The sequence below is a fragment of the Hemibagrus wyckioides genome, linkage group LG20 (assembly GCF_019097595.1).
Source record: "Hemibagrus wyckioides isolate EC202008001 linkage group LG20, SWU_Hwy_1.0, whole genome shotgun sequence".
NCBI lineage: Eukaryota > Metazoa > Chordata > Actinopteri > Siluriformes > Bagridae > Hemibagrus > Hemibagrus wyckioides.
Window position 1 is genome coordinate 2,350,170 of NC_080729.1, and position 116,937 is coordinate 2,467,106.

The 116,937-nt window shown below is 40.7% G+C and overlaps 5 protein-coding genes across 11 annotated transcripts; 4 read left to right on the plus strand and 1 right to left on the minus strand.

Moving 5' to 3' along the window:
• The first annotated feature begins 1,534 nt into the window (after positions 1–1,534).
• Positions 1,535–57,136, plus strand: xkr4 (XK related 4). The gene is made up of 3 exons (XM_058417838.1): positions 1,535–2,335; positions 37,385–37,584; positions 48,431–57,136. Exons 1-3 carry the CDS (start codon positions 1,791–1,793, stop codon positions 49,387–49,389), a joined length of 1,704 nt encoding a protein of 567 aa, XP_058273821.1. The 5' UTR covers positions 1,535–1,790; the 3' UTR covers positions 49,390–57,136.
• A 2,854-nt stretch (positions 57,137–59,990) lies between these two features.
• Positions 59,991–67,326, minus strand: tmem68 (transmembrane protein 68). The gene is made up of 7 exons (XM_058419116.1): positions 67,160–67,326; positions 65,984–66,391; positions 65,735–65,902; positions 64,528–64,721; positions 64,375–64,435; positions 64,154–64,293; positions 59,991–62,378 (listed from the first exon to the last, which is right to left on the minus strand). Exons 2-7 carry the CDS (start codon positions 66,309–66,311, stop codon positions 62,274–62,276), a joined length of 996 nt encoding a protein of 331 aa, XP_058275099.1. The 5' UTR covers positions 66,312–66,391; positions 67,160–67,326; the 3' UTR covers positions 59,991–62,273.
• An 862-nt stretch (positions 67,327–68,188) lies between these two features.
• On the plus strand, positions 68,189–78,927 carry tgs1 (trimethylguanosine synthase 1). 2 transcript variants are annotated; one of them, XM_058372752.1, is made up of 14 exons: positions 68,193–68,645; positions 68,770–68,834; positions 68,910–69,067; positions 69,171–69,461; positions 69,967–70,492; positions 71,261–71,387; positions 71,473–71,559; positions 71,656–71,809; positions 71,922–72,255; positions 72,479–72,661; positions 76,945–77,088; positions 77,190–77,406; positions 78,252–78,330; positions 78,646–78,927. In XM_058372752.1, exons 1-14 carry the CDS (start codon positions 68,536–68,538, stop codon positions 78,754–78,756), a joined length of 2,586 nt encoding a protein of 861 aa, XP_058228735.1. In that variant the 5' UTR covers positions 68,193–68,535; the 3' UTR covers positions 78,757–78,927. The 2 variants fall into 2 exon arrangements, with proteins under 2 accessions (XP_058228736.1, XP_058228735.1); XM_058372753.1 differs by lacking the exons at positions 76,945–77,088; positions 77,190–77,406; positions 78,252–78,330 and having other exon boundaries at positions 68,189–68,645.
• A 1,799-nt stretch (positions 78,928–80,726) lies between these two features.
• Positions 80,727–100,391, plus strand: lyn (LYN proto-oncogene, Src family tyrosine kinase). Of its 6 annotated transcripts, none has more exons than XM_058418743.1 (14): positions 80,751–80,880; positions 82,695–82,864; positions 89,806–89,900; positions 90,603–90,657; positions 90,764–90,869; positions 91,560–91,658; positions 91,989–92,092; positions 92,636–92,785; positions 92,920–93,072; positions 94,212–94,394; positions 95,415–95,491; positions 97,192–97,345; positions 97,535–97,666; positions 98,729–100,391. In XM_058418743.1, exons 3-14 carry the CDS (start codon positions 89,811–89,813, stop codon positions 98,929–98,931), a joined length of 1,506 nt encoding a protein of 501 aa, XP_058274726.1. In that variant the 5' UTR covers positions 80,751–80,880; positions 82,695–82,864; positions 89,806–89,810; the 3' UTR covers positions 98,932–100,391. The 6 variants fall into 6 exon arrangements, with proteins under 6 accessions (XP_058274722.1, XP_058274725.1, XP_058274726.1 ...); XM_058418740.1 differs by having other exon boundaries at positions 80,752–80,880; positions 89,806–89,942; XM_058418739.1 differs by lacking the exon at positions 82,695–82,864 and having other exon boundaries at positions 80,727–80,880; positions 89,806–89,942.
• A 1,148-nt stretch (positions 100,392–101,539) lies between these two features.
• On the plus strand, positions 101,540–107,868 carry urod (uroporphyrinogen decarboxylase). Its single transcript, XM_058417855.1, has 10 exons — positions 101,540–101,785; positions 102,542–102,654; positions 103,229–103,308; positions 103,404–103,466; positions 104,103–104,300; positions 104,464–104,625; positions 105,422–105,559; positions 106,572–106,672; positions 106,782–106,848; positions 107,449–107,868. The coding sequence occupies exons 1-10, from the start codon at positions 101,763–101,765 to the stop codon at positions 107,611–107,613; spliced, it is 1,110 nt and encodes a 369-aa protein (XP_058273838.1). The 5' UTR covers positions 101,540–101,762; the 3' UTR covers positions 107,614–107,868.
• The last annotated feature ends 9,069 nt before the right edge of the window (positions 107,869–116,937 follow it).

The window sequence follows — 116,937 nt, forward strand, 5'->3', positions numbered from 1 at the left end:
CCTTTCATGCTAATTCCGCCCCTTTGCTAAAACACTACCTTTCATGCTAATTCCGCCCCTTAGCTAAAACACTACCTTTCATGCTAATTCCGCCCCTTCACTAATACGCTACCTTTCATACTAAAACTGCCCCTTTGCTAATACGCTAACTTTCATGCTAATACCACCCCTTTGCTAATATGCTACCCTTCACGCTAATACTGCCCCTTTTCTAATATGCTACCCTTCACGCTAATACTGCCCCTTTTCTAATATGCTACCCTTCACGCTAATACTGCCCCTTTTCTAATATGCTACCTTTCATGCTAATACTGCCCCTTTTCTAATATGCTACCCTTCACGCTAATACTGCCCCTTTTCTAATATGCTACCCTTCACGCTAATACTGCCCCTTTTCTAATATGCTACCTTTCATGCTAATACTCCCCCTTTGCTAATACGCTACCTTTCATTCTAATACTGCCCCTTTTCTAATATGCTACCTTTCATGCTAATACTCCCCCTTTGCTAATACGCTACCTTTCATTCTAATACCGCCCATTTGCTAATATACCCCATCGACGCTCGTCACCCTCCAGAACGCTAACTAGCCGAGCCGAGTCTCATCTGGTTCAGGTTGCGTTTTGTTCTGGATCTTTGTGTCCAGTGTTTGCTCTAACGTCTCCACCATGGTCTATGTTCAGTTCCTGTGTTCCTCGCTATTTTTTCCCCCTCTCACTGATGTTTATTGTAACTAATGATACTTAGTTACACTAGACACTAATGATGACACTTTTCCTGCGTAACATCAGAGCAGAGCTAGCTTCTCACAGAACTAACAAAAAATATGTGAAACAGAACCATTAAAGACATGAGAAATATTTCAGGGTGACGTTCACAGTCACGTGGAAATGAAAATTAAATCACATAGAAAATTTGTGGAGCATAACTGTGTGTGTGTGTGTGTGTGTGTGATACTGGCCAAAGGAGGGCGTGCAGACAACACAGCGTCGCAGCTGCTCGTGGGGAGGGGTGTGTTGTGGTGTGTTGTGTAGTGTGGTGATGGGGCAGTAAATGTAATAATGACAAATTAGCCACAACAATAGCAGAAACGCAGCTCTCTTTTTTTCCTGAAGCCTCGTGGAGCTTTCCATGGCTCACCTTCACACCTCCACGAGTACACACACACACACACACACACACGTAAATCGGTGAAAATGTTCAGTGGTGAATTGTTTAGGGATATATATATATATATATATATATATATATATATATCATTCATGCAAGGAATGCAGAGAATATGCATGCATGCACGCTGCTCTCTCTAAATGAAAAAAGGGAGAATTGCAGCATGCAGGCTGCAGAAAGATGTAGAGAATGTGGGGAAGCCGCGAAGCTGCGCGTGCACAGCAATGATGTGCAAAGAGATGATGTCATGGTTTTAAGCGGATGGGAGGAGGAGGAAGAGGAGAAGGAGGAGGAGGAGGAGGAGGATGGATGGATGGATGGAGGGAGGGTAGGGAAGGGGAGAGGGAGGGAGGGAGGGAGGAAGAGGAGAGCGTAAGGTTTCGCAGGCGCTCCGGAAAAAAAGGAAGCGGCGCTTTGTGATGCGCAGGCGGCGCCGTGTAGCTGGCGGAAGAGGAGCTCTCGCAGCCGAGCCCCAGCGTCTCTCCGCCCAGGGGACAGACAGGAGGCAGACAGGAGGGACGTGGGGGGAAGAAAAAAAAACACAGAGGGAGAGAGAGAGAGGGAAGAAGAAAGGATAGAGGAAGGGAAAAAACGGGAACGGCGTTGACGAAGCCGCTGCGATGGCGGCCAAATCGGACGGCGTGCTGAAGATGAAGAAGAGCGATGTGGCGTTCACGCCCCTGCAGAACTCGGACCACTCGGGCTCGGTGCCGGGGCTCGCGGCGGGATCGCGACCGGGCTCGGGCAGCGGCGAGGCGGATTTTACGCGCGGCGAAGCGCGCTGCTGCGGTCCCGAGGACTCGACTTGCCTGCGGCTCGGCGGAGAGAGGCGGAAGTACGGCGCCTGGGACGGTCTGTGGTTGGTGGCCGCGGCCGCCGTGTACTTCGCCGACGTCGCCACGGACGTGTGGCTCTCCGTCGACTACTACCTGCGCCACGACTACTGGTGGTTCGGCCTGACTCTGTTCTTCGTGGCGCTCGGCTCCATCTCCGTGCAGGTTTTCAGCTTCCGGTGGTACGTGCACGACTTCAGCACCTCGGAGAGCGACGCCGCGGCCACCGACAGCGGCAGCAGGACTAACGAGAAGCGCTCGGCGCCGTGCGCCTTCTGCCTCTGGTTCTTACAGTCCGTCATTCACATCCTGCAGCTCGGCCAGATATGGAGGTGAGCCTTCGCCTTCATTTAGTCAGAGGAGCGCGTGGCTGTGGGACTCCCTGTGCACCGGGGAACCCTTGTGCATCCATCATAACCACATCGATTAGCCTATGTGGGATCCTGAGCTTTTTTTTTTTTGATCCTCCATCAGTGCTGTTTATAAGCTCTTCTCTCAAAGCATTACATTATACTGCACTCCAGCACCTAGGGTCACATTTCCATCATGCCTCGAGGCCTCTGTGAGAAGTCTTTTGGGTGTGTTAGCGCTGTGCCAATCAGAAATAGCCTCACAAACAATATACACCATGCACTCCTTATATCCTTGCATTAGCACGCTCTCTGTGAGTGTGTGTGTGTTCACTAGCATCTCTCCACCTCTTTATTTCATCCTAGACTCTCACACCATGCACTGGAGCTTCTACAGGCTCTCTGAGAAGTCTTTAGGGTGTGTTACATTTCTGTTTAGCAGCCTGTTTCTATCCTCGCATCAACAAGGTGTTATGAACATGCTAACACTCTAGACAGGACATTTTATTGACTAGCCAATGGATTTCTGAATCATTTGTGTTGCTGTGGTATGAAGGTATAAAGGAGCTGCTTTAGCAGGTTGTGTATTTAGCATTTCTGTATCAGTAAATATCATGCTAACATCCTGAGAGAAACACTACACACTGGGCATTTCTTGTATCTTTAACACACAAACACTCTAAGCAGGTGATTTTTATTCACCTTTAGCGACTAGCACTTCTCCACCTTTTTTGTCTGTTCTGTGTTTAAACATCCCGGTATTTCGTGTGTGTTGTGATGTCCATCCTGCCTGGTGTTTGGGGTGTGTTTTGCTTTGGCATGCTGTCCTCATTCTTGTGATCTAATCAGCTATCGTGAATATTCCAAGCTGGTGGTGTGTAGCTAGTTATTAGCTCTAGTATTTCTTCACCTTGTTGGAGTCTGGAGACTCGAGAAGCTTGCCCTGAGCTTTGTTTGGGAATGTGGAAGGTTTGGGGTTATGCTAGACATGCAAATAGAAAGATATAACTGGATAATACTTGTGTTAACTTTATAAACTGTTGTCTTGTGCATGGTATATAAGCTAATACTCAAAGCGTGCAGCATGTAGCATTAGGATTAACACTGAGCTGCTTCATTTATCCGTAAGCTTTAAGGTGTGGTTTAGCTCTTACCTTTTGCATTGCTGCTATTTTTGAGCTTGATACTAGCCATGTTATATAATCCAAATATACCCCTCCAAAAAACCTTTGACTTTTTTTTCTCTTAGACTGAACAATTGCTCCACACTGCATGCTTTGACAGGCTAATACCCAAAGCTGGTGATTAGCACCTGGACTTTTTTTCACCTTTTGTGTTGTTTTGGAGTTTTGATAAATGAGAATCTGGAGTCATATACACACCATGCAGGGAGAGAGCTGAAGTGAGTTGAGGTTTTAGTGGTTTATCTTTTGGTTTTGATCTTATGATAAGCAGAGTAATATCATGCATATTTAATTACACCTGATCATTCACTGTAACATAAATAACCACTCTTTACAACCGTGATGAGCTGAAAAGTACTTGATTTTTGGAGAGGATGGACTACATCAGCAGTCATGTTGGAACAGGAAGGGGTCATCCCCAAACTGTTCCCACAAAGTTGGGAGCATGAAATTGTCCAAAATGTCTTGGTATGAAGCTGAAGCATTAAGAGTTCCTTTCACTGGAACTAAGGGGCCGAGTCCAACCCCTGAAAAACAACACCCAAATTCAATGATTTGGTGAGGTGTCCCAAAACTTTTGGCAATATAGTGTATTCAATCCAGCACGTGGTCCAAGCTGTCGTCAGAATCGCTCATGTGACTCGGAACACATTTCCTGCTGTTCTGATATCTGATTTAATGTCTTCAGCTCTTGGTCACATGATTGGATTGCAGGAATGTTCCTAATAAAGTGGCCTACAATTTGCATGTATATATGCATGGCTTTTCTCTCTCTTTCTCTCTCTGGAAGCGGATGGTACATGCATGCTAATACTTATGCTAAGCAGGTAATATCGTGGTGTGGGGGAGGACGTAGCTCTGAAGCTGGCCTCACCTCTGTAGTGCAGATTTCTAGAAAATAAAAGGGTCAGGATTAGGGTGTGTAAACTTTTTCACAGCCAATCTGTGATGCTAATACTGGTTAATAATTACACTTAGCATGTTTTGTTATGTACATTTCCTCCAAGTCTGGAACAGCGGGTTGTAAAAGGACGTAAGCCGGGCTTGGGTTGGGAACGTAGAACCCGGGCTCGCTTCTATTAATCACTCGTATTAATAATGCATCCGAAAATCACTCTCCTAGCGTCAGAGCTATTAAAAGCAGTTAGCGGCTGATTTGCTAGCACGTGTCGATGAGGAACGAGGTTGTGCCGGTTTCCCAGGTGGCACCTCACGCCGTGTGAAGGTCTCGGGTTGCTACACAGTGTTTTGTGTGTTAGCGGGTCAGTACGGTGCTTTTTACTCGGAGCTTTGAAAAGAATCCATGCACTCGGTTCTGTGGTGTTTAATTAATTCACATCCAGATTGTTCCAGGTGAAAGACATCCCCAGGGTCAAGCTAATGGCTAACCTGAGCATATGGATTCATCATACCCTGACCATACGGATTCAAAATACCCTGCCGAAAGCTAACTGCTAACCTGATCATATGGATTCATCGTACCCTGGGTCAAGCTAACTGCTAGCCTGACCATACAGATTCATCATACCCTGGGTCAAGCTAACTGCTAACTTGACCATATGGATTCATCATACCCTCGGTCAAGCTAACCGCTAACCTGACAATTTGGATTCATAATACCCTGGGTCAAGCTAACCACTAACCGCTAACCTAACCATACAGATTTATCATACCCTAGGTCAAGCTAACTGTTAACCTGACCATACAGATTTATCATACCCTGGGTCAAGATAACCACTAACCTGACCATATGAATTCATCATACCCTGGGTCAAGCTAACCACTAACTGTTAACCTGACCATACAGATTTATCATACCCTGGGTCAAGCTAAGCGCTAACCACTAACCTGACCATACAGATTCATCATACTCTGGATCAAGCAAACCTGCTAACCTGACCATATGGATTTATCAGACTCTGGATCAAGCTAACCGCTGACCTGACCATACAGATTCATCATACCCTAGGTCAAGCTAACCGCTAACCTGGCCATATGAATTCATCATTCCCTGGGTCAAGTTTACCGCTAATCTGACCAAACAGATTCATCATACCCTCAGTCAAGCCAAGCGCTAATCTGACAATACGGATTCAGCATACCCTGGGTCAATCAAACTGCTAACCGCTAACCTGACCATACAGATTCATCATACCCTGGGCCAAGCTAACAGCTAATATAACCATACAGATTCATCATACCCTGGGCCAAGCTAACAGCTAATATAACCATACAGATTCATCATACCCACTAACCTGACCATGCGGATTCATCATGGGTCATGCTAACTAATTAGTGCAATGTGACTTGCTACCAGACTTGTGTAATGTAAGATCACAATAGCTGGTTTACTAACAATCGAGATAAAATAAAATAAAATGGTATAATAATAAAAAAATAAAATATCTTTTTAATTAAAATTTTAATCAATTATTAAATAATAAAATTAGGTTCTGTATTACCATAATATCATTAAAAAACAGTTTGTTAACGATCTAGTTTATGCTAACTAGCTGGAAACTAGTTTACGCAGAATAGCTTACTGAATGACAGCTAACTTGCTAAAGATAAAAAAAAAAGATATTAATGTTAATGTTAACTTTGCTGTCCAGACATCTTCATCACAATAATGACAATAATTAGCTGTCCTGCTAGCAACCTTGCCTGAAATTCATACAGTGTAGCGTTAGCCTAATGTTATTTAGCTTAATACTGAGCATGGCTATTGTCTAGCCACAGAATACCAGCAGAAAAGCTAATCCTTCACACAGTGCAGAATTAGCCTTATGTTATGTATCTTGCTAATTAACTTTTTTAGGCTGTTTAGCTAATGTTAGCTTGCTTGCTAGCAAACTGATCACAATAATCCTGAATGTTTCACTTGGGGATAAAAAAAAAGTCTTATATTAATGCTCTAATGTTATTTAGCTAAATGTGGCATACTAGCAGATTTGTCTGAGGTAATTTAGGTCCTAAACCTGATTAGCTTGTTTAATGTTAGCTAGGAAACCTGATCATGTGACATTATCACAAATACTGAGGTAATTTTTGTTTTATTTACACAGTGTAACTTTAGCTTAATGTTATTTTGATGCTACTGAATAATGCTGGTTTGCTAAAAAAGTAATGCTAATAGTTGCCTGATGATAGCAAGATGCTGTCTTGCTAACCTAGCATTATTTAGCCTGCTACAGAATTTTTGATGTTGCTTTTTAATGACTTCATCTAGCGGTTTAGCGTAAGTTAGCCATCTTTCTGGGAAACCAGCCTTCATGCTGAGCAGCAGTCTTGAATCTAAGACGGAAAAGATCAAGTTTATTGATCTATTTGTTGCTAAATCCGAGGCGGTCCACAGAACATCGGGACAACGTGGACGAGATGGTGAAAAACGATGCTTCAGAAAAATGAAAGATTGAATGAAGATATTAGCACCGTGTTGTTGCTAGCACATGTTCTGTGATATATAATACGAGTCGAACGGCGTTTTAAACCCGATTAGTAGTGCATGTAGACGTGCAGGCTGCTGCTCACTGGGACATGCTAACAGGATTACGAGCAGTGATGGAGAAGGTGAGATGGAGAGATGAGACGCTAACCGCTGGCTAACACACACTGAGACCCAAATCAGGTTTGGACCTGAGGGACCTGAGGGACCGGTCCAGCCTAGGTTTAGATTAAACGACCATTTCAGCAGTGATTACCCCTGTGTGTGTGTGCGTGTGTGTGTCTCAACATTCCGTTTTTAAAAATAGCCCGCTAATGCTAACGCTAATGACAGCAATCAGATCCGACAGCATCGAGTGCTGATTTTCGGCGCTGGCTGCAGGTAGGACGTGTTATTAGATTTTGATTACCATCCAAAAATAGATTTAATAATTTTTGCAAATTAGCATAATGCTAATCTATTCGGAGCATGTGCGTTTAGAGAAAATAGATCATTTTTGCAAATTAGCGTAATACTAATCTATTTGGAGCATGTGTGTTTAGAGAAAATCTGAACGCGGCAGTGAAGTTTTCTAGGGTTTCTTTGGTACAATGAATGAATTGGGAACTCTGATTGGTCAGAAAGTGTTCTGTTACTGCAGATACAACAAAAGTGTAGCTACAAATTAAACACCATATCGTTTCTATAGTAACGGCTCATTCACGTAGGATCTGTTTCATACATTCTGTTTCAAATTTGTATGGATGAATCTTTCTGACCAATCAGAGAACAGTGCCAATGGGCGTGGCCTGATATTTTAATAAACCACTTTGATTGACAAGCGCTCGATTTCTCAGAGTCTCTCAAGAGTGTTGTGAATGGGGTTAATTCAGAGTGGTATTATTATATTATGTTTTATTATTTAAAGGTGGATTTCTTCCTGTTTGCTTCTCGAGAAAGCTCTGGCTTCACACTGTCTTATTTCTCAGTTTGATGAGATGCTAACGCCTCTGACAGACGCTTCATGCGACCTTCATTTTAAAGGCACCTTTATAGTCGAAGACGTGATAAAATTTCATTGCCGTTCGTTCGTCATGACGGACAGCGTGGCTGCGTGATGGACTGCAGAATCACCTGCTTCTTCATGGCTAATGAAAGATCAGGTATTCGACTAGAACCCATAACGCTCTGGTGGAAGACGCAGCTAACATGACGAATGGTCACGACGTTTACTTTTTAACTTTTAACCGTTAATGATGAGGTTGTGGCTGTGAAAAAAAAAATTGGATTTGAAGACTGGATTTGTTTCATAGCAACGTGCTACCGATTTCGATTAAAAGCACAGAGTCTGAATAGATAAAACATCCGCTTTGATTCAACTTATCGTTTCTTTCCACGTCCTGTTTTGCGTCATCATCGACTTCTCAGGAAATAATCAGACGGTCTTCAGCAGATCAATAAACCTATAAAACTGTCTATAGTTCACTGACTTGACTTAAATGTGATCCATCAAGGTTTGATATAATAAAATCCTGGATCAATTATTTTGCTAATATTTTTTTGGTTTCTTTGGTCTGGTGAGCTACTTTTTGCTAAATCGTTTATAGAAATCTGTCTGATTGGGTAAACAACAACAAAAACTTCTTGGTTAAAGAGCTAGAGTCGATGAAATATGGACAATTTTTTCATACGTTTATTGGAAAAACGTCCACATCTGGACTTTCACATCTGGACTTCCATATCTGGACTTCCACATCTGGACTTCCACATCTGGTCCTCTATATCTAGACGTCCACACCTGGACATACATACACTTATATATATTACAAGACCTCATTGAGATCTTTACCATCACCACTCATCATCGAGTCACATGGTGAACTATGATGTCATATTGTCTATAAATATCCTCTAGCCCTTGAACCTACCAGTTGGTTCTGAGTGACAGGGAACTCTTGCAGAGTTACAGAAGTGTTTACAGACCCACGTGACCTTCCTTGTGGCCTCTTCTTACGTTAATGTGTTCTTGCTGCTGGATTAAATGCGCTATATGGAAAACTGAGGCCACACTTTACTTATTTATTTTTTTAAAAGCCTGCTGGCGGAGCAGCCGAGCTCCTCCGCATGTGGTCTTGGCTGATCGGTTCCCTTAATGAGCTGGACCTACATGATTGCACTGCAAATGAGCGTGCACCAAACTCCAGGGTGCTTGGGCCTCCATGGTGACCAGGTGCTTGGTCTAAATGGAGTGTGGAGTATTTATAGCAGCTGGTTGGGGGCCATATTGGCAGCGCGACTGACCATCATGTGTGACGGTCCGAAGTCTTCCGAGGCTTCGCCGTGGCACAGGGGCGCTCTCGCTTAACTGTGTGACAGCCTGAAAGTGGTTAAATATAGGAAAGCTAAGAGCACTGGAATATATTGTCATTTAATCGACGATGATCTGGCTAAATGGAGGATTTAAGTGACTGAAGGACCGATAATGGCTCCTGGTGCTCTTTTGCAGTGAAAGGTCCATATCTCTTGAATAAAGAGGTAATAACCCGCTCGCTCTTTCGCCGCGATCCGGACGAATTACCATATTAGGTTACACATGCAGATGTATGCTAATGTGGCTGGTTTTATGTAAGGGAATGTAAATAGAGCTGTAACGTGCCGTCTTTACTCTGCATCGGTGGAGCTAACGCAGTTATTCTCATGCTTAATCATTATTTTAACATTAAAATGAATACAGAATCCAAGCTTTGGCATGTGTGAAGGCCATGATGTGCCTGGAAATTTGATTTAAATTCTAAAACGTGTGTCAGAATCCAATCCAATAATAAAAACTCAGCTTTTGACGGTGATATATCCTGTTAATAGCCCAAATACTGGCTTCTCTAAAGCCAAACTCCACTTTGAACCATATAAATATGTGTATATTCTGACCTGTTTAGCAATCTGAAGCTGTTATTTATGTGAGATGTTAGCAACTGTGTTAGACTAGAAAGTTCCACTAGGCAAAGCAGAAGAATGGCGCCATCATAGCATGGCAAGTTCAGGCTAGTTAGTAGTCTAACCAAGATCGTGAGCATGATGTCATTGAAGGCAGTATTAGCTTTAGAAGGATTTTGGAATTTTGGGCTTTATAAGATGAGAGCTGGAAAGACTACAGGACTAAAGTGCTGCTGCATCACTCTCTTTAGGTAGAGATGAGGCAAACCCACTTGGGTGGGGCAGTGGTGGGTCAAGTGGTTAATGGCCTGGGCTGTTGATTAAAAGGTCAGGGTTCAAGCCTCAGCAGTGCCAAGCTGCCACTGTTAGGCAACTGATCAAGGCCCTTACCCCTTTCTCAGCATCATAGCTGCCCCTGTGCTCTGACCTCAACTTCCTCAGCTGGTATATGCGAAGAAAAGAATTCCACTGTGCTGTAAATGTATGTGTGGTGATAATAAAGTCTTCTTCTTGTTAAATCACCCGGTTGTTGGTAACGTAGGACCCAGTTACCTTTAGATGAAAGGTGCTCAATCTCGAAATCTAGCATCGTAACTATTAATAAAGATTACTACGCGATTTGTATTTTTCCTTTAATAGACACCCGTGTGGGTAGAAATGTTGACGCGTGTATAGCACGGGTTTCAGAAAGATCAGGAGTGGAACAGAAGGCAGTGAGCACTGTTCACGCTGTGCAGTGCATGCTGGCTCATCGCTCTGTCCTCTGTCTCTGCACTCCAATACCACTCCACTCGCACTGGCCGCATTGGCTTTGATGGATTTTGTGTTGCAATGCTGCAGACCTTTTGGTTTTATCTGAATGCATGCTCGAGGTTCTGCTCGAGTCATGCTCCTGTGTAGGACAAAACAGAAACAAAGCACACTGTCCTTGCTTTTAATAACCCCAGGAATGATGACCGTGTTCCAGAGTGCAAATATTCAGGCTGATGCAACCCAGGCAAATATAAGCAACCTGGAAAATGTCCCAAGCTAGCGTGAAAAAAGAGGTAAAATCTATAATCCCACTTTCTCACTGGGCTCAAGGGACACACCGGAGCCAGAGGCCAGAGGCAGGACTCTTTATCAAGACTCTGCACATATGTCCAATGGTCCAAACGGATGCTCAGGGCGGGGCTGAGTGCAACAGCAGAACAGTAAATCCAGCAAGTCTGTAATAGTACTCAAAACAGAAGGTCCAATAAATGGGACTAGGCTTAGTAGCTGGAAGCTAATGAACAATTACTAAGCTTCTTTCCTAGACCAAGTGCAGGATCTTCACAGAACTAGTTTGAAATACAGAATAGCACAAACCATATAACTTAAGTGACGCGTCAGAGCATGTATCTAACCGTCTAACATTAGCACTGTCACTTCTCAGGGAAGTTTCTCCTCCTAAAAGTAAAGTATTCACCAAACTCGTGGCTGGATGAGCTTCTTCAGTGACCAGGTTCTGCGTACGAAGTTAAATGGAGTGTGAAGTATTTTACAGCAGCTGGTTGAGGGCCATTTTGGCAGCAAGAGTGTCCAGCATGATCCACGGACACTCTTTTTAGAAACAGCCTTTATTTGGCACATATACATTACTGCACAGTGAAATTCTTTCTTCGCATATCCCATCCTTGGATGGTTGGGGTCAGAGCACAGGGTCAGCCATGATACAGCACCCCTGGAGCAGAGAGGGTCTTGCTCAAGGGCCCAACAGTGGCAACTTGGTGGTGCTGGGGCTTGAACCCCCAATCTTTCAGTCACCAACCCAGAGCCTTAACCACTTGAGCCACCACCGTCCCTAATTATTATCTTTTTATTAGCCTAATTAGCTAAATTGCATTAGTATTTGGATAATATGGAGTAATAAAATACGGACTCGTGTTTATGGGAATTTATTTCCAGTTATCTAAAGTTAGAAGCATTTGATCAGTGCATGTTTGGCTCTAAAAGCCAGAAAGTTAGGAAGCCAGAGAGAGTCCAGATGTGACTACCATATCCTTTCCTAGAATTGTATTCTGCTTATGTAGCCACACACACAAACACACACTGTTTGCATATTTCTCTGCTTCCACTTGCCTTTTAATTAATGCTGGAAAATACAATTATGGATGGCAAGCACGGCTCATTTAACAAACAAACAGGTTGAAAAGTGAGTGCGGCCCGGGTAGAAGGGTGCGGCGTGCCGTGTGTAATGTATATGTGTGCGCTGAAAAACTCCTCCCCAAAGGAGGCATTATCTAGACTGATGCCTTTAAATGCTCAGCTCTTTCTACTTGGGCTGCATTTAGCTCCGACTCTTCACGCTTATGCGATTCTGTGATTGAAGGCAATGCATACTTGAGTGCAAAGGATTTCCGTGGTCGGTAATTTTGATTCCAGCTGCCATTCATGGTGTTAAGCTGAGTAAACGATGTGCTTTCCATTGCAAATCTGTCTTGTCATGCTTTAAAAAAATCAAGGTGGCTGTAGATTAGCAATATTTCTCTGCTTAAAGTTTTCTCTTACTGGGTTCCTCAGATGGAAATCATATTCCTAGTCTGAGCAAAACCCATATTGTGGATAATACAACAAGATTGTAGTTCTGATGAAAGCAAAATAGAAATAATCATTAAGTGAATTAGCTAATCTGGAATTCTAGGCTCTCTGGAGTCAATCCGGACTTGACTCAGACTCTTGGACTCTTGGCTTGAACTAAAGACTCAACTCTGATTTCATTACTTAGGACTTGACATGAACTTCATAGGCTAGGACTTGGACTTGGAGTCGACATAGAAACAACAACCTGGTGGCTGTGTGACTTGTGTCTGGGATTTGACTCAGTGTTTTGGGACTCAAGTTAGACCCTAAGCTTTACATTTACATTTCTTGATTTGTATCTGTCAATGAAACTGATCAGTTGAGGGTTAAAGGCCTTGCTCTAGGACCCAATAGTGGCAGCTTTTCTGTACTGGGAAATAAACTCACAACCTTCCAATCTGTACTTAAAAACACTAGATTTGTGGCTGTAAATTGTCTTAAAACTCTAGACATGACTCATAATGTATGACTTTTTACTTGACAAGGATTCAAGATCTTGGTACTCTGGATGTGACTGTGAGTCTATGACTAGGGACTCAGCAGAAGGGACTTGAAACTTCAACCAACTCTCTAACCTTAAAATCTTGGTCTCTACACACTTAGAGGATGAGAGCTTGGGACTTGGACTGAAACTCCACAGCTTAATACACTTGAATAGTCTCTGACTGAAAATCTGGGACTTGAAACTCAGACCTGACTCAGACTCAGTGCCTTGGTACTCAGGAATCTGGACAAGCATTTTACATTCTGATTTGACTTAAATCCTATGGCTTAAGACATTTAACTTGGTACAGGACACTGCGGCTATATTTATACAGCCTGGGATTCTGGACAGCCCAGAGGCTGGAGACACATGGGATTTAGGGGCATGATTTAAACCTGGTGTCTTGGGACTTGTCTTAGAATCTAAGCATTGTCCCTTTAGATTTGACCTACAGTCTATGGCCTGACAGTCTAGTGTAGGACTCTGTGGACTTGAGTAGGGGTTGAGACTTGGTGTCTATGATGTGGACACTATAGCTTAGACTCGATTTAGCTGGCTCTACAGCCTGAGACTTTAGGTTCTAATCAGGATGTATAGCTGTCAATTCATGGCTCAGGTTTAAACATCACACTCATGAACAAGTCTAGTGTAGCGCAGTGTCTCCATACAGAGCTCGGAGGATTGAAGAACAGCCTCACAAATGACTTCTCGCATACCATCTTTATATTGATCTTGATTACATCTTTGCTTTTAAAAGAGCTCCATTCCTACTTGTTAACATCTTAGATCAGGCCATTATGTTTTAATGGTTATTGGCAGAGGCATAGCATTTCATTTAGTCTGGTGCATTCAACTATCATGATTATATATGAGCACGACTAAAACTTGACCATGTGGTTTAGGGGGATTTTTAGATATCATTAGAAAAAAAAAACACTGTTCGCAGCCAGGAGTTAAAAAAGAAACATCACGTAATGTTTACTATTCTGGAATAAAAACTTTTAGTTTGATTTTTCACTGAAATTATGCTCTTGTCTTTGACGTGAGCAATGAACCGAACCATTATGTGCATTTTGAGCTTAATTGGCTAACAGGATGTTCCACCATGTCTATTCTGAGAATAACTAGGTCTAAGCTTTGGTTCTTAGAAAGGTCCACAAATGGACCAGTATGGAACAGCTGACCTCTGCTTAAATTTTCTCTAATGGAAAATACCATTCTACAAAAATCTCCATTTAACATCACCTGTGCTTCATCGCTTCACCTGGTCACTCACTAATTGGTCATGTACAGCAAGAAAACACGTTAAAAATCTAAACGTTTGCGATTTCAGACATAGCGGCCGTGTTTTGCTGTTGATTCCGTGTGCTCAGCCGCTCCTACAGGAGCAATGCCTGTGGGAGATGAATATTTAAAGTGTGACGTGTGTGTATTCAGGCTGTAGCTCCTGCATTATTAAAGAACCCTTCATGCTCTTGTTCGTCTCTTGCTACACCAGGTCACAGCACCACTGCACACTGTTCCAACAATTTTAACTACAAAATAAACTCTCTAGAAGCAGGAGCCTAAGGCCAAAAGGTCCAGCTCAGGCTCAGTTAGCACCTAGCAAACAGGAGGCATGTGTGTGTTTACTCTAAAACAGGTAATGTTTGACCCAACGTCCTACCTGCACTGAATATCAATCTACTTGATCATCTGGCAAAATGACCGTTCATTGTGGTCATTATTATTCCAGAAAAGATCTAAAATGGAGCTAAAACTACTTTTAAGCTGGAACAGATATCCTGAAATCCTGAAATGTAATAGTAGATATAAAATATATACAAATGTTTGGTTAAAGCCACGTCACGTTTTTAGTGTAATATACACTATATTGCCAAAAGTTTTGGGATGTCTGCCTTTAGGTTTAGGAGTGTGTTTATGGGAATTTTTGACCATTCCTCTAGAAGCACATTTGTGAGGTCAGGCACTGATGTTGTATGAGAAGGCCTGACTCTCAGTCTCCGCTCTAATTCATCCCAAAGGTGTTCTATGGGGTTGAGGTCAGGACTCATGTTGGAGTCCAAACTCACTCATCCATGTCTTTATGGAGCTTGCTTTGTGCACTGCTGTGTCATGTTGGAACAGGAAGGGGTCATCCCCAAACTGTTCCGACAAAGTTGGGAGCATGAAATTGTCCAAAATGTCTTGATATGAAGCTGAAGCATTAAGAGTTCCTTTCACTGGAACTAAGGGGCCGAGCCCAACCCCTGAATTCAATGATTTGGAGGGGTGTCCCAATACTTTTGGCAATATAATGGTGTTGAAGTGTGACTGGCCAGAATGTAACAGCAGATATGACAGTAACAGAGCTAGAAATCACAGGTTTATCCTAATGTGCTAGTTCTAATATGTTAGCATTTCTATAAAAGCAGCTCATACACAAGCACTTGTACAACGAAATTGAATTAGAAAATTGTTGACATGTGTTTAGACAGTAATAAGATGCATTTTTTCTGTTTAATTTCAAGAGAGAGAGGGAAAAAAGAGGCTGGTGAGGGAACAACTGTTTTATAGCTGCTATAACATAAGTGAGAACAGGAACTAATTTCTTTTGTGAACTCTAATTAAAAATTTTAATTGTTGGCAAATTGCTGTGGTATAAGTGAAATTAAAGAGTCCAGGACATGCTGCTTTATCCGAGCCCAGCCCACTGTGTTTCCTTACTTAAAAAAAACAACCCAAAAAATGAATATTAATTCAGTTACTCATTCTAACACTGTTTTGGACTTTGTGTTTAGAACCATAATCTAATCTTTTCTGAGAAACATAATTTGTCAAATTGGGTTAGGGTGGAATAACAAGAAATGTCGATATTGTGAGCTAACAAAGTTACACTAAATGTCAGTTCACTGTTAAAAAAATAAAATAAAATAAAAAAGCCACTCAGATACAACATCAGTGCCTGACCTCACAAATGTGCTTCTAGAGGAATGGTCAAAAATGACCATAAACACACTCCTAAACCTTGTGGAAAGCCTGAATCTGTTATAGCTGTTAATGGGGCGGGACAAGTCCATATTACATTCATGTGCATGTAAAGGCAGACGTCCCAAAACTTTTGGCAAGTTATACAAGATTACTGCACTGAAAAATTACTGCACATAAACTGACCAAAAATTAACATGATATAAATGTGCCATAAAAAAAACTATATCTATATCATGACCCAAGTGTCTAACACTCAGAGGGAGGAGTCATATAGTTTGATGGCCACAGGCAGAAGTGATCTTCTGTGGTGCTCTCTGGTCATTGAGTCACTGAACAGTCCTCCTCAGAATGACCAGCATGTTATGGGGTGAGTGAGTGGGAGGAGTTGTCTAAGATGGAACATACTTTGGAGAGCATCCTCCTTTCAGACCTTACATATTCAATGATATGGCCCATGTAGATGAAGCCTTTCAGATCGGAGTTTCTTTGTACACAATATCTTCTTGGCTGCAAGAAAAAAAAAACAGGTAGCAACATTTGCAATGCAAAAAAAGCAGTCAATACCTGCTACCATTATCGCTGGTGCTTATTGCAAACTGCTATGAACTTATCTGAATAGCAAAGTGCCTTCATGATATGTTCTCACTAGCATTAGAACCTTACCTTCTTCTGAGGTGGTGCAGAACATAGTGAGGCATTTCTACAAACTAATGCCTAAAATGTTCGAGCTGGGAGGTTTTGCTCTTAGTCCTACATTTTTGGACCTTGGACTCAAGCGGAAAGTAGAAATTTGGCTTTGATTTAGAATGTAAGGGAGAGCAGGAGGAAGATGAAAGACTAATAAAGGAGAAAGAAGAAGCGTGACAGAGAAAGTGAAAGAATGATGAAAAAGAAAGGGAATGGATGGCAGATGTAGAGCTTGACTACGAGACAGGAGAGAGGAAATTAAGAATGGAGGAAGTAAGGGCATGGGGAAAAGGGATGTCAAAAGAAAGATGGATAAATGAGAGCAGAGTAAGAGTACAACAGAAAGGAAGATAAGGATAAAAAATGAGACGGCTAAGCTTAAATCGTGAGTAAGAGAAATACAAAAACAAGGATGGCCAAGGGGAAGGCGGTGAGAAAGAGTGGGAAACTGGGAGTTCTCCAGGTACTACTACAGTTCTACTGTCTCTGTTTTGCAGCAGAAGGTTCCTAAGCACTGTGAGCATAGAAAGAATGGCAAGGTCAGAGAAGAACAAGAAGTTCAGGACCAAGCAACGAGCCCAAGAGAGAGAGAGCAATGAGGTCATGAGCGAGTGGCAAGGCCACGAGATAGCAATGAGGTCAGGACAGAAATCTAAGGTGAGCCAGTGAATGTGATTGTGACAGAAGGGAAACAAGGTCAGAAGAGAACAAGAGATCCAGGAGAGAAAAAGGAGTGGCAAGATCTAAAGAGAGGTAGAACCAAAGTCAAAGGAGGCTAGAAAAAAGGAAGCATAAAAGGAGTATGAGAAGGTAATGGAAGGATGACAGGTGAAGGATGACAAGTTAGAGAATGAAGAGGTCAGGAAAGAATAAAGATGATAACAGATGAGAGAAGGTCAAGGTCAGCAGTGAAAAGAGAGAACAAGAAGATCAGGAGAGGATGATGAGGGTAGTGGAGAATCACAATACGTGAGGCCAAGGGACAGCGAGTCAGGGCCAGGAAAGAGTGGTAAGTGAGAGACAAGCTTAGGACAGAGCAATAAACGATTAGGGCCAGAAAGGATTACAAGGTTTGATGATGAATTCAAGGTCACCAGTACCAGACATTCAGGAGAGAACTACAAGCTAAGGTGAGGTCAACAAGGCAAGGAGGGACTGACAAGTGCAGTAGGGATTTATCAGAAAACAAGTAAATCACAAAGCTAAAAGAAAGAGTGAAGATATCAGGTAGCAAGGTCAGCAAAGTGCAAGAAGGCTAAAAGAGATCAGAGAGAGCCAGAAGACAGCAATAAGGCCAGAAGCCAAAAATGGGGACTGGATTAATCAACAAGGTCAAGAGAGAATGATATGGTCAAAAGAGAAATACAAGGACAGGGGGAAGACAAAAGGTCAGGAGAAAAAGGAGTTCAGGGAAGATCAACAAGGTCAGGTGAGACTGATAGAAGGAAAGATCATTGACCACTGACAGAGCCTCCTCAGGCTGTCTGCCAACATCTGGAGCTGCTGCAGTGTGGCGCCAAGACTCGTGTCATTTCTCACAATCTGCAAGCCACAAAGTGACATTTGATTCCTCTCTCTTGTCTGGTCCAATATATCGTCTGCTTCATTGCAATCTTTCATTAAAAAGGTAAAGAAATACTAGAACAAAAGAAAGCTTGGACAAATTGTGTAGACTAGACATTTGACTATTACTGGAACTACAAAAAGCTGAACAGTGTATTTCTACAAGCAGCATATCACAAGCAATTGATGAGTGACCCCTGACCTCATATACATTGGAATTCCATCCTGTAATTAGCATAGAGCAGTCATTTGCTCAAATCCTTGATATATTTAAGTTGTCTTTATTTATCACATATACATTACTGCACAGTGAAATTCTTTCTTCACATATCCCATCCTTGGGGGTTGGGGTCAGAGCGCAGGGTCAGCCATGTTACATAGGGCAGCCATGATACAGTACCCCTAGAGCAGGGTGGGTTGGGGGCCTTGCTCAAGGGCCCAACGGTGGCAGCTTGGCAGTACTGGGGCTTGAACCCCAATCTTCCGGTCAATTACCCCGAGATTTAACCACTTGAGCTACCACCACCCTCTGGACAACACCCATAAGAACTTTGCAGAACTTTTTTTTTACTTCCTAAAAGCTCTTTCAGGCTGCGTTCCACAATTTTCCTTTTTAATTCATAATTTTCAACCCAAGTTGCAGGTAGCCACAGTCTTGAGAAGTTCTTAAGCATTTGAGGTGGACTCATGAAGGGCTTGGTAATGAACTAATGCTAATTACTTAGCCAGGACCATGGTTGAGAATCCCTGCCTTTTCTCTTCAGGGAGTTTTGTATCTGTTGAACTGTTGAACCCACGCACATTAACTCGACGAACTGGAAAGAAAATAGGTCCGTCCTGTTGTTAATGAGATCATGGTGTACCGCACTTCTAATGGTAATAGTGCCTTTTGTAACTCACTTGAATAATTAAAGTACTTCTTTTGCTTGTCTCAAAACTCTACAGCCACACAAGGTGATCCCAGCAGGGTGTTAATTGGAATTGAACTCTGCACGCATTTGTTAGCTGATACCAAAATGATCTCGAGCACTTTAGCCATGCATGAAGCATGCATGAACCTTTGTGAAGCTTAGGTGCTTCTTAGCAACAGAAGATGACTTTTGGTGGCTTGTCCACACATACTCCACTTCTACTGTTATTTTGGATTGTTGTTTGGGAGGGAATAGAATAAGCACATCTGCCACTCCTATAAATATCTTGTCAGAACCTCTTGAGGAGACTGCAAAATGCTTCTTCTGAGTGCAATTCGTTACCATTTGCCAGAGAAGGGAAGACATGAGTGGGAATTTTCAGCTGTTATGGGTTACAGTCTGGGCTAAATATAAAATTCTGCTGACGTGTTCCTTTCCATGTGGTGTGTGTTGGAATTTGAGCTGGGTTACTCATAGGGGATGTTCATGGGATGATGTGGATAGGTGCTTACCATGAAGGATCACCAGATACCAAGCTGTCAGGAAGAAGAATTGCTGGAGGTTTGACATCATCAGGACAGCAGTGTGCTGTGACCTCGTAGATGAAGAAAAAATACCCGAATAGCGTCAACCCATCATTGTCAGGGAGGGTTGGGGAGAGAAAAAGGTGGCTTAAAGTGCTAAAATATAATTCAGTGGCAGCAAGGATGGGTCAAGGAAATTATAAGATGCTTTCTGTTCCAAAGAGGTTCTTCTGTGGTTCTTCATCTAGCTTATTGACCCAAGGTTTCAAATTACATTCTGTTTTGGAATTTACCACCAGACTAATAATGTGAAAAAAAAAAAAAAAATACAATCAAGGTTGAAATATCTGACTGACCGCTGGAAGGCCTCAACTGCAAGGCTGCCCAAGACTGTTGTTCCTTCTAATTCTGCCAGGTTTATCTTCAATCTTTCATCCATTCTCAGTAATCATTTTATCCTTGGCAGGGATGTGATGGATATCCTGCACTGGACACTAGTAGCCAGTCCAGCTCCCTGCAAGTGGAGAATCTCCATTCAGACAGTAACCGGAGCTTTACCATGCCTTTATTGTACATATAAAACCCAGATCCACTTTCTAACTAAATACTCTCCAAGGCTCTTCCTTTTAAACCCCATTTAGATGGCGAAGGAAAGCGTTGTGTCTGAAAATCTCCTTCACAACAAGGTACTCCTTCAAAGAGTGACTCATTTCGAGAGAGTGGCTTTTCTGTCAAGCCAGTTTAAATAAGACATCAAATCAAGCCGCCTTCACATCTGCTTTGGTTCATTGAAGACGCCTTCCCACGCATCTTTTCATTTGCTTTCGCTCTCATAAAAGCGGACAGAGGAAGAAAATATCAGTACTACAAGATAATCACAGGACACATTGGTTGCTTATTTTGCAGTTTTTACTCATAGTTGCAGAAGCTCTGCGTTAGCAAAACACGACCTCAAACACATGTCCCCCTGTGTATGAGTTATACAGACATCTATTAACGACAGAAGTAGTGACAAAATTTGCAAGATATGTTAGGACTAACAGGCAGCAGGGAGGAACAAGAAATCCCAGATTCCCTTTTAAATGCCAAAGGAAGCTTTTAACGTAGCATAAAAGACAGGGATTGCTCAAGAACTTGAATTAAAGGGATTCAGTTTTATCTTATTTATTCATCTTCTTTATATATTTATTTTTACTTCAGAAGATCCGGCTGTGGTTTGATTCACTATTCATATAAGTGAATAAGTTACAGTAGAGGTTTCATCGCTTGTGTTAATGCAGAATGTGCAAAGAAGTCTCGATAGGCCAGGACTGGCGTGTGTTTGAGTACGTACGGATTTTCAGATCCATGCAAACAAAGGCAGACTTCAGAGTGACGCCAATCTCAAAGACTTCCTAGCTTAGCTTTGGGCCAGAGAGAGCTGAAATAGCGTGGAGTCATTTTATCCCGAAAAAATACGGCCGTGTTTGACATTCGCTGCAAACGTCGAGCTTGTGCGGTGGATGTGAACCAGTGGAGCTGCCCCGATCGATGCCGAGTGCCTTCGCAGACCGCCACGTGTTTCATCGGCGTGTTTCCGAAGCCTGTTAAGCGTTACTCTCTGTAGAGTAAACCTGTGCAATGAGAAACCTTTTCAGCATGAGAGCATCAGCGCTTGTGTTCTTCCAAACACTCCATAGATGATGGAACTTCATTTCAGGCTCCATTAGGTTTCTGTGTGTAGAAAGGGATGTATTGATGATGGTTAGGAATGTTATCTAAGGTGATCTGGGGGAAAAAAAAGGAGCTCAGCACCAGGCTCATGATGAGAGAAGACTGACCCCATAGCCAGAGACCCACTTTTCCTTTTGCACTTGCCGACTCTTACTGCACTTGACCAAAACTTATCATTTCGAGAAGGTTTCCCGAGATAACCCGAGCATGTGATGTCACTGTGAGCGGATACGTTGATATATGCTTGTAAATATGATTGTAAATATGCCTGTACTGCCCACATAGTCCTACAGCTTGCATTCATCTTCTTTTTAATTGCTTGTTTGTGGCTAATTGAAAAAGATGAATATATTTTAACCAGCAAGTCTAGTTTAGTGTGTTAGACTTTAGAGTATAAAAACAGCTTGAATACTGTATGTTAAGACATTGATATTAAACATTTTTTAAATGATATTGATTCAAAAGTTTGTCCCCCTTCCTGTACCCTTTTTAAATGTAATAATAATAATAATAATAACAACAATAATAATAATAAATATTCTGTAATATCCAGCTTCCACATGCATTTTATTTATTTTTATTTTTATTTATTTATTTATATATAATTTTTTCAATTAAATTGGAACATAAAGGTACATTTTTCTTTTTTTCACCCAAAAACCATGTGGAATGCAAACCTTCATGGAAAGCTCTAAACCGGGAGCTCAGTGATGATGTAAGATCTTTGAGCATTGCCTCATTCTTGGAAAAATGAAACGTATTCACTTCAGCCTTACGGATTTTGCATTTAAATTCCGTATGTGGGAGTGTTATTTATATTCCTATGCTACCAGCAGGCTGAATGGGCACAGAGAGCGAAGGCTTGATGCGGTGCCACATCGTGAGCCTTTGCCATCATCATCATCATCATCATCATCACTTGATCAATACCCCCACCCTCAATCCTCCCACTCGCCCCCACCCCCACCCAGCCAGACGTCTGGTCAACTTCAAATATCAGTATTTCAGGTGTATCCTGGATGAGCATTGACAAAATGCATTGGCAGTCATTACACTATCATCACCTTCGTCATTATGCTCCAAATCTAATCAATAAAATCCCAGACATTCTGTCTCACATCTGCTCCTGGACCCAAATGATAGTGGCGACAAAGGTTTCTTCTGAAAATCCTTTCACGAACAGCGAAGTGGGTCTGAAATGTAATTACACAAATATCATTTGTAAAAGGCTAAAAAGCCCAAAACAGCAGGATGTGTTTTTAGGACCTCTTTGGAGAAAGTGGAACAGTGGACTGCTTTGTACACACAAGGTTTCATTTTTTATAGAAAGCCAAAGCTTTGGTTCAGATATTCCTTATTTGGCTGAATCTAAGAATAGGCAACAGTCTAGACGAGGTAAGTGAGGAAGACCAAAATAATCAAAATTATAAGCTGGAAAACCGGACTAATAATAAATAGTTGGATAACTAACTACGTTTCCTGGTTTTATAACCGAAGATAAAAATAGACAGTGATAAATAACCATCAGTGGGCGTGGTCAAAGCAGAGCTGAAGTTATATTGGAGAAAATGAATCAAGGAATTCTGGGTAATTACTCAGTAAATATTATTAATATTATTATTGCCAAAAGTTTTGGGACACCCCTCCAGATCATTGAGTTCAGGTGTTGTTTTTCAGGGGTTGGTTCTCGGCCCCTTAGTTCCAGTGAAAGGAACTCTTAATGCTTCAGCTTCATATCAAGACATTTTGGACAATTTCATGCTCTTTGTGGGAACAGTTTGGGGATGACCCCTTCCTGTTCCAACATGACTGCACACCAGTGACCAAAGCAAGGTCCATTAAGACATGGATGAGTGAGTTTGGTGTGGAGGAACTTGACTGTCCTGCACAGAGTCCTGACCTCAATCCTATAGAACACCTTTGGGATGAATTAGAGCGGAGACTGTGAGCCAGACCTTCTCGTCCAACATCAGTGCCTGATCTCACAAATGTGCTTCTAGAGGAATGGTCAAAAAGTCCCATAAAACACACTCCTAAACCTTGTGGAAAGCCTTCCCAGAAGAGTTGAAGCTGTTATAGCTGTAAAGGGCAGGACAACTCCATATTACATTCATGTGCAGGTAAAGGCAGACTTTGGCAATATAGTGTAATAATGGTTTTGTAATTCATATTATCGTAACCTATGATCTTAACCAGTTAACAAGTGCTCTTTGCTTTTAAACCTACTTATTTCAGCCCTGACCTTCTTCCAGTCTATAATGCTGCTATTACAAGTCTGTGAAACTTCTTCTTAAAGCTTTGATTGATCTATAAAACACCAGGAGAGTGAAACCCTGCTGAATTATTGCATATACTGTGACATGCTGCAGATTATACAGTGAAGTAACGATTAATTTTGTGCCCTATAGTGTAAAGAATACACTGCTATAGGAAAATTTAATCATTAATAGGCTGAAAGTGGTGTAAATAATGAGTTACTGTTCTACCAGAAGTTTGATTGTTTTTCTATTACAGGATTTGTGGTTAGCACTGTTGCCTCACAGCAAGAAGGTGCTGGGTTCGGACAGGGGCCTTTCTGTGTGGAGTTTGCATGTTCTCCCCGTGCCTCTGTGGGTTTACTCCGGTTTCCAAAAGCAGTCCAAAGCATGTACATTAAGTTAGGTGTGAGTGTGTGTGGTTGCCTGTTTATGTGTGGCCCTGTGATGGACTGGTGACCTGTCCAGGGTGTACACCTGCCTTTCCCGCAATGTGTGCTGGGATAGGCTCCAGCAGATCCCCGTGACCATAATTAGGAATAAAGCGGGTATAGAAAATGGATGGATGGATGGATTTGACTGCATTAAGAGTAGTGATGAAAGGGTCAGGGTCCGAGTGGAGCCTGATTTCCAGGAAAATGATTTGGGAAAATTCTTGTCTTTAGACCTGGACATTTTTCCCTTCTTTCACGTGCTACAGCTAAGATTGCTTCCCTTATTTTACATGAGATCATCCAGTTTGATTCGAGTTTAAAAAAAATCTGCCTCTGAACCTATGAGTCAGTGTAAATCATCATGCTGTAAAAGTGAGACTTTGTGCATTTGTCAAAGAACGAAATGAAATAGATCACCACTTCAGCAGCTTGTGTATTTACAGATCGGAGCAACTGTGACTATTTTTTAGTGACTTCCGCTTTTCTGCTTGTCTGTGTGTGTGTGTGTGTGTGTGGTGCATCCCAAGCAGCTCTCATCCATTCAGCCTGTTCAGCATTCAGCCGGAAGAGCGAGTGCAGGATAGATTTATAGTGATATGATGAATGAATAGGGATATTATGATGCTGTAGCTTCACTTCAGCTTCACTTGCGTATTATCAAATAATCAATATGGATACAAATGTTAGGATTAAGAGGGCAGGAAGGCACGGTTTGTTACTCTGGGACTAGATAACAGCTGGCAAGGTGGTTGCAGTCAGTTATCCTAGAGAAGAGAAGACAAGATTACTCAGGATTTTTTTCAACACAAACAGATTTATCCTACTTACTGACAATGTAGACTTTACTGAGGAAAGCACAAAGACATACAGTGGAACCTCGGCATACAGATGTCCTTCCTTACAAAAAGAATTGAAATTTTTCAAGCAATTTGCATCGGCATACAAAGCATTTTTGGCATATGAACGAACCAAATGCTGGCTAAGTTGAGCGTACGTCCAGGAGCCGTTCAAAACTTCAGCGGAAAGCCGAGCGAAGACAACCGAAGTGTTTACGAATTTTCTTTTCAGTCAGTGAAAGCTGTTAGGAAAGAGTCAACCCAAGATACCAACGTTGCCCTCAGCATGCGCTCAAAAGCTAGGTGATTTTTTGGCCGTTTTTTTTTTTTGTTGTTGACAGATCGGTGGCATTGGTGGTCTGTTCTATTTTTAGCCCAAGGTTGGTGGCACGACTTCCTGTGAGGAGCCTTGACATGGAATGCTCAGCTTGGGTCAGTTCTTTGTAAGCAGCCATACACTTTACATACACTTCATATTGGTCATATTGGTCATATTTTTGAGCGGCTGGAACGGATTATCTGCATCTACATTATTTCTGATGAGAACATTCACATCGCAATACAAACTTTCGCCTTAAGAACTCGCCTCCAGAATAAATTATATTCATATGCTGAGGTTCCACTGTATAGGTGACTGCATCAAATATTTAATTATTCAAATGAATACCTTTAGAGTATATGCATTGTACTGTATATACATATAGGGTTTTTTGTTTGTTGGATGTTCTATGGGTTTTTTTTCTATATTTTGAGGGTGTTAATTCTTTCATTTGGACAATATTTGGACAAATTGACGAAAAACACCATCTGGATGATCGTCTTTATTTGTCACATATACATTACTGCACAGTTAAATTCTTTCTTCTCAAGTTCCATCCTTGGGGGTTGGGGTCAGAGAGCAGGGTCAGCCATGATACAGCACCCCTGGAGCAAGGTGGGTTGGGGCCTTGCTCAAGGGCCCAACGGTGGCAGCTTGAAACCTAATCTTTTGGTTAACGAGCCTTAAGGTAGTTGTGGGGTAACTTGGTTTTCTAGTGGCTTCTAATGTGCTACTTTCTGGGGTAGTTGAACTGGGTGTTGAGTTCTTGCTGTAGCTGAGCAGTGTTAGGTGTAGTTTGGGTTGTGTGATATGAGGTGCTTTATGAGCAGGTGGAGTGTTGTTGGCTGTATTAGGATGTTGCTTGTCATTGCATTCGTGCTGCATTAGCGTTGGCTATGGTTCAGTGGTGCTAGATAGTGGCAGCTGTTTGATTGGTATATATTGCTAGGGGTATCTGGGTGCTAATTAAGGCAGTGTGGTGGTATTGCTCAGGGCATGAGGCAGTAGTAGCTGTTCAGTGTTTGGGTGTTAGGTCTAACAGTCTCACTGTTTGGTTGTGTGGGTGTTTTATTTGGTGTTGCTTTGGTATTTTTAGCCAAAGTTGGTGGTAAAGATGTGTTAGCCATGAACATTCTTGGGTGCTTTATAGTTGAGTATTATTGAATCTTCATAGCTGTAGTTTTTATGTTGTTGGGTTTTATAGGTCTGGCTGTAGTTGGATTAAAATTTGGGTTTGTTGGATGGTGTGTTACTAGAACTTTCCAGGTGTAGTAGCTGTGCATTGTTTGGTGTTGGGTCTGGTAGCAGTGGTCGAATATTTCGCTGCATGTTGAGTTTTATCAGGTGTTGGTTGTGTATTTTTTGTATATTTGTCATTACTGTTCACTGTGTTTGCAGTTTAACCAACATGGTGCTAGTTGTTGCTTGTATATTTTGTGAGCTCAGAACCAGGCTCTGGATGCATTGTTTCACCAGGCTGGGTGTAATTTCCATGTCCAGTCAAGTGTACACTCTCAGTGGGACACACACACACACAGGACTTCTTCTTCTTTTAAATGGCCATTCCTTTTTAATTGGAACTGCAACGTGGAACCGATCATTTCAGAAATTCCTCTGATAAAGTGTGTTGATCAAAAGAGGCTTTAATCAGCCACAGGAATGGGACTGGCTGGCGCATTTATGAGTTCAAGGCTTCAAATTTCACCACACGCTGCAACAAATCTGTCATGCTAGCTGTGACTCAGCACATACAACACCACCATGGTAACCGATTCAAAATCCCCCCCAAAAAAAGTAGCCAAAGAGGTAAGTTAAGCTAGACAGTCCCTGTTCAGCGGGAGGTTTTCAGGAGGTTAGCTTGACATTTTGTGATGATGTAACCTTGGCATATAATGGAGAAGTCGTCTGTAAATAGGAGCTAAAAGCATGCACTTGTTACTCTGCGGTGTCAGAGCACACTGGCCTGGAGGGACTCGCTCTCTACAAACCTAATGAGGGCTACATTAGCCGCAGAGGGCGCCTACCCACAAACCTCTGCGGCAATCTACGTGTGTGTGTGTGGGCTCTTTCTTGCAGCCTCTCACTCTTTGTCTCATCGTCCTGCTCCCTCTTTCTTTGTCCACCCTTCCCTCCCTCGCTTGTTGTCTGAAGTGAATGTCAGGGTCCACTCAGAGGAGAGCTCGCCATGGTAACAGTGCTCTGTCACGGCATGATGCTGTGATGTGACAGCATCGACGCTGCCCTTTGGCATGACGGACTGGCACGTCCCTGCGGTGCCATGCTGACTCGAACGCTCGATCCATCCCCCGAACATTCTCCTCTCGATTTTTTTTCTCTCCCCTTTTTGATTTAAGCATCTGTTAAGCGCCATGCCTAACTGCTATCAGTCTTAATCTCTTAATTGCAGGATGTTCTACAGTGAGCGCTATGCGGCGGAATATTAAAAGGAATCAAAAATGTTTATTATTAATCCATTATGACTCGAATAATCTTTTAATTACACCGTATATCCGACAGCGCTGAAATTGCACTCTATAGCGATTCTTATCAGATGCCTCCAAGCTGCCAATCATGTGAGATTATTTTTCATCGCTCTCACGATCTCTGGCATTGCAGCTGCTGAGCGTATGTTCTCTCAGTGAGCGGTAAACACCGGAAAAATGGAGGTGTCAGGAATTTAGTATGCGATAATACGCAGCGCGGGGCGTTATTTACAACGCCATATCCCCCTGACCTTCTTCTTCTCTGCGGTGCAGCAAAAGGGGCCTGGGTAATTGTTGAATAACAAGGTGCAATTGATTTGGAATGAGTCGGTTCCTCTTGGCAGCGGGACAGGAAGCATTTATCACGGCGCTGGACGGCCTCCCATCAGCCACCGACTCTCCGGGGCTGTGTGGAGGTCTGGGTTATCAATCCATGCTTAATTCTGTCGCTACTGCAGAGACACAGCTGCAAACTAAAGTAACGTCACCCAGAAACACATGCAAGGCTAATAATTCATAAAACAAACCAAATTGTTACCTGACTAAGGTTGACAGAAATAAAGATGTGGATTTATATCCATAAAGAACAATCCGGAAGAGACAGGGATGAGGAAAACTTCCTAAGACGGCATGAGGAAGGAACCTTGAGAGGAACCGGACTCAAAATGGAATCCATGTGATTATAAGTAGTCTGGTTAAAACTATAACAAGAAGAAGAAGAAGACACGCCTGCAATAGACACAGCTAATCTGAAAATCTTCTATATATGAGGAAAAAACAATTACACTAACTAAAAACATGAACTACACTATATTGCCAAAGTTTTGGGACGTCTGCCTTTACATGCACATGAATGTAATATGGAGTTGTCCCGCCCTTTACAGCTATAACAGCTTCAACTCTTCTGGGAAGGCTTTCCACAAGGTTTAGGAGTGTGTTTATGGGAATTTTTGACCGTTCCTCTAGAAGCGCATTTGTGAGGTCAGGCACTGATGTTGGACGAGAAGGTCTGTCTCACAGTCTCCACTCTAATTCATCCCAAAGGTGTTCTATGGGGTTGAGGTCATGACTCATGTTGGAACAGGAAGGGGTCATCCCCAAACTGTTCCCACAAAGTTGGGAGCATGAAATTGTCCAAAATGTCTTGGTATGAAGCTGAAGCATTAAGAGTTCCTTTCACTGGAACTAAGGGGCCGAGCCCAACCCCTGAAAAACAACACCTGAATTTAATGATCTGGAGGGGTGTCCCAAAACTTTTGGCAATATTTCATACATGTGGAGAAATAAATAGGGAACTTCCTCCATTTTTAACAGTGTATGAAGAAAGATAAATATTAGCTGGTTAGATCAGTTCAAACTTTTGGATTTTCAGGAGTTTGCTAGATTGCTTAATTTCGAGCTAGCTATGATATGCGGTGTTGGGAAGGTTACAGATTACAAATTCTCCTGTTTAAAATAAGTAGTGTAACTTTTCAATTACTTTATAAAAGTAAAGTAACTGATTATATTTGATTACTTTTTGATTACTTTTAAGTTTCTAATGGATATTTTCATCTAAATCATTTCCAAATATTTATCCCAGGCAGGGTTAACCTTACATTAGAACTCAACTCTGTTTACTGTTAGAATTTTAAAACTTTCATCACTTGAATTAAGATTATATTCATTTAATTTTAAGCCCAGCCACAAAACCAGACTTCAGAACAAAAACTGTTTAATACTGTTTTAGGAATCAAATCTTTGCATAGCTATGACAGGACACACTGGCAAGTAACAATGCCTTGGAAAAAAAACATAATCTGAAAAGAGTCATCATAATGTACGCTACAGCGCTAAAATAACTGAGTTATATTAGATCTGACACCAACACATTTACAAGGAGGAAAAGTGTAAGCTATATATTTTCTGTCAAAGGGTTCAGAAATAGAAGTGTGCCTGTTAAAGGGAGCTAGCAGACTAGCTAATTTGTTGTGAATGTTATGAATACAGGTCTTGAGTACACTATGGGCTCGATGAATGCGCAGGCGCGTTTTAGTGGATTTTTTTCCACAGAGCAGCTACAGTAAATAAACTGACCACTCCGTCACTTTTTATTATACAGAAACGAGTAATAAATCATTCCAAACTAAAAGGTCTGTTTTTATTTCTGTACACTCACAATAATGACAAAAACCATATGCTTTTATAAAATGAAGAAAGGCCAGGTTCCATACCTGCAGATGCTTCCTCAGGTTCAACATTGAAGCCTTTGATGTCGAAAGCATTTTAACAGCCGGCAAACAAATTTCCCACTGAACTGTTATATTTGCCCCTTATCGGATTTCAGGGTGAAATTATTGTTAAATTTCCAGGACTGAAATGCATTTTTATTACTCATCATGGTGGTCACTCTCAGACAGTGTATTAGCCTAAAGCTTTCAGAGGCAATGTGGATTAACGTAATTGGCAGACGCTCCGCAAATTCAAACCAGAGAACCAATCAAAATCATCAGAATAGCACCGCTTTAACAAACTCTAGCAACAAATTAATATCATTTAGCATATCCTAGTTTTTTAAAGAGAATATTCAGATGTAACTCTATTTGTAATCTTTAACATTTTCATAAGTAACTGTAATTTAATTACACATTTTTCTCAGTAACTGTAACGAGTTACTGTTACATTTATTTTGTAATTAAAGTATGTAACACCGTTACATGTAACTAGTTACTTCCCAACACTGTGGATATGTTTAACACAACATCACAGTGACATCATCAGTTTAATACAGAGCTTACTGTAAAACACCAAAACATCTAGCTAGCTAGGCAGCTTAGCTCACTCTGCTAGCTAACTACTTAACTGTATGCGTTTTGTATATGGACTTTCAGTAGCTGATGCACTGTCGATGGTTATTTGGTGCAAAAGGTTTTTAGCTCCATCTCTTCTGTTTCCTGAGCCGGCGCTAACAGGTCAAGCGCTCTTAACTGAAAGAAAAACCTCTCGATGGGCTGCTCTTCTTAAAGAGCCGCCGTTAGACGCCACGGAACGGAATGGGTGTTAGAGTCAGTGATGTGGTTAGTTGTAATTTTGTGCAATTCTGAAATGCTTGATCCGTCGTATTGCGTATTGATCCAAAATGTGAGGGATTTTTTTTTTCGTCTGTAACTTTGACAGTAAGATTGATTGAACTGTAATCAATACTAAACATGTCCATGGCATACAGAGCTGTATTTAACACGGAAAAACACATCCTACACTCTCTACCTGACTCGGCTCCGGGGTTTCTGAATAAACAATGACAGACTCGCTCTCATGACCCTCGTTCCTCTACAACCTCGCCATCCTCCTGCGTCTCGGATTACATCCGGGTCGTCCCGCTGCCTCATGAGCGCCTTAGGGTTTATGGATCACAGATTACACTCGCAGACGCTCTCGTATATTTGTGAAGTTTTGCTCAGAACCTCAGCGACCGAGCTGTGTGAGGAATCACAGAGCAGTGTGATGTACTGTACTGAGAGAGTGAGAGAGAGAGATAGATAGGACAAAGACAGGGAGACAGAGAGAGAGACAGAGAGAAATAGACAGACAGAGAGAGAGAGAGAATATACCATCCTTCACCCGTCACCCAAAGAGCAGGAGTAGTTTTGCTCCATGACACGGTTGGCTAAAGGATCTTCATCATCGTCACTTTTCTGTTCAGATTTCTCGTATTTGTCTTCCATCATCTCTCTGGCCACACCCCCCAGCTCCCACCCCACCACACTAAACCTGTGCGTCTGTGTCCAAGCTGTCTCGTATTATTTTCATTAATAAAGTGTTAACCTTCATTATTTACATTCACAGCATTTATCCAGAGAGACTTACTTTATACCTCATTTTATACAACTGATGGTTAAGGGCCTTGTTTAGGGATCCCAGCAGTCGCAGCTTGGTGGACCTGAGAGAGAATAAACCACAAAGTTAATATAAAATAATATAATATAATACATTTATACAGGCTGTGAATGGATGGATGGATGGAAGGAAGGATGGATGGATATGATGGATGGATGGGTGGATAAGTGGGTGGATGGATGGATATGATGGATGGATATCATGAATGGATGGATGGATGGATGGATGGATGGATGGGTGGGTGGGTGGGTAGGTGTAATGAGAGATTTTATTGATACCCCAAGAAACAAAATGTTTTTTTTTTTTTTTATTAATCACTAATTAATAATTAACTAATTAAAGTTAATTTAATCACTTTGTTTATGCTGGGCTAAGATATTAAAAAATGAAGCTAATTTCAAGTTTGTACTAAACATGTGTGTGTGTGTGTGTGTGTAATGGGATCAGATGAATTAGCAGAATTTTTTTTCTTTTCACATATTCCGGACTCAACGCCGAGGCAGTCCGGTTGATCCGAGGCTAATCCATTTTCAGGATCTGAAAACGTAGGCTGAGGTCAAACGCTGACACGAGTGGACAAAGGCGGAATAATTGAGGAATTAAAAAGTGTTTTTGAGTTTTAAAGGGTCAAAAAATTCACCTGGCTGTTAATAACAAAATACACACACACACACACACACACACACACAAACACAAATGCATCAGAAAGAACAAAAAAAAAAGTTCTAAATATATTATTTAGAAGAAGTTGGTAAAAGTAGAGATACATCAGAGATGTGTTTCATATTCTAGTGGTGTCAGACTGAGCCGGTCGAGTCAGACTGTGTGATTGGACTATAAATGAACCAGTTTTCTAATCCAGCTCCAAAGCTTCATAGCTAGTGTAGTTTCGGTAGATGAACTGGACATAGTTACAAACTCGCTTACAAAACAAACTTAGGAAAAATAGTTCTCATTTTTTATATAAACTATATTGCCAAAAGTTTTGGGACATCTGCCATTCCTCTAGAAGCCCATTTGTGAGGTCAGGCACTGATGTTGGACGAGAAGGTCTGGCTCACAGTCTCCACTCTAATTCATCCCAAAGGTGTTCTATGGGGTTGAGGTACATAGCGTACGTACTGTCTGAGAAACCACTTATGTAAAAACATCAAGAAAAACACGAGACGAATTATGCGAAAATGATCTGAAATAAAGTGTTTCATTTCTCTTATACAGCGGCAATTATGGTTATTTTTATCCATTTATAGTTACCTTTAGGGTTACAGGTTGGTTCCTGTTCTCGGTTATGCTATAGAAACAATTATTACTCTTTTTTTTCTCTCTTTTGAAGAAACGATGAAACTCTTCAGTCCTGAAGATGTCAGCAAACATGCAGATGACACTGGAGACTCCTTCCATAATGCTTACACAAACTGGAAATTTCCCAGTTTGAACATTTTTTGTCAATAAATAACACAATATTTGAACTCAATTTATTGTTACGCTTCGATTATGTCCAGCATTTGCTTTCCAAGCTTGTTGCTTGTTGCTATAGAAATGATAAGAACGAACGATAGCGCGAGACGAGTAATAAATAATAAAAATAATAGAGAGATAATAAAATGTTACACTGAACTAATTTCACCGTGAATCAACCACGATATCTCGCTTTGTCGTAGGTTTTACATCGCATCTTTATTTATTTCTTAGATTACTGATCCCATGTGGCTCAGTGGTGTGTGTGTGTGTGTGTGTGTGTGATGCAATTGTTGTAATCGAAAATAATCCTGAAAGCATGATGCAACCTGCGATAACAACACAAACGATGCTCTCGTGCTCTCTCTCTCTGAGGACTGTTTTCTGTCATCTGATTGGCAGGTGAGGGAGAGTGTGAACTCTCCAAGCCAGAAGTGTGTGTGTGTAATGACTGTTAGTGATGGAGGTTTTGGAGCTAAACGAGGCAGTGATGAAGACGGGGCGAATGTGAGCCGAAATCGTAGCAGTGTCACACGGACGAATTGTTTCTTGAAGACAGCTCGTGGCTGGAGACCTGAAACCTGAACGAGATATCTGAGCAGGGTGTAGCTTCTACATACACACACACACACACACACACACTTTCAGCCCTGTTGTTCCTACACAGAGTGTGTATGTGTAGCTTCTCCCTGAGGGGTTTTAATCCCCTCAGCCACACGCCTCTATGTTTTGGTCTCTTATGACCTCCATTAAAAGATGAAACACGAAACAACACGTGTGGGAGAAAGAAAAAAAAACACTTTGTTAATCGCTTCACACCATAGCAACACAACATGACGACCATGATGCTAGTGATGAGAAGGTTAAATACTAATAAATGAATACAAATTCAGATTGAACACATGTCTAAATGAATACACTATATTGCCAAAAGTTTTGGGACACCCTTACAAACCAATGAATTCAGGGGTTCGGCTCGGCCCCTTAGTTCCAGTGAAAGGAACTCTTAATGCTTCAGCTTCATATCAAGACATTTTGGACAATTTCATGCTCTTTGTGGGAACAGTTTGGGGATGACCCCTTCCTGTTCCAACATGACTGCACACCAGTGACCAAAGCAAGGTCCATAAAGACATGGATGAGTGAGTTTGGTGTGGAGGAACTTGACTGTTCTGACCTCAGACCTCTTCCCTCTGATTGAACGAGACATCTGTCACTCAGGAAATACAGGAAGTAGGAAACTTTATTTCTTGTACATGTGTGGAGTTCTGTTCACTTTCCATGCAACCGTGCAACTTTAGATCTTTTAAAGAAAATAACAAAGATATATATTTATGTTTATAAGAGCAGAGCTGTGTTCACACACACACCAATCCACTTTCTACTGCTGCAGCCTGCTGGACTTCCTGTATATCTTGTGTGACAGATGTCTCGTCCAATCAGAGGGAAGAATTCCATTCACAATCTATACCTACCTTTTCCGGGTTCATCTGAATTGTCCTTGTGTATTCGGATTTGTTTTGCACTTCTCGGCCACCATAACTAGACGCAGCTACACACAAAACTAATATTTGCCTGAGGAGAAGTAGGTGGAGAAAAACAGCCCCGCCCACATCTCACTTGGAATTAGCCACGCCCATTCATCAGCCATATTCTGGCTTCTTACTAGTGCTTCACTTCCATTCTTCATACTTTACATTCTCTGTTCTGCTCGAAGATTTCAGCACCGCAGCAGCCACGTCAGCTTCAAGTGTTCGGTTCAAGTGCTGCTTGAGTTCTGTGTGTGTGTGTGTGTGTGTGTGTGTGTGTGTGTGTGTGTGTGTGTGTGTCTGAGAGAGATGTGTCAGGCTGAAAGTGTGAGACTTGGTTCATGCAGGTTGCTCAGTAATGAGCCGTGCTGAAAGAAGTGTGGAGTTGAAGCTGATGAATTACAATTTTTAGCTCAATAAAATGAAGACGAATTTTGTTTTTAAAGATACAAAAGTGTTAATGTACAGTAGCTAACACACACTCAGCGTCTTAAATATCTTTTTTCAAATGTAACTTGCATCTATTGTAGTTACCCACACAGCAAGCTAGCTATAGATTTGCATGTTTTTGTTTTTGTTCTTTGTAGCAACACCACTGACGACTCATTTGGTGTAGCTCTAGCCAGCTAGCTATTTCACAAAAATGATGTTATTGACACAAACATTGTTATGGTGTGAGGCCAGTGTGCGATAAACTGAGGGTGAAGGTCATAGACATCTAAATGGATAGACCGGACACATCCGCCGCTCTCGTTGGCTAGTGTGGTGACATCATGACGCCATATTGGTTGTTGCTAGTAGTGATGGGAAGTTCGGATCATTTTAGTGACTCGGATCTTTGAATCTCATTCAGCAAAATGAACTAATCTTTTTTCGAGTCATTTCGTTCCTTTGATTAATTTCAGCAGAATATAATTACTGTGTCACGTGTGAATAGCTAATGACCTCGACACATCTATTTACACAAACGTTGATCACAAAACTATAAATCAACCAAAATGAGACTGACAGAAAGAAGAACAGAACTTTTATATGTCTTGGTTTTTTCATGTCTTAGTATTATTGACTGTAAGATACTGATACAGGAAGTGGTCACATGATGAACTATCTATCTATCTATCTATCTATCTATCTATCTATCTATCTATCTATCTATCTATCTACTCGGGAGATGAACTTATCATGTTTCCCATATTAAGGATTCATTCAAAACGAATCGTTGATGAACGACACATCACTAGAATCTTAGAGAAAGGCTGCACACTATCAAGTTTTCGATCTCTTTTACCGATATAAATGACTCCTCTGAGCGCTGACACTGGAGACTCCTTCCATCCGTGCTAAATGAGCAACCTTTTACAGAAAACGTTACCACAGCAACCATGTTTAACGAGCTGTTACAATAGAAACCGTCAGAACGGGCATGTGTGTATAAACCTGCACTTCTGTCAGAGCTGCCGTTACTGGACATTAATCAACACTTTCTGACCAATCAGTATCCAGAATTTAGTAGAGTTGTGGTGTTATTAATTCCTTAGGTGAGAGAATAATTTAATAAATCTTTATTTGTTTTTCATAACAGACGGAATAAAAAAAATGGTAGTAAACTCAGATTTTTGGTCCTAACTCTAAGAGTGTGTGTGTGTGTGTGTGTGTGTGTGTGTGCGTGTGTGTGTGTGTGTGTGAGAGAGAGAGAGAGAGTGCACACTGTCTCTTTGGCTGGTTGCCCATCAGGGATCAGGATCTGTTTCTGGCAGAGATACAGTAGTAAAGCCAAAAGCACTTCAGATATGGAAAGAGTCCTAAAAGTCGTAAAGCCTCCTAGCTGCCGAGTTGCTGAGGCGCTAACTGCCTTATCCCTGCCTTAGAGGCAGCAGCTGAGCACTCAGTACTGTAGATCCTCAATCTGGGACAGAATGGAAACAATGCAGAAATATCACAAATAAGTTTGTTTTAGTCCAGCTCAGGTGGAGACACTGCTCAGAAATAACGTGTTTAAGAAATAAACGTTTCAAGATGGATGACAGATTCTGGACTAATGAACATCAAATATAAATATGATTTACACTATATTGCCAAAAGTATTGGGACACCCCTCCAGATCATTGAGTTCAGGTGTTGTTTTTCAGGGGTTGGGCTCGGCCCCTTAGTTCCAGTGAAAGGAACTCTTAATGCTTCAGCTTCATACCAAGACATTTTGGACAATTGCATGCTCCTTGTGGGAACATTTTGGGGATGACCCCTTCCTGTTCCAACATGACTGCACACCAGTGACCAAAGCAAGGTCCATAAAGACATGGATGAGTGAGTTTGGTGTGGAGGAACTTGACTGTCCTGCACAGAGTCCTGACCTCAACCCCAGAACAGCTTTGGGATGAATTAGAGTGGAGACTGTGAGACAGACCTTCTCGTCCATCATCAGTCCCTGACCTCACAAATGCGCTTCTAGAGGAATGGTCAGAAATTCCCATAAACACACTCCTAAACCTTGTGGAAATCCTTCCCAGAAGAGTTGAAGCTGTTATAGCTGCAAAGGGCGGGACAACTCCATATTACATTCATGTGTATGTAAAGGCAGATGTCCCAAAACTTTTGGCAATATAGTGTAATATATGGAAAAGTGCTGGAATGTATTTTAGTTACGACTTAATAAGAGGATTGTTCTGTAGAAGAAATGTTTTTCTGCTTCTGCATTTCTACATTTGTCTTCTCTGTGTAAATTTGTAAGCTTTTACACCTCAATTCAAGCTTAAAATCTACAAATTTCCAGGAACATTTCAGGATTTCAGTGTCTCAGAGTTCTAATGATTTGAAAACCTCCTCTGGTGCTCTGTGCTCCTCAGGTATTTCCACACCATCTACCTGGGCATCCGGAGCAGGCGGAGCGGCGAGAACGACCGCTGGAGGTTCTACTGGAGGATGGTGTACGAGTACGCAGACGTCAGCATGCTCCACCTTCTCGCCACCTTCCTGGAGAGCGCGCCTCAACTCGTCCTGCAGCTCTGCATCATCATCCAGACTCACAAGCTTCAAGCTGTGCAAGGTAGCACTATAAGTATCATATAACTCACTAATAAAGGCTAGTGAAGGGTAGTAAAGGCTGGTGAAGGCTAGTGAAGGGTAATAAAGGCTAGAGTATGTTAGTGAAGGGTATACAGTGAAGGGTATAAAGGCTAGTGAAGGGTAATAAAGGCAAATGTAGGTTAGTGAAAGGTAATAATGGCTAGTGAATGGTAATAATGGCTATTGAAGGGTAATAATGGCTATTGAAGGGTAATAAAGGCTAGTGTAGTTTAGTGAAGGGTAATAAAGGCATGTGAAGGCTAGTAAAGTGTAATAAGGCATGTAAATTATAATAAAAGCTAATGAAGACTAATGAAGCCTAGTTAAAGTTAGTCATGTTTAGAGAAGGTAGTGAAGTATAATGAAGGCTAGCAAAGGTTAATGAATGGTAATAAAAGTTAGTGACACGTAATGAATGAATTGTTTCCATTTGGCAGCTAATACTGTTTAATGTTTTATATATATATATATATATATATATATATATATATATATATATATATATATATATATATATATATATATATATTTCCACTTAAATTTGTAAAGTATTTGAACAATTTCTGACATTTTATTACATTTTGAGAGCTAACATCATTAAAAAAATATAAATAATACATTAAAAAATAAATTATTATTATTACTAATAATAATAATAATAATAATAACAACAACAATAAAAAATAAAATAAATAATAATAATAATAATAAAAATAGTTATAATTATAATTATAAATATTATTATTATTATTTATATTTTATTTATTTTATTTTTTTTTAAGGAAAAATGGAAAGTTTGAGATTTCTTCTTGTAATTTTAAAGCTTTATATAAAAGCCAGAGTGTTTTTTTTTGTATTTGCGCTGGAGTGTGAGCCTGTGGGCGGCTCAGCCATGCTCATTTACTCTGCAGTGTGTGTGTGTGTGTGTGTGTGTGTGTGTGTGTGTGTGCGTGCGCGAGTGTGTAAGTTTTCCAACAGAAAAAAAAGGCACAGTGAAATCAGTGGCTTTTTTCAGGAGATTTGCCAGAACTGTGCACTTTGTGCTCTGTCTCTTTTTTTGTGAGTAAAGATAGAAGCGCTTGTGCCATTTCCACCCAGAGTCTCGCTGATCGATTCCTGAAACTCCGTGTTCTCTCGGCACGACTCCATCTTATTGATCTTCTTCGATAATCTTATTTTAAAGTTCCTTACGTCAGGAAAAGCAGCTTTTAATGTGTGATTAATGAGAAAGGAGCTCCACGTTTTTGATGACGAGTGAAAAAGGGGATTCAGGGTGAACATTTTTACACCTCGCTTAATGAAATAAATAGTGATAAGTGACTACATGTGATTTTTATTCACTACTATCAGTTCTCTCTCTGTCTCTCTCTCTGTGTCTCCCACTCTACCTATCTATCGCTGTCTCTTTCTCTTTCATTCTTTCTCTCTCTTTCTCTCTCTCTCTCTCTCTCTCTGTTACATTTCCAGAGCTGTTCAGCTTCAGGGATCTTTATAGGAGCTTATTTAAAGTTCATCGTAAACTCTGAGGAGAGCTGGCATGTTTACGGTATTGAAGATGTAATTAAAGATGTAATTACGTATTATCGGCCAATGAAATCGTGTTATTTTCCAATTTGACCACAGTTGCGGAGAACAGCGGCTTTGCAGCGACTTCTGTCTAGTCGTGAGTTGTGTAACAAGCGCATCATCTTATCTATTCCCATGCAGTTCTACTGTTTTCTTTTTTTCTTTTGATATTGATGTCAGTTGTTTTTAGAGCAGATGTAGTTTTGTGTGCAGGTTATTAATGATTAATAGCGGTTAGTGGTTGCGCGCACACACACACACACACACTTTACCTAGACACCATATGGAGACTCCATATGGATATGGATTGTTTGCATTGTCTTAGTGAAAGGAGGCGTGGCCTATGCATCTATCTATCAGCCCTAGTGAAGGAGGCGTGGCCTATATATATATATATATATATATATATATATATATATATATATATATATATATATATATATGTAAGCCCTAGTGAAGGAGGTGTGGCCTATATATCTGTAAGCCCTAGTGAAGGGGGCGTGGCTTATTTATCTGTCAGGCCCAGGGAAGGAGACATGGCCTATGCATCTGTCAGCAATAGTGAAGTAAGTGTAGTCTATTTGCCTGTTAGCCCCGGGGAAGGAGATGTGGCATATGTGTCTGTCAGCCCCAGTTAAAGAGGTGTGGCCTATGTATCTGTCATCCCGAGTGAAGGAGGTGTGGCCTATGCGTCTCTCCTCCCCAGTGGAGGAGGTGTAGCTTATGTGTCTGTCAGCAATAGTGAAGGAGGCGTGGCCTATGTATCTGTCAGCCCCAGTTAAGGAGGTGTGGCCTTATGTATCTGTCATCCCTAGTGAAGGAGGCGTGGCCTATGTATCTGTCAGCCCCAGTTAAGGAGGTGTGGCCTTATGTATCTGTCATCCCTAGTGAAGGAGGCGTGGCCTATGTATCTGTCAGCAATAGTGATGGAGGCAATCACTGGCCTATGCATCTCTCTCTCTCTCTCTCTCTCTCTCTCTCTCTCTCTCTTTCTTTTCTTAGTAATAATTTTCTTTAGTCGTATCTGGGGCATGTTTTTTTTCTGATCACAGCCCCGAACCGATTCTGTTATTGATTCAGATCTGTCTTCAAAAAGCTCAATGTTCATGTCATGCATTAAAAACATATCTTTTTTTAAAGTCTTGCTCTGAGTCGAGGCGGGAAATGATCCAGATTCCACGGCACGTGTGAAGTGAAGTGTGGCGTACGCTGTGACGTCCGAACAGAGTTACTGATATCACACGCGCTCATTTGTTTTGGCTTTAAAACAAGAAAAGTTATCTCTTACTGTATTTCTTCTTATTTCTACCTAGCACCACTTCAGATTCATTCAAGAGCATTGAAATGAATGAATGACCCAGATGTGTGTGAGCAATTACTGGGGAGATAGTAGCAGGAAGGATAGATTACAGATTGCCATTATTCCCCGAGGTGCTGCTTATATGGATCACTGCGTGCTTTTTAAAAAAACACTGAGAAGGTGAAGGGAAAGGAGTAAAATATGGCAGCTGAAAGAAATCAGCAGGATTTTCCAGATCAGCTAAAATATATTTCTGCTGCTGTTTAGTGGATCATTTCTGAAAACCAGACAAGTTTAAAGAGTAGACACTTCTAAACCTGAGATTAGTCTGTAGATTAGACTACTGGTATGACACGCTGAAATCTCTCGCAGCAGATCATTTTTTTTTATTGGATAATAATTGGAATTATGTATTATAAGAATTGTAAAAAAAAAAATCATAAATATTTTAAAATTAATATTTTTTATGTTTTTTGGAAAAAAATATGTAATGTGTACCAAGGAAAATTAAGTAATTATAAATAAATAAATAAATAAATGTTCATGAATTACAAGAATTTTTAAAAAGCAAAAAAACGAAAATTTTAATTAATATTTTTGTCTGTTTTTGTGGAAAAAAATATGTAATGTGTGCCAAGGAAAATAAAGTAATTATAAATAATTGATAAAAAAAAATAAAATAAAAAAAAATTGAATAAATAAATAAACAAATGAATGAATGAATGCATAAATAAATAAATAAATAAATAAATAAATAAATTAGTTAATTAATTAATAAAAATTCATGAATTGCAAGAATTTTTGAAAAATAAATAAATACATTTTAATTAATATTTTTTCTGTTTTTGTGAAAAAAAATATAATGTGTGCCAAAGAAATTAAGTAATTATAAATAAATAATTAAATGAATAAATAATCAATTATTTAATTATTTAATTTAATTAATTAAATATTCTGTTTTCTTTTTTCTCTCATTTTCATTTTAAATATTTTTAAAAAAAAATGAAGCATAAATAAATGGACACATCACCCAGACGAACCTCTTTGTCATCTGAGGACTGGCCATAATTATTCTAAAATTTCAGATCATAATTTTTCTTCTGAAATATTAAACTTGCAATAGTCCATCTTTTTTATATGTACAAATAAAGAAGAAAATTATGTGGAAATGATCAATAATAATAATAATAATAATAATAATAATAATAATAATAATAATAATAAAACACAATGCTATAAGACCTGGTCTCAGGGCAGGTGTGTTAAGTAGTGGAAAAAAGAAAATCCTGAATGTGTGTGTATTTGGCCTTTTCTAGACACGCCCCCTAGAGAAGCTAAATATTGATATTTTTCTATAAGCAGACAGGATTTAGGGGGCGTGTCTTATTGTCTTCTCAACGGAGTAACCTTCAGTCTATAAAAAAAAAAACACACTAACTGGAGCTAAAATAATAGACTGCATCAGAGATCCATTACTGAGGTGGGAGATTCCTGCTAAATTCTTTAAGAGGAGGTTCGACAGAAGACACTGCGGTGAGGTTTCTCTCTCTCTCTCTCTCTCTCTCTCTCTCACACACACACACACAACCACACACACACACACACTCCTCCCTCTGTGCCTGTCCTGAATTACCGCAGCCTCCACGAGGAGACGGGAGCATTACGTCACCTCCCTGACTCGGCCTCGGTTCCCGTGGCGACCGTCTCTTCAGGATGTGCTGCATGCGCATGAGGGTGGGAAGGAAGGAAGGAAGGAGGGAGGGAGGGAGGGAGGGCAGAAGACGTAAAGGAGGAGAAGAAGACGAAGAAGAAGAAGAAGTCTGCAAGCATCAGACTGAAGCGCAGGGAAGAAAAATTACAGCCTGGCCTCTGCCCATTAATTATCCCACTTCACAAAGTAGTCATTAAACCACGTCGGGTTCCTAATGGGCTGGATTTAATCTAAGTGGGTTAAATATATAAATAAGGCGTCAGAAATAAGCTCGGTGAACCGAACGATTTGTAAACATGCTCTGGCTTGAGTACAGGCTGAATGACACTCACACACACACACACAGCATCGTGCTTCAGCATATTTAATAACTCGGTTGTGTCCGAAAGCTGCTACCCGAGAACCCGCTCTGATTTTCTGTCATCTGTGACATATGTGATGTTCTCCCCATCTCACCACTCCAAAAAGACAGGGAAGCGAGAAGGAGGATGAGAAAGAGGAGGAAGAGGAACAAACCAGATCTCCTTCGATCTGCTTTGAGGGAAAAAGTAATTAGGGAGTGAAGCAGGAGGTAGATACATGTTTCAGTGAGATAGCAAATGAAATGGACTGTGGTGATCCCTGGAGTTAAAGGCCAGAACAATCCAATTCCATTTCAGTCGGGGTTTTTATTTTCCAGAGCGCTGCTGAATTCTTGAATCAGAAGATAAATAATCGAAAAATAAATAATTTTCTATTCAATGTGCCTGTTGTCGTATTATCGTTTCTATATCAACTAATTTTTTCTTTCTTTATACACTGTATTGCCAAAAGTTTTGGGACACCCCTCCAGATCATTGAATTCAGGTATTGTTTTTCGGAGGTTGGGCTCGGCCCCTTAGTTCCAGTGAAAGGAACTCTTAATGCTTCAGCTTCATACCAAGACATTTTGGACAATTTCACTTTGTGGGAACAGTTTGGGGATGACCCCTTCCTGTTCCAACATGACTGCACACCAGTGACCAAAGCAAGGTCCATAAAAACATGGATGAGTGAGTTTGGTGTGGAGGAACTTGACTGGCCTGCACAGAGTCCTGACCTCAACCCCACAGAACACCTTTGGGATGAATTAGAGTGGAGACTGTGAGCCAGACCTTCTCATCCAACATCAGTGCCTGACCTCACAAATGTGCTTCTAGAGAGGAATGGTCAAAAATTCCCATAAACACACTCCTAAACCTTGTGGAAAGCCTTCCCAGAAGAGTTGAAGCTGTTATAGCTGTAAAGGGGCGGGACAACTCCATATTACATTCATGTGTATGTAAAGGCAGACGTCCCAAAACTCTTGGCAATATAGTGTAATAATGGTTTTGTATATGATCATAACCTGTGAACTTAACCAGTTAACAAGTACTCTTTACTTTTAAAGTGGGACATCTGCCTTTACATGTGTCCTGTCAGGTTGAGGACCTTGCTTTTGCACTTGAAATTGTCCAAAATGTCTTGGTATGAAGCTGAAGCATTAAGAGTTCCTTTCACTGGAACTAAGGGGCCGAGTCCAACCCCTGAAAAACAACACCTGAACTCAATGATTTGGAGGAGTGTCCCAAAACTTTTGCCAAAATAGTGTATGCAAACGTCTCCAGGTTCTTTTCCAAATCCAGCTCAGTATAGCTGCTATAACATAAATGTGAATACAGGTATAAATGTTTATAAATATTTATTCAGTGTTGTAGTATTATAGTTTACTAGGACGTTAGAATTTTCCGGACTGCATGTCGTTTCTGAGCGCTTTCACATGAAGAAGTGAGACGTCGTAAGTGGTGTAACATGAGACTCCTCACACGGTGTGTAGCAGTGGACCTGAATGGACGAGATTGTTCTCTCTCTCTCTCTCTCTCTCTCTCTCTCTCTATCTCTCTCGTCTGCCCTCTCATTGACGTTTTTATCTTCCCGCTGTGTCTGCATTGCCGGATTTCAGGAAAGGATGAATGAAAGTCATGGCAGTGGCGTCTGCTGATTGTCTGCTGATTGCTCTCTGTTCAGCCATCCAGATCGTTTTAATCGTCCAGCAGTCAGTAGTGAGTTAATCCGACTGGACCTCCTGAAGATGTTTCAGTTGATAAAAGAAAGAGGTACTGTATATTATCACCCTGCTGCTGCTGTGATGCTGTAAGCTCTGTAACTCGATTCTGACGTAAATGACAGTTTTAAAAAATGAACATTTTATCTTGTTTTGCCACGTTATCATCGGGCCTTACTGTTTGAAATTCGGGATTTGTTTCAGTCTGATGAGGAAATAAATAAAAGATAAATTTTAGATACGATTTAGTTTGTAAGTAATCAGCATCATTAAAGGAAGTGTGGCCTCTATGTCTTAGATTCAGTGAAAGAGGTGTGGCCTCTGTCCATTAGCATGAGTAAGGAAGTGAAGGTGTGGCCTATATCTCTGTGAGTTAAAGCCAAGGGGCGTGGCCTCTGTGACTGTCAGTTAAAGTGGGGGAGGTGTGGCCTCTGTCTTAGATTCAGTGAAGGAGTTGTGGCTGGCCTCTGGCCATCAGTATGAGTAAGGAAGCAAAGGAGGTGTGGTCTCTGTGTCTGTCAGTCAAAGAAGAGGAGGTGTGGTCTCTGTGTTTGTCAGTCAAAATGGAGGAGATGTGGCCTCTGTGTTTGTCAGTTGAAGTAAAGGAGGTGTGACCTTTTTGTCTGTCAGTCAAAGTTAAAGAGGCGTGGCCTCTGCCTCTGTCAGTCAAATTGAAGGAGGTGTGGTCTTTGTGCCTGTCAGTCTTAATGAAAGGGGTGTGGCTGATGTGTCTGTCAGTCTCAGTGAAGGAGGTGTGGCTTCTCTACCTGTCAGTCTCAGTGAAGGAGGTGTGGCTTCTCTACCTGTCAGTCTCAGTGAAGGAGGTGTGGCTTCTCTACCTGTCAGTCTCAGTGAAGGAGGTGTGGCTTCTCTACCTGTCAGTCTCAGTGAAGGAGGTGTGGCTTCTCTACCTGTCAGTCTCAGTCAAGGAGGTGTGGTTTCTCTACCTGTCAGTCTCAGTCAAGGAGGTGTGGCCTTTGTGCCTGTCAGTTGAATTGAAAGGGGGTGTGGCCTAATTTTTGTCTGTCAGTCAAAGTTAAAGAGGCGTGGCCTCTGCCTCTGTCAGTCAAATTGAAGGAGGTGTGGTCTTTGTGCCTGTCAGTCTTAATGAAAGGGGTGTGGCTTCTCTGCCTGTCAGTCTCAGTGAAGGAGGTGTGGCTTCTCTACCTGTCAGTCTCAGTGAAGGAGGTGTGGCTTCTCTACCTGTCAGTCTCAGTGAAGGAGGTGTGGCTTCTCTACCTGTCAGTCTCAGTGAAGGAGGTGTGGCTTCTCTACCTGTCAGTCTCAGTGAAGGAGGTGTGGCTTCTCTACCTGTCAGTCTCAGTCAAGGAGGTGTGGTTTCTCTACCTGTCAGTCTCAGTCAAGGAGGTGTGGCCTTTGTGCCTGTCAGTTGAATTGAAAGGGGGTGTGGCCTAATTTTTGTCTAATATCTCATTTTTAAATTTGAACATTTGAATTCGAATTTGCTCAGTAGTGACCGACAATTATTTAGTTTAGACAGCGCATGTAGAAGTTGATCCACTGCATATTCGACGTTACAGTAATCTGTGGACATAAAGGCCACTTTAGGAAGAAAAGAACATTAAATAACCTTTGCGAGTGTGCAGCTTCAACACCAGCACCTCTAACAAAGGCTTCAGAAAAGAGCAGAAGCACTTTATCAAAGCTTTCGACTCTGTCAGAGAATCTGATGCTCATGTGAGCTGAGTTTCTACACCTGACCTTGATGAAATACTCTTCATACTCATGCACATTTAAACACATTTCATTCAGCTGGATTTTACTCTCCTCACATATACATCCTGACAGACGGTGTGCTGGTGGACTCACCTCCTGAAATCAGGTTAAGTGTGTGTAGTTTGTGTGATATCACTTCCTGTTTGGAGCCTGTGGGCCTTTATCTGTGTTTCAATTCATCTGTCATTATTTCTTTAGTTTGCTAAAATATCTAATCTATGGAAAAAAAAATCCAGGCTACATTAAGACATTAAGGAAGGAATGTTGTAACACAACAAAAATTATATCTACAATCAATAATTAATGACAAGTTTTCTGTTACATACACTTTCTTTACACACTTTTATAAAATACACTATATTGCCAAAAGTTTTGGGACGTCTGCCTTTACATGCGCATGAATGTAATATGGAGTTGTCCCGCCCTTTACAGCTATAACAGCTTCAACTCTTCTGGGAAGGCTTTCCACAAGGTTTAGGAGTGTGTTTATGGGAATTTTTGACCATTCCTCCAGAAGCGCATTTGTGAGGTCAGGCACTGATGTTGTGATTATGAGAAGGTCTGGCTCACAGTCTCCACTCTAATTCATCCCAAAGGTGTTCTATGGGGTTGAGGTAAGACCATGTCTTTATGGACCTTGCTTTGGTCACTGGTGTACAGTCATGTCGGAACAGGAAGGGGTCATCCCCAAACTGTTCACACTAAGTTAGGAGCATGAAATTGTCCAAAATGTCTTGGTATGAAGCTGAAGCATTAAGAGTTCCTTTCACTGGAACTAAGGGGCCGAGCCCAACCCCTGAAAAACAACACCTGAACTCAATGATTTGGAGGGGTGTCCCAAAACTTTTGGCAATATAATGTATGTAAGTATCTGAAATTATTGCTAAAATATATAATATACGTTTTCATGAAAAAATATGCTGCTACTTAACGAACAAAAAGACTCTTAATTTGTAAACTAATATTTAAGGAAGGAGTCTTTGTGTAAAGATGTGTTAAAGTGGCACTTTTTTATCTTATTACCTTCTAACTAAAAATAAAAGAAATGAACATTTATAACTGCTATAACTGTAATGTTCCACGAAGTTAAACGTATCCGTAAACGGATTAGAAGTACAGCGTACTGCTTTCGTTCTTTAATGAATAAGAAAACATCATCGTGGGTAAAATCTACCGCTTCATCGCACCACCGCGTCACTGATTATTTTTCTACAACGAGCTCAACGATGAGTCTTTTATTTCTTAATTAATGACTTTCGTTTCTCTCCGTCCCACTTTCTGCTCCGTTCTCTCCGGCCTCGTCTCTTCCTCCTGGAGAGCGATTGCTTCATCACTACAAGCGCTTAGTAACCATGGTAGCCTCTCTTCATTGAGATCTGGATTGTGTGTGTGAGTCTCTCTCTCTCTTTCTCTCTCTCTCTGCTATAAATTCCGACTCCTCCAGCTTCTAGTTTTCATAGTTGTCTTTTTACTCTCCATCAAGAGGAATTTTCTCCCATAATGCACTGCCTCCGTCATCACCGAGCCGCCGCGAACGATGCCGCCGCGCAGTTAGCATCACGCTCAGACATCATAGAGTCGATCTGCGAGCGTAAATAAGACATTCCTCTGAGGAGACTCTGCAGAGCTAACGACGTTCAAACCGCCTCATGATTCATTCTCCACATTTCACTTCCAATTTGCTTTGAAGCCTCGGAGCTGCTCGGGATCCGTAATTCCGCAGAATCGGTAGACGAAGCAGGATGAATGAACCACAGTTACCACCTTTTATTAGCTTGTTCTTTTTTATTAGCATGTGCGTAGTCAGGAGGCACGAATGCTGAAAGATGTAATAAAGAATAAAGGTGTTTGTGGAATTGATCCACCAGCTGCTCTTCTCCTGCTGTATTTAAACCAAAATCCAAAAACAAATATCCTGTAGATTGTTTTCAAGCAATAAAAAGGCTAATCTGTCCAAAACTGTGTATTGTACAGGAAAGAAGCAATGCTATCTTACTATACTGATCCATAGCTTAGAAATTAGCAATGCATCATTATGCTAACATTATACTGTAAAGCGGTTACAGTGTTTCAGATGAAATCTAAAGCTAGTTTGTGCTAAACTGAGCTTAAAATACTTGATTAGCTTAAAGTATGATTCAGGAATGCTAATATTGTGAAGAGTGAATGGAATCAGAGGTCGGTTAGCATTACTCAAGTGAGGTGGCATTATCGGGAACCTGTTAGCTCTTCTTAAAGTTAGCATTGTTTAGTGAGCTACTGCACAAATAACTTTCTTTCTAAGGTTTAAGAAATGCTAATGGTGAAAGTAAAAAATCAGGCTTAGCAGGAGTCAGTTACACAGCATAACACAAAAGAGACCCCATTATTAGTGGTTCCTAATCTTTTTTTAGACAACTGGTCGTGTTTCCTTTTAAAGCTCACGTCTGCATTCTTCTGCTCGGTTTCAGGAATGACCGCCGCTGCCTCTCTGGTGTCCTTGGCTTGGGCTCTGGCGTCCTACCAGAAGGCTTTACGGGATTCCCGTGATGACAAGAAGCCCGTCAGCTACCTGGCCGTCATCATCCAGTTCTGCTGGCACTTCTTCACCATCGCGGCACGCGTCGTGACCTTCGCCCTGTTTGCCTCCGTGTTCCAGCTCTACTTCGGGATCTTCATTGTGCTGCATTGGTGCATCATGACCTTCTGGATCGTTCACTGCGAGACCGAGTTCTGCGTCACCAAGTGGGAAGAGATCGTCTTCGACATGGTGGTGGGGATCATCTACATCTTCAGCTGGTTCAACGTCAAGGAGGGTCGCACGCGCTGCCGCCTCTTCATCTACTACCTGGTGATCTTGTTGGAAAACGCGGCGCTCAGCGCGCTCTGGTATTTGTACCGCTCACCGGTGGGCACCGACGCCTTCGCCGTTCCTGCCTTGTGCGTCATCTTTTCCAGCTTCTTCACAGGAATCGTCTTCATGCTCATGTACTACGCTTTCTTCCATCCTAACGGGCCGCGATTCGGACGCTCGGCCAGCCTGAGCCAGCTGGACGACACCAACGTCAACACCGGCTTCGCCATGCCGACGGAAGGTGCTACCAATTCGCTTCGCTCTAACAGAGGTGGCACACTGGCTAGGGACGCTGATCGCGACGCTAAGTACACCGAGCGAGACGGATGCGCTCCAGTTTTTCAAGTCCGTCCCACGGCTCCGTCCACGCCATCCTCTCGCACCCCTCGCGTGGAGGAAACCGTGATCAGAATAGACGTATGCAGGAACCGATACCCCGCCTGGGAAAGGCACGTGCTGGACCGCGGCATACGCAGAGCCATCTTGGCTATCGCTAACTCTCCTACGCCACCTCGGCTGCAGTACAAGGATGACATGCTCGTCCAGGAGCGGCTGGAGTACGAGACCACGTTGTAGCTCTACCACTTTTCCACAGCTCTATGCGTGGAACCTTATAGTTTATCATCCATTAACAGCAGGACTGTGGCAATAACACGACTAGCCGAGCGGGACTGTCGAGCCCGATAGCATTTAGCCATGATGTTGATTGTCATGGATTGCAAAAAAAAAAAAAAAAAATCATAAAAAAACCTAAATAATAAAATATAAAAACAAAGAAATAGGCACATGTTCACTGGTGTAAGGATTTTTTTTTTTTCGTTTTTTTAATCTCTAATTTTTTTTTAACTCATCAGGGAATATAATTTTTTCCCCCCTCAGTGTTGAGCAGATATCTAGTCAGGCCGTTCATAAGCTTCTTCAGAGCAGAGTTAACGCCTCCAATCCTTTTCAGTCGTCTAAATATACTTAGTGTTGTTCAGGCCTTTAGATACTGAATCTGCCATAACGCATCGGGAAAGCGTTGGGATTTAAACCATCCTGATACTCTGACCCTACCAGTCATGTTGGACAAACAGGACAAACCGGCAACCCAGTCTCATGCTGATTTAAAAAAAATAAAAATAAACTCGTGGAGACAAAAAGAAACTCGCCAGGGTGAGGGGTGCTGAAACCCACGAGTCGGCTGACATCAGCAAAACTCTCGCAGTGCCAAAAAAATCCTGGTCCATACTGGACTCCATAGTGGACATAGTGGACCTGGAGTCTCTGCCAGTAACTGTACATAAGAAAACAGGGCAGCATTTCAATCATCTACTTGAATATTGTATTAAAAAACAAAACAAAACAAAAAAAAAAAACAAACAAACACGTGAATGAAAGAAAGCCACACGGGACAGACCCAGGCTCAAACACATAACTTCTCTCCTGGAGAAGGAACCAGGCCAAGAAACCACTTCCTGGCAGCTCGGCTCACGCTGGCTGATACGGATCTCTCAAGAAAATGCTCACACACACACACACACACACATGTGTATGTACTGAGAAATACACACGAAACACACACAATCCACAGCAGTCAAGCACTCAAACCCGAGCCAGGATGGATTCCACCTTCCTCCTAAAGATTAAAGATACAGTGTTCTGCTTGAGTCTGTATGAACTCGCACGGGTGTTTATGATCACGATTGTGTCTGTGTGTGTGTGTGAGCGAGTGTGTGTAAGTGTGTATTCGCTCGGCAGTTACCAGGCACGTTTGCGTGTCGCTTCTACAGAAATACAACACTGTATCTTTAAATCTGCCAAATCTGTATATGAAAGGAAAAAAATCTGGTCTCTTTCAGTTGAAAGTGCTTCTTAGTGTCTTTTTATAGGAAGTCCGAAGACGGCGAGGACATACGGGGGACGACGGGAGATGTCGCAGGACGCGGTACGACAAGCACAAGACTTGAGCAGCAAAAGTGGTTCCTGTACTGGGAGGAAAAACGGTACAAGTCTGAAGTTCTCGAGGCGATCCTGATGGCCTGAGTTCTGAGACTCGGACAATTGTGTCTGTTGTCTTTCTTTAGAAGTGTGTGACATTAATCATTTTCTTTCATTTTATATCAGGATTTGTGTGTGCGCGCTAGGCATGTGCCAATATTCCCAATATTCCCAATGTTCAGCTACACAATTAATACATAATACATCACACATAGTAGACACAACTCTGACACAACCCAGTGTTCAGTTCAGATCAAAGCTGTGCACATGAGCATCATGTTTATTCATTCATTCATCCTCAGTGTCAACCCTTGGTCAGGGTTTTGGTAGATCTGAAGGTTATCCTGGAATGCTCGATGTGAGCCGGAAAAACCTAGAGGTAAGGTACACTATATTGCCAAAAGTTTTGGGACACACCTCCAAATCATTCAGTTCAGGTGTTGTTTTTCAGGGGTTGGGCTCGGCCCCTAAGTTCCAGCAAAAGGAACTCTTAATGCTTCAGCTTCATACCACAACATTTTGGACAATTTCATGCTTTGTGGGAACAGTTTGGGGATGACCCCTTCCTGTTCCAACATGACTGTACACCAGTGACCAAAGCAAGGTCCATAAAGACATGGATGAGTGAGTTTGGTGTGGAGGAACTTGACTGGCCTGCACAGAGTCCTGACCTCAACCCCATAGAACACCTTTGTGATGAATTGGAGCGGAGACTGTGGGCCAGGCCTTCTCATCCAACATCAGTCCCTGACCTCACAAATGCGCTTCTAGAAAGGGAATGGTTTGGCAATATAGTGTAGAGGAGTCAGTTAACCTACGGGCAGTTTTGGGAGGAGGGAGGAATTTGGAGAACCCAAAGAAGCACCACATGGAATCTGGGAAGCATAGATTCCCACCAATGGCCAACGACGCTATCTATAAGTTGGTGTTTGAAGAAAGGATAAATGACATGGAGGATATAAGTGCTGACTGGTCTGAAGGTCTGAAGGTCAGGTTATGAACGGTTCTGGTCAGTGCCTTTACAAAAGCATGATACATGAATTGACCATGCAGTCAACCGGACATGGCATGAAGCATCATTAAAGATTTGGTGGCTTTGTGCTTGATAGAAAAGAGAGAAATATGGAAGGTTGAACTTCCAGCTTCTAAATCCTTCCCTTTAGAGGTTCAGCAGAGGGGTTTTTTAAAACCCCAGACATTAAGAAGCACACATTCATGCACAGAGGATCCAAAATGCAGAAGGCTTTAATCATCTCACTATAAATCAATAACCAACTAAAAAATTCCATAAAATATTTTATTTCCCTACAGAAGTTTTCGGTTTTCCCTGCTACTAAAATCACATGACCTAGCTCATGGAAAGGCTCAGGATGAGGATCAGGTGTGTTTAAAGCAGGAAGCTCATGCTGTCTAGAGTTGAGAAACTCAGGTATGGACTCTTTTTGTTTACTGTTTGTTGGCTAGCTTTGATCTGAAACTGAAGCTTCTTTAGCATTGTCGCTTTCTCATCACCAAAGTCCAACACTTCTCGTTCAGATCTAGCTTTAAATCTGCCAGTGCACCAACCTTCCCTTTCTGATTCCAAACTATTTACAAACAAATCCAGATAGCAGATTTTGAAGATAATTAGCTTGATTTTCATATCATTCAGTAGCAGCGTCATGATGGCATCACAACCTTTCTTATATATATAATATATAATCTGAACAATCTTAAAGCTTAATATCGGTCACATGCGTCGCGCGCACACGGCAGTTAACTTGTTTACTTGTTGTTCTGAACTGCACAATGTTTCACTGTATGCCATTAACCGTGTGAAGCTGACGGATAGCACATTTAATCCCATCTCCAATCAAATTTACAGTGGAACCTCGACATACGAATTTAAATCGTTCTGGAGGCGAGTTCTTAAGGCGAAAGTTTGTACAGCTAAACGAATTTTCCCATAAGAAATAACGTAAATGCAGGTAATCTGTTCCAGCCGTCCAAAAATATTTCCAATACGAAGTGTATGTAAACTGTACGGCTGCTTACAAAGAACTGACCCAAGCTGAGCATTCCATGTCAAGGCTCCTCACAGGAAGTCGTGCCACCAAGCTTGGGCTAAAAATAGAACAGACCGCCCACGCCACCAATCTGTCAACAAAAAAAAACACCTGAAAAATCACCTTTAGAAGGCATGCCGAAGTCAACGTTGGTATCCTGGGTTGACTCTTTTGATACAGCTTTCGCCGACTGAAAAGAAAATTCGTAAACACTTCGGTTGGCTTCACTTGGCTTTCCGCTGACGATAACAAGTTTTGAATGGCTCCCGGACTCCCGGTTCGGTTCGTTCGTTATGCCGGAAATTCTTTGTGCGTCAATACAAATTTCTTGCAAAATTTAAATTCTTAAGGCGAAAATTCATAATGGAGGGCTTTCGCAGAGGTTCCACTGTATTTTAAACGAAAAGTCCAGTCACATGTTTAAATGTGATGAGATAAACTTTTCATTCTAAATCCTGCCACTAAAGTAAATTAAAATTGTTTTGTTTAGACGGTTTAGTCAGATAATGGCATGAAAATTGTAAAAATATTCAAAGATATATTCTCGTCCCCGTGTCCTCTAATCTGTTTTGTTTTTTGTTTTTTTGCAGTCAGCATTTTCCGTGTTTTTTTGTGTTACCTTATTTTTTTACACTGACAGAACATTAAAACAAAACTAACTCTAAGCAAGACCTTAATCCAAATAACCTACAAAAATCTCCTTCAGAGAGACACCAGAAGAGTTATGGACATTACAACACACTAAATTTTACCTACTCAAACGTAAAAACCCAAAACTTTTCCCAAGAAGAATTCCTGAATTGGATTTGTCCGTAACTGAAATATCCATGTGTGTGTTTTTAAAAGCAACCTAATCATGAAACCTGCCCCACTTTCGTTTGTTCAGCCGGTGTGTCAACATCAGATACCGTCTGTTTTCTCAGCATTGTTTGTTGTTAATGTTGTTGATGATGTTGAGGTTGTGCAACTGCTCGTCCTAGAGGAGCTCGCTGACCTGTTCCTCTCAGTCCTGGTGTTCACTGGTTGTGTTTGGATTTCATCCATCATGTCCTTGTAAACAAATCCCACTCTCTCGCTAATACCTTTCATTAATAGGCAAATCACGGATACTCGCTGAAGCGCTCGCGATCGTTCCTGACCGTTCTGCTTACGAATGATTCGCGTCAGAATTTAAGCATTTAGCCCATGCTCTTGTCAAGAACTCTGAGAACATGGCCTGGAGTTCTGAATGTTGGAATTTATTCCATAACTCCATCAAACTCGTACTGAATGTCCCTCCATTTTCACTCCGTCCAGTTCATTTCCGCATCTGAACCTGAGGCTTTTGGTCGTGATCTTTAAAACGTGAGGATGTAGAAATATTGGCTTTTCATTCTGGATTGGTTTCATGCCGGATCGGATTTCACACATCGATCCGTGAGCCTCTGGCGTATTTTGTGCTTGTGTGATGTGTTCAAAGCTCAAAGCTTCTTCATAACTTGAAGACGCTGTAAAGACAGCCGGATCAGGTAGCACTTGATAGCGGGAGATCTGATATTGATATCGTATCACAGATCGGATCAGTCATAACATTAGACTGCGTGAGCTAGAAGATAAGCTCTAGAATAATTCTGTCTGGTTGGTGGTTGTGTAAAGCATTTTTTTTGCCTTTGACCAATGAGCAACTACAGGAAGTTCTGGCACTGGTAGTTCCTCATGCACAAAAAAGCACTAACTAAAATAGTTCCTCTAGTGCAAACGTTCCTGAAAAGATTTCCTGAAAAGGTTGTGATTAGACTCAATACTTTGAGAAGGTCATGGTCCATTGTGGAGATACGTATCATCATCTATACATCCACAATAATGTGTTACGGTGAAAACCGTCAAAGCTAAATGAGTAGAAATTATTAAAACTAGGAGGAGGAACAAAGAAAAGTTAGGAATTAGGTAGCTAAGTACCTGCAAGAATGATGTTGACTAAAGAGGCAGGATCAGTGAGCCAGCATGGTTAGGATGAAGCTAGAACAAAACCTAGAAGGTAGATCTTTGTCTTTTTTGCCTGAAGCAAGAACATCAAGCTTATCTGAGCACTACCTGTCTGCATACACTCTTCCCTTGAAACTTTTCTGGCTTTTTCTGGAGATTATCTTAGTTACTGATAATCATCAGTTTAGCGGTTAGCTGGTTCAGCACTTGTAAGTCATCTCGTTCCATGATCTGGTAACTAACAGACATGAAACAGGAAGTACACTCTTTAAAAAGAGGCTCCTTAGATGTTCTTTGGACGGTTGACACGTCAAGCTTTTGAAAGATTTCTCCACAAAGCCCTTTTCCACTTAGAACCTTTATGGGATTCTTTCAAAGAACATAGAAACAGGTTACTAGATGGAACCATAGTGATGAAGGTTCTGGAAAAGCAATGCTTGAGGACTATATTAGTATTAAAAGTTGACCTTAATTCAATAAGCTAACCAATTACACACTTGAAGTGTTCCTCAGAGGTTCCTTTTAGTTATGGTTCTCATCTTCCTTAAGAAAGCCTTGAAGGTCCCTTTTTGTAGGTATTAACTGTGAAAGTGTATGATACCGAATTATTGGTAATTATTTTCTTTTTAATACCTAAAACCTGTAAGACGTTTCAAATTTAGCGATCCATCTTCGTACTTGGTAGCAAAAAGAGGTTCTTCAAAGTTTCTTTAAGGGTTTATCAGTTAATTAAGGGTTCTTGTTATCCTTTTCTGGAACCCATTCTCATAGGGAAGCGCTAGAGTAAATGTTTTTCTTTTTTTATAAGAGCGTATCTATATGGTAAAAGTTCTAAGTAGTTAACTAGCAGGATGTGTGATGTCATCGCACACGTCCTGCTCTATTGTCGTTGTGTTTAGGTTTTGATTTTATAAAATAACCATTAACCTACCATTTCTGTCTCTCTGTTAAGACTTTAAATGGTAATAACCTACCTCAGGATGGTGTAGTAAACACAGCGCCTCCATCTGGTGGGGGTTGTTAGCAGTGGTTCCTCATGGTTCCGTGGCCGTGTCTGGAAGGTTGAGATGTTAAGGATGCTGGTAAATGAAATGGAGATGTAGCCAAGGTGGAGGTTCTGCTGTTTATACCCAATTATCATTAGAAACTCCGAGCTCCAAACCCGGGACTTCAGATACTTTAAACGCAACGTAGGACCGTCAGGGAGATTCATCCATTCATCCTTCCATTCTTCCATTCTTCCATTCATTGCTGCTTCTATCGCTTTTATTTGCCTTAAATAAATTTCCATTTCCAATGTCCATCTCTTTTATTTGATTCATTTGAGTCGAGTTACTGTGCTTCTACTGCAGGGGGATTTTTACGCGTGACAAGAATTGAGCTAACAATCAAACGACACGATGATGATGATGATGATGATGATGATGATGATGACTGTTACAGCTTGGAACTGTTGAAAAAATGATTTGGAAAGTGTGAATTTATTTATTTATTTATTTGATATGATTCAAAGATTCAAAGAATCAGAGATTTGACTTGTTCTATTCTATTCTATTCTATTCAGTAGCACATCCACGGCCGTCCCTCACCGTTAGACCGTTAGAATTAGATTATTTAGATATATATATAAAATGCCATAAGGGATAAAAAAAAAAAGTCCATAACGTTTTTGGTCTAATTAGTGGTTCTCACCAGAGCACTTGGAATTAGTACAAGCACAGTAGTTTGATGAACTTTGGCTAGACGTGTTGGAGTTCATACGGTGTACAGATGTTCTCGGAAGCCGGCCGGCAGCCGCGACCCGCGGACGGCTGATCAACTGTAAATAAATGTATGCAAATGTACATGTTTAAACCGACATTCCTTTCTCGAGTCCTGACCGTAAAAAGGGTGTATGTTGACTAGAAAGCGACGATGAAACGCCGAGAAAATGGCCGTTCCATATGGCGTGATACAGATTCAAATCTAAACTAGTGTGGTGTACTTGACGTATTCAATGGGATTAAAAAAATAAAAATATTTGCAAAAAAGATTAAAAAACCTGTTCATTTATTGGTCTAAGTTGCATTGTGTGATGAAAGTGCTTAAAATGCATCGACTCTGTTACCTGATTTTATTGTATATTGAAGAGTAAGACAAAAAAGAGCATTACATTTTTGTATATATTGGATTTTTGTAAATTTTTATTTGATTCTAATGCAACACAAAGTACCAAATTCATTTAATAAAGTACACTGTGGTCATTTTATACGTCTCGCTTGCCAAGTTCTTTTGGGGGGGCTGAAAATATTTGAGATGTCAAGACACGTTAAGAGTCTCGAGTTCCAAAGACAGACAGACAGACAGACAGATAGACAGACAGATAGACAGATAGATAGATAGATAGATAGATAGATAGATAGATAGATAGATAGATAGATTATTGGATTTAAATGAAAAAAACAAAAAGATATTATTATAATCATTATTTTTATAACAGTGCATGATAATTAAAGAAGAAAAAAATTATTCCAACAAATTTTCCTGTAAAAGGGTTTCTATAGATTTTCATTGTGTATGCAAATGTACACATATTCAATTAAATGAAGCCGAAATTAATTTTTATTTAATTTCATTTGCATAAATTAAAAAAAAAAAACTTGACAGTGATTATCTGTCATATCTTATTTATTTATTTATTTATTTATTTATTTATTTACTGATGCCGTTCACCTGTAGTCTAATCTCTGTTTCTGAGATGAACATTAAGCTCAGGATGGGTTTTATTCCTCTAAAATCTGGAGCATGTGCCGGAAAACCTTCCAGTTAACGCTTGTGCTACATTACAATAAGTCTGGAGGCGTTCAGTAATCAACTGCTTCAAATGTTTTCACGCTGTAATTGGCACATGCTGTTCTCATCAACTCGACCAAGCGGAGGGTTTAGACAACACTCCGTACTTTAAACACATTTCTAAATATAAAACTCCTGGCAGGTTCCTGGTTTTAAAAAGGAAACAACACGCAATCGGGCGGAGTTGGTCCCGTACGTTTGGCGGAGAGAACAATGGGTTCTTAGAAGAGTTTTAAAGGTTTATTGTATAATTAAGGTTCGTAAATTGGTTTATGGTACAGAAACATACACTATATTGCCAAAAGTTTTGGGACACCCCTCCAAATCATTGAGTTCAGGTGTTGTTTTTCAGGGGTTGGGCTCGGCCCCTTGGTTCCAGTGAAAGGAACTCTTAATGCTTCAGCTTCATACCAAGACATTTTGGACAATTTCATGCTCTTTGTGGGAACAGTTTGGGGATGACCCCTTCCTGTTCCAACATGACTGTACACCAGTGACCAAAGCAAGGTCCATAAAGACATGGATGAGTGAGTTTGATGTGGAGGAACTTGACTGTCCTGACCTCAACCCCACAGAACACCTTTGGGATGAATTAGAGTGGAGACTGTGAGACAGACCTTCTCGTCCAACATCAGTGCCTGACCTCACGAATGCGCTTCTAGAGAGGAACGGTCAAAAATTCCCGTAAACACACTCCTAAACCTTGTGGAAAGCCTTCCCAGAAGAGTTGAAGCTGTTATAGCTGTAAAAGTGCGGGACAACTCCATATTACATTCATGTGCATGTAAAGGCAGACGTCCCAAAACTTTTGGCAATATAGTTTATGTGGAAACATGATACAGAAATATAGCAGTTATAAATGATTCATAAATCATTTACATATGAGCATGAGGTTGCCAGTTTATTAGCTCCGCCTACCACGTAGAAGATCAATCACTGATTAGTCAGAAGGTGACTCATTTTTTTATTTAATTAATGCGCATGTTCTAATAGCTTATGGTTTCTATGGTAACTTGCAGTATGGGATTCCAGAAATATAGCAGTTCTAAGAAAGGTTTCGAAGTGGAAGCTCTTTAAAAAGCTACAGACCATCAATTATCAGATAAGGAAGTACTAAAGAAGATTCTAGGTTCTAAGTAGAAAATCATTTGGACTTTGCACCTCTTTGTACTTGGCTAATAGAAAAAAAAGTAATTGACAGTTCTTTAGGAATTAATTATGAGTTCTTAGCTTTTAAAGAAAAACCCTTTCTGATATGGACTCACTCTGTTATAGGGTTCTAGCAGATGTTTAATATGGCTAGAACCCTTAATCATCAAGAGACTTTAAAGAACCATTTTTTTTTGGTGCACTCTTTTTAGAGTGCACCGATTTTAAACAGTTAAAAGGTACTAGCTTGTTAAGAAGAAGCTTGAAGAAGTCCTGAAGAACCTTTAACCTTTAATGGAACATTTCCATTGCACAAAAGGTTCTTTGTACTGGAAAAGGGTTCTCTAGACTATAAATAGTCTTCATGGCACTAAGTAAAAAGGGGTTCTTTTAAGATCCACCGACTGAAAGGTTCTTTGTGAAAACAAAAATGGCATCACTGTGAAACCCCTTATTGTATCATGTAGGAAATGTTAAAGGGTTCTTTGATGCCTATTAAAGGATAATTATAGGGTTCTTAGCTCACAAAAATATTTGAAACATGTTTGTACACTAAACAAAGAAGCATGAATTGTGTTCCAACATGACTGCACACCAGTGCACAAAGCAAGCTCCATAAAGACATGGATGAGTGAGACTGTGAGCCAGGCCAAAACTGGGACGTCTGCCTTTACATGCACATGAATGTAATATGGAGTTGCCCCGCCCTTTACAGCTATAACAGCTTCAACTCTTCTGGGAAGGCTTTCCACAAGGTTTAGGAGTGTGTTTATGGGAATTTTTGACCATTCCTCTAGAAGCACAGTTGTGAGGTCAGGCACTGATGTTGGACGAGAAGGTCTAGCTCACAGTCTCCGCTCTATACAGCTGAAGCATTAAGAGTTCCTTTCACTGGAACTAAGGGGCCGAGCCCAGCCCCTGAATTCAATGATTTGGAGGGGTGTCCCAAAACTTTTGGCAATATAGTGTATCTTAGATTTATCCTTCAGTGCTGCTGGTATTTAGTCTCAAATCAGACTGAGGCTTCAGATCAAATTTCTGAATATTAAATCCTTAAAAAAAGTCAAAAGGCAGAAAGTTCCAGCTCGGCCCCGCAGGCGCTCTCTAATCAGCTGCTTTAAAAGCTCCTTAATTGGTAGAGCTGATGAACAAAAGGCGTAGTCTGCTCACGGAGTACAACAAGTGAAAGAAGGAGAGAGAACCGAGCCGACTTTATCAAAAAATAAGTTTTATTTTTTTTAGACATAAATCCACAATGACCGCAACACTGGACAGATCTGTACAGGGTCATGCGCTGATCTGCATTCCTGCTCACACTCCTGAATCTGTTAACATTGAGCTGTGTGTGTGTGTCAGTAGAGTTCAACAATGAGCTCATCAGGGTGGCACGTGACAGGTTTGCTTGCTCATTAAGAACGTTCTGGAATAACTGCGATGCTTTATATATATGAATATCAGGCTGCCAGTTTATTAGCTCCGCCCACCACCTTGAAGATCAATCACTGATTGGTCAGAAGGTGATTTTTTTTATTATTATTTTTTTACTTAATTAACGTGCATGTTCTAATGGCTTATGGTTTCTGTGGTAACTTGCAGTATGGAGTCTCTGTAAGAGTCAGAGCTGTTTTTTTTAAGTTTATAATAGCTGTTAGTGCTATAAACACATCTTTAACAGCTGTTCCACATAATGTAACTATAACCGGATAAAAAAATTATTTTTTCTTTCTTTAATTAATGGAAAATTGTTCTCCATTAATCTTGGTGTAAGAGCAATAAAACACTCCAAACATACACAATCGAGAAGTTATTAACATGTAATAAAAATGGGTGGTTGATTATTTTCCTATCACTGCATGACCTGACTCTTGTTTTTGCCTCGTATAAAATAATCAGCAATAAAATCTAGAGTGTAGAAATATCTCTTAAGCTTGGTAAAAGTGTGTTTTTTCTGTAAAGAAAATCATCACAAACACAACTTTAACACCTTATTTAGAAATAAAATAGCTGCGATAAAACCGAAATCGTGACCCTTATTAGTTGTGCTTGTAGTGCTGGTCGAGTGTTCGGATCCCAGGAATGTTGTGATTTCCCTCATTAAACGCAAGATCTCAGGATATATTATTGTTATTATTATCATTCATTCATTCATTGTCTCCCGCTTATCCGTAGCCGGGTCACAGGGGCAGCAGTCTAAGCAGGGATGCCCAGACCTCCCTCTCCGTAGCCACTTCCTCCAACTCTTCCGGGGGGATTCCAAGGCGTTCCCAGGTCAGCCGAGAGACATAGTCCCTCCAGCGTGTCCTGGATCTTCCCTGAGGTCTCTTCCCGGTGGGGCATGCTCGGAACACCTCCCCTGGGAGATATCCAGGAGGCATCCGAAACAGATGCCCAAGCCACCTCAACTGGCCCCTTTAGATGTGGAGGAGCAGCGGCTCTACTCCGAGCTCCTCCCGGGTGACAGAGCTCCTTACCCTATCTCTAAGGGAACGCCCCGCCACCTTACGAAGGAAACTCATTTCGGCCGCCTGTATCCAGGATCTTATCCTTTCGGTCATGACCCAAAGCTCATGACCATAAGTAAGAGTAGGAACGTAGATTGACTGGTAAATCGAGAGCTTCAGCTTTCGGCTCAGCTCCTTCTTCACCACAACAGACCAGTACATAGACCGCATTGCTGCTGCCACTGCAACAGTCTGTCTGTCAATCTCCCGCTCCATCCTTCCCTCACTTGTAAACAAAACCTTAAACTCCTCCACTTAAGGGAGGAACACCCCTCCAACCTGGAGGGGACAAACCACCTTTTATTATTATTAATATTAATATAATTTTTATTATCCTTATCATCCAATACCATCTTATAACCAGATCTAAAAAATCTAGAATGATCTGAATAGCTGTTTTTAATCAAACGTCCCTGATCCACCACCTTCTCAGTAAAATAAATCCCTTTCCTTCACCAATCACAGATAATTCCAGTATCTCTGACTTAAAAAAAAAGTAGTTTCCATGAAAGTTGAGTATTACATCATTTTTTTACATTAGAAATACATTAACTTTAAAACTGCACCAGCTCTGAAAAGCCATTTTATCATTTCTGACATCAAGTAACCAAAAGGCCTCGTTTGTTTTGGCAGTGGTCCTTCACAAAACGATCGAAGTGTGCAAATAAGTCATGGATTTAAAATAAAACAAAAAAAAAACACACACGATGCTTCACATGCACACGAGACACAATACACACTATTATTATTATTATTATTATTATTATATATTCGTTTCTTTGTCCGTATCAGTAACGTCACAATACCACACACACGTAGCTGATATATTAATCCGGTAACACTTCCGACTCTTCCGGTTCTGTGTTAAGTGACGCTGGGAATAAAAGTGGAAGTGTTTTGGTTTTTTTTAGCCTGAGAGCTAAAGCTGTGCTGTTCTTCTTCAGGCGCGCTGCACATTCGGTGGAGGAGAACCTGAAAGAAGCGAGTGTTATTCGTCTTTGTGCTGCATGTGGAATCGCTCCAGGAGCGCTCGCAGGATGCTGCCGGGTACCTTTTGGTGTCGGTCGATAAGCGCTTGAACTGCTGCCTGCACCTGAAGAAAGGTTGGGATTAGAGAGCTGCTTGTAATCAGATGAATATTTTATGATGTTAGTGTTGCTCACTGAGCCACTGTAAGACTTTCTTTCCACAATATGACTGATTGTGTTGTGAGGCACAAGTGAGGGCTTCCACCATCCATCACACTAATGATCTTAGATGTAGATGGAAGGATGGAGGGATAAATGGATGGATAGATGGATGAATGGATGGATGGGCAGACAGATAAATGAATGAGTGAATGGTTGGTTGGAGCGATGGATTGATTGAATTGATTCTGAATGGACAGATTGATGGATGGCTAAATAGACATATGTTTTGTTGGTTAGACGTAGAGATGATCAAATATACTGACAAATGTTTTGGTTGGATGGATGGATGGATGGATGAGGAGATGTTTGATTGGAGAGATGGATGGATAGATGAATAGGCTGCGATGTGCTAGATGGATGGATGGACAGATAAGCAGATGTTTTGTTGGGTAGATGGAGAGATGGTCAAACATACTGTTAAATGTTTTGGTTGGAAGGATGGATGGACGGATAGATAGATGGATGGATGCCTAGATAAGCAGATGTATAGTTGGTTAGCTGGAGAGATGGTCAAACATAATGACAAAAGTTTTGGTTGGATGATGGATGGATGGTAGGATGGACGGATGGATGAATGAGGAGATGTTTGATTGGAGAGCTAGGTGAACAGATAAATAGGCTGAGAAGTGCTGGATGGATGGATGGATGGACAGATGAGCAGATGTTTTGTTGGTTAGATGGAGAGATGGTCAAACATACTGTTAAATGTTTTGGTTGGAAGGATGGATGGATGGATGGATGGATAAGCAGATGTTTTGTTGGTTAGATGGAGAGATTGTCAAACACTGTTAAATGTTTTGGTGGGAAGGATGGATGGATGGATGGATGGATGGATGGATGGATGGATGGATAGATGGATGGATGGATGCCTAGATAACCAGATGTATAGTTGGTTAGCTGGAGAGATGACAAAAGTTTTGGTTGGATGATGGATGGATGAGTTGTTTGATTGGAGAGATGAATGGATAGATAAATATGCTGAGAGGTGCTAGATGGATGGATGGATGGATGGATAGTTGCAGGTAAGATGGATTAACTGGATGTTTAATGGATGGATGGATGAAGAGATGTTTGACTGGAGAGATTGCTGGATAGATGAATAGGCTGAGATATGCTGGATGAATGGATGGATAGATGGATGGATGGATGGATGGATAGATAAGCAGATGTTTAGTAGGTTAGATTAAGAGATGGTCAAACAAACTGAGAAATGTTATGGATGGATGGATGGATGGAAATCTAAATGAATGAGATGTTTGGTTGGAGAGATGGATGGACAGATAAATATGCTGAGAAGTGCTATATGGATGGATGAATTGATGGATAGTAGGATGCTGAGTGAACGGAAGGATGGTTAGTGGGATTAATGAATGATAGAAGTGTAGGTTGAGTGAATGGATGGATGAATGAATGGATATTAGCGTGTACATAAGGATGGATGGGTTGTAGGTAGGATGGATTAACTGGATGTTTAATGGATGGATGGATGGATGGATGGATAGGCTATTGGTTTGATGGATGGACAGATAGATGTATGGCAGGTTGGATAAATGAATGACTGGATAGATGGATGGATAGATAGCTTGATGGATAGATAGAGGGATTGTTAGCTTGATGGATGGATGGTTTAGTATCTGTATAATCCTGTGTGTCTCTGTCTTGGTCTCTGATACTGTACCTTTTCTGCCAACTCGGCCGCTGTGAGTTTGGGATCATAGGGAATGGGGTCGCCTAGGTAAGTGCGGAATTTGACGGGGAATCCTCCGTAGACAGGCGCGATCGGGAGACGAAACCTCTCGTACACCCATCTGTAAAATCCTGAGGAGGAAATGTTTGTGAGCAGGATACTAAACTCTTTACACGTGATGGATTTATAAAATGACTTTACTCAAGACTTACTCAGATTTCCCAGAGAGCGGAATCCCTCCCGGACGTTCTGAGTAAACATGGGAATAATTGGCTGAGGAGAGGAGACAGAAGAGAACCAGTGGGACTTTAGTGCATCAGTAAAATGCAGTTAGAACATTCCGGACCGTGTTTATGACCACACACCACTCTGGAATCAATGGCCACTTGTGCGAAGCCCTTGCGCTTGCCCCACAGCAGCGGGTACGTCTCGTCGCTGAACAGAGCCTCCCGTACGCCTCCCGGAGAGATTCCCAGCAGGTGACCGCTACGCAGAGCCTTCACACACTCCTCCTGTGGCCCATGGATCACGCTGAACACCTCCAGCAGCAGCTTGAACCCTGACAGTATTTTAAAAAAGCAAGTCAAAATCATATAGCTAGTAATAAATGATATAATAAGGCTGAGAGATTGTGATAATGACTTAAAGTTCTTCACTGGGACTGACAGAGGCCACGCCTCTTCTGTTAGGACTGACAGAGGTCACACCTCCTCCATTAGGACTGAGAGAAGCCACACCTCCCCCATTAGGACTGACAGAGGCCACACCTCCTCCATTAGAACTGACAGAGGCCACACCTCCTCTATTAGGATTGACAGCAGCCACTCATCCTTCACTAGTCCAGACAGAGGCCACACCTCCTTTATTAGGACAGACAGAGGCCACACCTCCTTTACTAAGACAAACAGAGGCCACACCTACTTCATTAGAACTGAAAGCAGCCACCCATCCTTCACTAGGACAGACAGAGGCCACACCTCCTTTACTAGGACAGACAGAGGCCACACCTCCTTTACTAGGACTGACAGAGGCCACACCTCATTTACTAGGACAGACAGAGGCCACACCTCCTTTACTAGGACAGACAGAGGCCACACCTCATTTACTAGGACTGGCAGAGGCCACACCTCCTTTACTAGGACAGACAGAGGCCACACCTCCTTTACTAGGACTGACAGAGGCCACACCTCATTTACTAGGGCTGACAGAGGCCACACCTCCTTTACTAGGACAGACAGAGGCCACACCTCCTTTACTAGGACAGACAGAGGCCACACCTCCTTTACTAGGACAGACAGAGGCCACACCTCCTTTACTAGGACAGACAGAGGCCACACCTCCTTTACTAGGACAGACAGAGGCCACACCTCATTTACTAGGACTGACAGAGGCCACACCTCCTTTACTAGGACTGACAGAGGCCACACCTCCTTTACTAGGACCGACATGCCTTTTTCATTAGAATGGACAAATGCCAGTCAAGAGATCGAGTTTCATTAAATAAGTCATAATTAATAAATGATATTTATTGGAGCGTATAAAGGTTTCACCACTGTCCACTCGTGTGTTTACCTGGGACCTTGAACAGGAAGTGATCAGCCACCGAGTGACACGTGCGGCCTTTCTGAATGATCACTCTTGCCAGGAAGTAGTAGTAGTCGATAGGAATAGCTCCGTGATAGTATACGATGAGGGCGGGGCCTTCTTCTGGAATCTTCTCTAAACCACAGATTTCATAACCTGTTACAAACAAATTGGTTAATAATGTGGTCAGTGTTTCCAGTGTCCCTCACTGTTACCCCTCGGTGCCGTACACCGTACCGTGCCAGATGGCTCCGTGGCCGTCCCACAGCGTGGCCAGCGTCTTCCTGGCGCCGTCCCACAGGTTATAAGAGTAAGCCTCTCTCAGCTGGTTCTTGCGCTTGTACACGTGCAGGAAGAGGATGGACAAGTAGAGCAGGACAACGATGACGAAGGGCAGGATGAAGACGATGGCCAGGGGCGTGAACACCCATAGCAGGTACTCCAAGAAGCTGAGGTAGTCCTGAAGATTCCCCCAAGCCAGCCAGTCCTCCCAGGCCATGAGGAGACACGTGAGGACACCTGCAGATTCATTCCCAGACCAGCACGACTCATTCCGTTCAGACATCCTGCTGCTTCAGTCCGTCCCTCGGCCAGCAGACGGCCACCTCGGGCTCGGGCTCCAGCTCCTCGCTCCAACACACACACCTGGGAGAGACCAGAGCAAAGAAATTCATTACAGTACAACGTTTATACAGTACATGTTCACAAAACCCAGGGAAAGTAAGCACGTGTGACCGAAATATTTACGTACTAAAATTATGACATGCCTCAAATGGGTCAAATTTACACATTAAAATTCATTCTTGTGAAAATAAATAAATAATAAATGAATAGTGAGAGAGGGAAAATTCACACTGAATCCCAAGAAAACAAAATCACAGGAAAATGATTTGTGTGGTCAAAAAAACGTGAAAATTATTCCTGAGCACAATTACATCAGAAAATAAATGAAAATAATTTCCACAAGTGAATCAAGTTCACGTGACTTTTTTGCAACCTTCACAGAATTAGGAACATGTATATATTAGGAACATGTTACAAACCTTTTCCATTTAAAAAATGAATGAATTTATGAATGAATCCGTTTGTGGACACGAATAAATAAATATTAAAAATAAAACAAAATATAAATAAACTAAGAACACTTAGGATTCAAAATCGTCTGACTCGCTCCAAAAAAATCCACACTGACATGCTAATCAATTCGTCTTTAAACTATCGATTATTTTAAAACCAAATATCGAAAATCATACAGCTAAAAAACAGTCACGTGCTCTGTGTATAACACCGTTAATAAACTAACGCTGCTGTCTTTATAACTTATTAATAAACTGACCGCGGAGTCGAGACGAGCTCTTTCAACACAACATTACTACAAAAACATATTAAACAGAGTGATGATGAGATACTCACGCTTTTACTAGAACGCGCCCTGAAACTGCTTCTTCTCCACATCTAATATTAATGCAAGAAAAACAATAAAACTGATATAACTGTCTACTTGTTGTTGTTGTTGTTGTTGTTGTTACTCTATTTTCCTTCCGGGTTTTTACCAACCCGGCTTTCTTTACAAGTGACACGATCCGGAAACGCCCCCACAGTCAGGTTCCGCCGCCTTTATTTTAAAAATGTCTTTTTAAAATAAAAGTCATCGGCTTCGATCATAAAAAAAAAAACTAGTCAAAAAATTGTGTTAGTGTGGCACACTCTTTTGACACACAAATAAATATAGTTTTGACTATATTTATTTAATATTAGTGACGTGCAAATGATTCTTCTTTAGTGATTTAATTTGGTACATACAAATGATTCAAAAATTCACTTATTTCACCAAAATTGTATTTATTTGTTTGTTTGTTTGTTTCAATGTTTATTTATTTATGTATTTAAATATTTATTAGTTTATTTATTTAAATATGTATTTATTGAAATATAAGTGTTTAATTATTTATTTATTTAAATATTTATTAGTTTATTTATTTAAATATTTATGTATTTAAACATAAATGTTCAATTATTTATTTATTTGAATATACATATTTATTTGTTTATTTAAACGTCAATAAATACATTTATTGTATATTGATTTATTATATTTATTATACATTTATTGTATATTGAAGAATTATAAACATTAATAATTAATTCACACAGGTTTATATGGTATGCTGATGAATACATTTATAAAATATTCTATTTTGTGCATTTAGTTAGTTAACAATTTCTGTTTATTTATTTATTTATTTATTTATTTATTAATTATATCCAAATTAGACACAAATGACATGTCCAATGTATTTTTGTTTATTTATTTCGTTTGCGTATTTCTTCTTTAATAAATAAATACCCTAAAAATTGAAGTCAGTGCTAAAATATACCTCTTACTATACCTAGATCTACAAGGAAGAACCAAATATTTATTTATTTATTTATTTATTTATTTTTAAACGAATCTTTTAAACCCTAATACAAAGATTCATCTGTTTAATACATCAGCTGCTGTGCGCTTTATGAGGGCTTTTAACTTGCCTTCTGTTTTCCCAGAATCCCTTGCTGAGTTTTGTCGCCGCGTCTGAACATGTGAGAATCCAACACTCTGGTCATTTAAGCTGAATCTGTTTTATGTCATTTTTGTTTTTCTGTTTTTAATATATGTATGTATATTTCACCGCGGCGTGATGACGTCACGCCGCCGTTAGTGAATTCTGCGTGCTGATTGGCCGGTGTCGAGTCCGCTTATTAGGAAGCGTGTGTCCATTTGGTTTTAAATTGCTTTATTGACGGACAGCATGATCAATCATGTTAATTGGCATGCAGGTCCGATAGCTGATATATTTTTTCATCACGGTGCAGAAGAGGAAATGACGATACACTGCTTTTGTTCCAGAGCTTTTGTCAAGTACGTATTTGATCCTGATGCGGTGCGTCCTTCAACTTTACTAATATTTCTTTAATAGACATAATGAGACTTTAATTTATCTGTTTGTTTGTTTGTCTGTCTGTTTGCCCCCCCCCCGTCTCAGTGATCGAGAGCTGTATAGATCGGATTTCAGAGCTTTACAGAATCAGACCCTTGAGGAACCCCAAGGTGTGTAAACACTGAGACTCATCTCCTTGTGAGTGAATGAAGCTGAATTGTTCTTCTGACCCTGTTCTGTTACAGTCTATCAGGAGGAGGACGAGGAGGAGGAGGAGGAAGATGGAGAGGAGTCCAGCTGCTCTGAGGAAGGAGAGGACACGGTGCTGGATGAAGAAACCCTGCTGATGGTCAGTTTGGGGCTTCCTGTAGCCTTCTCCAGCTCCTCGCTTCAGAGCAGAGCCGTACGTCTTCATCTCTGGTCTTCTTTTTGTTTTTAATCGTGAATGAAAATTCTTGTCGTTTTTGATGTCACAGTGTTGATATTTTCTCTGTGCTCTGTGAAAGGGCAAGAATGGATACAGAGCGAAGAAGAAGAGCAGCAAGGAGCAACGGGAGAACTCCGAGTATTATACAACCTCACAGCTGGAGCTGGTGAAGGGGGAGGAGGAAGAGCGTGTGGAGGAAGAGCGTGTGGAGGAAGAGCGTAAGGAGGAAGATCATAAAGAGGAAGAACATGTGGAGGAAGAACATGTGGAGGAAGAACATGTGGAGATGGAGCATATGGAGGAAGAACATGTGGAGAAAGAGTGTGAGGAAGAGGAGTTAAAGACCGTTGGGGATGAGTCTCACACTGATGTAATTACTCCCTGGTGTTAGATTTAACATGAATCTGTCTGTCTGTCTGTCTTTTAGTCTATCTGTTTATCTGATTTAATGATTGATTGTCTGTCGCTTAATCTGTCTGTCTGTCAGACTGACGATCTGTCTGTTAATCTGCTTGTATATTAATCTCTGTCTATCTGTCTGTCTGGTAGTCTGTTTGGTAGTCTGTCTGTTAGTCTGTGTGTCTGTCTTTTATTCTGTCTGTCTGTTAATCTGTCTGTTGATCTGTTTGTTAGTCTGTCTGGCTGATAACCTGTCTGTCTATTAATCTCTGTTCATCAGTCTGTCTGTCTGTATATTAATCTGTCTGTCTGTCTATTAATCTCTAATCGTCTGTCTGTCTGTGAAAATTTCAACAATGCTTCTCTTTATTTTCTACAAAAGTTGTTCAAAAGTACAGATCAGAATATTGAGCATTACGCCAGTGTGAATCGTAATCCCGTGTGCTCATTGGCTGTCTGTGTGATTAATTTCCCAGCATGCCTGGCTGCAGTACTGGAAGCTGCATGGAGAGAACCTGCTGTGGACGAGCTGGGTGGAGAAACATGCCGAGTTCTCCAGCGAGTCTCCTCCGACTCCGTGGGCGTGTCCTGAATGGAAGGAAAGGTGGGAGGAGCATTCTAATGAGATGTATGGATATTATTGGGAACAGTTTAGCTACTGGGCTTCTCAGGGCTGGACTACAGACGAGACGATTAGTGCTGATGCTGCTCGAGATGAGGAACCTCACGCTGAGGAACACCAAGAACAACCGGATGTGATGGATCCGGAGGAAGACGGACTCAAGTCTTCTGCTTCCTGTGATCAGGTGTCTGGAGAACCGGATAAGTTTCCAGAAGAAAGCCCCTCTGGCATTGTAGAGCTTGTTAATAGTTTAATCCTGGACACAGAGAAATGCGAGAAGGACGATCTTCATAACACTTTACTCTGTAGTTATGTTAATGAGCCTCATGACGGAGGAGACCGGAAAAGACCGGCTTCATCAGGCAGCACCGGCACGGAGAGTAAGTTCAACACATTACAGAGTTTCTCATGTATTTAAAAGTGTGGTGATTCTTTTCTTCATTTCATGCCTTAGCTCCGCCCCTTTTTAAAGGTTTCTGTTGTCACAGTTTAGCAGGTGTGGCCTCTGTATCTGTCAGTCTCAGTGAAGGAGGGGAGTGGCTTCTGTATCTGTCAGTCTCAGTGAAGGAGGGGTGTGGCTTCTGTATTTGTCAGTCTCAGTGAAGAAGGTGTGGCCTCTGTATCTGTATCTGTCAGTCTCCATGAAGGAGGTGTGGCTTCTGTATTTGTCAGTCTCAGTGATGGATGTGTGGTCTTTGTATCTTTCAGTCTGAGTGAAGGAGGAGAGTGGCTTCTGTATCTGTCTCAGTGAAGGTGTGGCCTCTGTATCTGTCAGTGTCAGTGAAGGAGGTGTGGCCTCTGTATCTGTCAGTCTCTGTGAAGGAGGTGTGGCCTCTGTATCTGTCGGTGTCAGTAAAGGAGGTGTGGCCTCTGTATCTCAGTCTCTGTGAAGGAGGTGTGGCCTCTGTATCTGTCAGTCTCAGTGAAGGAGGGGAGTGGCTTCTGTATCTGTCAGTCTCAGTGAAGGAGGGGAGTGACTTCTGTATCTTTCACTCTTAGTGAAAGAGATGTGGCCTCTGTATCTGTCAGTATCAGTGAAGGAGGTGTGGCCTCTGTATCTGTCAGTCTTAGTGAAAGAGGTGTGGCCCCTGTATCTGTCAGTTTCAGTAAAGATTTAGACCAAAGATTTAAAACTCTTCCTGTTTTAGAAAGCGATGAAAAACCAAAGTCCGTTACTCAGCTGCACAGAGATGGCCAGCCGGTGAATAGCGGCTCCAAGGAGGATGACAGTGATGAGGACGAGCCGCCAGAGAGAAAAGCAAAAACTAAAAGAAGGTAAACTGTTGGATTTTTTTTTGTAGCTTGAGCACTTTTCTACTGAAGCTTTGCTATAAACTGGATGTTTGTGTTTTTCCTCCAGTCATGAGCTAGACGTTGATGAACTTGCTCAGATGCCTACTGACCAAGCATGGGAGAGTCTGGGCCTCAAACGTGACCCTCAACACAAGTGAGACCCCAACATGCGCTCTCTCTCTCTCTCTCACTCACTCACTCACTCACTCACACATGTTCAGAATTACATGCTATATTTGTGCTGCTGCAGGTTTGTGAGTGTTTTAAAGTTCCGGAGAACTCAGGAGGGAACTCAGAAGAAGGCTAAGTGGAGAAAGAAAGCCACTTGCAAAATCAACAAGCACGTGTTCTTCACTGAGGACGGAGAGACGACAGAGCCCAGGATCAACAAAACTCTCCAAAAAGTACGTCAAAAGACAAGGGACAAGTAGACGGGACACAAACATGCATTGGGAACTCGCAGGCTATTAGGCCACGCCTCCTCCGTGACCATTTCATAATTTTATTCCATCCTAGGTGCAGAATTTCCTCCAGACCATCCAAACTGAGAATGAGTCGAAGAAGACTGGAGCGTCAGAGCTGGACAGAACGGGAAACGGACATGATGCTCCAGATCCATTGGAATGTAAGGAGGAAAAGGTGGAGGAGTGTAGAGAGACTGGTCATCTTGGAGAGCATGGAGAATGTGAAGAGCAGGTTATAACCGAGCTGGAACCAGAACCGTTACCAGAACCAGAGCAGGAAACATGTGTTCCTTCAGACTGTATGGAACAGGAGCATGGAAGAGAACTTGTGTCTTTGGATATCCCAGACTTTCTTCTTCCTGATGCTCCAGAGGATGAAAATACAGGTTAGCATGCGGGGCATTTGATTAGCTGGTGTTAAGTTATTATTATTATTTATGTCTATGGATCTGCTTTTATGTATTTTTCTAGCTAACCTGACAGAAATTCTGTGCAAATTTATAATTCTTCATTAATGTTCAGAATCTCTAGCCTTTAATCTCAGACTGAAATATTTTATGTACTTTAACACGGATAATTGATTTGCTTAAATGCTTCTAAATTGTTTAGCTGAGAACGAGAAGTCTTCGAAGAAGAAGAAAAAGAAGAAGGCTAGAAGGAGAAAGAGAAGGGAAACGGGCGTGGATGTGGACGTGCCCCCTGAGATTGCAGCCGAGCCGGAGCTGGCAAAGTACTGGGCTCAGCGTTACCGACTGTTCTCTCGATTTGATGAGGGCATTAAACTGGATCACGGTCAGTTCGAGCTGTGTTTAATAATTCATTGCACTAATTTTTATATATTTTTATTTTCTGTTAAATAATATTATGCATTTTGGAACAGGTGATTATTAGGGGGCCAAGCACCAAGGGTTGAAAGATCAACTTGAATTGGAAATTCAGTGTGATTTTATTTCATTTTATTTTATTTTGCAGTTCACACTGAAAAAAAATCCTTCTCAAATCATGAAAATATTTTATTAAGATTTAAAAAAAAATTCTAGCTTGACAATGTTGGAAATTTGGCTGATTTGTGGATTCAGTTGGTCACTTTATTTAAAGCTTCTGTTTTAACAGAGGAATTAGCTCCACCCACTTTTAGAATAAAGCTGCTCAGCCCCACCCCTTTTACCTAATAGGGTCAGTTGGGGAAAACAGGACTTGTGATATTTTTTTTTATTTCAGCTTGCGGTCAGCAGAGGGCTCTGAAATAACTACTAGTTTACTAGAAATGTTTTTTTGTTATTCATTGAACCTGCTTTCCAGTGAAAATCTAGTAAAGGGAATTAAAGAGAAGCACACAGAGGTTGCAGAAGACATTCTGGAAAATAATTAGATCTAGATCCAGATTATTGATAGATATTTATTTAAAGTTTATTTTTTTATCATCAGTGCCTGCACTTTTGCTGAGTTTTTTTTTTGTCTAAACCTCGTCTGCAGTGAAAACGAGAGTAAGCCATTTCAGTTGTGGATAATTTTAATATTTTGCTTCCTAACTGAACCCTGCTCCTGTACTCGCACTTTGTCTCCAAATGAAAACTCTAAAATGATTTTTTTAAACAATTAAAAACAAATAATCTGTCTTCATCATTGAAGTCAACATCATTTCAATTCTCCACAACCCAACCCACAGGTTCTTGGCCCTCTGTTATCGCTTCTTGCTGCAGTTTTCCTCGGATAGTTTTAACTCGGATATTAATCAGATTTTATTACGAATGAAAGCTCAGTTAACAGATTCACACCAGCTGGCTGAGATGAATTTATTTCCAAAAAGTCGTTTAGGCCTATGGAGAGTTATTTTCGACCCCTGTCTGGATGTGGATTCATTTTGAAGTGTCTCTGTCTGATCGGTGCGACTGCAGTGGAGGTTAAATAATGTATCTGTGTTAGATACTGCTGAATACAGATGAAATAGAGAGAGATTAAGATACTCAGTCTGTTTAGTATATCAGAACTCTCATTAGAAGTGCGGGGCTGACTTTATAGATTCTACCGAAAGAGCCCACTTTTAAAGAGTCTGCAGTGTGAAACCAGAGCAGAGAGTATAGTGACAGGTGTGTGTGTGTGTGTGTGTGTGTGTGTGTGTGTGTGAGAGACTGTGTGAGATAGAGGCTGTGTGCTTTGGCCAGGAGTGCATCGCCTGATGAACTGCCTGTGTCTGCAGGGAGAAGTGCTGACGTTACTCAAAAAGCCCTTCACGCCTCCTGCATCAGAGCAGAGAAAGAGATTTTGACAGAAAGAGAGAGATTTGGAGAGAGAGAGAGAGATTTTAAACAGTATGAAAAAAACATGAAATGACGACAAGAATTAAAAAGGAGACTGGTAAATAATGAGAGGGATTAAATGTGGATATGTTTGGATGTCAGGTATAAAGGCCACGCCGACTGACAGATAAAAAAGCCACACCTCCTTCACTGAGACTGACAGATACAGAGGCCATGCCTCCTTCACTGTGACTGACAGATACAGAAAATACAGAGGCCACACCCCCTCATTAAGACTGATGTACACTGAGGCCACATCTCCTTCACTGAGTTTGACAGATACAGAGGCCACGCCTCCTTCACTGAGACCGACAGACACATAGACCACACCTCCATTACAGAGACCAACAGACACATAGGCCACACCTCCTTTAAAGAGCCAACAGACACATAGGCCACACCTTCACTGAGACCGACAGACTAATTGGCCACACCTCCTTTACAGAGCCCAACAGACACATAGACCACACCTCCTTCACTGAGACTGACAGACACATAGGCCACACCTCCTTTACAGAGACCAACAGACACATAGGCCACACCTCCTTAGAGATCAACAGACACATAGGCCATACCTCCTTAAGAAATCAACACACATAGGCCACACCTCCTTCACTGAGACTTACATACACATAGGCCACACCTCCTACACTGAGAATGACACCTAAGCCACACCTTCTTTATTGAGACCGACAGACACCTAGGCCACGCCTCCTTTACTCAAATGTCTGCAGATGCCACAGGCTCGTAACTTTTCCCCCAATACACACTATTTTATTTATTTAATTCAGATTAAACTCCACTAGAATGTCGTTTATTTCTGCATTGTAACTGATATTAATCAGAGCAAAATTTGATTAGCTTCAATGTTCTGAGCTGTTCCATTCTGAACTACGTTTAACAACCAGTCAGGTTTAACATATTGTTTTATGTACAAGAGCCTGCTTCTCTACAGCTCCGTGACTAACATGCTTTTACAAGTTTCTCAGAGCTCGGATCATCAGGCACCCACTGAGCGTTTGATATCAGACATCAGAGCGTTTATCTTCTCTTATACGTTTCAGCAGAGCCAGAGGGATCTTCCTCATGCCACACCTCCCTCCCTCTTACTTCCATCTCGGCGTATATATAAGAGTTGTGTATTGATTGAAGTTTGTGTGAAGAAGAACAATTGATCAGAGTTTCTCTTCAGAATCATTTGATGTTCCTCCTCAGGGGATGGACATGACGTGACGTTTGTGTGGTGAATTAATAATGATGCAGGCTTTCCAGTGAGAGTAAGCCACTGAGCACTCCATTCATATTGTTCCACTGGATCCTAAAGTACTTCTCACATTCTCCACCAGTTTTTTGATAGCCATTTTGGAGGTCAGGAGTAAAGATTAAACAGCGACAACACTTCATTTTAAACACTGCCGATTAAATCAGTAATTAAAATGCTAATCTGTGATTTTTAAGGCTTTTGACCTGAGATTTAATCACGCTATCAGTCATGATGGATTAATGCATTAATTAAGAAAAATTAATTAACCTTCTTTCACTGGGACTGATGACCACAGGGGCCACACCTTCTTTACTGTATTGACGAGCACTAAAGGCCATGCCTTCTTTACTTTACTGAAAAGCCCAGTGGCCACGCCTTCTTTTCTGTAGTGACAAGCACAAAGGACATGCCCTAATGTCTGTACTGATAAGCTCAGAAGCCACGCCTTCTTTTCTGTAGTGACAGGCACAGAGGCCATGCCTTCTTTACTATAGTGATAAGATAAGCATGGAGGCCATGCCTTCTTTTCTGTAATGACATGCATGGGGACCACGCCTTCTTTTCTGTCCAGTCAAGCATAGAAACCCCGCCTTCTTTACTGTAGTCTAAAGCACAGAGGCCACGCCTTCTTTTCTTTAATGACAAGCCCAGAGGCCATGCCTTTTTATCTGTAGTGACAAGCATAGAGGCCACACCTTCTTTTCTGTCCAGTCAAGCATAGAGTCCATGCCTTCTTTTCTGTAGTGACCAGCACACAGGCCACGCCTTCTTTACTGAGACTGAAATGCACAGAGGCCAGGTCTATGTCACAGAGCCGGGAAAAGAACTGTAAAGCAAATGACAAGTGTCAAAGGAAATATAATTATTTGAATATAGTTTTGCATATTGGTATGAAATATATAATAACAAACATAACAAATAATCGTTCCAAGGACGTTTCGATGACCTGCTTTGAAAAAGCCTGCATGGCGCCACCCTGTGTTTAGGGCATTAGATGTAAACAGGAAGTTGTGTCAGAGACCGCATGGCTCGCTGCAGGTGTTTTATTCTCAAAGGACTGACAAACACAAGAGCCGGAAAAATCGGAGCTGTCTGGTGGAGCCTGAAACAGATGGTGTTGATGTGTGTAGAGAAGCAGGAGGACACAGTCTGTTAAACTTTCCATTTCAGAAGAGCTTCATGAGAGTCCAGGTCTGAGAGAATTCATTATGGAAACCTTTTGCACTTCTACATTTGCTGGTGTTAGGGTTAACAGCCAGGATTGACACCCGTGCTTTAAAACAGGGTCCTGATTGACAGTCAATACATTCAGCAGCTCACTGCCTCCTAGTGGTGAAACCCAGCAATCACAACCAGTCAGAACTGGAAAAATTATTTATACTAATAAGAGTATTAGTTTTATCTTTTGCATTGATGTGGCATGTATTATCTGTACACCAGACGATGACACGCCTGTAGTTTCGGTTTGACTAAGCAGATCAGCTTTGGAAATGTATGTGGTTTCTCCCCAGAGGGCTGGTTTTCTGTCACGCCTGAGAAGATAGCCGAGCACATTGCTCAGAGAGTGCAGGCTGCGTCTCAGGCACTGGTCATCGTTGATGCCTTCTGCGGTGTGGGAGGTAACGCCATCCAGTTCGCCCTCGCTGGAAACACAGGTACGGAACCCGATATGCCGTAGACGACACGCCAGGTGATGAACAATCCAGCACTTTGGATATGTAGCATGTTCATCTTTTTGACGTTTGACCTCACTCAGTGATCGCCATCGATATCGACCCGGTCCGGTTAGCACTCGCACAGCACAACGCCGCGGTGTACGGAGTCAGCGAAAGGATCGACTTCATCCAGGCGGATTTCCTGCAGTTGGCACCGCACCTCCGGGCCGACGTAGTCTTCCTCAGCCCGCCGTGGGGGGGACCCGAGTACCTCAGCGCTGACGTCTTCAACATCAAGACCATGATGAGTCCGGATGGATATCCTTTACCTGTTGGATTGTCGATTCTGATTGGTCAGAAAAGTGTTGATTAGTTTTCTGTATTTTTTATAACATTTGTGGAAGGAGTCTCCAGTTTTAGGATAAAAAAAAAAAAAAGCTCCCTGATAGTGATTATTTTCCTATAACCACACACCCTATGTGTGTAGTCTAGCAGCTTCCTGGGATTGAAAACAATTTCTTTTTTTCTTTTTTTTTAATACATACACTATTTCCAAAAGTTTTGGGACGTCTGCCTTTACATGCACATGAATGTAATATGGAGTTGCCCCGCCCTTTACAGCTATAACAGCTTCAACTCTTCTGGGAAGGCTTTCCACAAGGTTTAGGAGTGTGTTTATGGGAATTTTTGACCATTCCTCTAGAAGTGCATTTGTGTGGTCAGGCACTGATGTTGGACGAGAAGGTCTGTCTCACAGTCTCCACTCTAATTCATCCTAAAGGTGTTCTATGGGGTTGAGGTCAGGACTCTGTGCAGGCCAGTCAAGTTCCTCCACACCAAACTCACTCATCCATGTCTTTTATGGACCTTGCTTTGGTCACTGGTGTACAGTCATGTTGGAACAGGAAGGGGTCATCCCCAAACTGTTCCCACAAAGCTGGGAGCATGAAGTTGTCCAAAATGTCTTGGTATGAAGCTGAAGCATTAAGAGTTCCTTTCACTGGAACTAAGGGGCCGAGCCCAACCCCTGAAAAACAGTTCAATGATTCAGAGGGGTGTTCCAAAACTTTTGGCAACATAGTATAGCAAGCTATGTTGAGTTCTGTGTTGTTTCCTCAGTGCAGTTTGTATCCCAGTGAAATTCCTTAACCTGCTCTTCGTACATTCGAAATTTTCAGGCTGGCCAAAATGATTTCGGACAACGTGGTGTATTTTCTCCCACGCAATGCCGACATGGAGCAGGTGAGCATTAATATCGGAACGAACACATTCTCATCAGACATCATGTGACGTGACATCACTTCTGTTCTTGCTGACTTTTCATGTACGAGATCGTTCTGATTAATGGTCACTTATCAACTAAATTGCGAGCAGACACAAAGACCCCACGTCTAATCTACAAGTCTGATGTCCTCGCCCAATAAGACGTTGTGTCTTGTTCATGTTTTTGACGTTTTTTCTGCGAGTGTGTCCTCTCAGTGAGCGCTCACAGCTCCAGATAATTAGCTTAAACTTCATTAAGATGTGTTTTTTTTCCTTGTCTCTGTCTCTCTGTAGATCGCGTCTCTGGCCGGTCCTGGAGGGAAAGTGGAAGTGGAGCAGAACTTCCTCAATAACAAACTGAAAACCATAACCGCGTATTTCGGCAGTTTAATCCATCCAGACTGAGAGATTCAGCTTGTTTTTAACTCCAACCATATCTTCATAACGCTGTCTGTTTACGTCTTTATTTATTGTTTAGTTTTAGCGACAGTTTTAAGACTAAGTATTTCTCTGACAGGAGATTTTTCACGTTGTGTATATTGTTGTTGTTTTTTCTATTAAAGGTCATCGTGTAAAGGCGCTGCAGTGTTTCCTGTTTACAGATTTACTGCATGCTCACAACTCTATACATCATACTGCAGCAGGAGAGGGAGAGAGTGTGTGTGTGCACAAGAGAGTATGCACAAGAGTGTGTGTAACTGAGTGTGTGTGTGCACATGTGCACGAGTATGTGTGTGTGTGCATGAGTGTATGCGTGCGTGTAAGAGTGTGTGTGAGACTGAGTGTGTGCGCATGATTGTGTGTGTACATCAGAGTGTGTGTGTGTGTGCGAGTGCATGTGTGTGGGGGTGAGAGTGTATGTGAGAAAGAGCAAGTGTGTGTGTGTGTGTTGCTGACCGTGTATGTGACTGTGTGTGTGTGTGTGTGTGTGTTGCTGACCATGTATGTGACCGTGTGTGTGTGTGTGCAGGCAAATCTTCTAAAACAGTGTTTTAATCCCGTACATCCCAGCAACACAATAGCAGCCATTGTGTCAGATATTTAGAGTCTCTTCTCAGTAAATGTAGATAAAAATACCAACGTCCCCGAAGTCTACACTCTGTAGAGAATAACATGGCTAATGTTACACACAAAGTGGCAACGTGTGGGTGTGTGTGTGTGTGTGTGTGTGTGTGTGTGTGTCTTCAAGGTGAGTACTTGTTATAGTTTTTTCATGTTTTTCTTCAACTCTTGATCACTGACTATTAAAATTTCAGTCAAATCTTTGAGGTTGCAGTTTTGCATTTCTTCTACTTCTCTTCCATTTAAATAAAAAATCCACCCCAAAAGTAAACAGTAGAACCGGGCGTGGCAGCAGGACATGGGGAACTATTATGGAAATGAGTAAAAATATCGGAATGAGTCAAAATAGATCTGATGAATCGAAAAAATAAATGGCTGTGGAAAATGGAAATGAAATGAAAGGAAATGTCTGACTCTTCTGTCGGGGGCTTGAAAATTCCACTCATCTGTACTGGTACTGGAAGATCTAATAAAAGAGTTATCATGTAGAAATCATGACTCTTTCTATTTGATTTGAATTTTTAATGCTGTGTGATGACCAGGTTTTGTGCTCCTATTAAAAAACGGGTTCCTCCAGGTTGAACCAGGAACTCCAGCACCTCTCTGTTATAAGCCTTGAAGAAGGATGACCCAAAGAACCGTTTATCTTCAGAGCTCCAATTCCCTGGAGTCAGGTGACTGACCGTATGTTCTCTGGACACGTGTCCTTGTTGTGGGTTTCCTCCAGGTTCTCCAGTTTCTCTCGGCCTCCTAAAAGCATGTCTGTAGATGAACTGTGTGTGTTTAATCGCCTCTAGCCGTGAAGGAGTGTGTGAACATGAGTGTGGTGTCATGAGATGGATTATGGACATCGGCGTCCTCTTTAGTGTGTATTACTGCAAACATGCAATTGTTTCTGGGATATGCTCCGGATTCACCAGAGTAAAGCGATTACTCCGAGTAATTGAGCGTGAATAATAATAATAATAATAACAATAAATAATACCAATAAAAAATCAATAAAATATTAATAAAAAATTTAACTATTATTATTATTGATATGTATGATAATAATAATAATAATAAAATCCTTTAAATGATAATTTTATTATTATTATAATTATTATTATTATTATTATTAAGCTAGTTATGAAGCTGAATGAAACTGTGTGTGTGTGTGTGTGTGTGTGTGTGTGTCTGGGGTGGGGGGGGGTGCAGTAGGCTTCAGTGTAACCTGATCCCTGCCTAAAGTAAGTAAAGTAACCCTGGTGAACACGTGGGATCTCAGACCCAGCGCTCGCGCTTTGCTCTATTATGCAAATATGAGAAACCGATGAATTTACCCGGAAGTTGCAGAGTAACAGAAAACAACAGCGCGCGCAGAAGTTCCTCTTTATCGCTCCGGTGCGGCTCAATGAGGCGCAGCTCCCAAAAAACCCAGATCCGCCTTTTAACTGCGCTGGAACTCTTCATCTGCACACCTCTCCGGTTCGTCTGCTCTCTTTCACACTTATTTCACACCTTTCCTCAAACCTACAAACATTTTTGTGCGGAACTTTGTGCTTTTTTCTGAGCTAGAAAAGGAAGAGCTGCACTTTATCCCACGGACACGTAATGAGCAACTTCATTATTTATTTATTTATTTCTGTATTTATTATAAAAGACAGGAGGTTAAAAGCAGGCTTTATTATGGCCCAGTATAGACTATTGTTATGGTGGAGTCGCTAAAAAAAGATACTTTAAAGATCCTAAAGTTTTCATTGTCAAGCTCAGAGATGTATTAGATATTAGTTAAAGAGTGTGTGTGTGTGTGTTTCAGTGCTCCAATGATCTGTCACTGCTCTATTTTTGTGCTAAAAGTAAATATATTTACTTTTTTGATGATGAACAGTAATTAAAGCGACGTATTAGAGTTAAAAAAGTCATTTATTATTAATTTTTTTTAATTATTAAAAGTTTTTCTGCCTTCACTGACCGATCGATATGATTTATTAGTTCGTATACATTTTCTAAGCAGGGACGTAAACGTCTAATTTCCTGAACATTAAGTAGATGCAATAGAATAAATTTTTTGTTGTATTTTTTTTTTCTTTTTTTTTTCGATCTATTAGAAACATGTTTATTATGAATCAAAATTGATTTTATTTACAGGTTGTTGTTTTTTTTAGTTATTAACTTGTTTTGAGCTTTCCAACACCAATCATTTCTAACACTTCATAACAAATAACATAACATTTATGACGACAGTTTGGAGACACTTTTGCATAAATAAGCGTAACTTCCACCAGTCTGACTACATTTTTGAAGATCGTTGAGAATCACTGCGATATCTTTCAAAATATTTACGTTAGGTGAGAACACGACTTCCTCAGGCTTGCTGAAAGACAAGCTGGTTTACAGCGAGTCAACTTTTACATGGCGTAAAAAACAGAAACTCTGTCCAAAGACCAAAGGGTTCGGCTTCCATCCCTACATTAGATCTATTCAGATTACTAGAACCTTCTGTTCAAAAGAAGACACTTAGAACCTTGAGCATTTTCCCATCTTTCAAACCAGAAATCTTAATCTTTAAAGATTGAGTTGAGATTTAGTGAATTGGCTGATGGTCTAAAATGATTTCTTTTAGCCTAATGAACAGCATCAATGTGTGTCTGGAAAATGTGCTCTTCAAAATAAAAGCAAAAATTAGTGTCCCTAAAGAAGTCAGCTTGGAACTTTCTGAATGACAAAAAACGAGTTTTCAGGGTTTTCCCAGATGAACACAGCTGAAAGCCACTTCCTAGCGGCTATTAGAGGAAACAGAGTAGGTTCTTTAGTGTAAAAAGTGAAGAAGGCTGTACTTCAAAGTGTGTATTTTTGGTGATTTGTAACCAAAATCGTGAGATGTTTACTCAGTTTCATTGAAAGCTGCTACCTTACTGTGCCTTTGATTAGTAAAAAGGTTTCTGTTTGGAACCCTTTCTGAAAAACGATCCTCTATAATTAACGTTCGGTCCGTCACACCTGATGAGGGTAAAAGCGTCATGGTCCTCTCATCACATTTGTCATCACATTTGTCATTCACACAATCTTCTCATCATCTGAACTTCTTAAACCACACTGTTTCTGAGTCGTAATGATCGAACGTATTGTTCTAAAAATATCTTTAAGTGTTGTAGTATGAAGTATGGAAAAAAATCGCTCGCTGTTCCAGATGTTTGAGGAAAATAATCAATGAAAGGTTGCTGGAGTTGAAGTTGATTAGTTTCCTATGGGTGCATCCATGCATGTTGCATGTTTTATCGCATTCATTGCGTTCACAGATACTCCGGATGTAACTAAGACACAGTTCATGACGTTACTGAGAAACGACGAAACGAGAAAAGTGTGAGACGTTGAGATGTCGGAAAAATCACACTTCTGACTGTGAAAAAGCGCCGAAACTGGAGACTCCTTCCTTACGTATTAAAAATAAAACCCCTAATCCAAGCACGTGAGTATCGCGATTTATAAATACAGTTAATATAGTGCAACCTTCATGCGTCTTGCATCATAATTCCAGAGGTCACATTCCAGAGTACACACATAGACTGACCGATGCTCCTTTTTTTAGGACGATCGATAATTCTGGCTTTCCAAAATAGGTCCCTCGATTAAACCGTAATCAACGTTTTGTCCTGAGAGAATCTCAGTGTACCGATCGAGGTGATAGGAATGTTTTGAACAGGAAGTGGCCCTGGTTATTTTAGGTACGCTAGAATAGACAGAGGTTTTTCTTTCACTTCCATGAGCATTTTTATTTTGTTCTGTTCCCTTTCCTCTTGCTCTACGTCCTCTACAATTGAATTTTAATAAGTCGGATTTAGCAGACGTTGTCCCTGACCGGTCAGTGAATTAGTCAAATTCAATGGCAGATGTGTTAGATATCGCTCAGGACAGTACTGTGTTATGGGTCGTAAAAGGAAGACCGAGAAAGAGGTTTTTGAGGAAGTAAAACTAGCAAACTAGCACATTAGTGTTCTTACGGGAAGAAACAGTCTGCCTTTGGTCTCTTTATATATATATATATATATATATATATATATATATATATATATAAACAATTATGAAAAAAAGGAAAAACCTCTTAGAGCTTTGTGAACATAAAAATGCAGAAATTGAGACTGTGATGGACTCTGATGGTATTGTGTAGCAGCAGTGTATTAAAATCTGACTAAAGATTAAAATACTGGGTTTTAGAAGGCAGCAGTTCAGGTCATAAGAGAAGAGAATTCCTCATAAAGCTCCTCAAATGGGTTCCTTATTGGTTCTTTGGCTATCTGAAAGCTTCCTTTGTTTCATTTTAATCCTGAATTGACTTTGAAACCTCTCAGACACGGAACTCTTTAGTTTCTAGCTGGATTGGATGGTGGTTGGTTCTCAGCCCCACTTTAGATGATTGTGGTTTGCGTTCTTCCTTAAAATGTATGTAACTTGGAACTCAGGTCTTCATGTGGATGGTGGTATGTTCTCAGCCCCATTTCTAGACTTTACATGATTGTGGTTTGTGTTGTTCCTTAAATTTATTTAACTTGGAAGTCTTCATGTGGATGGTGGTATGTTCTCGGCCCCATTTCTAGACTTTACATGATTGTGGTTTTTGTTAAATTTATTTAACATGGAAGTATTCATTGGGGATGGTGGTGGGTTCTTAAGTAAGCTCTTATGTCTGTATTTGGCCGCTTGTCATTTCTACACTTCCTAAAAGGGCTTTTAATTGGAATCTTCTCGAACTATATGTCTATATTTTGGAAGAAGCTCTAAAGTGGACCTCTGACGCTTCGGAAAGTTGTTGATTGGGAGTTTCCTAAAAGTTGCTTCTGATTGAAAGTGAAAGGGTTCTCTCATAGTGACCGACGAGAAAAGGTGTGAGTGCAATAGAGAGCTTTTGTTTATGTGTGTGAGTGACATTTCAGAACTACAAAACAATTACACAACTGAAATGTGAGCTCTCAAGGTCAGGTACAAGGTCAGGTCTGATAGTTTATTTTCAACCAATTGTTGTTGAGTTGAAGGTACTTTCTGCTTGGATGGATACAAGCCCCTTGTGTGAGGAATAAAACATGCTGTTTTAGGGTAATAATTAACTAAAGGGTGTGTACAAAGTCCTGGAGTTTGAGTCTAAATATTATTATTACTATTATTAGCAGTATAATAAACATTATAAAATAAAAAGGAACTTTCTATATCATTCCTGTATCTGTGAGTCAAGCTGAAAAAAAGGTCAAAAAAAAAAAATATTAAAATAAAATAGCCAGTTAGAGCTATAACAATGATGATCTCATTCGCACATTTGAGCCCCTTTTGTGGCTAGCACTGTGCACTAGGCTAACTTATGAGCTTTAACCGCTGAGTTGCAGGCTCTCTTGCTCTGATCACTCCTTCCTGTTGAACAGAAAACCACACAGAAGATGGTCAGAGGAGGAAGTACGCAGCTTCGAATGGCCTGTTACACTGTCAAGCACTCTGTTCTGCCTGCCCTTACGGCTCGCTACAAGCTTCCTGATGACTTTCTATAAATACAGTCTCACTTTTTTTTTTACTATCCAGCTGATCGTACCTCTGGCACGCACATCTGAATTATTTACCCAGAAATACAGAACATTTGGATGTGGCTGGATTTTATATATATATATATATATATATATATATATATATATAATATATATATAACTAGCACAAATGACTGTAAAACATTTAACACAAAAGGCACAGTAATTAATATATTAAAGAATGATATAAGCACCGTAATAACCATGTTATTACCGATGACATGCAAATGAAAGCTATACCTCACGACTGACACACTGCCTCATATATAACTGGACATTTTGCCACTTTTTTCCCCGTGAGAAGGAAATAAGGTCACAGGTTGCTAGAACGGATGCGTCAGTATGGAGGAAACAAGGTCAGCGGTTGCTAAGCGACACAAGATTTGCATGTAAATATGCGTAACCTGCACATATTACAGTAGGCCATACAAAGAGAGAGAAAAAAACGAAGAACCATCAATTTGACACAAAATGAAAGCGTTAAACATAAAGTCAGACATTTAACCACAGCATCAACCACAGAAGAGAGAGCGGCAAGATCTTTAACCTGGCAGTGATACAGGAAGGAATTCAGCAGGGTGTCACATGCTGGTAGATGAGTGCACGGGATTCTCGATTCCTGTGTGCAGAGCCGAGAGCTGTGCTCTTGTGGGTGTGTTCTGGGTGAAAGCTCATTAGGTTTAGGTTTTTAACTCATTGGGCGATTGCTTTCGTGAAAAAAAAGTCAAATTCCCCGATGGTGTCCTTTTCGAGTTTCACAACACGACTACAGTAAGGTTCGAGTACAAGTGATGGGTCTCTGGTCATGGTGACTCAAGTGGTTAAGGCTCTGGGTAGTTGACAGGAAGATCAGGGTTCAAGCCCCAGCACTGCCAAGCTGCCACCGTTTGGGCCCTTGAGCAAGACCCCCAATTCCACCCTGCTCTTGGGGCACTGCATTATGACCCTGCGCTCTGATCCCCAACCTCCAGGGATTGCGAAGAAAGAATTTCACTGTGCAGTGATGTATATGTGAACAAATTCCCCACACCGTTACACCACCCCAACCAGCCTGAACTCCTGATCCATGGTCAAGCATCAAATTCAGACCCTGTAGCAATTCATCAAGACTTGGTGCTAAACTAATTCAGCAAGAAGGTCCTGGGTTCGAATCCCGGGTTTGAACAGACAGGGGCCTTTCTGTGTGGAGTTTGTATGTTCTCCCTGTACGTGGGTTTACTCCGGGTACTCCGGTTTCCTCGTACAGTCCAAAAACATGTACATTAGGTTGATTGGTAATTCTAAATTGCCCATAGGAGTGTGAGTGTGTGTGGTTATCTGTCTATATGTGGCCCTGTGATGGACTGGTGACCTGTCCAGGGTGTACCCCTGCCTTTCACCCAATCTGTGCTGGGATAGACTCCAGCAGATCCCCGTGACCCTAATTAGGAATAAAGTAGGTATAGAAAATGGATGGATTTAGTACAACCTTTTTGATTCTATAGTAATGGAAATATTACAAAAAGCTCATTAACCAGATTTGACCAAATGTTGCATCCTACTTCTTCTTCTTCTTCTTTTCTCACACGAGGGATTTACAATCCTGCACGTAACAGAATGAAGTCTCTAAAGTCTCTCTTTTGCGTCCTGTCTGTGTGCGGTTTGATTCTAAATGTGTTCTAATTATAATATCATTTAGGGGCTTCTTGAAGACTTCCTTCTTGAAGACTGTTTTCTATCTGAAACCTCTGCAGTGGCTGAAACTTACATACAGCTGTGACATGAAGCTGATCCTGCATAAGGAAGTGGTCGCATTTAATTTTATGAGAACATTTTTTTACTTACGTTTTGCTGTCATTTTTATTCTTAGTGACTTTGGGTGAAGTACGCTAGTTCTAGCTAGCTAGTTTTTAATCAGTGAAAGAATGTGAACGTCACAAAAAGCGGGATTTTTATCAGAAAGGTCATTAATCTTAATGAACGACTTGCGAGATATGACTTCATGTTTCTCGGAATATGAGGGTTTATTGTGTGTGTGTGTGTGTGTGTGAGAACAATTCATCTTAATAAATTCCTTCATATGGTAATAAAAGTATGAGGAAAAAAGTCATGAATCCATTTCTGATTTCTGAAACATTGATCATTAAAAACATTTAGAACCAAATCTAGACAATTAATAATTTTAAAAAAAGGCTGATTTTTGACTGATGCTTTTCTTCTTTTGGGAGGAAATTTCCAAAATAATTTCAATCTATTTCTGACGTTTTTGCCTCACTTATTTTTTATTTATTTTTCAATTTTTTTTATCAAACATTGATCATTAAAAAACATTAGGCACCAAATCTAGACAGTTAAAAATGTAAAATAAAATAAAATAAATAAAATAAAATAATAATAATAATAATAAAATAAAAAATGTCTCATTTTCGATTTATGCTTTTCTTCTTTTTTTGGAGGAAAAAAGTTTCACTTTAATCCATTTTTGAAATTTTTGTCTCACTTATTTATTTATTTATTTATTTTATTAAACATTTATCATTAAAAACATTAGGCACCAAATCTAGACAAAAAAAGGCTGATTTTTGAATTATGCTTTTCTGACTTTCTTTTCATTTTTTTTTCTTGTTTGTTTGTTGTGAGACATCACAGCAGTTTCTAGAAATCTCTGACCAGCCAGCCGGTCTGGCACCAGCAAAGCCTTTACGATTTCCCCCGTCCATGAGTTTTGTGAACATTAACTGAAGCTCTTCACCTGTATCTTCCTTCCTCCCCAGCCCCATGACTGACAGCCTGATAACTGGCAGGTTATTGCATGAATGTACAGATTTACGGGTTTTCTTAATAGAACGGTCAGCGAGCGTAGGGTGTGGTGTCGTCATTAGCTCTGTCGTAATGGTTGATGAGGAAAAGCAAGCCCGAGCCAATCAGGTTGGACTTTGGCCTTCTCCTGTGAGTGGTAGAGCAGAAAGAATGAAAGAATTTAGTCAGAACTGTTTGAGATTCTTGTTTTTCTCCCAGAAGGAGGTTATTCTTTTCCCCCCAGGAGGAAGTAAAATAACCGTTTAATGCCACATACCTATTGTTGTAGGTTTATACATGGTAGGTCACCCTGCCTCAGTTCTCCTGGCCTGTATTAGTTACTGATTAAAAGCGGCGTCTATTAATTGATAAACAGAGCGGGGCTTAGGGGCTTTCTTTAAGCGAAGATTTCCTGAAAGTGTAATACAGGTTGGGAAATAATCACCAGATTCACCACACCATCACTCACTCCTGGTGTCTTATTTTACCTCAAGAACCTAATCTCGATTGTGTGTGTGTGTGTGTGTGTGTGTATATGGGTAAACTCTCAAGCCAGTGTGTATTCAGTGTAAACACCTGAGACTGAGCAGTGTATCTATTTTCACCCAGTTTGGTCTTTAAATAAGAGAGCAATATTTAGAGGAAGCGTAAAAGTGATTGTTCAACTAATAATAGCGTAAAAGGTTTTCCGTGTTCGCTCTTTAATGGGAATAATTACCTAAAACGTGTGCTTCTCTTCTTTAGCTTTGCACTGAAGCTATAGGATAATGGAAGTCATGTAAATTTATCGCCACCAGATTAGCTGTTAACTGTTCAGATCGTCACAACCACCTTTCTCTGAACATGAACAAAAGGAGGTCACTTAGATTTCTTTTATGGTTCAGTAAAAGACAAGATAAAGATGTTTATTCATTATTTCTGAATGATTTTAATTTCATTATTAAATGACAAAAATATTATACATTTCTCAAACTAAAAAAAAAGAGGGAAATAATCTTCTAAACTTACTGGGGGAAAATGCTTTATAATTCACATTAGGGAATTAAAATAAAAATATTATAGCATGAGATAAATATCATATGTTTTAATCTGTATGACTGTATTTTTAATTTATTTAAATTAATTTTTAATGTATTAAATATTTACATTAAAATAAGAACATCCCTGGTAGCTGTTTATTTGTTTTAAAAAATCTCTTATCAAAGATATTTAATTATTTATTTATGCCATCACTATTATAAGTAAGAGTTCTATCCCGATCTGTCGTGATCCTGAGTCTTAGTCGGGAATATCGGGTAGCTGGGACATCAGTACAACTCAAGACACACACAATGACTTTTTTATCCTTTCTGCTATTTCCTGAAAAGAATTTAGACCCAGTGCTAATCTGGTAGCTATGTTAGCTACACTATATTGCCAAAGGTTTTGGGACACTCCTCCAAATCATTGTATTCAGGTGTTGTTTTTCAGGGGTTGGGCTCGGCCCCTTAGTTCCAGTGAAAGGAACTCTTAATGCTTCAGCTTCATACCAAGACATTTTGGACAATTTCATGCTCTTTGTGGGAACAGTTTGGGGATGACCCCTTCCTGTTCCAACATGACTGCACACCAGTGACCAAAGCAAGGTCCATAAAGACATGGATGAGTGAGTTTGGTGTGGAGGAACTTGACTGGCCTGCACAGAGTCCTGACCTCAACCCCACAGAACACCTTTGGGATGAATTAGAGTGGACACTGTGAGCCAGACCTTCTCATCTAACATCTGCGCTTCTAGAAAGGGAATGGTCAAAAATTCCCATTAACACACTCCTAAACCTTGTGGAAAGCCTTCCTAGAAGAGTTGAAGCTGTTATAGCTGTAAAGGGCGGGACAACTCCATATTACATTCATGTGCATGTAAAGGCAGACGTCCCAAAACTTTTGGAAATATAGTGTATATTAGCCTAATAGCACCTAAACGTGTCTAACCTGTCAGATCTAACCATGGTGTGAAGATCGATTGAATCTGAAGTGTCACTTCAAGGTGTGTCTCCTGACTTGCTCTCTTCGTCTCTTCCCCTGACAGAAACCATGGGCTGTAAAAAATCCAAGCCTGCTGAGGGGCAGAGTGGAGGTTCGTTTGGTGTGAAGAAGCGTGAGCCTGTCCAGCCTGAAAAAACGGTATATGTGAGAGATCCAACCTCCCCTAAACCCCATACTATAGTAAGTAGTGAGTCAGGACGGGAAAAGTCTTCTCACTCTAGCTGACACTTCTACAGTCGTTTATCAGTCTCATGAATGTCACAGGGATGAGTTGTGAAAATATTATACGTATATTACAGATAAGAACTGAGTGAACATGTTTCTATTAAAGAGCTTCACACTTAACTCTTTCAGTTAACTCTAACTCTTTCAAGTGTTTTGCTTTGCAGTGTTTTTAATGTAGTTTCTGTTTTAATATTCTGACAGAAAAATCTCTCCCAATTAATTTTAAATGTGATGAAAATATGTGTGAAGGTTAGGCTGTTGAAGGTTAGGCAAAAACAAACACAAAATAAAATAAAAGCAACCACAAAAATAGGTGAAGAGTAATGTGTGACTGTTCTGTAAGGGTATTGTCACCCAACACACACACACACACACACTGTAAACCATTACATGCTAGCATCGGTTAGCGTCCACTAGCATTAGGTAGCTAACCCACTAACCTAGCTTGCTTTTTTAGATTAGATTTACTGAAATGAATCTTTATAACACAATGATTGCTGTTCATATTCTCATCTTCTTTCTCCAAAGCTACAGTGAACACAATAAAACAAACAAAAACACCTTTCAAAACATCCTTACACACTGAGATTCTCACTCTCGCTTCTCTAATTGCAGAATAATGCTCCTCCATCAGGACTCCTTCCTGGGCAGAGATTCCAACAAATGGAAGGTTTGACATGGCTGCTATGTTGCTACTAATGTTTAGTATGTCCCTTTTTATTAAGAAAAAAGGCTCAGGGATTATTTAATAAACTAATTTTTATTTTCTCCCAAAGAGCAACACGAACAGGGCAAAATAGTGGTGGCTCTGTACCCGTACGAGGCGATCCACCAGGATGACCTGGGATTCAAGAAGGGGGAGAAGTTGAAAGTTCTGGAGGAGTAAGTGTACAGTGTGACGTATCTCTAAATGGCTTAATGTTCCTTTAATTGCTGTCCATGGAGATATTCATGATTCTGATTGGTCAGAAGGTGTTGATTCCTTAAATAGCAGACGTGTATCAATGAGCAGGCAGCACGGTGGCTTAGTTAGCCACGGTTAGCACTGTTGCCTCACAGCAAGAAGGTCCTTGGTTCGAATCCTGGGTTTGAACAGACAGGGGCCTTTCTGTGTGGTGTTGAAGCATGTTCTCCCTGTGCCTGTGTGGGTTTACTCCGGGTACTCCGGTTTCCTCCCAGTCCAACAACAGGTTGATTGGTAATTCTAAATTGCCCATAGGAGTGAGTGTGTGTGGTTGTCTGTCTATATGTGTGGCTCTGCAATGGACTGGTGACCTGTCCAGGGTGTACCCCTGCCTTTCACCCTATGTGTGCTGGGATAGGCTCCAGCAGATCCCCGTGACCCTACTTAGGAATAAAGCGAGTATAGAAGATGGATGGATGTTAATGAGCTTGTTACCGTTTCCATAGTAACAGCCCATTTCAATGGCGGATGCTCAGCATGATCTAACGATAAACAGACAAAATCAGAATCTTTTATTCTTTAAAGAGATGTATATTTTATTATTATTTATAGACAGAGTCTCCAGTGTTAGCGATCTTTTTATTCATTTTTTTTTAATCATTCTGCAGACACGGCGAATGGTGGAAGGCAAAATCTCTGAGCACAAGGAAAGAAGGTTTCATTCCATCAAATTACGTCGCCCAGGTGGACACCATGGAGACGGAGGAGTAAGCGCTATAACACGTTCACTAGCATCCTACAACTGTTTACTCTGCTGTTTTTATCTTGTTATAACTTAGCATTGTGTGTCTATGCTAAAAACAGTTCAGGCCCGCTAATATGAGCTACTATTAATAATGTTACACTCTTTAAAAATGTTAAATTCAAAACCCTTAAGGTTTCTTTGTTTGGTCTCGAGAAATGGTTCCCAGCAGAAACTATTAAGGGATTCTGCTTCATTTCGCTAACAAAGGATTAGCTTTTTATGTGTGAGCTTGTTTTTTCCTGGCGTGCCATTTATTTATTTATTTGTTTCTTCATTTCTTCCTGCTTTTCAGATGGTTCTTCAAAGACATCACAAGAAAAGATGCAGAGCGACAACTGCTAGCACCGGCTAACAAACCCGGTTCTTACCTCATCAGAGAGAGCGAGACATCCAAAGGTTTATACCTCAGTGCTAATTTTCAACAACAGAAAAAGGCTTGAGCTGGTTCTATGCAATATGTATTTATAATTTTGGGAGTTTTTTTCCATATTTTTAAGCCAGGTATGGACTGAGCCTGGTGATTTAGCTAGCTGATAGGTTTTTCATATGACAGTGTGTAGAGATATAAAAGCTTATGAAGCTCTAATGATAAAGCTGAAAGCAGGAACATCAACATAGTAGAAATCTCTATATGACTAAAATTACACTGCAGTGATCATTTACAAAGATATGTGGTGAGATTTTTTTTGTAAGCTAGCCCCTGATTGAGCCTTATGGTGTAGGTCTAGATAATACAAAGGTCTGGTGATGAAGAAAAAGAGACAACACAGTCAGGAATATCGACATTTCTCTCAGATATGATGGAAAATTATGAATAATTCATCAATAACTCATTCGGCATCCCAAAGCGTGGCGCATAACTAGCATACATTTATATTACGTTATTCCAGTAGATGATGTACACGCTCACAGAACATTTTCTGACATTCGTTTTCACAGGAAGCTACTCGCTGTCCATCCGAGACGGCGGTCCTCAGGGTTCAGACATTGTGAAGCATTACAAAATCCGGAGTATGGACAACGGCGGCTACTACATTTCCCCCAAAATCACATTCCCGGATATTAAGAAAATGATCCATCATTATCACAGTAGGTAACACTTCAATAAACCAGCTTTGATTTATAACAACCTTTAGCCTTGAATTGGCTGTGTTCTGTTTCTGTAGCCACGGCAACAGCAGCACTTCCCTTTTTTCTGAGGGTTTATTTCTGTTTTGACTCAGAGCAATCAGATGGGCTGTGTCGTAAACTCGAGAAGCCATGCGAAAGGCCCAAAGCCCAGAAACCGTGGGATAAAGATGCCTGGGAAATCTCGAAAGAGTCCATCAAGATGGTGAAGAAGCTCGGGGCAGGGCAGTTTGGAGAGGTGTGGATGGGTAAGTTGAGATGTTTAACCTCAGGATCATAGAATACAGGAACTGTTACCTATTTTAGCCCAGTTTCATAACCTAATAAACAACTTATGTAACCGCGTCTTTAGTGGAGCATCAGATCTGGAGCTTTCATTTGGTTCATTTTACCTTTTAAACGTCTTTTACATCCTGTATGTTGTCCATGCTTCATACTAGCTTCGACTCTGAGCCACACACACACAGCCGTCAGCTAGTTAAATGTCTCCTGCTGCTAATTGAAACCTCAGAGCCGATCGCCTGCCACCATCACCACTTATCAGGAAGATCACAGAAGGAAGCTGTGGTGTGGTTGGCGGTGGATTTGCATTCGCATTTATTTTTCCATCATTATTCTCTCCGCTTCTTCCCTCTTGGCAGGCGTGATGAATTGCAGGAAGTGGTCGACTTTGCAAATATACAAATGGAACTCAAGGCTTCAAGATGTTTCCTCATGACATGTGCTACCGGTGCAATGCCAGCTCTAAAACCTGCAGGTGGCTGAATCGATAGATCCGACTTCCTGCAATCAGCTCCACTTGGCGCTTGGGCCCCTATTCATTGTGCTTAAATTAGCTCGTTTGTCAGTTACGACACTCGTGTAATTCTGTATATATCTGCTGTTAGTGATTGAATAACTGGATAATATTATTCTGGATAAGAAATGGAGAGTTAAAGATCTGTTATAACCTATAAAGAGACCCAGTGCTACAATCCTATGCTAGCTAGCTAGTTGCAGGAACGGGTGTGTGTACAGGGAAAGCGTGGGGTAGGAGGTCATGATTTCCCAGAATGTTCTGAGATATGACAACATTATACATGTGCTAAACGTACTATATCTCTCTATCTTGACTCACCAGTGTTGAGAAATAAGGGAGTGTGTGTATGTGTGTGTGTGTGTGTGTGTGTGTGTGTGTGCGTCTTATTTTTTTACCAAGAACATTCTTAAAAGCGGAAAGAGACAGAAAGTAGCCGGCTTTTTGTCTTGAATTCCTGTAACTCAGCTAAAACAGGCAGGAACTCCCCAGCTGCTGTCAGCGTTTCTGTCCATCTTTTGTCTAAAGCTAAAAACCGACTCTGACCCTAAGATAAGACTGTGACCTCTGAGAATGCTCGTGTTTTCACAGCGTATTACAACAACAGCACGAAGGTGGCGGTGAAGACGCTGAAGCCCGGCACCATGTCAGTGGAGGCTTTCCTGGAGGAAGCGAACCTGATGAAGACGCTCCAGCACGAGCGACTCGTCCGCCTGTACGCCGTGGTCACCAAAATCGAGCCCATCTACATCATCACAGAGTTCATGGCTAACGGTACTGCTGGACACACACACTTCAGTTAAAAACACCTAGCAAATCATCAGAATAATGTCCAAAGAATTCTCAAATCTGATATTAGTCCAAGGTTTAATAATGTGCACGTTCTGTAACGCTGTCGTTTCCATAGTAACGGCTCGTTTACCAGATCGGTGATATAGTGAAGATTTCTGTAAGGCAATGTTTTATGGAAGGAGTCTCCAGTCTCAGTGCTTTGTATCAGATTTAAAGACTTAAGGCTGGACATCTCCAGGACAGAGGAGTTTAAACTTCTGCCTGGTTTCTTGATCGCATGACAAGACAAACTGCGGGGGGAAAAAGGAGTGTTAATAGCTGCAATAACGTAAATAAGAACAGAAACTTATCATGAAATGTAACTATAAACAGATAAAAATGATTTAAATTGTCTTTAATGAGGGGAAAATGTCACTGTAATCAACTGATCAATCAATATTCCTGGCATTTTCATTCCTTGTGTATATAATAATATACACCGACCAGCCATAACATTATGACCACCTGCCTAATATTGTGTCGCTCCCCTTTTCCCTTTTGCTGCCAAAACAGCCCTGACCCGTCGAGGCCTTAAAGGATACTTTTGATAGATACTGACCACTGCAGACCGGGAACACCTCCCAAGAGCTGAGGTTTTGGAGATCCAGTGGTCTATCCATCACAATTTCGTCAAATTAGCTCAAATCCTTACGCTTGTCCATTTTTCCTGCTTCTAACATCAACTTTGAGGACAAAACTTATATAATGATATAACTTGATACTAATTTGATACTAATATATCAGGCAGGACTTGCTGCCTGATATATCCCACCCACTAACAGGTGCCATGATGAGGAGATACTCAGTCTTATTCACTTCACCTCTCAGTGGTCATAATGTTATGCCTGATCGGTGTATTATGTTGATGATGATGATGTTATTAGCCGTGTGATGTAAAAATTCATGCTTTTTTGTTTTTTTTCTCTCTCTCTTTTTTTTTTGTCTTCTCCTTTTCTCTTCCAGGAAGCTTGTTGGATTTCTTGAAAAGCAGCACAGGCTCCAATTTACAGCTTCCCAAACTGATCGATTTCTCTGCTCAGGTAAAAAATAAAAAAAATAAATAAGGCTCTGAAGGCTCTCTGGAGAGATTTTAGTTTTGTCTTCTTCCTCTTTTCGCTCGTGTCGTAACATCGGGCATCTGGGTTGTGCTTGCGTGCAGGGTTTGGAAACGCTGATGTCACTGTTTCCATTAAAAAAAGAGGAACCAATACTTTGGTGTGAAGTTTGTCTTTATAAAATTACAAACGAAAGTGTTCCATATGCCGGAGACAGAAACTTTCAGCTTTTAGGCGATTTTAGGGCGGGTTTTTAAATAATCCGGTTTCATTAGTTTTAAAGGATAAACCTGACCGCCTGATTTTGTGTCCTTGGTTTGAGTTGGATTTTTCTGTAAGATGGAAGAAGGGAAAAAGAGAGCAAGAAACCATTCTTTCCATTAAATTTCACTTTCTCTAAAAGTGCTTAGAGTTGCTTTTTGTGAAATCAAGCTTCGGACTTTCGTACATCCCGTTTCCGAGAGGGAACGAGGGACACCGAAGGAGAAGAGAAACTTTATTCATGACTCTGATGAACAGACCCAACTGCATCAGCTCATCTCAGATAAAGCAGCGTGGTTAGATTTGGTTCTAAATAAGACGAGTATTCAGTATATAAGTCCAGTTTTGTTATCTGTAAATCGGTGGTTTTTACAGGAAATTTATTCTTTTATTCGAAGAGACACGGCATAGTTACAGATTTCACACAAGTTCAGTCCAGTCATAAGTCTTTGCAGTTCTCGGCAGAGGCTTTTTATAGACGCTGAGCGTTGAACAGCACACACGCAAAAGAATCATTACACCAATCAGGCATAACATTATGACCAGGTGAAGTGAATAAGACTGAGTATCTCCTCATCATGGCACCTGTTAGTGGGTGGGATATATCAGGCAGCAAGTGAACATTTTGTCCTCAAAGTTGATGTTAGAAGCAGGAAAAATGGACAAGCGTAAGGATTTGAGCGAGTTTGACGAAGGGCCAAATTGTGATGGTTAGACCACTGGATCAGAGCATCTCCAAAACTGCAGCTCTTGTGGGGTGTTCCTGGTCTGCAGTGGTCAGTATCTATCAAAAGTGCTCCAAGGAAGGAACAGTGGTGAACCGGAGACAGGGTCATGGGCGGTCAAGGCTCATTGATGCACGTGGGGAGTGAAGGCTGACCCGTGTGATCCAATCCAACAGACGAGCTACTGTTGATCAAATTGAAGTTAATGCTGGTTCTGATAGAAAGGGGTCAGAATACACAGTGCAGGACGGGTCAGGGCTGTTTGGGCAGCAAAAGGGGGACCAATGCGATATGAGTGTAGGCAGGTGGTCATAATGTTATGCCTGGTCAGTGTATAGACTTCAGATATACATATAAGAGTTTCTGTGATTGCCCCTGAAGGTGTTTATTCTAATCGAAAACCATGTTTTTATCCATTTACTGTACAGTTTGTGTAGCGTATTGTTATGAAGTTATGTCTTAGCAGCTATAAAGAGTCATTCCACTACTTTCTCTTGAAGTTAATAGAGAAAACTTAAAGAGAGTTTAAAAGAGAGTCGCACGTTGACGTAAATAATGCTGGAGATAAGTTTCATGTTAATGTTAATAAAGCCATGCCAGGCTCTGTTACTATAGAAACGATAACAAGTACCATCTTTGAGGTTTTACACTTCATATACTGAGACTTGAGCTTGTATTATTATTCGATGCTGTGTGCAGATAGCAGAGGGCATGGCCTACATCGAGAAGAAGAATTACATCCACCGAGACCTGAGAGCCGCCAACGTGCTGGTGTCTGAGAGCCTGCTGTGTAAGATCGCAGACTTCGGCTTGGCCAGAATCATCGAGGACGACCAGTACACGGCCAGAGAAGGTGTGTGTGTGTGTGTGGGTATGTGGGTGTGTGATCCAGGCAAAGGTCAGAAGACACTTCTCTGTAAGGGAAGGTCTTCTCTGTTTGCAGGTTTCAGTGGCCCAGCCCGAGAAGTTTTTCTTTTCCTCTTTACGCCTGACTTTCTGTGTAAGAGTTCAGTGTTGATTGTTTATTGTGTGTTTCTTATAGGAGCAAAGTTCCCCATCAAATGGACCGCACCGGAGGCTATAAATTACGGTTCCTTCACCATTAAGTCTGACATGTGGTCTTTTGGGATTCTCATCTATGAAATAATCACGTTTGGGAAAATCCCTTATCCAGGTAATAGACGTGTTTTGTCATTCAGTTACGTGTCTAACATTCAGTTACTCATTTCACAATAGTGATGTATTAGAAGTTTGAAATTTAACCCTGCATCGCCCTCTGCTGGAGGAGAGCAGCAACTACAAGAGCAGATCGATGAGAAGTTCTTTGAGACTTTCTATGTCCTTGACACATTTTAAAGGGGCTGGAATTCTTATGACTGTGAAAACAATAATAAGAGATAAATATGAGTATGTTGAGTATTTTTCATATCACGATACAATTCTTATATCAACTCTATTCGACTTTTCTCTTAAATATTACATCCTGGAACTCAAATAAACTTCATTACTGTTTGGGATTATTATTATGTCCCATGAAAACTGGTCTTAATAGTTAACTTAGAAAAACTCGTTTTTATTTCAAATTTTCATCTTCCTAGTCTATGTTTACTGCTCTCTTCTGCCCCCTAGTGGAATAACAAAGGCTAGCGGGTTTTTTTTACCCATTCCATTGAACTACACTATATTGCCAAAAGTTTTCAGATGCCTGCCTTTACATGCACATGAATGCAATATGGAGTTGTCCCACCCCTTTTTGCGGCTATAACAGCTTCGACTCTTCTGGGAAGGCATTCCACAAGGTTTAGGAGTGTGTTTATGGGAATTTTTGACCCTTCCTTTCTAGAAGCGCAGTCATTTGTGAGGTCAGGCACTGATGTTGTGATGACAAGAAGGTCTGGCTCACAGTCTCCGCTCTAATTCATCCCAAAGGTGTTCTATGGCGTTGAGGTCAGGACTCCGTGCAGGCCAGTCAAGTTCCTCCACACCAAACTCACTCATCCATGTCTTTATGGACTTTGCTTTGGTCACTGATATGCAGTCATGTTGGAACAGGAAGGAGTCCTGTTAAGAGTTCCTTTCACTGGAACTAAGGGGCTGAGCCCAACCCCTGAAAAACAACACCTGAACTCAATGATTTAGAAGGGTGTCCCAAAACTTTTGGCAATATAGTGTACTTTGTACAACTCAGGGGATGGATTAATGGAAAGTTTAAATTGTTTCATGTCTCTCTCTTTAGGAATGAGCAACAGTGAGGTCATGTCCTCAGTGCAGCGTGGCTACCGGATGCCCCGTCCTGAAAACTGCCCCCCCGAACTGTATGAAATCATGGGCACCTGCTGGAAAAATAAACCCGAAGACCGTCCCACCTTCGACTACATGCAGAGCGTCCTGGACGACTTCTACACGGCCACCGAGGGCCAGTACCAGCAGCAGCCCTGAGGCTGGCTCCTGCTCCTCCCACCCACGCCACCTGCTGCACCTACATTATTTATACTTACCCTCAGAGAAGCTGTGCCTCGGGAAGAAATCCTGTATAAATATATGTAAATAGGAATAATATATATATATTTTGCAATCTACCAGCTTGCTTACGTTTAAGCAAGATCCACACGGCTTCTTCAAATTGAAGTGTTAGCTGCTTGCCTGTAAAATGATAAAAATGTTAATTGTGATTTTACCTGAAAGTTTTCTTCTGATTGTGTAATCTGACTGTTGAGGAGTTTAGAGAATCCGGCACTTCTGATCCATTCGATGAGCAAAAATCATGGATATAATTAATAGAAATGTAAAAATATATATCTTAGTTCTGCTTCATTAACCAGTATTATAAACGCTGATATTTTATAGAAGCCATAAACACGTGTTCTCCAGCCGTAATTGTCAAAATACATCCAGATGGGAGAAACAGAGCTCCTGATTACTATGATGATTACTGTGGGCTAATTATCAAACTCTGATTTGTTGGTCATGTCATTTAACGTCTTCACACACATGGGCTATTTGTCCTCCTCCTCTTTCTTCTTCTTCTTCTTTTTCTCCTTCTTCTTCTTCTCCTTCTTCCTTTTCTCCTTCTCCTCCTCCTCCTCCTTCTTCTTTTTCTCCCCCTTCTTCTTCTTCTTCTTCTTCTTTTTATCCTCCTCCTCATTCCTCTTCTTCTTCTTCTTCTCCACCTCCTTCTTCCTTTTCTCCTTCTCCTCCTCCTCCTCCTTCTTCTTTTTCTCCCCCTTCTTCTTCTTCTTCTTCTTTTTATCCTCCTCCTCATTCCTCTTCTTCTTCTTCTTCTCCACCTCCTTCTTCTTTTTCTCCTCCTCCTCCTCCTTCACTATCAGCAATACCGTTACTCTCACAACTTAATTTAATCAAAATTCTTTACTGGAAATCTCTTCATCAACATCTGAACTGATCTGAAATGTCACAGTTGCATTTATTAAATAAATCAGATTTAAAGGTTAAAACATCCTGTCCAAATAGAGCAGAAAGAGCAGTCCAAATAGATCACACTCCATCATTTATTTATTTATGTATTTATTTGAAAACCCCTTTCCTAAAGGTCAGACATCTTAATCCAGGCAAAGAGTCAAAGTGTCTCTGTTAGACGAGTCAAATGACATGACACATGGCAAAAAGACTTTTTGGGAATTTTTCCCAACACTACCGTCAATAATACTGTATCTAACCTGCTCCTGCTCCTGCTGTCTTCCTCTTTCATCTCTCATTCAGTAATATTCATTTATCATTAAGTCATGTTTTTTAAATGAGTGAATGCAGAGTGATTGAGAGAAATGGAGAGAGAGAGAGAAAGAGAGAGAGAGAGAGAAAAACAAAAAACAGAGAGAGAGAGACAGAGAGAGAGAGAGAAACAGAGAGAGTGAGAGAGAGAGAAACAGAGAGTGAGAGAGGTTTCTTTTCGTGTGTATTGTATATTTTGTTCTATTAATCCAGGAGGTGATGGAGAAGTGAAGAGACTGTAGTATGAAGTGTTTGTGATCTAAGCTGCACTGAAGGTTTTGAGCAGAAACGCAGGAACACGTGCTTCTGCAGGAATCTCTTTGGGGAAAATCTTTTTTAATGGAGACTGAAACTAAACCTGTTCAAATCGTTAAATAATTGAAGTTCATGCAGGTACTGTGTTGCTGTAATTCAGTTGGAATTAAAATGTTCTTGTCTGTCAATCCTGAATATTGTTTATGAGATTGTTTTTCTGTAAATAAATTCTCTGTGTAGAAATATTAAACCTGCTGTTTTGATAAGAATGTACTGTATATTTTTACAAATAAATTTCATAAATAAATAAACTGATTAGAAATTAAATCTGACTGCTACTTCATTTCTTTTAATAGCTTTTTTTTTTTTTTTTTTTTTAAAAACTAATTAGATACACATACTCTGAAATAATAAAAATAATATTTTTTTTCTTAAGTAAAAGCATTTTTAATTTCTGAATGCAATTTTTTAAAATTTATTTATGATGACCATTATAATTAAATTCAGTTTATTTACAATAAATAATTCTACATACAAAGGGCTTATAGCAAAAAAAAAAAAAGTATTATTAATACTTCTAACCTGCCTTTATAATTAAAAAATAAAAAGTAAAAAATATATATATAAAAATATAAAGGAATTATAATATGATGATAATAATAATAATAATAATATAAATCTATTAATATAATAATATAAATATATAATATAAAATAATACAGAATTATTTTTTATGATTATCATGACTAACATAATAATTATATAATTATATTATACAATTAATATCTATAGCTATTAGTGATGCAAATCATGGACAAAAATAAAATAAATTCTAAAATCTGATATTGAAAACAATATATAATAAAAAAATAAAATAAAATAATAAAAAAATAATAATAACATAATGCACAATTATTTTTATTATTACATTGATTTTAATATTTTTGTTTTATTGTTTTATTTGTATTATAACATTTAATAAGGATATAAAAAAAGCAAACAAAATCTTAACTCCATTCAGCCGCCTAACCCCGCCCACTCGTTATCACGTGACCGATTCAAGATGGCCGCGCCCTTGCGCTAGAAGGCAGAACGTCAGTTAAAATACAACGCGCTTCATATCAGACATGTAGTGCACTGTGTAGGGTCTTAAACCCGTTATTCCCATAGCCGTTAGTAGTGCACATGTAGGGATTAGGGATATATTTGGGATACGGTCGTGTTTTAGGAGAGAGTTTTGTATTAAAGACGCTGTTGTGAGTTGATCTTTCGAGCAGCTTTGCACGATGGATAAAGACGATCATATTCTGTAAGTTTATTATTTATCGTCCTGAGTGAGAGGAGGAAATGTGTGAACTTTGTCTTTGTGTGTGATTTAAAGGCAAATCCAGTTGATTAGCTATATTACGGACTGGTTTTAAGGGCTCTAGTGAGAGATCAAGTGATTCGTCACGTGACAGCCCTATTATTATTATTATTATTATTATTATTATTATTATTATTATTATTATTATTATTATTATTATGTTGTGTCTTTAACGGTAATTCTTAGAAAGATTTATTTCCTTTTTGATTGCTAACTTTGAAAAGAAGATAGCTATAAAGTTCTTTGTATAATTGTAAAGTTTTGGGCATGAATATTGTCACGTTTTTATCTCAAATGTACAAGGTCAGGGTCTAAGTAATTCTGTTAAATGTTTAACTAATGCCTGAAACAAACACTAGTGCTTCTATTTCGCTTCTATCCACGTCTGATGTGTTTTTAGATTTTATTCTAAGCTGTTGTGAGAATAAAAAGCTTTATTTGCATTGGCTCATGCCTGCTCATGCATGCAGTGTGACTTCCTGAGGAATCCTGCCGTTATTTGGGAGTGATGGGAAGGTCTTATCTTCTTTCTCCACCTTTCCTCTTGTCAAAGCTGTTGATCGTGATTACCCTGAGAAGCGGAGGGAGAGGCAGCTGAACTGGGAGATGAAGATAATAATAAAGTCTCTCTCACTGCATGAGGAAAGAGTCGAGGGTTCGAGTCATGGACGTTTCTAAATGCACCGCTTACCTTTACAGGCCTAAAGACTTTCCTGAGCTGAAAAATGACACGTTTTTGCGAGCAGCTCGAGGTGAAGAGGTCGAGCATGTTCCGGTGTGGTGCATGCGCCAAGCTGGACGATACCTGCCAGGTAGCACGCGCACGTGACTGAGTAACAGAGCTGTCTATCTGTCCTGTCTGAACAATAAACTTTTAGTTTACTAAGAAACTATCTCCTTATTAACTTGCTTTCTACATAAGTAACACGCTAACCTCCTAACATGCTCACTAACTATGTAACTAACCTGCTCACTAACTTACTAATATGTGCTCAATAATTTACCTATTTACACATGTGGTTGCGCTATTACTTCTTAATAAATTTACTAACTTTAGTAACTTCCTAATTAATTAGATTTTTTTCTTAATAACTAACAGACTATATAAATTACATACTAACCTAAGAACTAACTTACTAACTCGTTATCTGAGTGTCTTACTAACTTACTAACATACCTATTTATGAATTTGCTAGCTTACTTACTATCCTAAGTACTTACTAACCTGCTTACTAATTTATTTATTATACTCTGTACCTACTGCGTAACTAACCTGCTTGTTAACTTACTAACATGTGCTCAATAATTTACTTATTTACATATGTAATTGTGTGTGTGTGTGTGTGTGTGAATATATACATTCAACTGACTGCAATGTTATTTCAGAGTTCCGGGAATTCAGAGCAGGGAAGGATTTTTTTGACACGTGCCGCTCTCCAGAGGACTGCTGTGAGCTAACGCTGCAGGTCTGTACCTTTAACACACTTAAACATCTAATCTGACCTCTCAGAGTTTATTTATGAGGTAAATAAATAAACATCTTATCCTTATTCTCCTGCAGCCGCTGAGACGATTCCCTTTCGACGCTGCCATCATTTTCTCAGACATCCTGGTGGTGCCTCAGGTCAGAGGAGGCTCATGTTAATTACTTACAATATATACCTTATATTGCCAAATAAATATATAAATATAGTTTTCGGACGTCTGCCTTTCCATGCACATGAATGTAATATGGAGTTGTCCCGCCCCTTTGCAGCTATAATAGCTTCAACTCTTCTGGGAAGGCTTTCCAAAAGGTTTAGGAGTGTGTTTATGGGAATTTTTGACCGTTCCTCTAGAAGCGCATTTGTGAGGTCAGGCACTGATGTTGATGAGAAGGTCTGGCTCTCAGTCTCCACTCTAATTCATCCCAAAGTTGTTCTATGGGGTTGAGGTCATGCACTGATGGTGTTGACAAGAAGGTTGATGAGAAGGTCTCTATGGACCTTGCTTTGGTCACTGGTGTGCAGTCATGTTGGAACAGGAAGGGGTCATCCCCAAACTGTTCCTACAAAGAGCATGAAATTGTCCAAAATGTCTTGGTATGAAGCTGAAGCATTAAGAGTTCCTTTCACTGGAACTAAGGGGCCGAGCCCAACCCCTGAAAAACAACACCTGAACTCAATGATTTGGAGGGGTGTCCCAAAACTTTTGCCAATATAGTGCACATTATAAAAAATAATGCAACATAAATATATAACGTGCGTGTGTGTGTGTGTAGGCTCTAGGTATGGATGTCCAGATGGTAGCAGGAAAAGGTCCGACATTCCCAGAGCCCCTGAAAGAGCCGGATGATCTGCAGAGACTTCGGTCTGAAGTGGACGTGGAGTCCGAGCTGGGTTACGTGTTCAAAGCCATCACACTGACGAGACACAAACTGGAAGGAAAAGTTCCTCTCATCGGCTTCAGCGGAGCTCCAGTGAGTGGACGAGGATTAAACACGTTTTTCTTTTCTTTTAATGTCGACACAAACTCTGAAAAATCAGCACTGTAGGATGATGTGAGCATGTATGCGTGTGTATGTTTTGTTGTAAGATTATACTGAAACAGAGTGTGTGTGTGTGTGTGTTTCTGGTACACAGTGGACTCTGATGTCCTACATGATTGAAGGCGGCGGCTCCAGCACACACTCCAAGGCAAAGCGCTGGTTATACCGTCACCCTGAGGCCAGTCACATGCTCCTCAAACGCCTGACTGACCTGATCGTGGAGTATCTGCTGGGTCAGGTCAGAGCCGGAGCTCAGGTGAGGGGTTCTTATACATGTCAGTATTGTTCGGAATACCTGAACGGAATTTTGTGTAGGGGATCATCAAATAATAATGTACTCTATCTATCTATCTATCTATCTATCTATCTATCTATCTGTTTGTGTGTTTATTGACTGATTGATCGATTGATTTACTTATTTTGTAGTTAATTAATTAATTTATTTTTGCATTGGCTTCTATATTCTGTTCTTTAATTAGACACATCAGGACAGAATCCGGAATTTAAGAAGAGGAATATTTTTTTGAATATCTACATTTTAATCATTATTTATGCTTTTTTTTATCTACATTCTTTTGCTTTTTTAGCTGGAGAAATGTTCATGCTTTGTGCAAAAACACAAAATCCTTTTGTTGGAAAAAAAAAATCGCTAATTTGCAAAACTCTCATCTTGTGCTTGTTTACTAGCCGAACGTTGACCAGTGCACTCGGAAACCTTGGGGGAAAAACAAATAGGTGAAAACGTGGGATTTTTGGCCTCATGGTTTTTACGGAACGTGAAATGTCTTCATTTCCTTTTAATCTCGGCTGATTTTGCTATTTATAGTTCAACTTTGACCTGTGGACATTTTTGTGAGGCAACAGAAATAAGACGGAGTTGCTAATTATTAAATAGCGGTCATGTTGGACTTTTACTGTTTATATGTTTCCTTCGACCTTGTGCAGACATGACTGGGATTTTTTTCTTTCTCCCTGCTAGGATTTTCTCATTACCTTGGCACCTGTGTAGAAATGATGATGATCATAGTGTGTGTGTGTGTGTGTGTGTTCAGGCCCTGCAGGTGTTTGAATCCCACGCCGGCTGTCTGGGGCCAGTGGAGTTTAAAGTGTTCGCTCTGCCGTACCTCAGGGACATCGCACGCAGAGTAAAGGACAGGCTGAAGGAGGCGGGACTGGACAACGTCCCCATGGTGGGTGGAGCTTCTTCAAATCTTTAACTTGACCACAAATGTCCTTTTATTCTGAAATCTGTTTCCTAAACATTATTCTAACTGAATACTGGTGTTCAGAGATGGACGAGTCTGGTTCCTCTCAATGTTTCTTTTCTTCTCAGGAAGATTTTCCTCAGCTCTGTCTCTGCTCTCTTGCTCAATCTACACTATATTTCCAAAAGTTTTGGGACATCTTCCTTCACATGCACATGAATGTAATATGGAGTTGTCCCGCCCTTTACAGCTATAACAGCTTCAACTCTTCTGGGAAGGCTTTCCACAAGGTTTAGGAGTGTGTTTATGGGAATTTTTGACCATTCTCTTTCTAGAAGCGCATTTGTGAGGTCAGGCACTGATGTTGGATGAGAAGGTCTGGCGCACAGTCTCCACTCTAATTCATCCCAAAGGTGTTCTATGGGGTTGAGGTCAGGACTCTGTGCAGGCCAGTCAAGTTCCTCCACACCAAACTCACTCATCCATGTCTTTATGGACCTTGCTTTGGTCACTGGTGTGCAGTCATGTTGGAACAGGGAGGGGTCATCCCCAAGTTGGGATCATGAAATTGTCCAAAATGTCTTGGTATGAAGCTGAAGCATTAAGAGTTCCTTTCACTGGAACTAAGGGGCCGAGTCCAACCCCTGAAAAACAACACCTGAATTCAATGATTTGGAGGAGTGTCCCAAAACTTTTGCCAATATAGTGCATATTGAATGCTGAAATGATTAAACCCCGTGCGTCAGAAGATACTTGGCATGTCTAAATCTGTTCCTAATTCACTACATAGTGCACTCTTTTGGATATTTAGTACACTCAGTACATCCGGGAGAAAATAAGTGGTCACTTCGGTCCTTAGCCACACTGTTTTAAAACAAATGATTAAAATCTGATCTTTTGTTTTGTGCCACTTGCTAATCCTCAGCAGGAGGTGTCAGTATTGTGTAAGTGTTGTGTTTCAGTTTACTAACACTGCCTCTGTTTACCATCGGATCAGATTGTTTTTGCCAAGGACGGCCATTACGCTCTGGAGGACCTCTCCCAGTCTCACTATGAAGTGGTGGGCTTGGATTGGACCATTGACCCTCGCGTGGCACGGTGAGTCACCCCTAAACCCTGCTTCATGGTACATCCCAGTTCTATTTTTCTGTTTCCGCTAAATACTGTGCAGAGGTTTACACCTGTGTGTGTGTGTGTGTGTGTACAGACAGAGGACTGGAGGGAAAGTCAGTCTGCAAGGGAACATGGACCCCTGTGCACTGTATGCTACTAAGGTAACACTTTAACCTCAAACCTCGTTCTAATGCTCATGTTCCATGTGCCCCCCCACCCCAATGTGGGGTGCCAATACTCTTGATCCGAACTGTTTCATTCAATACATCACCATTTATTCATGATGGAGGTGAAGGTCATGGTTAAAGAGATGGAACTAAGCACTAGTGATGTCATCTTTAAATGAATATTTGACTCAGCTCTGGGAGCCGATTCTTTTAGGTGAATGACTCTTTTCGTTAAATTCGGTGAAAGACTCCTTTCGGTCAACGACTCCTTTCGGTAAATGATTCTTTTAGGTGAGCAACTCTTTTAGGTGAACGACTCTTTCCAGTGAACAACTCTTTTCGGTGAACTACTCTTTTAGGTGAATGATTCTTTTAGGTGAACGACTCTTTCCGGTGAACGACTCTTAGATGAATGATTCTTTTAGGTGAACAACTCTTTTAGATAAAATAACCTTTTCGGTAAGCGACTCTTAATGCACTGTTTTGGTTAATAGTTAAATCAGAACAAGATGTGTAGGAAGAAACGCACAATATAAACCTACACAAATGTTAACCTGATTGTGTGTGTGTGTGTGTGTGTGTGTGTGTTTTTAGGAGAGTATTTCTGATATCGTAAAGACGATGGTGGAGGCGTTCAGCACCAGGGGCTACATCGCCAACCTCGGCCACGGTTTGTACCCAGACATGGATCCTGAGAGCGTAGGCGCGTTTGTGGAGGCCGTGCACACACACTCCCGTCGGCTGCTCAAACACAAATAAGTCTATCAGAGCAGAGACGGCAAGAATCATCATCAGAACCACACACACACACACATAAACACACATGCACCCATTCTGAGCCTGTTAAAAAAAATGAGCTGTGGATTTTATTTGTAGTGATGAATGATGAGGATCTGATCATATTGTAGAATGTGTGATCTGAAGTCAGGACTGAACCAATAATAAAGTGTTTTTATTGATAAATGTATGAAATGGTTTTATATGCAACCAAATAAAGAAATTTCTTCATGGAAACATTTTGCGTTTGATTTTTTTAGCAGAAAGGTTTAAAGAGAGTTCTGTGGAGAATATCTACACCTACACAACTTACACAACATCTCCTGTTACCGCTAACGGAATGGATCGCTCCAGCCGGTTTGCTGTCCATCCGGATTAAAGCTTTTTAGAATTAGACTTCTGTTTCGTCTAAAATCAGAAAACTGCGATCGCTCACATGGTTCAGGATTCTTTAATCTGTAAACATGAATAAATTGGTGTTGTTTAGTTTAACACTGGATCATTTTTTAAACATGGAATAAACCAATCAAATAAATTGAGACTTGTTAGCTGTTAAGCTAATATCCTAGCTCCAGTGTTGAACTAAGGAAGCTTGGATTTGAAAAGCCTGCACTTTCGAAAAAGCTCTCCAAAGTGGATCAATTTGAAAACGCTGTTTTCGCATCGAAGTGTCACATATTTGACTCAGCTCTAAGAGTTAAGGACTCCTTTAGATGAACGACTCTTTTATGTGATCGACTCTTTTACGTGAACGACTCTTTTAGGTGATTGACTCTTTTAGATGAATGATTCTTTTAAGTAAGTGACTCTTAAAGATGAACGACTCTTTTAGATTAACGACTCTAATGGTCATCGACTCTTTTAGATGAACGACTCTTTTAGGTGATTGACTCTTTTAGATAAACGACTCTTAGATGGACGACTCTTTTAGGTGAATGACTCTTGTAGGTGAATGACTCTTTTAGATGAACGACACTTTTAGGTGAACGACTCTTTTAGGTGAATGACTCTTGTAGGTGAATGACTCTTGTAGGTGAATGACTCTTGTAGGTGAATGACTCTTTTAGATGGGCGACTCTTTTAGATGGACGAGTCTTTTAGGTGAACGACTCATTGAGATGAACGACTCTTTTAGATGAATGACTCTTAGGTGAACGACTCTTTTAGATGAACAAGTCTTTTACGAGAACGACTCTTTTAGTTGAATGACTCTTTTAAGATAAAGACTCTTTTAGGTGAATGACTATTTTAAGTGAACGACTCTTTTAAGCGAATGACTCTTAGGTGAACGACTCTTTTAGATGAACAAGTCTTTTAGGTGAATGACTCATTTAGATGAACAAGTCTTTCAGGTGAATGACTCATTTAGATGAACAAGTCTTTTACGTGAACGACTCTTTTAGGTGAATGGCTCTTTTAAGATAAAGACTCTTTTAAGTGAATGACTGTTTTAAGTGAACGACTCTTTTAGGCAAATGACTGTTTTAAGTGAACGACTCTTTTAGGCGAATGACTCTTAGGTGAACGACTCTTTTAGGTTAATGACTTAGGTTAATAACTCTTTTAGGATAAAGACTCTTTTAGGTGAACGACTCTTTTAGATGAACGACTCTTTTCGATGAACGACTCTTTTCGATGAATGACTCTTTTAGGTGAATGACTCTTTTAGGTGAATGACTCTTAAATTCATATTCAAATTTGATTCATCACATACGGAATCATACACAGTACGACATGAAGTGAAATGCTTTTTTCCTACATTTAAAGAAAGAAAAGTGTAAAAATTAGTGTGTGGACATGAAAAATAAAGGCATATAGTTAAAAATATACGAAAAATAGGGAAAATTAAATGGTAGAAATTAAAGACAAAATAATTGTGAAAAACCAATAGTTATCTTATATATATATATATATATATATGTATATATTTGCATATGCATATCCGATAACTATTGGTTTTTCACAATTATTTTGTGTGTGTCTATATAAATATATATATATATATATATATATATATATATATATATATATATATATATACACTATATTGCCAAAAGTATTCGCTCACCTACCTTGACTCGCATATGAACTTAAGTGACATCCCATTCCTAATCCATAGGGTTCAATATGACGTCGGTCCACCCTTTGCAGCTATAACAGCTTCAACTCTTCTGGGAAGGCTGTCCACAAGGTTTAGGAGTGTGTTTATGGGAATTTTTGGCCATTCTTCCAGAAGCGCATTTGTGAGGTCACACACTGATGTTGGACGAGAAGGCCTGGCTCTCAGTCTCCGCTCTAATTCATCCCAAAGGTGTTCTATCGGGTTGAGGTCAGGACTCTGTGCAGGCCAGTCAAGTTCATCCACACCAGACTCTGTCATCATGTCTTTATGGACCTTGCTTTGTGCACTGGTGCACAGTCATGTTGGAAGAGGAAGGGGCCAGCTCCAAACTGTTCCCACAAAGTTGGGAACATGGAATTGTCCAAAATGTCTTGGTATGCTGAAGCATTCAGAGTTCCTTTCACTGGAACTAAGGGGCCAAGCCCAGCTCCTGAAAAACAACCCCACACCATAATCCCCCCTCCACCAAACTTTACACTTGGCACAATGCAGTCAGACAAGTACCGTTCTCCTGGCAACCGCCAAACCCAGACTCGTCCATCAGATTGCCAGATGGAGAAGCGCGATTCGTCACTCCAGAGAACGCGTCTCCACTGCTCTAGAGTCCAGTGGCGGCGTGCTTTACACCACTGCATCCGACGCTTTGCATTGCACTTGGTGATGTATGGCTTGGATGCAGCTGCTCGGCCATGGAAACCCATTCCATGAAGCTCTCTGCGCACTGTTCTTGAGCTCATCTGAAGGCCACATGAAGTTTGGAGGTCTGTAGCGATTGACTCTGCAGAAAGTTGGCGACCTCTTCGCACTATGCGCCTCAGCATCCGCTGACCCCGCTCCGTCAGTTTACGTGGCCTACCACTTCGTGGCTGAGTTGCTGTCGTTCCCAAACACTTCCACGTTCTTATAATACAGCTGACAGTTGACTGTGGAATATTTAGGAGCGAGGAAATTTCACGACTGGATTTGTTGCACAGGTGGCATCCTATCACAGTTCCACGCTGGAATTCACTGAGCTCCTGAGAGCGACCCATTCTTTCACAAATGTTTGTAAAAACAGTCTGCATGCCTAGGTGCTTGATTTTATACACCTGTGGCCATGGAAGTGATTGGAACACCTGATTCTGATTATTTGGATGGGTGAGCGAATACTTTTGGCAATATAGTGTATATATAGGTATAGATGCATATATAATCATGTATCAGGTATGCATGTATATATAATCTAAATATAAACAATAAATAATAATAATAATTTAAAAAATATATATATATATAATATAAGATAAAATAAAAACAAAAAATATAATATAATATAAAATATAATATAGTATAATATATAGTATATATAAAAATAAAATAATATATAAATAAATAATATATATGTGTAAACTATAATATATAGAAAGATACAATATATACATATATGTAGATGTAAATGGACAAATTTAAATGGTATAACAATAAATAAATACAGTATGTACAGTACAGTGTGCATTTGTAAGATAAATATATATATATAAGGCAAATATAAATGTCCAATTGATCAGGGAGTAAAGTGAATGACTCTTTTAGATAAATGACAAATTTTTAGTCATGTGATGCAGTCATGTGACCAATTCAGTTAAGATGCTGGATAACGATTCAACGAGCCGGAAATGAAATAAACAGCAGGTGGAAATGATGCAGGTCGAAGCATCTTGCATTTTCATCAGGTGCAGTCCAGGGACATAAATGGTTTCAGACGTTTCAGTGTGGATGATCGACTTTTGGAAAACGATTTTCAAAGACCTAGCCATGGAGCAAACCATGGAGCTGTGAGGTGAGGTGACGCCACTGATCATTTTAACATACCTCCCAAAATTAGTGACAGCAGATCACAGATTTTGAGGTGGTGGTCTGGCGGTACGACAGGGGTGCACTTACTTTAGAGACACGTTTCCATCTACCTGAATGCACCTCTTGACCTTCACAAGGCACAGTATATGAATTTGGAAAAAAATAACAGAGCATGTCTAATTTTTGTCTAAAGATTTGTGTAAAAATTTGGCGTTCTCAGATTTTCACACAATTTTAACATACCTCCAAAAATGCTGCTTTTTAAAAAAAAGTTTAGCCGTTGTTTGACCAGAGGAAAATATTTTTGTTTGCAGGATGATCAATCACAAGAAGTCATGTGACCCTCGAGTGGGTGTGACAATCCTGAAGGAAAAAAAAATTCATCTGAATAAATAAATGGAATCTGGAATCCCTGACACATTTCAATCATGTTCCGGATTTGTGTGTGTGTTGACTCTCTCATCAGAATCTGCTTGTTTTTTGTCCTTCTCCGTGAATCATATTTGTTTTTCATATCCCTGATTGCCACCGGAGCACAAAGCCACTGCCAATAGGCTGCGTCTCATTCTCTAGGTGTCTATTGTCTCTGAACAAACATCTCAACTGTACACAATGGGGGTGGAAAACACACACACACTTGCACGGCCATTGTGTGGGAAATGGTAGGCAGCTGCAGCTTGTCCACACGGCATGCTGTTGTCCTTGATTGTAAATAAATAAATAAATAAATAAATGCTGCAGTCAATTTGCTGATTAGCGCCGTAGCATTTCTAGCCCCCTGTCACTCCAAAGAGCGCAGCTGGGATTTTGGAGGCTGGGCTCTACCTCATCCCTTCCACACACACACACACACACACACGTTACGAGCTACCTCAAGGGGCTCCGGACATTATTTTTAATTGCGACAATGAATCCACACTCAGAAAAGCTTGATTCCCCAAGGTCTCCTTTAAGGACCCAAGAGAAGAATAAGTGAGAGCGAGAAACAGAGGGGGGTTGTGGGGGTTCAGTCGCAATCTCTCAGCGAATCAGCGGGCCTGAAAATCCAATCTGCTGCGGCAGACACCATGCTGTACATCACTTGTCAGGCTCTGGCACTATCAGTGCTTTATCAGACGCACAGGGCTTGGCCTGGGATCGATTGTAAATATTAGGGAGCACAGGGAAGGTGAGGTGAAGTTTGGACATGTCCTCATGGCTCCAAAGTAAAATAGAACCTCGGAGAAGAAAAAGTGACAGGTCCTTAAAGTCTTGACCGATGGTGAGAAGCAGTGCAGCTTGGCATGTGTGCCTCTGTGGATGAACAATAATCCATAAGTTATATCTGGGGTTATATTTTTATCTGCCTGTTTGTTTGTACACTCCATACAGGTTTCATAAATTGCGCTGATGACAGTTTTATAATCTGCAGTTCCTCTGTATGAGAATTTTTCTCGGCTAAAAATCCAGCAGTCCAATTAAAGAAGCAGCGTAGGAAAACCACAGCAGCAGAACAAAGCTGTGCAAATCAGCTCCCCTAAGAGCAGAGAGAGTCGCACTTTACAGCAGATCAACACGCTTTAGGAAACTGCGAAATTGAAACTTTAGAAAAGTGTTTAATCCACGACAGAGGAGTGTTACAGGACCAATACCGCTCAGGGGTTCAGTCATTTCGGAGGTGTGACACTTCTTTGTCTGGGGGAGCGGCGGGGTGAGACAGTTTTGAGGCATAATACCGCCAAATTAAATCCACCCCATGTGTTAGTAACACAATATCACCAAACTAAATGCACCTCTGTGTTATTCTTGACTTTCATAATGCACAGTGTGCAAAAATCTAGGAAAGTCAAATTTTTGTCTAAAAGACAAAAAAGAGGAAGGGGTTAGTCTTTGTTTTTTTTTTGAAGAAAAAATTTGCATTCTCACTTTTTTGTACAATTCACATCATGTGTTATGGAGGAGAGAAACAGAGGAGCATTAGTTTGGGGCTGTGACACTTTGGAGGTGTAGTAGGGGATCACTAATTTTCGAGGTGCAACAGAGGGGCACTTACTTTTGAGACACAATACCTCCAAACTAAATGCACCCCTGTGTTATTGTTGACCTTCATAACTCACAGTATAAATTTGGGAACAATCTCAGAACGTCAAATTTTTGTCCAAAAATTCCAAAATTAAAAATTTTGCATTCTGAGTTTTTGTTTAATTTACATCATGTGTTATGGAGGTGAAGAGAAACACAGGGGTGCACTTAGTTTGGGGCTGAGACACTTTGGAGGTGCAACAGAGGATCACTAATTTTCAAGGTGCTACACTTCTTAGTCTGGAGGTGCGACGGGGGGGAACGCTCTTATGAGACACAATACCTTAAAACTAAATGCACCTGTGTGTTAGTGTTGCCCTCCATAACACGTGGTGTGAATTTGAGAAAAATCTGAGAACGTCAAATTTTTGTCCAAAAAACAAAAAACAGTAAGTGTTTGTTTGTAGTCTTTGTGTTTTTTTGACAAAAAAAGTTGCATTTTCAGATTTTTGCCAAATTTATGTGTTAAGGAGGTCAAGAGTAACACAGGAGGGTGCACTTAGTTTAGAGTTTGGAGGTTTAACAGGGGATCAGTAATTTTGGACTAATTTTTAACTTCTGGGGTTGGGGTTTAATCTGGGGGTGCGACAGGGGTGCGCTTACTGTTGAGTACGATTACCTCCAAACTAAATCCACCCCTGTGTTAGTGTTGACCTCTCTAACACACAGCATCAATCTGAGAAAAATCTGAGAACGTCAAATTTTTGTCCGAAAAATCAAAACAGTAAGGGTTTAGTCTTTCTTTGTTTTTTTTTCGATGAAAAATTTTGAGGTTTTAAATTTTTGTAAAATTTGCACCATGTGTTATGGAGGTCAAGAGTAACACAGGGGGGCACTTAGTTTGGGGCTGAGACATATTAACAGTGTAGCAGGGGATCACTAAATTTTGAGGTGCGACACTTCTTAGTCTGGAGGTATGGCAGGGGTGCACTTACTTTTGAGACATGATACCTCCAAACTAAATCCAGCCCTGTGTTAGTGATGACCTCCATAACACATGGTGTGACTCCGTGGAAAACGTCAAATTTTTGTCTAAAAAAACAAAAAACAGTAAGGGGTTAGAGTACACTAAATTCAGAACATTTTCAGCTTTTTTAAGTTCCATAGCCGTCATTCTGCCGTCTGTCATCTTTTCTTCTTCCTATTCAGTAACTAAAATATTAATATTATTATTATCATTATGTTTCTGCACAGCCTCGACCTTCGACCTCATCCTCGTCCTCTCAGAGCTCCACGGCTCCACTCCGGGTCGGTTCTAATCTCACAACAAGGTGCGAAAGCCATTTCTTTTCTTTACCTCTTCTCCCCACGTGTCAGTTCTGCTTTATCAGCATGCTGAGGAAACACACTGTTGACCCCATCTATATTTCATCATGTGACACACACTCCTTCACTCGGCCGCTCTCAGTGGACCGACACACAAAGCTTCAGGAGTTTGTATTGTACCAGGAGCTCTGGAGTGTTTCGCTCCTGTCCAGTGGATCTCCGTCATTCCAGCCTGAGCTCTCTCCAGGTTTAAAACAAGACACTACAATACAGTAGGCATGTTCACCAGTGTCATCTTCATGGTGGTTTCTGTCATCTGTGGTCAATTTTTAATTCATGAATTATTTAAATGATAGATACACTCAGATACACTACCTGAAGGAGCACAGGGTGAAATAAAAAGCATAACATAAAAACATAAAACAAAAAAAACAGCAAAAGCTGCTTTTGACGGTTTCTACTGATAAAATAAAATGTCATACAAATACAATTTAATTGACTTAAATGCTTTCACTTTTAACCCTAAAAGAAACCATGGAAAAATTATATATTTCTATCTGAATCATTTATTTATTTATTTATTTATTTATTTATTTATTTATTTATTTGTTTGTTTGTTTGTTTGTTTGTTTGTTTGTTTATTAATATTTATTTATTTATTTAGTTAGTTAGTTAGTTAGTTTGTTTATTTATTTATTTATTTATTTATTTATTTACAAAATGTATGTTTTGTTTTGTTTTTTATCTAGAAGATATTAAACTCTATCATGTGATTGAGATGGTAAGACTTGCTTAATATTTGCAGAATTATTTCATTTTTAGTTTTTTTTTTAGTTTTTAATATAAACCTTATAACAAACTTTGTTGGAAGATCCAGTTCCCCACACTGGGAAAAATAAATAAATAAAATATAAACGTCTATTTAGAAATAATTCATATAATTCATTATATTGGTTTATTGTGCTCAGTGTAATATTCAGGCCACTTTCAGTGATTTTAATAACTTTCAAATTAAAAATATTAACGGTTTAATTAAAAAAAGTTAACAATTTTATTCAGGAAGAAATTCACTGTAATTTATACTATTCTGAATAAATCTTATGTAAGTTTATTTATCACATACACAAATCAGGTATAACATTATGACCACAGAGAGGTGAAGTGAATATGACTGATGATCTCATGTGTCAACATTTTGTCCTCAAAGTTGATGTTAGAAGCAGGAAAAATGGACGAGTGTAAGGATTTGAGTTTGATGAAGGGCCAAATTGTGATGGTTAGACCACTGGATCAGAGCATCTCCAAAACTGCAGCTCTTGTGGGGTTTTCCTGGTCTGCAGTGGTCAGTATCTATCAAAAGTGACCCAAGGAAGGAACAGTGGTGAACCGGCGACAGGGTCATGGGCGGTCAAGGCTCACTGATGCAGGTGGGGAGCGAAGGCTGGCCCGTGTGATCCGATCCAACAGACGAGCTACTGTTGCTCAAACTGCTGAAGAAGTTAATGCTGGTTCTGATAGAAAGGTGTCAGAATACACAGTGCAGGACGGGTCAGGGCTGTTTTGACAGCAACACAAAATTAGGCAGGTTATAATGATTATAATGTTATGCCTGATCAGTGTATGTATTTCAAATTTGTGTATGTCAAATATTGGTGTATATATTTCAAATGTTTATTGTATGTCTTTATTATGGCGGGCCAGTTGACCGATCTTTGTGCCATGCTCGTTGCAGTGTCTCTCAACACCACATGCATTGCTAAACTGAGGAACACATTCGTTGATTAGCAGCAGTTACTCCTTCTGAAGAGCGATGTAGAAACCTTTTCCTTCTCTGGACGCTTCATGTCCATTTTCAGACGTTTACCAGTTCCTGCTGTGAAAGAAAAACCAACCTCAGTGATTTCTGATGGAACAATGTGGTGGTAGTGATGGTGGTGATGGTAATAGTGGTGGTGATGATAGTGGTGGTGATGGTAATAGTGGTGGTGATGGTGGTGGGGATGATAGTGGTGGTGGTGGTG

Coding starts and splice junctions, on each gene's coding strand:
- xkr4 (XM_058417838.1), top strand. CDS start 1,791: ATGGCGGCCAAATCGGACGGCGTGCTGAAGATGAAGAAGAGCGATGTG. Junction 2,336..37,384: donor CAGCTCGGCCAGATATGGAG/GTGAGCCTTCGC, acceptor TGTGCTCCTCAG/GTATTTCCACACCATCTACC. Junction 37,585..48,430: donor CAAGCTTCAAGCTGTGCAAG/GTAGCACTATAA, acceptor GCTCGGTTTCAG/GAATGACCGCCGCTGCCTCT.
- tmem68 (XM_058419116.1), bottom strand. CDS start 66,311: ATGTCTGAACGGAATGAGTCGTGCTGGTCTGGGAATGAATCTGCAGGT. Junction 65,903..65,983: donor CCACGGAGCCATCTGGCACG/GTACGGTGTACG, acceptor TGTTTGTAACAG/GTTATGAAATCTGTGGTTTA. Junction 64,436..64,527: donor TGGCCATTGATTCCAGAGTG/GTGTGTGGTCAT, acceptor TCCTCTCCTCAG/CCAATTATTCCCATGTTTAC.
- tgs1 (XM_058372752.1), top strand. CDS start 68,536: ATGATCAATCATGTTAATTGGCATGCAGGTCCGATAGCTGATATATTT. Junction 68,646..68,769: donor TGTTCCAGAGCTTTTGTCAA/GTACGTATTTGA, acceptor CCCCCGTCTCAG/TGATCGAGAGCTGTATAGAT. Junction 69,462..69,966: donor GGGATGAGTCTCACACTGAT/GTAATTACTCCC, acceptor TTAATTTCCCAG/CATGCCTGGCTGCAGTACTG.
- lyn (XM_058418739.1), top strand. CDS start 89,811: ATGGGCTGTAAAAAATCCAAGCCTGCTGAGGGGCAGAGTGGAGGTTCG. Junction 90,658..90,763: donor GAGATTCCAACAAATGGAAG/GTTTGACATGGC, acceptor TTTCTCCCAAAG/AGCAACACGAACAGGGCAAA. Junction 97,667..98,728: donor TGGGAAAATCCCTTATCCAG/GTAATAGACGTG, acceptor CTCTCTCTTTAG/GAATGAGCAACAGTGAGGTC.
- urod (XM_058417855.1), top strand. CDS start 101,763: ATGGATAAAGACGATCATATTCT. Junction 105,560..106,571: donor GACTGGACAACGTCCCCATG/GTGGGTGGAGCT, acceptor CCATCGGATCAG/ATTGTTTTTGCCAAGGACGG. Junction 106,673..106,781: donor ATTGACCCTCGCGTGGCACG/GTGAGTCACCCC, acceptor GTGTGTGTACAG/ACAGAGGACTGGAGGGAAAG.